The following is a 144,179-nucleotide window of genomic DNA, read 5'->3' on the forward strand; positions in this document are numbered from 1 at the left end:
CTGAAATATGGGGCGCCTTTTCCACTTGTCTCCGACCTGAACCCAAAGTTTACTCAGTCAGTTTGATGTAGACGGAGTACGATGACCTGAAAATGTCTTAAAACAGCTGAGTTTCAAGACGATACCCGAGCTAAACAAACTGTGCATTAAGATACGTACTAAGGCTGGATTCCATTTCCAACACCTGACAAAGTTATTTACAAAGACCTGAAGTTAGAAATCTCGTTCCCCTTGGGTGTTTTAAACAAATACGACAGCTTCTTTTATCAGTAACACTTGGAGGATGTTTCTGTGACACTTATTCTCTCTCTTTGTTGTAGAGCTTCAACTAACAATTGTCAGGAACATCCGAGGTGACGTCTTCAAATGTCTTTTATCCAACCTTTGCTCAAAAGTTAAAGATACTCAGTTCACGCTGATGTACAACAGAAACATTTTGATAGGTTGGAAACAGGTAATGTTTTGTATTTCTCTGATTAGTAGATGATCACAGTGAATTAAATGACAAACTGTTTCAGTAGTCACCTTTTTTAGAAATGTTTTCTTGTCCTCTAGTCTCAGGTTGCCCAATTGTAACCACATGGACTGTGGTCGTCACGTAAGTTTCCCATAAACATATTTTCTTGTGTTTCTTGCCACATGTTCTCAGGTGGTTTGACACCTTCTGTGTCTCTGCTGAGACACCTCACATATCACGACCACACACGGCTTCATGCCCACAGCAGAGTGCATCTGTGCAACACCTCTCTCATGTGCAGCCCTCCACCAGGTGGAAACTAGCTCATTTGACCAGAGACGACGCGATGCGGATAGACTCATGTGAACATCCGCGATGTCGCAGTTAACACAGTCCAGTCGATTCAGTACTACGCCTCCAAATTCTGCATAACAATACACGCAATCACGTGGCCGCATGTGTCTCGTGTGTTTCATGCTGGAGAAAGGTCCGGCCGAGCTCATTATCATTATGACATCAACAAACAAAAGCTCGTTTGTATTTCTTTACACCGACCACAACAAACTTGGACGGCAACCCAATGGCAGGCTCATACCCAAAGACTACTTCCTGTGAGTCGGACAACATTTTACCAAAGAAGGATGGAGCCAGGAGTGGATAATGTTTCAATAGTGATATCCTCAAACAACGCCCCCCTTTCCAAACTTTGGTCATCATCTCCAGAAAGTCCCATGACTCATTGGACAAGTCCTGGTGTTGAGTAATGCAGACTGACCCGTCAAACTGCCTCCCGGTTTCTCCTCGCTCCGAGCCGAGCCGAGCATTGTTTACGGTGTATAAACATCACAACAGTGTCACTAAGGGAAGTGACTCAGTGATCTACAGGGTGCCGGCTCTGTTCGACAGACACGTCTCTCCTCATGTCTTCAATTACCAGGCCTGTATATGTATATATATCTGCATCTATGTGACGATCAAACACATGTGTGTTTTCGCACCTCGATACAGCCGTTGCTATGTAATTATGAAGCCGTCTCTAAGCCAACACAGGCTAGTAATCAACCCGTGATGGTTTTTATTCCCATCTCACTAAATTAGGCCTTGCCCAGCACAGATTACTAGTTTAACAAATCAAGCTTCTCCCTGCTGAGATTACGAGAAGAAGAAGAAAAAAAACACCCCCTCAGGCTACAAGTCTTTTACAGGAAGCGAATGAGCCAGACAAGACCGATCTTGTCCTGAATCAGAGCTGCTCAACCAACCTGGGCCCGCTTTAAGTCGTCTTTAGGCCTTTACCGGATCCTCAACCACAGTTTATACAGTCCGTGATACACTTTGACCAGACTGTGGTTTGTTTCTGGATGTTCTTTACAAGTCGCAGAGATGTTTGAAACTTCTATGAAGAAAGTAGAAGCTTGTGTTTGTATACGTACAAGGCACAGATGTTTAAATGACATCTGCAAAAGAGTTTTTTTGCGTCCGGTGGGACAAATGGACCTGAGTGCTTTAACAGCATTCCTAAAGAATACCAGGTGGCTTTGAAATTTAATCTTAGGGAAGAAAGAAGAAAGAGTATGCAAGTGTTTTTTGGGGGGATAATCAGAAACTTCACAAACTCTTTTTCAGTAAAAAGTAGTTTTCTGTTTCTAAATGAGAAAGACCAAAAGTAAGCATTTGTAAAGAGACATAAACAGGGTTCCCACACCTTTTTCATGAACAAATTCAAGCACTTTTCAAGCACCTTCAAGCACCAGTTTTTCCATTTTTCCAGCCCCTTTAAATCATGGTCATGGGAAGCGCAGCGGTGCCACTGTATGGCATAATAATATGGGTCTAATTAGCATTATTTCATATGGTGGTAGATTGACTGTTTTGATTTTTAACTAATTGTGAATTGGCTTGTATTCTCAGCTTGTGAGCGGTGTATTGTGTAACTACCATAGCGCAATAACAGTGACAAATAGACATCACAAAAAAATCAAGCATTTTCACAACCTTGAAAACACTGAAATGAAATTCAAGCATTTTCAAGGAATTCAAGCACCCGTGGGAACCCTGTAACACAGTGCCAACAAGGTAAAACAGGCTTAAACTTTAACATGAAGGCCATCTTGTTGTGTTACTACCCCACTTTAACTATAAATCACATTTAAAAACCCACCCATACCAAGCCCCTAAATTAGGATATATTAAGGAGGGTTTGTAGGTTGATAAATACAAACTTTAACACGTTTTAAAAAAAGGCGAACAGCCTCCAACCGAAGCTAACCACCGTTAGTCATCCACACCCAAAGTTTTGCCCCTGAAGACACGAGCATTCCTGCCTCTTTCAGTCGGTTAATCCGCTTTTTATTCGCCCCTGTATCTGCTTAAATGTGACGAATACACGTTAAAATACTTAAAACACTCACCTCGTGTTGATGTTTCCGTTGATTTACAGCGGCATCAGCCCTCTAACTGTGTCCGTTTTTACCGCACTAACAGCGGTTACCGTTGGCGAACACTGAGCCTGTCGTTGGATGAGGGGTCCGCTTTGTTTAACTAATAACACCGCGGTGTCCCGACGTGCCAACGTACGTAACGTTTCCAATCACGACGCGGTTAACGGTTAACGTACACACACACACGGGCGGTGTTTAAAGATGAGATAAAAACACAAAAAGGAGTTACCGGCTCGCCCGAACACGTTACAGCCGCTGCCCTGGTGCTGCTGCTGGGGTTTTTTTTTTTTAATGCCCCCCTCTCTCTCCAACAAACCTCTCTTCTTATTTAGACCCCGCCTACACAGGAAGGGACGCCGCGGCGGCGGCACGTAAGGGGGCAAAGGAACGAGCACACACCGCGTGAACCTGATGTCACCGCGGATGTGGGGAGCGCGCGCATGCGTACACGCACGCGCACGCAGATATAGGTCAAAACAAACAAACAAACATTAAAATATTGAGAAATTCACACAGTAAATAAATGAAATAAACATAAAATCTGATGTTTTCACGTTAACCCTCCTGTTGTCCTCATTTTCTGTATACACCCCCACGTTAACCCTCCTGTTGTCCTCATTTTCTGTATACACCCCGGGTCAAAATGACCCGTCTTCACTAAACCCCCAATATAAGCAGCTTAATTGAATTTTAAACACCAAATTTCATATTGCTTGAAAAAAAAACAACTTGTCCTTCACCACAATATGTGTAATATAGTTCTCCCTCTTCACTTGTATTTCTAAAGCTTAAGAAAAGGAAAAAAAATGTGCGAAAGGAGTTTTGGATGCATTTTTATTCATTCCAATGACTAAAGTTTCTTTCACAGAGACTACATCGAAGTTTTAAACAGTCTGTGGGGAGGTCACAGAGACTACGTCCAGGTTTTAGACAGTCTGCGGTCACAGAGACTACGTCGAAGTTTTAGACAGTCTGTGGGGACGTCACAGAGACTACGTCCAGGTTTTAGGCAGTCTGTGGGGACGTCACGGAGACTACGTCGAAGTTTTAGACAGTCTGCGGGGAGGTCACAGAGACTACGTCCAGGTTTTAGGCAGTCTGTGGGGACGTCATGGAGACTACGTCGAAGTTTTAGACAGTCTGCGGGGACGTCACAGAGACTACGTCCAGATTTCAGACAGTCTGCAGTCACAGAGACTACGTCCAGATTTCAGACAGTCTGCAGTCACAGAGACTACGCCCAGGTTTTAGACAGTCTGTGGGGACGTCATGGAGACTACGTCCAGATTTTAGACAGTCTGTGGGGACGTCACGGAGACTACGTGCAGGTTTTAGACAGTTTGTAGAGATGTGATTGAGACTACTTCCAGGTTTTAGACAGTCTTCGCTCACAGAGACTACGTCAAAATTTTAGACAGTCTGTGGGGACCTCACAGAGACTACGTTGAAGTTTTAGAGTCTAAAACTTAAAAAAATCTAAAAAAATATATAAAAAAATATCATTTAGGGGATTTTTTTTTTTGGTTTTTAACACAGTGGTGAGTCATTTTGACCCGAGGACAACAGGAGGAGAAGTGTGGGTTACTTTATGTATTATATTTAACTATAATTTAAAGATACCTGTATCGCTGCAGGGCCCCTAAAACTCTCAATTATCTTACTCAAATTTAATATTTCGCAAGAAATAAACACTAAGTATCAGGTGAAATATTACAGGCTTTATGCCTGCCCCTTCTTTATCACCTAATATCAAGCCTACGTGAGTCAAAATTTAATTAACACAGTGCTTTATTTTAGCTGTGTGCATATTCCTATATTAATCTATGATAACTGTTGAGTGTTTACACACATTGTGCTGAAAGTGATATGAACTTTTAAAGGTGCAGTGTGTCAGATTTGGGGCCTTTATTTTTAGAATAAGGCAAACATGTAATATAACATGCATAACAATGTTTTCATGCATGTATAATCACCTTAAAATCTGAATATTTTTTTGTTTTTGTTACTTAAAATGTATCCTTTTATATCTACAGTGGGAGCGGGTCCGCTTTCATGAAGGCCGTCATGTTGAAACACTGTGTTTCTACAGTAGCCCAAAACAGACAAACTAAATACTGCCTTTCAAATGTTTGTTTCTCCCATTTTGGGTAAAATGCATGTCAGAACTTGAGTGAAAAAAGAAATAAAGTATCTATTCTATTCTATCTATCCTCCATAAATCCTGAGCAGGGTTGCAGGAGGGGGCTTAACCTTCATGACGGGGAAGAACATGCAAACTCCACACAGCAAGACGATTATTTTGCTGATAATATTATATAAAAATCTGTAAATTGCAGAGCTTTGTATTTGAATATAAGTTCTCTGTCGGTTTTGCAGCTTTTGGAAGGATCTGAACACTTCCTTCATCGAGTGTTCTTGAAACTATTGGAGGTGAACAACCACGTGCAGCTGCGGCTGATACACACCACAAGTACTTCTGGTACAAACTGAGTAAGAGAAATTCAGTTTCAGTCATTTGAAGTGTCGACTTTGTCTTTTTCTTGTACAGGTCCAGGACAGAGGAGGTGCATGTTGTACGGAATGTAAAGCCCCCCCGAGGCAAATTGTTGTGATTTTGAGCTTTAGACGTAAAATTTGACTTGAGCTGCAGCAGACGTTCGACATATATCAACCACATCTGGTACCTATCAGCTGGTACACAGACCTAACCTTTTCAACCACACTGCCTCACAGGTAGGTCTGTGAGTGCAAGACACATGCTGTGCAGCCAAACACAGGTCACAGTACCAAATATATCAGGCTGAAACGTGGAAATAATGTATAAAATGATGCACAAACCTCAGACATGTCATAGTTGGAGTTTTGGGTTTGTAAAAATCACATGGCTTCATTAAAAAGCTGGATCAAGCTGACCCAGAATGGTAAGAAAGTGTAGAAGAAGAAGATTTTAATAGCAAATAAAAAGGGGAAGCTTAATGTGAGAAGTAAGAAGAGGTTGCTTTACCCACATGAAGATATTTGAGTTTAAACCAAAAGGAGAAGCACAAAGCTTCATGGGAAATAAGCAAAAGAGCTAAGAACTGATGGCCACCTATCCTTTCCTCTCACATTCAGCCTCTATAATTACTCCAATGTGTGATGAGTGTGCAGCAGCTGATGCTGCCAGCTGGCCACACATGAAGTCACCACGTCAGTTACATGTCTTTACATCAGCGTACAACCATCCTGCCGCATACTTCTTAAACCCACACAGGGAGGGCGCTCGGCGTCGTGGGTGTCAGTATCACTTCCACACACATTCAGGGGACAAACCAAACACAACAACCGCAGGCCTCTGGTGACAAAGGAGAGGGCACATCGGAGGGAAATGCCAAGACGCACATCACACACACGTTATGGTGACTTTAGAGCAACATCTTCCAACTGAATCATCACATGAATCCACAAGGGGACAAACACGAGCTGTAGATTTCACCTGTTTGTTCAATTAAAATGTATTTAGGAATATGTACCATGTAAGTTTGAGCACAGAGCCTCCCTACAAGACAAACAGAGGGGCCTGAATCCCCCTCTGACACTGACTTCCAACCTCCAGATCATACACGTTACATTAACGTAAGGTCTACTGACTCCTAAAAACATCTTGAATATTTAAATATTCTATGTATTTTACGTACTTTTGCACATTATCTGGTGAATACTTTGCACATTCCTGCACTAAACTGTCCTGTCTTTTGATTTAAATCGTCTAGTACTTGATTATTTGCATCTTCTTTATATATTTTTGTTGTTATGCACCAAAACACCAAGACATATTGGCATTACTTGGCAATAAACCTGTTCCTGATTCTGATTTCGCCATGCAGTGACCACATTAAGGCCCATTTCAGTCGAAACAAATATGCGAGTAGTCAAATCAAATGACGCACAGTGAATAGTGATCATTCAGCCTTGATGTCAGTTTGGTTGGCAGTGAGCAGCAGAGGTGAAGAGTGGATTGCAGTCACACATATCTTATGTATTTACTTATGAAAAGAACAACTCACAATAGCTGCTAGTGTTGCTTCACAAACTGCACGTTTTAATCTGACTCCACAGATTAAGACAGACTGTTGTATAATAAGTTAAGCTTTAGTGCAGAAATGAAACAAGCAAACACAACTGCAGTGAGTGAAACCAGCAGGGCATGGGAACGCGGTGCAGTGGCATCGATCTGGGCAGGAAACCTCACCTAAACCCGAAACCACATGACTGAAGTTCACATGAGATCAGGCCCGAGCTGAGCTCATTTCTTTAGCTCGTAAAACATATTTGCTGAGCCGAGGCGGATGGTTTTTATGAGAGATGTAATGCATTTAAGTCAGTGTCTCTGACATGAGGCGCCTTATTCGGGAATGTTTGAAGAGGCAAGGCTGCCATTGTGTGGCCAAAGTATGGTATGACATGCAGACAGTACAACAACACACGTTAGAGGATTTCAACCTTTGCTCTGCAGCTGTGTCCCAGTTCCTTAATTCTCAGCAGGCTGAACGTGTCGTGAGTTCACACTGGAAAACAGTATGCAGACTGAATCCATGTGATTTCTGAGTGTGAACTACATACACCTGCAGAAAACATCCATTCATAGCTGTTCAGGAGCTTTCGACTGTGTCTCACCATCCACCATAGTCTACTATTATAGTGAACTTTGCCTCACTTTGCTTATAATTTCTGCACATTTCCCTCCGTTTACAGAATGAATTCATGCCTCATTCGATGCCTCTTTGAGGAAGAAGAGTGTAGAAATCACACTTCCAGTTGAGCATAGTGAAGTTGAATTAGAGTTAGAGAGCAGTGATGAAGATGATGAGCTGCTGCAAGAATACTTGACTGATGAGGAGGATGAGAGTGAGAATCAGGATGAGGATCAGGGCAGAGACAGGTATTTCTAGCACAGTATAAGATATGTTGTACTGTAAAAGGCAACCATAATTAATTATTCTTTATATTTTTATTGAATGCTTCAAACACTGGCCACTGGCCTGTGTGGATGGAGAAAAAGGGCAGGTGCAAATCCCCTGGATGTAAGGGTATATAGTGAAAGTGCAGTGCACAAAATGTGTCACCTTACCTGTGCTTCACTCCTGAAAAAAACAGTTCTGGAGCTTTTGACTGTGTCCCACCGTCCTCCTCCTCAGCAGGTGAAGTTCGAGCAGGATGCAGGGCTGATGATTGGCTCTTATCGAGCTTTGGATTGTACCTCGATTTAATATAAACAGCAGCAGAACAGATACTAATGAACCCCGTGGTGAGGTTGTATCGCCAACTGATGATTGTAAGGCGGTGATGGGATGTAACTAAGTACATTTACTCTAAGTACTGTCAGTATTTTCATGCCACATTTGAAAGGGGAAACATTGTCTTTATAAACACGATGACTTACGGCTTTTTACAAAATATATTTTTTAATCATTGAACAAAACAAGAGTTGGTAACCGTGATGGCATTTTCTGAACCAAACAATCAGTCAGTCAGTCGAGAGAGTAATCAGAGTACTTCACTCACACTTTGCTGCTTTCAGTCTCAGCCTCGTCCTCGTGTTCGTGCACGTAATGCATCACTTATTTTGTGTGGTATTACACTTAGTACACACTGTATGGATCTAAACTGTGGCATTTTACACAGATCTGCATGCACAAACATGTAACTTCAGTTAGTGTAATGATGAATATGAGCATGCCGTATTGAGGTTTTAGCAAATATTAGCTTTCTTGATGAGAAGTTTGATGACACTCTCATGTCTGGTTGCCTGGCAACCTCATAGCAACACAGTGACAGGGAGCACGTAAAGAGGTCGTGGATGCAGCTTCACATTTAGTGTACGGACATGAGCTTCATATGGATGAACTCTTCTCCTGTAACCTTTATTTCCTTTTGTCTGAGTCGCCTAAATTACAACATGTTTTCTTATTTTTTGGTTTTATTTGCTCCCATTTATATGTCTGCTTAAACCCCAAAACAACGGAGATAAATGCAACTCCAGCTTTGAAAAATCACATTTTACATCCAAAAAAAATAAAAAATAATCAATTTTTCTTTTGTGAAATGTAGTTTTAATGAAAACCAAGAAAACCCAAACTATCTGCATGACGTTTGTAATTTGGACGAACTGTCCCTTTAAAAACAGATGAATCTCTGTGACGCGGGAAAGAAACAGCAGAGCAGCTTTTACTTAAAACATTTATTTGATCCAATTCTTTGGAATGTAATAGTCAATGATCAGAGTCTGAGACAACAGAGACGAGATGAGTCTGGGCGCTGACCAGAAAGTCAAAGTACAAACAATACTTTTAGTCACGTAAGGCCTCACTGCTTTTCCATTTGTTTTGTTTTTTTAAACTTCCTTATTTCCTTTCTTGTTTTGTTTTTTTCTTTTTTCTTTTTTTTTCTGGATCTGAGACAGCAAAAAATTACAGAAGCAGTACTGAACATAAAAAACAAAAAAAACAATGGCACGTACATCAGTGAGAAAAACACAAGGTGATATTATACCAAGTAAATAAAACTTGTTACGTTTCAAAGAGACGCATAGAAGCTTTTTCGAGAACGAAAACGTCTGAAAATTTTCAGAATTATAACACCGACATCTGAAACCATGTTTAAAAAAAAAAAAGAAGCAACAATAACACTGTCCTCTCCTTCCTCGCCTCTCTTCCTCTCTGTCTTTTCATAAATCAACATCATAAACACAGATTTTTTTTCATTTTAAATATATCAGTGCAACATTTGTTTTCACATCTTGTGCTGCAGCATCCTTTCTTGTCTAAAAAAAAAAAAACAGGGGGGTAGGGTGGGAGCTTCATCGACGTCTGAAACTTTCGAAACATCCCGCTCTGCTTCACGTGGAGTTGATTTTTTTTTTTTTGCTGAGGAAAAACAACCAGTGTGATTCATCAAGAGCTAATAGTGAACATCTCGTTAACGTCTCCAGACTGCGACCTGATCGAGGAGTTGGATTTCATTTCGAACTGATGCTATGTCGACCACTGACTTCACATTTTGAGCTCACGTAGTGCTACATTTAAAAGAAAGACGGGCAGATTTAACTTCCACAGTGCAACAGGAGCCGCCGACCATCAGCTTCAACAAAGGTTGTTTCTGTCTGGCTTCTCATCGCTCAACCCTCCTTTATCCACCTATACAGTGCTATGAACAAGTGACCAGTATCACAACACATTTAGCTACAGAAGCTTAAAAAACACAACAAAGCAGAATCATTAGCACAATATTCAGAAGTTTGCAAGTTTTTAAACCCAAATTTTTCCACTTAAAAAACAATCAAGCAGATTTATTAAAAAAACTGGTGGAACTGATCCAGGATCTGATGTTCAGGGCGCCGATCTACGCAGATCAGCATTTAGGCTAAATCAATGCTTAGTGATGAGTAAAAATGCAAATCGAGCTGCTGCAGGACCTCACAGGACAAAACGTGAAAAAAGAAAATCAGTCTTTTCGCTGATGACACGATTCTCTCCGCTCTTGTTAGCCTGTAAACTCATCTTGTGTCACTTTAGCTGAAGGGAAATGGACAAGGACTGGACAGCGTGATCAGTTATTAGTCACCTGTTGTGGTTGTTAAACATCATTTTTCTCCGTTAAAGATCCTTCAAAGATTTCTCCTCTGATAGTCAACACAGGAAAAAGAAAAAGAACACAGACACAGAGCACAGCATTGTCATGGCAAACATTAAATCTTGTTTTTGTTTTTTTCAGTCCACGTCAGCTCGATGAAAGTCTTTCGGACAGGACTTGCTCGACACACTTTCAGCTTCTTACAGTCATCGCGTGCGGCGGTGAGAAAAGTTAGCAGTCATATAAAACGCTTCAGTCCCGATGATCCTTCCTTTGAACGTGCTGTCGCCATCTTTACTGAGGTTGTCCGTTTTTACCCTGTACAACAAAAAAACATCACTTCCCATGAGGCATCATCTCTCCGTAATCTCAAAAAATCCATTTCGCCCGTTCCCGGAACAAGAAACAAACAAAAAAATACAAACAAACTTGACAAATTGGCGAGGACCAGATCACAGAAACAAGTTTGTTGAAATGTTCTGTACATTTTTTATGAATTTCGTTGTTGGGGGTGGTTCAAACACAGAAAGGATACTGCGGCACTGGTGTCTTCTTCTATAGAAAAAAAGGGCGCTCAAATATATTAAAACCTATGTACAATATGTCGGATGTGTCATGTGCCGTGAAAAAAAACGAGGCGTTCAAGGGCTCCTACGACGTTGATCTTCTCAGGGAGGTAAGAAGATCGTCAGATCATGTAAAAACCAGAATCTGGTTTTCCAAATGTTTGCGTAGGAACCCTGATGTAACGCCAGTCGATGAGAAAACAAGGCAACAGAAACACTGGAGGAAAAAAAAAGAAAAAGGCACTGTCGGAACTAGACACAGGTCACGATGGTACCCACCTTCACACACACACACACACACTTCATGTACACAGATAAACATGAGTGTAACATTCACACCTTAAATGCAGATGTATATGAATGTAACACACACACACATTGTCTCACACACACTCACAGGGATGTGTGGCCAGCTAATCGGCCACATATCAGAGTTTTCACACACTCCGCTCTTTCTGTGACTGAAAAATAAAAATAAAAATCAGACAAGAAATAAAAACAAATAAAAATCAAATCTTATCTTTCCATAATAGTACACAAACGATACTTTCATCTGAATTGGTCTCAACACCAGCATGTGATTACATGAAATCAACAAAGCACGCCGAAAAACAAATAGAATCCTTAGTTTTCTTTCTTTTTTTTTTTTTTTTTGCTGTACAGATTCTTTATACACAGTGCCCCCTGCAGGTCAGTCCCTTCCACTGCCGCTCCTGAGAAAAAAAAATGACATTGGCTCACTTTCAGCCCACCCTGCCGTCCCATCGGTGGCTTCAGCCCCTTGTTTTCTTCCCCGCTTGATTGGCTGCATCACGTGTCCGTGCGGAGCGAACGCGGCTCCGTCTCCCACCTTTTTTTTTGGCCGCTCACGCCTCTGAGTAGTTAGTCTGTCCGTTCATCTTGTCCTTCTTTAGCTTGACGCCGTCCACCAGCTCAAAGTTATAGTTCTCCAGGGCGGATAAGTTCCTGTCCGTCATGCTGCCCTGCGAGCAGGCGCAGTAGAGGACGACGCCGCAGATGGCGCCCAGGAAGACGCCCAGCGCGGACATGGCGATGATGGTGATGAGGATGGGGTCGAGGGTCTTCAGCATGTTGCCGGGGCCGCCGAGGTCGCCGTTGCTCTGTGGGAGGGAGTCCATCGCTGCGAAGAGAGAGAAACCAATGGACCAGTTACAGTACAGGTCTAACAGAGCATGTTCCTTCACTGTTTGAGTTCCCCACGTGAATGTTTTAGATCTTGGATGTCAGATCTACTCTGAACACACCGAGGAACTTTAACAGAAGTCAATGTTGACTGTTCTCAAGCAAACTTCAAGCGTGTGCAAAACACATGGAATTAAGTGGAAACGACTGGCTGGCCTGGAAGAAGAAGGAAGATCAATACAAAATCTACGCCGTGTTACGGAAAATCGACTGATGTGGTCGTTCAAGACGTCAAAAAAACATCAATTGTGTGGGATGTTTTTTTCAGAACGATCCTTCAGCTCTTATTTTGGTAACGACTGAATGCTTTTCATCGTCACACAAAGGACTATTTGTCTGCAAAAAGACTGGTCAATAACAATTCTACCATTCAGGTGGACAGTCGACACCGTAATGACAAAAATTGCGATCAGCAGTGTACTTACGTAGGATGAAGATCTCAGTTGGCGGAGACGTCGGAACTTCTGGATCTGGAAGGAAGAGAAAAACAAAAACGGCCTCCGTTAGATTAAAAGTACACAACACACATATACACAAGTATGAATCTTGCAGTGGGTTTTAACGATATAACACACACCTTTGCAGTCCCCAGCATGGAGTCCATCTATGATCTGGATGTTGTCCACGGCTATGTGACCTGGACTGTGTCTGTCTGCGACGGCCTCAACGATCACCTGTAAAAAAAACAAACATCACAGGTCAGGTCAGTCAACACCCGACCATCAAACCACCCAAACAGGAACTTTAAACTCCGATTTAAAGGTCCAGTATAAGTTGGTTTTACATGAGGGTCGACAGAATACATAATAAGAACTTTTGCTACAAAATAATGTGCTAATAACTGAAGCTGAACCTCCATCAGACACAGACTGATATCCATTTTCTATACGAGCCAACTCTGTTTTGGACTGAGGAGGCTGGAGCCTATGCCAACATGTGTTGTGCCAGAGGGAACACTCCCCAAAAGAAGTCTATCACAGGGAAAATTCAAGTTTCCTGTTTACTTCTTTCAACTAATTTGCATGTTAATTTGACGGCGGGAGTGCCTAAAGTATCCGAGTATGTCAGTCTGTGGGTACACAATGCTGCAGGACGCGCCTATGACATGACGGTCGCAGTTTGGTTACGTTCAGGCACAAAAACGACTTGGTTAGGTTTAGAAATACGTCATGGTTTCATTTAAAGTGCAATGTGCAGGATCTCGTGGCATCATGCAGGTGCTGAATTGGTGTGTATCATGTTGTAAAGTGGGCATGAAGTCCACTACAGAACGTCTTTCTTCCCCTTTGCTTGTTTCTAAGTGCTTTATTTACAATTTTCTGTCTCTTTAATGCCAGCGGAGGCTTTACAGATGCCGGTTTTAGTTCAGATAACAGCAGATTAATATGATTTGAGACAAAGACACCTGTCCAGACGGAGAAAGAAGGATCTAAATCTGACAATCAACTCAAATAAAAAGCTACACATCACCTTTAGAGTCATTTTTATCCTATAAAAAGGACTAAAAGTGAAAATAAAGGACTCTTAAATCACAAACGAGATTCAAACCTCTCGTCTTGCAGACACATAATCGTATTATTTTAAAGGATTACCTGATATGATCCGCTCGAGTGTGGCAGTAAGACTCGTCCCTCCCTCCACTGCTTGCCCTGCTGACCGCTGACCGTCCACATCGTCTGCTCCACCTCCACCTCCGCCTCCTTCCTCTGCTTGATGTGAAGCGCCCCCGGGTGCTCGCTGTACATGTGATACCAGAAGGACATGCAAAGGTCGGCCTCCGGCGCCGTGATGGGTGGGCTGACCAACCTCGCCGCCTTCTTCTCTTCAACATCATCCTCTCCGGTTTTACTTGGCACGTCCGTGTCGGTCAGCTGCATGTAGATGAAGTTCCCGGGTCTGCCTGTAGGGGGCAGCAAAAGACAAGGTAAGAAGTCGGCATGGAAACACATTACTGCAGATATGGTGACTCTTTTAAATACACAAATCAGCCAGGATTTCAAAATAAGACCTTAAAGAAAGGTTGTTTAAATACGTGGCTGCAAAGTGAAAACAAAAGGACTCAGTGAAAGCATGCTTCAGGAAATGACTTGACATCACAACAGGCTCGTTTTTTTTAAACTTGTGATCTAGTTAAGTCAAGAAATCAAGGTGAAGGCAAAAAAAACATCCATCACGGGAAGGTTTGAATGGAGAGAAGGCCAGAGAGCCGAGGCACGCGGATAAACTGACTGCTGTGTTCTTTAAAAGTCGAGTTTCTCAAGGCCGTCCATTCATTTTCAAAATGTTCAAAGGATCAAAGCATGTTTGAGTTCAGTTGACTATCCAGCATATTCATGGAAAGTTATGAGTCTCTGCGTTGCTTTGCTGATGTTTTAAAGTTATTGTTTCTGTGGATTTAGACGGCTCTCGAGTGTTTTATGGCTCCATTTGGATCAATTCTATTCTATTTCTTGATGGTTTCTGTTTACTTCACATTTTCTTGCGTTATCTGCCACAAGCTGTTTGTCTGTAACTCTTTGTTTTTGCTGACCGGCATCCACACTAACTTGTTGTTCTTCACAAATATCATTCTCGCACCTCATTTTGGCACCCAACTACTCCCACATAGTTTCAGCTACAGACTTCATTCAAACTTTAAACTTTATTACACTATCCTACTCGTCCCCCTTATGTTTCTGTTTTCCCCTCTCTGTATTGAAAGTGTCTCGGCTTGTAAACCGCGGCCTTTCGTCATGTGCAGATCTCCTGCAGGGCTCCTGTCAATGCTGTCTGATCATGAGGCTTGAGATGTATTCAGAAACTGGGCCAAGACAATGTCAGGATATATTAAAAAATAAAAAAAATTACACAAGCAACCAAACAACAACAGTCTGATTTGAAATTTCAGGCAACCTTCCTGTCATTGATTTTAATCGTGCCTCAGTTTTTCCTGTAGAACGTGATCATGTCAGAACAATCCTGGATCTGTTTATCTTTATTTACACTGGAAACTCGCTGAATGAATGTCACATGTATGTCTCCAGGAGAAGTTCTCGTCAATATGGATCCACTTATAAAATTATCTGCCTGTGTCTTTGTCACGCTGAGCGGAAAACCACAACTTTGTGATAGTTTGTTCACCAACTCTTTGTCCTTCAGAGTAGGAATAAGGTCATGTGCCCAACGGGGATTTCTTATTACATCGTAGGCATCTTTTTATTGAAAAAAAAACAAAAAGAAAACAGAGGCGCTGTGAATTCCCTGCAGCACAGAGTGTAGCGTGTTATTTAAAGCATACAGTTGTTAAAAATATATAATGAAGAGGTTCACACGGGCTTTTCGACAGCTGCATGGTAACATGAAGAGCTACGGAGTGCTCTCCCAAAGCATCTGTCGAGTGCCGCCGGTTAAAAAAAACAACACACGAAGGTGAACACACGTCTCCTAACCTGTGTGGTCGAGGTTCAGCCCTCTGTGGACGGAAGGTGCTCCGTTGGTCTGGATGAGCCACGCGGCGCCGGTCCCGGTCTCTCTGGACCAACCGCAGAACGACGAGAAGTCAAAGTTGCAGGCGAACCACACGTACGCTGGAACAAAAAGGAAGTTTAAAGGTAAGCTGAACATTCAAAGCTGGAAGTCCAACAACAGATGCACTATCTGTTAATTGGTGATGGATTGTTTTTAGGTGTGAGACTGCGGGCCTCCCCTCAGGCAAAGCATGGACAAAGGTGCTCCCTCAACATTTGTTGAGTTCTGCTCAACTCCTTGATGCCTATGGAAACATGGTTATGTTATTTTAACCCTTAGATACTCAACAATTCAGCTAGTCTTACTAGTACTGCAAAACTTCAGACTAAAAGACATTTATTAGTTTCTGACTCTGGGAAAAACAGTAAGATTCCCCAAAAACTACTGCAGTCTGAACTATTTCTTTAACCAAATCACATACATTTAGGCTATTCTACATGATCTTCTTTGATAACTAATGTAATACTTGCATTCACCGAGCCTCCCTAGAACTGTTTGTGGGGAACCTCTGTCCAATATCATCCCAGTTGATATGAGACGAGAGAAGCAACAATTCGAAGACGATATTTGGACATAAACAAGTCGAGGTTCTTGCTTTCTACCCAAGATCTGCTGGACAAAGTCGGTGCTGCTACAAGAACATGATCCCAACACAGCTAAACCATGTGGAAACCATGCTGAAGTGCCAAAAAACTGCAGTTCCTCAAACGTCCACATGAGGCTGGCTCCAGAAGTGTCTCCATAAGTCCCCATGTTTCACAGCAGAAATAAACATGTTTACAGCCTGGTACAAAAAACAGTTTTGGTCTCTGTAGCTAATTTCCCCGTTCATGACAACTGTACTGAGGATGAATTTATATACAACTCACCTGTTCACATTATATTAAGGCTTAAAGTTATGCAGAACATGGTGACCATGGCCAACATGGTGGTGACCAGAGCTGCATATTTTTTAGCTTGAAAAAAAAAAATCTCCTCAGAAACCTCAACTCATGTCAGCACGGTCTGTTCTTTATACTGTCAGTGGTTGAACCAAATGCTAACGAACACCGGTTGTTGACGGATCTCTGGACCACAATGTGCCCAAACATGTCAACCTTTATGTAGCAAACCTGAGAGGCCTTTCCTTTAAGTGGTTATCGTATATATGCAGCATACACACTGGCTGAGGTTTGAAAAGCTAACCACAGAAGGATGAGTGTCCTTGAAATTGAATCATATCTCAAGCACTTTCCTCATTGATGCCTATAACCTTATTTCTCGCTGTCACACTAAAGGCCTCACAAAGCTTAAAAGGGAAGTGTTTAACTGCCTCCGTAACCGTCTTTAAGGTAAGCTTTCATAACTTTCCAACAATCTGAAACTTAAACCTTTAAATCAGCCTTCTTCTCTACCCAGAAAGCCGACCAAATGTTCTTCGACGAGTTGGCTGCTGGGCTTGAAAAACTACCATCATGCACGGTGTTCACCCACTAAATTGGCTCCGGTTTAGAGCGAGAAAACTGCAAGTGTCTTCTTGTAACATCAATATTAGAAAGATGTTCCTGCTGCATTGTACACACAGTATAAATTGTATAGCTTGTGGGAAACATATGGGACCAAACAAAAGGCTCGTGCAGATGGAATTCAGTGAGACAGACAGAGGCGGTCGTATTTGTATACGTGGTGCAGAGCTGCAGGGCACTTTCCCCCCGCCAGCCTCAGTGGAACGCAGGAACCAAGACGTCACCGCTGATAGAAAACAGCGCCAACATGTACATATGTTTGGGATCAGGACATCAAGAGACGGAGAGAGAGAGAGAGAGAGAAATGGAAGGGACCTTCCGCAGAGAAAAGGCGTGGTGCCACCACCACCACCATGCGGATGTGGCCCCAAGAAAAAAGAAACAAAACTACATCTCCCTCCCTTGCTTGCTTTCTGCTGGTGCCAGCAGTCGACTGGCGGCAGCGGTTCACCACAGCATCCAAGTGAATGCAGAAGTCTCCGAACACTGGACATGTTGTTTCTGGAGAGGCTAATAGGATGCAGAGATGACGGTGGAGCCGGTAACCCTCCTCCAACCCCAAGCTGTCTTCACGCGATGCTTCGACTCGACTAATTGAGACCCAAGAGGCCTTTATTCTCTCTCTCTCTCTCACTATACCTTGCTCCATTCCTCTATTTCCACCTCTTCATCCGTCTCACCCTCCTCCTTTCCGTCTCTATTCGTTCCTCTCGCTGGCTCTCTCTCTCTCTTTCCATCGTTGTCTCTCTTTCTACCTTTCTGCCCTTTCATCCCTCTGCTTCTTCAGCTGGCAGTCCGCTTACATATGAATTGGATTCTGCGTATTCACGGGGGATGATAAACTGTGACACGGCGCTGAGATATTCAGGCAGAAAATAAATCTAGGTAACAAAAACACAGTGCTGTATTTGGCTTTAAATGTGAAGTGTGTGCAGGCTCAGCAGCCTGCAGTGTCTCTCAATAAGCAAACACCTGCACTTGGTTCAAAATGCCATTTGAGGTTTTTTTTTGGGAACACAACGTCTAATATAGTGTAGTACACTTTGAACCTGACACAGCCAGAGCCAACTTGTTCCCTGACCACTATAATGTAGTGTTCTCTAAAGTTATGATGTGAAATCTAAAAGATGATTAAAGGAAGAAGGAATTTCTTGCTCTCTTCTTGTGACATATCAGCCTGCTCTACTCTTCAAACTATGATGCTGTAGGTACCTGTCATTTCAGGACACCCTGTCTGGCACAATGTTTGGATGTACCGTTGAAGTCAGGTGATCTAGTAAAAGTGAAAAAAGTCCATGTGTGGAGTAGTTTAGGGGTTTTTGTGCTTCATCCTAACTAAACTGACTATTTAAAGTTTGTGTAAAGTCATATTAAATATGTGAGTTTGTCAGACCAAAGAAGAAAGTGTTATTAACCACCCAGCCAAATTTGAATGCTTAAAAATATCGACAACTTTACGAAATCAGGTAAAAACGAATTCTCAGCTCCAGGACTGTGGCCTCAGCGTGTCATCGAGCCACCCTTTAAGGACCGCCCACAAAAATCCTGAGACTGAAAACTGGTGAAAAACTGTTTGAACCTCTAACTCCACATTTCAGTGATACATCGTTCAAAGTCTTTTCACGTGTTTTCAGCGACTATTGTCCAACATATTTATTGTGTTTTGAAAGAAATCTGGTTCTCTGCAAGCTTTATTTTGAAAGTCTAACCAAACATTGCATGTCTATTAACACTAAGTTTACCGGATGTTACATATTAGTTGTTGCTAACTTGACTGCAGAGCCCCACATGTGCAAAACTGATGCCAGCCAGGCCTCTACAGTGTAGGACAAGTGACCGAGCTGTAATCTTTGACTAGTTCAGAGTGAGAATGTGTTAAAAAATACTGGATATCTTTGTGTCTTTAGGCCTTAAAATGAAGCAGTCAAACACTCTTAAGTGTTCCTAAAGCCATAAGCTGTGGAAAAAAGGAGTTGCAGACGTTGCATGCTTCGTTTTAAGGCGTGAAAGCCAAAAAGATTGTCTAACAGGCGAGTAGAGCACTGTGGAGCATGGGGTAACTAAAATAACCATTATGTCGCACATAACCATTTGTCTTTTGACAAACTGCTTCAGTTTTATTGCTTTAATTGCAAGAATGAGAGCGTTGTGTTGTGCTGTTTTTGTTTCTTTCTCCTCAAGTCTTACTTCACATTTTCTCCTGCCCTTTTAATGCCTCTCTCTCTCTCTCAGCATATCTTTATCTCTCTTTACTGATTCCATTGTGATTCAATTGGATTTACTGCCATGACCAAAACATTTTAGAGCAAATCTATCAACACCTATCATCAATCTATCATTTCTCTCTGCAGTAGAGTCGTGTCAGGGCTGAGCAGTATTGTGCTGAAGTCTCATTTGTGAACCGGGGTGAATGAAAAAGCCATTTTATTCCCATGGAAGTCAGTTTTTATTGTACTTTTTGCGACTGTGGTCAGTACTGTTGGTGACACTGAATGATGGGGACCCCGAACAGGCACATTTATCTGTACATCTGCCTGTAAAATCGACTTAAAAGTTGCATGCATTTTAGAGGAGAGGAGAGAGGATGAAAAAAAGGAAAGATAAAGACAAAAGGTGAGCCGATCAGAGGAGGCGTAAATGAAAGATGAGAAGAGTAAACATGGAAGCAGATTGTGGCAGACGTCCTCACCTGGTATGAAGTCTATGATGGGGTCGACCGCTGTGGCGCCTCCTGCTAGAGACAGATGGGACAGTCAGAGAGGGGTGAAAGGTCGGGTGGTTTGGTCCCACCCACGCAGATGCCAACACATAGTCAACACACTTCAGGTTAAAAGAAATCAATACTGAGCACTCATGCTGTAAATTCAGGCGGTATCACAAAAGTCTGAGCTCTGGCAGAAAATAGGGACGTCAAGTTTGATTATGTACGACCGTAAAAATGATGGAAAAGGGAGAACAGGGCAGTTTAATTTTAGTTCAATGAGTTTCCCTTCAAATTCAAGAAGATGTACCATCAGAGTAGACATGAAAGTGATGAGTACGACAGGATGGAAAAAGTACAGACTCAGAGGAGGGAATGTAGTTTTGTTTTTTTTACCCGTCACTGCTTCGTAGTCATCGGGTGCCTCGGTCTCGCCGAAGCAGTCCGGGTGTCCTTCCTCGCAGTCCGAACCCGGGGTCGTGCTGGGGATGGTGATCGGCGCTGTGGTGGTCGCTCCGAACGTGGTCATGGGAAGCGTGGAGGCGATGGGCGTGGTGGGAGGTGCTGTAGTTGTAATGTCTGAATAGGAAGGAGGATGCAAGACAAGATATTCGGTATTTCGTACAGATTGACAAGTACATGAGATTTCTTTCACGGTGCGTCAGTCAGTTAAAAAAAGAAAGATCCAAGTATAGCCAATTCATTTATTATGTACACGATATACTCAGTGGTATGCAGTGTGTGTTGTTTAACTGTTCGACCGTCTTTTCCACGGCAAGAACTTTTCCAGGAACCCAATGAACCTTTTGAGAAGATCATGAACCTAACTTCCCTTTCTACCGGAGGAAGCAGGGTTTAAAAAGTTGAGTTGGTGTCCTCAAAACAGTCCCTACTGAAGGAATAGTTTTTGCTAATGGACGAAGAACTTTCAGGGCAGAGTTGGCAGTGATCAATGTCTGAAGATAAAGAAGAAAAACAAAACTGACAAAACTTTTCTAGACAGAAAAATACCAAGCGAGAATAGGCCGAGCTGCTCATCAGCTTTGAAAACAGGCGTTTTCAGCCTGATGCCTCGATGCGCGTCGAGGTCAAACTTCGGTCTAATCAACCCGATCTTCACGGTTCCTAGGTTGCAAGAACAGGAACGGGCACTGAGAAGCTTTTATTACCCGATTTATCTGATAATAACAAGAAGAAGGTCGAGTGGATCATTGCCACTTTGGTAGCACTTAAATGACATATAAATGTTGAAAAAGAAAGGTGTGACATGACATGCATCAACGTGGCACGAAAACATATTTAAAAGATAACTTTGCACTGTAATGACATCTGAAGCGTAATAAGACCTTGAGCTGAACATTCGATTAAACACCAGACAGTCATGGACGTCTCCATTCTTTTGACTGAGCTGGCACTCGCATGTTTTCCCCATCAAGGACCAAAGTAACAATGACAGAAACTCTTGTATCTTGTTAGATTCCAGCACACAGTCGGCGTCTGGCGATGTGTTTTTATGCTAATGAGGCAAATTGAACTTGAATTAGCATATGTAGGCTATGTGCAAATCACAGATGGCGCGCATGTAATTAAACTTTGTAAGGGAAAAAACGTGTTCGCAGGCCTTTGAGTGGGACGGAGGTTTTTTTTTCCGCTGCATGTAAGGAGATGATTTAAAACTCGAAGCATCAGAAGCGACAGACAAATAAACGGATCTGCGGGCGCGTCGTGAGCTTGTTAGTCTCTCTCGTGTGTTTGTGGAAAGACTTTCTGACGACAACTTGCTCAGTAAATGCAAAAAGAACAGCCAGTTAAGTGATCTTATATCTCATGCTGCATGTTAAAAGAAGACTTGATATGAACTGTAGATCTGTGGTATGAAATCAGTGCGTTTAAGAGTGCTTCAGATCAAAGCGTCATTATGCGCATTAATGACGGGGTAAAGTGCCTCAGCGGGCGTCAAGGTAACGACAAGGCTGTGATTTGGATAATTGGACGTGATTACTAAGGTATGTTTGAGTGTGTGAGGAGTTGTGTGTATCTGTGTGTGTCTATGTATTGACCCTGGAGACGATGGAAGTGGCGTACGAGGCCAAGGCCGACCTCCGATCTCTGTTTGACCTTTGAGAATAAACACGTCAAGGACATCTACGCTCAGGACCACACGTGTTAAAAACACCCTGCATAGCACAGCTGTTGTTGAGATAAACTACGGTGGCTGTGGAACACGTGAAAAACGCGGATCTGCCTGCACACTGATAAAAACATAGCTATGAATATTATATTTCATTTCTGACACACTGGAGCTTTAAAGTTGCACAACAGTTCACTTTACACTTTACAAAATAGATAAACAGAAAAAAACAAATCGGCTGCTGGGAAGCCGCCGGAGAAATGTACAATTACTACTTTACTTCCCTTATTCCATCCTCTTCTCTACATCTCTCTCCTCACACACACACACACACACACACACACACACACACACACACACACACACACACACACACACACACACACAGTCTACTCTGCAGTCTCTCCTGCTCTGGCTGATCTGAATCGTTCTCCCCATGGGGCAACCAGATACTCCAGAAAGCCTCCTTCCTCCCTTCATCTGTTCCTGCCTCACCTACCATGGGAGATGGGTCCTCTCTCTCTCCCTCTCTTACACACACACACACAAATATGCACACACACACACACACACACACACCAACCATCCAGCTCCGACCGCTGCAGCAGCAGAGATAGTAGCCTGCCATGGCATGTGTCAGCCTTTCGTGTGCTCGCTCTCATTAAAGTGCAGATAAGCAGCCTGAAGTGGAAGCAGTCTCACTGTTTGATGACCGAAGGACACGTTCATGCTAATGCATCTGAAACTTGCATGTTACAACATTTTTTTTCTACCAAAAAGTACAAAAATATTTAAACCTCTTCTATCGGCCGCGTAGAGGCAACAACACACAGTCCATGTGGCGCTGCAGACAGAAACTGTGGAGTGAATATGTTTGTTTGAGATTTATTCATCACTGTATGTCATTTTGTTGGTCAAGCAACATCTGTTGTATCACTGTCAGTCCTGTGAGAGAGTCTAAGGACAGGGAGTGGACTACAAAGTCCATCCATCCATTTTCTGGAACCGCTTACCTCATCAGGGTTGCGGTGGGCTGGAGCATATCTCAGCTGACTTAGGGCGAGAGGCGGGGTACAACCAGGACAAGGAGACTATAAAGCCCCCTGCAGCAGATGATGGTGCACGGTGGTGCTCACAGCAAGAAGGTTCCTGGTTCCAACCTCTGTGTGGAGTCTGCATGCTCTCCCCGGGTACTCCGGCTTCCTCCCACAGTCCAAAGACGTCAACTAGGTTAATTTAGTGACTCTAAATAAGTGTGAATGGTCTTTGTCTCTACGTGCCCTGTGATGAACTGCAGACTGGTCCAGGTTGTACCCCGCCTCTCACCCTGAGTCAGCTGGGATGGGCTCCAGCCCCACGCGGCTACAGTTAATTAAGATTTGACTTGACTTTGACGATGACATTTGGCGCTGTTGGTGTGCTCACGTAGAAAACACAAGGCTCAGCATAGGCGCTGTGATGGCTTTTTACACCCTTCATAAGGTGTAATCATGAGACGGGAAGGAATCAGGCGACAATGACATGCGTTATATCACCTCAGTGTTTTTGAGGAATGAAGTCAAGTGAAGTCAAACGTGGCGTCTGAAGGATCTAAAGCACTTGATAATATTATTATTACTATAATACCAAGACTGCAGCACGGACAACATGTGAAAAAAGATGCAATCTGAAGTTCAGAGACCGACCGATTCACCGGCGGTGTGAAAAACTCTGCAGCTGCACTAACAGCTGATCCTGACCCCCCGAGCAACTTCGACTTATCTCTGGTGAAGCATCGTTTACTGTAACCGGGCCGGCCGCCTCTCGCTCTATGTTATTTGTAACCGTTTGCGAAAGCTGAGCTGAGCACTATTCTCGACCAAGAACAACTCTGCCAAAGCCAGAAACCACAGGAGTGTTCCTGCTTTAATACCAACCGCTGTGTAATATTAAAATGTAATACGATGAGACAAATTGCCTCACGCTCGCTCCTCTCTGTTATTGTTTGCGTTTCAAGTCGGCAATAGACACACGCGTATCCGATACGATAAAGCAGGCCTGTGTCTTCTCTTTAAGATGCTCATTATGGATATTACGTTAAAGGCACTCACCGTCCAGCTCGCAGCCCAGCAGCTCCAGGCGGAGGCCCAGGCCCTCGTTGGTGGCTCTCTCTGGGTAGATCCTGATGAAGCGGGTCAGCAGGGGACCCGTCGATCTCAACTCTGGGGTGTCGTGGTTCTGATTCCCGATGAATATCTGAAGCAGAAAGGTAAAGATGCTAGAGCTAAACATGCTCAACAATGTCATCTCTAGTTGAAGCAGAAAATCTGTTTTTCCTTCTCAGAATAAATCACATTGTGTCATCTGGTTAACAGTAAATTGGTAAATCACAGACAAATCTGACTGTTCCTTCTTTGCCATTGTTACAAAAACCTCTGTGGCGAGCCCGTCCACGGTGCCGGACACGAATAACAATAACGTTTACTGTTCTTAATGTCTGCTTCTGATCAAACGTCGGTCAGCTTGATAAGGACGAAATGAAAAAGAGGAAACAAAAAAAAAAAAAAAAGCAACAGCCAGGAAATCAGAACCAGAGGGCGTCCTTTCATAAGTCCGACATGGAAGCAGCACAGATGAAAATGGTTTCCGTCACGCTGGGAGCCAAGAGGGACACCGAGGAGACCAAACGTCCTCCTGCCTGTCTGAGCGGCGGAGGTCTGATTCATCACAGGCTGCAGCGTGGCGTGATGGATGTTATGTTATTGTGGTTGTAGTGGAAAATGCTCACATCTATGTGAAAGCAGAATGTTAACTCATTGATACATTGATATACATTTAACTTGATACGACATCTTTGTCATCTTTGCTTCGATCTCTGTCGTCACAGAGTTTACAGTCAGTGATTGGATGTTTCTAGCTGAAATGAACCCTGGGAGTCGGGGTTTATGTCCGCCGTGACGTTTTTATGCATACAAGCTTGCATCTTTGCGTTTCTTTTTGAAATTTTCTAGATATTATCGGACACAGTTGCTAAAGAGTCAACTGTGAGGGCGGCACGGTGGTGCAGTGTCGCCTTTGCATGTCCTTTTGTCTCTCCAGGAATCCACAGTCCAAAGACACACACTTCACAGGTTAATTGGTGGCTCTAAATTGCCCGTAGGTGTGAATGTGTAGTTTGTCTCTGTGCCCTGGGATGAAGTGGCTTCTCGCCCAATGCCAGCTGGAATTGGCTCCAGCCTCCTCTCACACCTCTGATAAGAATAAGCGGTGGATGGATGGATGGATGGATGGATTCGACCGGGAGAGTTTCATGTTGCTCAAAGACGTCGAAGAGTCTACATAGACTTTTAGCACCTGAAATAACTTTATAATAAATGAATAATGCATTTAGCTTCACTTGAGTTTAAATTCAGATTTTTTTCCCTAAAGTCGGTGCCAAGTTACAAAATTCATTCCAGGAAAACTTCCTCCAAACTTTTGAGGGGAAACTCTCTGTTACTTCTTCTCACACATTGTTAATGCAGTCAGCCATGCAGTTCTGACTGTGTGCCAACATCACACTCACAAACTCATTTTAAAAGTTGAAACACAAAGTGTTTCCTTATTTTTGATGCACGTCAGACTCCAAAAATGTTTCTAAGTAACAACTTTTGATGGAGAAATAATAATTTCAATGACATAAATAATGAAATTAAATAAAGTTCAGCTCCAAACTGAAGCTGGATACATCAGCTTGAGTTCAGAATTTCACATTAGTCGCCTGCAGGACAGTTACGCTCTTATTCTGAAGGCGATTCTCGACATACTGTGTTCAGCTGTCTTTTAGGATTCCTGTTTAAGCTCAGGTAAGATAACCACCAGGCCAGTCTTCCCCTCTATATGTGCCCTCATGTTTATGCATGAGCACATACAGTACCTACAGTATCCGTGTGTGAGCCACAGCATGTATAAATGCATGTAACCAGGCCGGGCCTCGCAGAGCCCTTCCTGTCTTTCGTCTTTTGAGGAGATTTTTATAAAAAGACACAGGAAACAGAGCGGAGAGGTGGAGCGGACGGACAGACGAGCATCTACGTCTCCGTCTGCAGTAAATCAGCAGGAGTCTGATGGCTAACCTCGTCCTCCGCCCCGCCATCTGGAACACATAGGAGAAGGATGTCGCACCAACGGGGCCGGCCCCCGAGGAGAGGAAGCGGGGGAAGTCTTGAAAGCAATGACACGAATTTCCTCTCGAGGAATTAGAATCAAAGTGGATGGACAGAACGGGCTAGAGATGAAGATTTATTCATCTATCTGGGTGGTAAAATGCAACATTCTTATATTTAATCTAATGTCTCCTGGTGAAGGTGTAGGTGGCGCTCTTTCCCCCGGTTATTGACTCAATTCCTCTTCTGGGTTCATTTTCAGATATTAAAAGGTAGACAAACCTCTTCTGGGTTCATTTTCAGATATTAAAAGGTAGACAAAACGGTTTGTGAGACACTAAAAAGAGTTTAAAAAGTGACATTAATGGCTAAAATGACTGTAATGTATTCACAGTTATTTACTGCAGGCTTCTGTTTCAGGCGTGTGGGAGCACAACGAAGTCAAAACTGTGCTTAAAATCATGAAACAAAAATATGTAAATTGTGAATTTATTAATGCTTTAAAATCATCTTTAGTTCCCTCGTCCTCACACTTCTTCGTCACACATCTGACAGACGCTCAGAGGAGGTGGTTGGACTTCTGTAGCCCCGAGTAGTGACTGCAGTCTTCATCTCAGGCTGCGTAACACCCCGACAAATATAAGATTCGATGCCTGAGAGGTTGAAAAAATGTTGGAAAATCATCTCATTGTTGTAACTGAAGGAGGCTGTGAACATACTCAGAGTAAATCCAGTTCATTCTGTTAATTCTGACTTGGCGTCTTGTTAAGGCAGGATTTATTGGATACAGGTCTCATCCTTCTGACACCCACACAAAGTTTAACTTCCAGTGCAGGAGTTAATAACACCATGTGGGACCTCTGATGTATCGTGCACAAAGCCTGAGTGAATAAGCAAAAGAAGAAATCAATCAGCAAGCCAGGTGATAAATGTCTGTGATTCTTCCGCCCTCCACACTTCTTTGTTGGAGCCCGACCTGTAATATTACTCGCTCCTACAACAACCCAATCTCCTCTTTTGACAGCTCCGTCTCTCCCTCGTGCCGAGTGCGTCGGACAAAAGCGTCCGACAAAACAGCGCAGTCAGAGCTCGCATCAATAGCAGGTCTATAATTTTTAAACATTTCATTCCTGGAGCGTCTGTATGATGGCCTCCAGGAGGTCTGCTTCATGTCAACAACCTTTTATTTGTCTGACGTCTGTTAATCTGTGTCGGCCTCCGTGACCGTACGAGACCGACAGCAACGGATGGAGAAAGAAAGAGGACGAATGGAGAGAAGAGGGCTGAAAACATGGAACCATTTCAGTTCCTTTGAGACCTTTTACATCCTGTAAGATGTTTAGTTGTCTTACAAACATACATGCTAAAGACACCTTTCCTATAATTTAATAAAAAATTGGACATTTCCTTTCATTCTGCAGCCGTCAAACGCAGGTTGAATGCACGCATGTCAAACCAACCTTGGGCTTGGTGGCGTTGTCCTTGATAATGGTCCAGACCTCTCCGTCCAGGCTGTGTCCCACCTTAAACCTCTTCATGAAGACGTTCCTGTCGCGGTGTTTCCCTCCCTGGATCACCACGCCGCTCACCATCTTGTCCTGGCCCAGATCCACCTGGGAGAAAAAAAACGGATGGTTTGACTCGGAGTGTCCTCTGAAACCTCATCCCCGTCACTGAACTTCAGCCTCAAACTCACCTGTAGCCACTCGTTCCTGAAGGGCTGTTTGGTTTGCTGCCCGGTCCAGCCCGACCTCCCCGTCAACAAGCGTGAGTTTTCAGCCACCCAGCCGCGGTCGGCGTACGACGAGGCGCTGATCTGAGCGTCTGAGATCTGACCCGACACCATCCCCAACATCCCTGAACATGGGTAATCTGTGCAGAGAGAGAGAGGAGGGATAAAGAAAGTTTTAGAGGCGTACAGTAACGATTAGAAAGGCTACAGTCATCCTTATCTTGTCTCTGTTTTAGTCAGCGGTTTTAGCTGATGGCCTCCGGGCGTTGCTGCAGTGTTTAAACTCTAGAGTAGAAACACCAAAGACTCATTTATCATCTCTGGGATGAGTTTGGTTGGACTGAGCATTGAATCATGGAGCTTTCTGAGGGCTGGTTTCATTTCGCCTCGACTGTTACTATCATAAATATAACTACCAGCACCGGTTTGGCCATGAACAGCAGTTTATACTGCATAAGAAGTCTGCATACACCGATTCTATATCATTCTCCTACTGCTACTACTGTTACAGAGCCTGCCTTCAGACAAACAATAGCACTGCGTCAAATAAATTGCCTTCTTTAGTGGGTGTTCAGAACAAAAGCAGCCGGTTAAACAAATTCAAAAAAGCTCCAATCGCTCGAGGTAACGGGCGAGACGATGAAATACGACGCAGCCGAGTCCAGTTTGAGTAACAGATCCATCAGTTTGAACGCTCAAAACACTTCACGGCGGTTTATAATAATTCAAGGAGGGACTTTACATTAACCATGAGGGGAAACTGGAGAAAAACTCCACCGGGAATGTGAGCTTGCATGAGTTTGATTGGGCACAGCGGCGCCTCGCTGGATGACGACGTGTTGCGGTAAAAGTTTAACCACTTTCTCTGTGATGGGGCAAAAAAAAGTTGACCCTGGATGCATTACTCAGACCGGACTTCCGGGATCAAGTCAAGTCAATTTGATTAAATTCTGAGGTTATACCCAAAATAAAAGACTTTCCAGGAAAGGCTTTACCGTCTGCACAGCATACGATACACTCTTTCCTTAGACGAGTTACTCAAACTTTTTATTGTAGAAAACTTATACTGCTGATCCGCACTTCTCTTCCTCAAGATGTGACGTGATTGCAGTCTTTTTGAAATATGGTAGTAATTTTTTTGTAATTTAGGGGACACTTTTATCCAAAGTGACTTACAGAGAAGGGAATCTTACGCATTCACACAGATGGAGCAGCCTTCGGGAGTAATTTGGGGTTCAGTTTCTTGCCCAAGGACACTTCGACACACAGACTGGAGGAGCCGGGGACCGAACCACCGATCACCTGATTAGTGGACGACCACGCTCAACCTCCTGAGCCACAACCTCCACTTATTATCTCTACGTCATCATGGATGTATGCGTGCACCACGTGAAGAACTTATTTTAAATTTAAAGCTTAGTTTAACTTTATTCAAACTGCAGATTGTTTTTAAATCATTTGATTCCTTTCAAGTACCAATACTGGAAGGTCGTGTAGCACAGTTTAAAATGCGGGAAAACTTCCGTGAAAACTTTCACGGGGGGAAAAAACAAGAAGTAAAAGCTCAGATTTAAAGTTGAGCCTCTACACAAGTGCATTTGTATTACAAACGAATACACATCTACAATGTGGAATTTATATTTGAACTCTGTACAAACATAAATTGTCAGAAGAAGCAGCTGGTCGCAGATCTGACAAATGTTGGAGGTCCAAAGTCTCGACACTGACAGACAGGGCATGCTACATGCGGCCTCGAGGCCACGAGACAATCTGCTGAACAGCCAGTCAAGTCTGCGTCCTCCAGCATCATTCCAGTATTAGGAAACATACTGGGATAATTACCGGATAACGGAGAGACTTAAGCAGCGCTTTTAGCTTTCTCGGAACAAGAAAACTTAATGAAAATATGTGGACACAATGGTCCGGTCACTGCGAGCCAAGTTAAATCTATTATCTACAACGAGCTAGATCTAATATCCGGGCTCAAACTGTCAAAGGTCTCAGTGTGATATTTGTGTTTGACAAATGCTTCCAGAGTTATATCTGCGGCTTAACAATAGCTCCCGAGGATGTAAATTCCTTCATAATGTGAATTTATAGTTACTCAGTGTTCTTTATGGAAACCCCCCACAGCACCGCCTGGGTGTGTGTTCTTGTGTTTCTGCGCTCGTAAGTCCAGGGCTGGAAAAAGTCGGTTAGATTAGTAAAAGCGAGCCTGCTGTTGATGCATTTTGTCTTTAACTTGCATGTTTTGGTTCAGACGTTTAGCATTAAATATAGAAACTGGATCCAATTCAGGTCAAAATGAGGTTCAAGTTGAAGGTTACGGAATTTTGGAGTTCGGTACTTGCACACACACTTTCCCGGGTTTCCCAGTTGTGTCATTATAACTCCTGAATCACCCGTCTAGCACTCTACAGCCTGTTCTCCTATGAGTAAGAGCCTAATATCTACTTTATGGAGCTCTCCTACTGAGAGTTGCTTGTAGCACATCAAGGACTAAGGTTTATATAATGTTAGAGGATGAGTAATGAGCCAGCGTGATTTTGCTCTGCTCCTCCGTAATGAATAACAGTGTCCTTCTTGTGGGAGTTTGCGCTCTCGCCTTGGAAGCGGTGATTATTTTAAATCAACAGAGAGCAGCAGGAGATTCTCATCCTCAGCCAAAAAGATGTTAGTTTGATTCACAACGTGCAAAAAGCGAGGTAATGTTATTAAAGGGAAAGTGTCCGAAAAGGACGGGCGTCCACGTCCAAGAGGAGGTAGAACTTGTCAAGAAGTTCTCGACTGACGCCCGAGTAAAGATACATTTAGTGTAAACGCATCCCGGGTTTAAGGACGTGAAAGTGAGTCCGTAAGCGTCGGGGTGTAGGTTCATATCACATACACGTACGTACGTATGTGTCCTGCACGTGTCTCCGGGCGTTACCTGATGTTCTGCAGCCGTAGATCTCAAAGCGCATGCAGATGCCTTGCTCCCAGGAAAGAGGACGGATGCGGACGTAACGAGCCAGAGTCTGTTTGGGCAGGAAGGCGTGAACCTCGTCCGTCGGGTTGTGGTTCCCCTGAAAGATCTGAAGATGAAGAAGAAGAAGGGATAGAAATTAGTACTTCTGTTACTTCTAATAGTGATACCGAAATCAGTGATACTACTGGTACTGCCACTGAAACTGGTACAACTGCTGTACCAACATTACCACTACTGCTGCTACTACTGCTAATACACTCACTACTACTGCTAGAGTAGTATTGACAATACTACTCAGTACAACTGTACTACTTCTGCTACTGCTTTGATTGTCAGTGTCACTACTACCTGCTACTAATGGGTTTACTACTACTACTACTACTACTACTACTACTACTACTACTACTATACTACTACTACTACTACTACTACTACTACTACTACTACTACTAATGGGTTAACTACTACTACTACTACTACTACTAATGGGTTAACTACTACTTACTACTACTAATGGGTTAACTACTACTTACAACTACTAATGGGTTAACTACTACTTACTACTACTACTACTACTACTACTAATGGGTTAACTACTACTTACTACTACTACTACTACTAGGTTAACTACTACTACTACTACTACTACTGTACCAACATTATCACTACTACTACTCCTTTTACTACAACTGATACTACTACTACTAGACTGACATTGCCAGTATTACTCAGTACTCTGTACTACTACTGCACTACTGCTCCTTTTACTTTTATTACTACTGCTGCTAGACCAACATTTCCACAACTACTACTATTACTGCTTTTACTATCACTACAACTATTGCTGTACCAATATTCCCACTACTACTGTTACTACTACAAATACTATTACTATTAGTACTGCTTTTACTACCTCTGTTATTACTATTACTACTGTTGCTTCTAGACCGACATTGCCAATACAGCCCAATACACATGTACTACTACTTCTCCAGCTGCTGCTACAGCAAATACCACTTCAAGTCACTAGTACTACTAAAATGAGGGCTAGTATTGCTAGTAAAAGAGGTATTATCACCACTACTACTACACTGTAAGCAGTACTGCTACTGTCTCCACTATCACTGCTGCAAATGTAAAAAACTACACGTACTCCTGTTACTGCTCCCTCGACTGTAAGTATCACAAATATCTGCTGCTGCGTTTGAAATGCGTATTTGTATCGAGGTCACACATGACTTCAGTGAGTCTAAATGCTGCATTGAGGCACATAAAGCTTCAGCTGCAGCGTTGTTTGCAGCAGCATGTGGCCATAAAGACTGTTCAGTGTGTGACAGTAGCCTACATTATGTTCCTCTGGCCTTTAATCAGTGCTATTATTCAAATGAATAGTTACAGAACATGTATAATAATCAGCTGACTGTAACTTTCTGACAATAAACTCTCGGGTATCTTGTGGTTTAAGTAGAAGTATTGACATATATACTGAAGCCGGAGACAAATTTAGCACCCTGGGATGATGTTTGTTTGTCAGCTGACGTCTATCAATACGTCGCTTAATGAGAGAATCAGTACGCCATCAATTTATCTCAGTCTATCACAGTTTCACCGAGATCCCTCCCAGACCTCGTGAGAAATGGATTCTGATTTTGATGAGATGTAAAGGAGACTTCAGTCGAGGCTCAGATTAGGAACGCTGCCAAATGCGTTCAGCCTTGAAAAACATCGATTCAGCCATCCGCACTTCTGTCACCCATTGATCAGAGCGCCGAGTCCTTCATCACTCATCAATACGAGGTATCTGTGCGTTGTTAGCAGCGTCTTACCTTCGGCTTTGATCCCTCCTTCACGGTGACCCAGTCCTCTCCGGTGGAGCTCACGTCGATTTTGTACGAGCGGACAAAGTAACGCTTCTTGGTCTCTTTCGAGATGGCACCCTGCGTCCCGATGGCGGTGACGAATCGTAGAAAACCCAGATCCACCTGGAAACACAGCAGAGAGGACACAAGGACGGGTCATTGGAAAGATTCAGGCAGGATTGCATGTGAGATACTTATGCGATTGCCACAGGGTTGGTACTTGAGTACATCTGACACGACTGTGGGGTTACATCAGACGGAAAAAAATGTTAGGCCTCGAGTGCATTTGTGATGGAAAATCCAGACGGAGACAGAAAATGAGAACGACGCTCTCCTCTTACAACCGGAGCTGTCAAGGAAAGCACTTAAAGGAAATGAAAGCCTGGAGATGCAAAAAGTTTTGGGGACTTTTTTTTAAAGCCCCGAGTCTGCTCGAGCATGAGATTGTGTTTGTTCTAGGAAGATCTTAAAGTGTCAAAGTGTGTAACTGGATTAAAAGAAGAGACGCACATTTTAACTTTTACATGAAGAGCCAACAAACACGACGCTGTCTTGTGCCGTGTTTCGCTTGAAGCGTATGGGAAACAAGAGGCTCAGACCTCATTAATTATACTGTGATCCGTCCATAAGTAGACAGTGAAAAATCAGAGCAGGACACTGGAGAGATCGTCAGCCCCATTTGTTAAGACAATCACCTCTCTGCCACATAACCGAGACCTTCACGGGAACATTATGTAGTCAGTACTAAACTGCTGACAAGCGTTGTAAAGTCGCGTACACTCTTTAATCATTTTCTCTTCAAACAGCCACTTAAAGGTGGCGGTTGAAGCGCCGACAGCTTCGGATCCTCTCAAACTGTTTTAGTTTCTGATTTTAAACTCACAGCCACATCTCGTGCCGCTACTATAAATCTTGATTTGTTCTCACGTTACGAACAAAACAATCTTTTCCTTGTAAAGGATGACGCATTTAAGTGTCTAATTCAAGCCAACGAGGCTCATACCAGACAGTGTGTGTGTGTGTGTGTGTGTGTGTGTGTGTGTGTGTGTGTGGGAACCAACTCTGGATCAATTTTACGGTTGTGCACCCGCATCACTAATGAGTAGTGTATGGCCTGTGGTGAGTGTCTCTCTTTGTAAACCCTCTAGGTTGAGAAGTTGTGTTAGACAAACAGCAGATTGTATAAATACGGACTACATATAAAACAACCGGACTAAAAACGCATGATACGCTAGCTCAATCAAGAAACCGTTATAACATCCTCATCCAGCTTTGGGTAGGACAACAAACGAAGCCAAATGTCAGAGGTTAGGGTCAAAATGTCAAGAGTTAAACCCAAACAAACTCTCAGCCAGCCGGCGATTAATGCTGACAAGGAGCTCGCAGCCACTTGTGCTCGTGATGTCGCCAAAACATGAAGTTAGATATTAAAAAATGATAAATTCTCAGCTTAAAAACACACAAATGGACCAGAACTAACTATGTTGAGTCATGTCACACATCTGGAAATGCATTCGCTATCAGCTCTATTAGCAAATTATTTATTCTGACTGTCTAAATTCAGTTTTTGTTCCTTAAACATGTAAATATTATCACTCATACACAAGTACATAAAGCATCCTGCTACATAAATCATACTTTAGCGTCCATTATCTTACACCAAATCGGTCTACATGTTATTGTCGTTGCTCCTTGTTTTAGCCGTATGGGATTAAATTCTTTGTCCATGTTCACATACCTGTCCAATAAAAGTGATTCTGGTTCAGTATTTCAAGTATTTTAAGTTCAGGTTTTAAGATAATTACTTGCAGACCACGGCACCCGTCTGCTAAAACAAAGCAATTAGCCGTCACAGCTTAAAATAGCCGACATTTCTCCGGTGGCTGGGGGGGAAATTCCCAGTTTGACTGTATGACTAGACTAAACGTATTGTCTCCTGTGTTTGAACAGCCAGTGTTTTAGTTTCAAACAGAACCCGATGGTGGGAAAACACAGTGTAACTTGATTTAAACACAAATCGGTAATAAAGTGCGATCGTCCGTATTTCTCGAGGCAGTTTCACTTGTTCAAAGCAATTCTTCAAATAAGTAACTCCGAGTGAAATTACAGCGACATTATCACATCTTGCGGCTACGCTTCTTCCAGTTTTCGCATGAAATTATGATCCAGGAGGGGCTAAAATAGCAGATAAAGACTTGTTCAGATGGCCGAGGCATTTTTATCTCGCTGCAGCGAGGAAGCAAAGAAAAAGATGAAATAAAAGATTAATAAATAAAAGATAGTTATCATCAAATAGAGGAGTAGAGATAACAAAAAAAGCCTTTAAATCAGCGATTCACACGAGTATACCGTCCACAAACACTGAAATCTTAAATTAAGAAGCTCCGGTCGTGGTTATCACATCACAAGCTGCATTGGAGCATGAATGGAGCTGTATTAAACGAGGTGGCACTCCATTTGACTTCCATCTCACTCCACTTCCACTCAGCAAAATGGGCTTGTTTGTTGAGTTTGGAAATTATCAGTTGCATACCAAAATACACTTGAGCGCTTCAGCATGCGGGATGCCTGTAATATATGGTGTGTAATTATATTACCATAGAGACGGCTGCCGCTGTGATACCGTACATGGGAAAGCACCAGAGGCCATTATTTAACTTCACCCACTGTTGCTTTTTCAGGAAGAAAAGGGGAGGAAAATAGTTTCTTGTGGGGTCTGTGTGGGCTCCGAGACTGACGGGGAGACCCTTGGGAAACGATGTTTTTTCCGTGGGATTATTCGCTGCAGTTTCCCAGCTGCATTCTCATCTGAATTCCCATGAGATGCATCCCCCCAAAACACAGCACATATTGTATGCAACAAAGAAATGTATGGTAAGCTTGGATGTGAGATGTAAGTAGATAATTTTGTTGTTCGTTACAGCGTCAAGATATTAAATAAAGTGGTTTCTAGTCATTTTAATGGCAGAGTGGCTCTTTGTATCTTGTGTTTCACAACAAAAAAGTTATATATTCATTATAAAACTGCATCTTTCTGTATTTTTTTAATCCTTTCATCCTTTTCTTTAAACTTTAAATTGACCTTAATCCAGACCTCATGTTGGGCAAAGCAATTGTAAACTCAATAGGCAAAAGCTTCTTCCTAGAGCTGCCATTTAACGATCATAACAAACAGTTGCCTCAATATTTTAGGATATAATGTAGGTTGTTTTTCCTGTAAAGGTGATGGAAGTGACTCCTTGAATCGACAGATGAAGGGAACTTAAAGTTGAAATCATAAATTAGTTGAACGGCAGTAAAAAATAATCCATAACTGTATCGATAACCCATTAATTATTGTCACGTATACATACAAATACAAATTGTGCTTTGCGTTATCTTTGTTCAATAAACTGAATATCTTTAGGTTCTCAAGCGACTCGTCCAGGGTGTATCCCTGCCTATCACCCAGTGCCAGTTGGGATTGGCTCCAGCGTCCCGCAACACGGATAAGGACAAGCGGTTACGGAAAATGGAATTACTGGTACAGAACCAGCCATCTGTGTATGTTTATTTATAGATTTATTTAATAAAAACGGATGGATTGATGGATCACCTCGGGTTTTGGAAAACTGTAATGGATTTTTTTTTTTAAATATAAACACAATACTGACCTGATATCATTTAAGGCTGGACTCCTTGACAGGTTGGTGATTTAAATTCTGGTTTAGTTTAGAAAATTATTATAATAACATAAAAGGTTCTCTCCTATAAAAATAGCTTGAAAAACAGCTTTTTCCCCTTTACCGTTATGCAGATTTAACCGAATGCTTCGTATAATTTGACCGACATACGTATCAGTGATATTAATTTTGAATGTAACTTTTGCCAGACGTACAGTACAAATATTCAGATTTAGTTTTAAAATCGTGACAGTTTCCCAGAGTTTGAATAAACAGGAAACGCCCCGGCTCTTCTGGACAGCCGCTGCAGTCGTTACATGCTTTCCGTAGCGGGCCGGTCATTCTCCAGACTTCCTCCATCAAATGACGGAGGCTAATTGCTCTTCCATCGTCTAATTACTCAACACTTGGCAGCGCACACACATTTATGCCACAGAAAATAGTCACACTTTGAGCTTTTTAATGAAGGGAACTGAATGCAGGAAGGGGACATAATTCAGTTAAACTGTGGCTAAATGAGATTGAACACCAAACCCCCCCCCCCCCGCAAAAAAACACTGGGACTTCCTGCCATAACAGGAAACTGCTTCAGCAGTGATAGTAAAAGAAAGAGCCTCAATTAGTCGCGTCTCATCGGAGGTTTCAGTGTTTACTTAAGAAAGAGCCGTACTCCGGGGTGCAGTGGATGAACAGAGGGGAAGAAGTTTCTGCTACATGCAACATTTTTCTAACTCCTAAAACATTCTGGTGTTTGTTAAAGAAACGACTCTGAAGATGACGGAAAACTGCACGACTGACAGCGTTTTTGCATGTGAACCAGATGACGTTAGACTGATAATCAGACTTTATTCATCATGTCATTGTGTTCATGTTGCTGATTTCTTGTTATTTCGTGAGTAAGGAGCGACGTATCCGTCCTGCTTGTCAGTTGACACCAAATCTACGGTGACTTGGAGCAATTATCGTTGTTCAAACTGATAAACTGGACTTGAAGTTTGCTTTGGTCTTTTGCTTGTCACTATTTTTCTGTTGGATTTTATGACATCCACTTTCTTAATCCCACGTAGACTGTTTGCAGACATTTCAAGGATTTTTCAGGGATCACTGCTGACTTTGTACATTAAAACTCTTTAAAGCTCATTGCTGAATTTTCTTTTTGCAGTATTAGGAATTTAGCCTCTTTCTAATTATTAAAGATCCTGTTAAATAACATGAATGCATGGCTAATTAAAGAGCTATAACTTTAATATGGTCCTTTAAATTTCTGTGGGAAACGGTTATGTTTAGGGTTAGGGTCACATTTTTACAGTTTTTTACTTTTATTATTATCTGTTTACACATTTTAACATGTTTTATTATTATTATTATGATTTCCTTTTATTCCATTATTTTTCTCTCAGTTTGTGGTTTTGTCTATAAACTCATTTGCAGCACTCTCTTTTACATCAAATTTGTACTAAAAGTGCGATACAAGTAAAGTGTGATGATCTTCTGAGTGACTTCTCTAACCGCTGGGCCCTTAAAATCTCATTACAGAGTTTCAAAATGACTCATTGGCATTGATGAAAAAGATGTTTTAATTTCTGAAATACTTTCTTTGAGCAGCCTCGAGGTTCATTTCCAAAACGAACATCAGACTAATTACTTAATTTGGGGGTTTTTATTTTCTTCGGTTAATGACACAACTCTCACCTCATCACTTCTTTGTCTCTCCTGTGTCACCGCATGAGAAATTAGATTTATGTGCTTAAAGAACACTCAGACGTGGCCTCACACGTACATCTCTGTGTTAATAAGTCTTCAGATTTGTATCTCTCGGTTATTGACATTTCCGGGGGTTGGAAGTTCACTGTGTCATTTCTCCGGAGAGGTTAGGCTTCGGATAGCGGGACTCCCTTCAAACACTCTCTGGAGGATCTTTTGTCTTTCAGCCCCCCCTCCTGCTCTGTCCACGGCTTTAACAACACTCACACAAGGCCGAAATGTGTTCTCCAGATGCGGATCGCTGAGGTCTTCCTGGTGGCGTCAAAAGAGATCCTGAAGACAAACGGCAGGGCGTCTATAAATACCTGAAGTCAAGAAGGGGAAGGAAGCCTTTCCTGGGCTTACATCATGGTATTCAATAACAAGTCAATTTACTACGACTTGCGAAGATGCACCGGCTGCCTATTTTTGAGCCACGATGCTTGAATGCAGCTCATTTTCATATCCGATTAGAGTTTTTGAGCATTTTTAAGGACTAATTGATCAAGTCAGCTTGCTTGAAATGTGGATTTGTACTCCACTTTGTTTGCGTTGTTCAATTTGTTGGAATACTTCCCTAAAAATACTCTTTTTGTTTATATTTTTCACATTTAAAGCTCTTTACTTTGCTAATTTCACTGCTGCGTGAGTCAAATATTTTGCATTTTTTTCCCTAAAGCATGACAGTTAATACTCCTGTCAATCATTCCTCGGCATAAAAATGTGGTTTATAGATATGGAAGCTGTCCAATTCATTTTGAATATCGAGCATGCTGATGAAATGAGTCACCAGAGTGCAAAATATGATTACAGATTCATCATCAAGCTAGATAATGAGCTCACCGTCTGCCGCCATCCAAATTGCCACCGGGTAACCTCACCCTGATGACATTATGAATGGTAACCTGGAATAAGTATCAATAAAATATAAATGCCTTTCAATGAATAATAGAAGTGTTTGCAGTGGAGGAGGCAGGCACGCAAGAATTAACTAAGTCATAATTTTCTTCTCAAGTAAGATGAATGGAAAGCCGTAAGGCGAACCACGCTGTGCCGAGTTGGCCTCGCAGCACACTTAATCAAATAAAATGGAAAATTATTTTCAGGAAAACAACCGGTCATAACTCAGATGCCTCGCGGAGTCGAGGGGGCGGGCAACAGAACTGGTTCTGAGGCTATAAATCACTGCGGCAGGAGGACGGTCTGCTGTTCCTTCAGGAGGGACCTGCCAACAAAGCCTTTACTTCAACAACATATAGAAATCTGTCCACACACACGGGACAAACTGGACCTTCCAGCCTCCGGCGTGAGGGGTTTGAACATGTGGTGCAAATCTCATGATCGGTGTCGCTGAATGACGGAGTGTCGTCACCTCCGTCAGTGTTTACAGTCAGTGTGAGAACAATGCAGCAGCACATCCATGTTCAGCTCCAGGTGTTTCAGCTCTCTGTTTTTTTTATAGATCATGAGGAATGGGCTTTTAATTATCGTGGTTACTTTAATCAAATGTGTATAAAAATCTTAAAAGTTGGAGGTGGGTTTTTATTTCAGGCTTCAAAACAATAAAATCCAGAGATTGAAACACTTAGAGGAGAGTTTGTTTTAATGGTGGCATCCTTAAAAATAAAGTTGGAAATGGTTCTTCGTGGTTCTGCGAGGAACCTTTTGGTTCTTCAAAGAAACATTTATTATCAAAATCTTCTCAGAATTTTGTGTAAATAGTATTTGTTGTAGTAGCAGTATTTGAGTTCATTGAAGGTGCAATATATAATTTAATAATTTGAATTAAAAGAATAGATTTTAAATGCTGAACTTTCAAAAAGTAATTCAGTAAAGTTATGTATCCCTTTATATAAATTATTATCACATTAGTGGTCAGTTGTCGTCCTTATGAATTAGAAATGACACCATAACAAAGAGTATAAAAGCTGTTAAAGTTATACGTACTTCATGTTCACAAAAAAGGCTGTTCAAAAACTCTCTCTGTTGGTTTTTTATCAAAACCAGGTCAAATTGTTACAAAGAGTCATCTTAAAGAACCAATAATCAATATTCTGAAGAACATTTTAAAGAGATTATTGAACATAAAACTTCCCCAAAGCACCAAAAGTGCTCCAAAACAACAGAAGAACCTTAAACAGCAGAAAAGGTTCTTTCGGATAGGTTAAAGGTTCTCCAGAGATCTCAAAGTGCTCCAAAGCACTTATCAAGAAGCAGGTTTTTCTCAGAGACACAAGGGTGTAACTGCCAGTAAGGATATTAAAAAGCATCGTCAGTTGGTTTCTGATCATTTGCTCATCGTTTGATTGCAAATTGTTTCTGGGAATATGAACAACAAGCACTTAAAATGACACCCATAAAAAAGGTCCTGCATTATCTGGGGCGGTTTTCTTGTAGCGTCGCCACACCATAGATGTGTAAAAAGCGAGGTGAGATTATATTTAAAAGGTGTTTAAAAGGTGTAGCCATATCAGAAGGCTGAACATGCTTCTATTCATCACGACAATGCAAATAAACATCAACAAAACACTTCAGTCCGATGACTTCGTGTACGCGGGGCAAGAACGTCCCACGGGAGGTGTAAAATTGAGCTGCGGGTCTCCATCGACGCCCCCTCGGTCCCACCCCATTGTCTGTGCATTATGTTTCCATCCTGTCGTGTCTCGGTACTGTTACTCGGTAATGTTTTACCCAGAGGCGCCAAAAAACAAAAACCAGAACTCGTCCTCTGCTGGAATACTGTCTGCTTTCCTGTTCATCAAATTACCACAAAGTAACCCAGAGGTAGTCTCCTTACTCTGCCTGGTTGGTGATCCAGACTTACATATCATACATGAAGCGAAGGGGCTCCAAATTGGTCCTCCAACAGATGAGCAAAGAGGTGAGCGAAGAGCTCCGACTCTGCTCGTTCTATAGCATGAAACCATAATGAGAGATGACAAATGCTGGAAGGGATATGAAACATGAGACATCAGCGGTACGTCTTCTAAAATCTTGTCCTCAAATTCGACTCTTTATTTCAAGAAACTCTGCAGTAAGTAATTGCTCGTAGCTTTTGTGAGCATATTCGAAGCATCCCCTTCGTCTCTCACCACTTACGAACCCATTAACTTCCATTCAAACGCTGCCCATCGTATCATTGCATCCCGGAGGTCTCAGCTGTGGTGCAGTAGCTAAAAGAAGTCCCAAGACAGACAATAGAGTGCCGCTACTACTAATCCAGCACCGTGGTCTTCTTCCTGTCTACTTCCTGTTGTAACCCCCACAGGAAAGGAAGCGAAGGGTCTGCTCTTACTGCGAGGGGCATTGTGAGACTTCCTCTATGAGTTCCTGTCCTGGACAATGGGACAGTCCTGGATTCCAACCGCACCTTCGATGTGACAGGTCGGTCTCACCTAGGATTAGTTTGCTTTGGTTGGGACAATATTAGGAGACGCACATGCTTGTTGTTGTTGAGTCAGGACTCTTAAGTACCTTGTTTTTGTGACGTGTTCGCAAGAGGCGCCAAGAAGACTCCAAACAAATTAGGTTTGAGTTCCTGTGATTTTAGCTAAACGTGACGGACTGCAGTCCTCTTTAGGGGCGTTTAAGAGCACAGGACCTGTGGTTTGACTTTGTTCACATGTGCCAAAGACTCGATACCGGTCTGGTTTCGGCTATCACTGGTCTACAAGATAGCCGAAACCAGACCGGTATCGATCCGTAGATTTGCTACTGAAGTCCCAGAGATGTTTTATTTTGAAAAATGACCAGACACATCCATCTGTGCATCTTTGCCTCTTGACACGTCAAATTGCTCCGGCAGCAAGCCAGCAAAAGACTGGACTTTAGGAACAAACTTTGGGTGTCATTGTCTCCCATTAACCCTCAATCAGGTCCGGCTCTTTGCATAGAAACAAGCTCAGGGCTCCCGCTAGTTCAGCATAATGGTGAATTGTATTTTTATGATATTTATCCCTGACATCTTGAGGGCTGGTCCATGAAAATATCGTCTTACATGAAACCATGTTCCATGTTGCATTATAGGTTGTGGACCGCTGTTGTTTCCGTCAGTTTGTTGGTCATTCAAAGCCCAAACGCAGCATGCTGCTCTGTTTCCAGCCCCACTTTCAGATGATTGTAAGCTGCTACATCAGATTTTACAAAGAAGATGAGAAGTGTCAGCTGTGCTGGAGAGGCACATTTCAATAAATAATGCATGTTGGCTTATTTTGTTTCCCCTCCTGTGTTCCTGTAACGTGCAGAGAAGTGGTACAAACCAGTGAGCAATATTCAGACCAGATGTGGGCAAGAGCTCGGCAGTAGAGTCACGTTCAGACGAGCGTTGAGCGAATACGCAATACTCTAAAGTGAGAACCACTGTGACATAATTTCCTCCATAATTCTCCACAAGACACGATCCTTTGACCTCTAACCAGCACTGACCTGTATCCACTCCCTGATGGTGTCGTCCGAGGGCGTCCAGCCGTTCTCCTGGTAGTTGAGACGTGAGCGTTCGGGGGACCAGTTGGAGTTATACTGAGAGGAGGCGGTGATCTGCTCCGAGGAGATTTCCCCAGACTCCATGCCCAGCGGCTCCATACAGGTGAAAGCTGCCAAAGACAGAAAGAAACTCCATTAACAAGAGTTTAAAAGTGACTTAAAATGATTTTTTGTACAATAATATGGTGGTTAAATGCTGCTTTTAAAAGGTAATTTCTTTCTTTTATGATATTTATCTTTTTATATTGATAGTTTTCACAAATTCTCTAACACAAGATTTATATTATCAATCTCACAAAGAAACCAAGTCATCATCTTTATACTTTGACTATGATGATACTGTGCTAAAACCAGTGTGGAAGTGCCAAAAACTGCAGTTCCTCAAACATTAAATGTCAAGTTTTTGTTCCTCGGGTGGCAATTAAGTATTGAAAACCAAAAATTATCATCAAATTAGGAGGTAATTATCAAGTTACTGTTGTGAATCGAGAGCCGGGCATGAATTATAGTCAGGACAGGTTAATATGCATTTTTAAAATTTAATCCACACGTCATTAGCTGCATGAACTCAATCTTAGTATTTCACCCATTTTGCTAATGAACTGAATTTATCATTAACTCCACACATCTGAGGCTGTAAGAGAAACTCGAGTTAAAGTCATAAATCTGTGCCGGAAATAAACTCCAGAGTCTGTCTCGGAGTCAGGCAGGAAAAAACAAAGTGAGCATTGTGATTAGAGTGTCACCCAGACATTGTAAAGTGCCTGTCCCTGCTCCCTGCTGGGCGGTCAGTCACAGCAGTAAAGGAGTCATTTCAAACAGCTCCTGTGTGGAGGCACTTTGGAGGCTATGCACTAACCCCACCTGCACATGACATGCATGTGGGGTTGCAATGACATGCAATGACATTTACCTCTAAAAACACACTAAAAACTGCAGATTTATCAGTGACCATGCTTTTTATTGTATCAGGGAAGGCCACGATTGACTTAAAATACTAATAAATGGGTGTAAATACCATCAAACGGCACCAATTAATATGTTATTTTGTCGTCTAGGCCATAAACTATTGTCAAAAAGTGGTGAAATATGCCAATCACAGCTCCTCAGAGCACAGGCTGACATCTTAATAAGAGAAAAAGAGAAGCTTGAAGCAGGTCTGAAGGTTTACCAGGCTGTAAACATGTTTATTTCTACTGTGAAGTTGTGACATTTTAACATGGGGACTTATGCAGACTGACTCACTTCTGCAGCGGTCGTTTGAGGAACTGAGCACGGAGGTTGTCGCTTGGTTTTAACACGATACCGCCAAGGTCTAAAGATGATGACGGAGGTCGCTGCTTGTCATGCACATACACACACACAGTCACGCATCACTGCTGATATCGTGTGTGGCTTCAGCTCTAATGTAGCTGATTTTCGTGATTTCACTCCTCTAAGCATCGAGAACATTTCTGCAATCCTCGAGACTCACGAAACAATCTCAAAGCAGCGTTTGGACACACTCAAACTTTATGTCCGTATCTCTGAGGTGGCAGTGTCCACTCGGTAACAGCAGGAGACTCCGGGGAAGGAAGAGGGAGGTGGAACAAAAGGAAACGTGTGTGTGTGTGTGTGTGTGTGTGTGTGTGTGTGTGTGTGTGTGTGTGTGTGGGAGGGCTGTCTGGAGACACCAGGTCTGCCAGACTGACACAAACACACTTGCATCATTCCCTGCTCCACAAATAAATTAGGGAGAAAGTTTTGCTTGCGACATCACCAAAAAGACTGCAGAAAGCTTGTTTTTTTTTTGTGCTCATCATCAATATTTGTTAACTTGACAATTTTCAGGCCCAAATCTTCCAATTCAGATCTGGACATGTGCCAGGAAACGCTCTGAAACTGCAGCAAGACAATGAGAGGGTTCAGCCAGCTGATGCATCAGTTTCTACCTAATTCTCTCACTTTTCCATCTGGGTTCATCCTCCCATCTATTCATGAGACGACCTCCATGTCTCCTTCACAGCAGGCATGAGGGACAAACCTCATTCCCATCCCTCTACCTCGCCATCCGCAAAAAGGAAGCAAGGACCTAACACTGACCGATCAAAGGCCCGGCTGGAGGCCATGTGATGAAAACTGTAATTTCACTGCTGCATAGTTTGATTCCTCAGAGGCCGTTTGCAAAGATCCTTGGATAGAAGTTCTTCATGAGGAGGTTGTTTGTAGCAGCCGTTCCCAATCCTCAACCCCTCAACCCCTGTCAGATGAACTCATGTGGTCAATCCATTTTACCTTTAAGTACTTTATTATAATACTTAACTAACTATTTAGCATAAATTTAGCCATCTCTTTCAACCATTTAGCCTTTTATCTACCTGCTGCATTATTCACATAATACTTGTAGCTGATTTGAGCTGCTTAGCAGTAATTTAGCTCAATGTTTCAACCATTTAACCTCATAGCTAATTATACATTACCTAACTATTCTAACCATTCATCCATTACCTTTAGCGAGTTCGACTGTAAAGCATTAAGCATTTATCCATTACCTTTAGCAAACTATTTGAACTGTGTACATTAATTTTCTACTTCAACCACTTCTTTTACTTCTAACCATTCCTCCATTACCTTTACAGCTAGTTCAACTACTGGGCATTTATCCATTACCTTTAGTGAACTATTTGAACTGAAAAGCATTATTTTAGCTTTCTTCTTATCCATGAGGCTACATTTCGTTAACTATTCAACCATTTATCCATTACCTTTAGCTAACTATTTGACCTTTGTAGCTTTATTTTAGCTATTATTAGCATTTATAAGCTATCCGACCATTTATCCATTATCTTTAGCTTACTATTCGAACTGTGTAGCATTAATTTAGCTATTATTAGCATTTATACGCTATCCGACCATTCATCCATTACCTTTAGCTAACTAGTTTAACCATTATTTTAAGTATCTGAACAGTATATTCCTATTTTTTAGTTAACTATTCTAACCATTCCTCCATTACCTTTACAACTGGTTCAACCATTGAGCATTAAGCATTTATCCATTACCTTTAGTGAACTATTTGAACTGAAAAACGTTAATTTAGCCATCTTCTTAACAATGAGGCTACATTTCGTTAACTATCCAACCATTCATCCATTACCTTTAGCTAACTATTTGAACTGTAGCATTACTTTAGCTATTATTAGCATTTATACGCTATCCGACCATTTATCCATTAGCATTACCAATTTGCATTAATTTAGCTTTCTACTTCAACCACTTCTTTTACCTAACCTTTTCAACCATTCATCCATTACCTTTAGCTAACTAGTTTAACCATTACTTTAAGTATCTGAACAGTATATTCCTATTTTTAACCTAACTGAACTGCATGTGCTATTCATTAGGCTACATTATCCAACTATTCTAACCATTCCTCCATTACCTTTACAGCTAGTTCAACTATTGAGCATTTATCCATTACCTTTAGTGAACTATTTGAACTGTGTAGCATTAATTTAGCTTTCTACTTCAACCACTTCTTTAAGCCAACTTTCTCCATCCATGAGGCTACATTTAGCTCACTATTCAAGCATGTATGCATTATTTAAACTATCCGAACAGCGTAACAGTCTAACTGTTTTGACTTCTCTGCTCGTTTACTAGATATTAAGTGGTGTTCAGGTGTTACGGCTGACTCAATATGTGAATATTGTATGACACAATTTTTTTTGCTTTTCAAATCTGTTGAGCTAAATCTTTCAGCGTCCCTCCTGGAAACTGCCGATGCGGGTACAAGTATCCTTTTGCTGGTTTATAGCCTTGGTTGTAAAATTTGGAGAAAAGACGTGATTTGGTTTGGTGAGACGCTTTAATTCAATCTGCAGAGCTTAGCTGGGGGGGTCGACAGGAAAAGTAATTGTGTGAGTGTGAGTGTGTTATTTAAGCCAATATAATTAGGCTGGAGCTTTGTCTGTGCTGCTCTCAGCCATCCCAGTTAAGACTAGTGGGACAGATTTATCTTTCACACACACACACAGACATTGGTTACAGACCTAATGTAACATGTAGACTACATCCATATATTATCATCCTGTCATGAACACTCAACATCAACATCAGATAGGATATGCATACAACCCAGCAACACCCACATGTTCTGCCCATGGCGAAGACAAACAAGAAAACTAAAAAACAGAGTAATTACTTTGACCCCTCTGGTGAAACGTCGACATACATGTACGATTCAGAGACATCTGACAGTACGGTGCATTGTGTGGTGACTGAATAATGTGGTATTGAATGTAATAACCACAAATGTTTCAAATTAAAGATAGATAAATATGTCCACATGTCTTTAAAGTGCTCAGAAAAATAAAGATGTGAACATATAAAATGATATGCTAACTGCATCTGCTGATGAAGATCATTTAATATGATCAAAAGCTCTGGAACATCTACCGAATGACATACTGTTTATGATTGAAAGCGGGTTCATTCATACATTTTTATTTATAACGAGTTAATTCAACTTGTTTTCTCGAGCTCTCGAGTCATATATGTCATCTCAAAATAACAAACTGTTGTTATATTCTAGACTATCTTTTTGTTTTTCCTCGAAATTTCTAATTAATTATGGCATTATTCTCTCTTACCGTAAGATTAGGAAATTATCACATTATATCGGGACAACAACATTTGTTATTTCGACATAATGACATGACTCAAGATCTAGAGAAAACAAATGAAATAAACATGTTATCACAAGAAAACGGGAAATAAAATATATGAATGTATGACAACTTGAGGCTTCCGTAGTTTTGCCATATTAACAAATAGATAAATTAACAGCTGTACGGACACAGCTGGGCATTTAAAGCCTTCAAATAAAAAGATAAACATGACCTAAACACAAGACTTGAAGTCTTTAAATATCTACTTAGAGGTCGTGTTTTACGTTTATTCTCCCAAGGTGCTTCTTTTTAGCCACTGTGGGACCTTACCTAAACTCACATTCCTGAACTGGGGTTGAGGTCACGGGAGTGCACAAAAACCATACGGGGCCAACATAACTTAAACCTCCACAGACATTCCAACAAGGTCATACAGTCAACCAATCAACAGGAAGAACATGTGGACACGAACAAACCAAACGCATAAAAAAGCTTGAAAAATAACTCGGCCTACAAGCGAGCATAAGAAACTCATCTTGTGATAACATCCCGATGCGTGAAAATCGGCCTAACGCATTGTTTAACGGGAGAAGATACGAGTTGAAAGTGGGTCAAACGGATGTTTTTTATTAGATTCGGGTCCTGATATTTCAAGTTCAAGCAGATCTGAATCAAACAGTAGCTACAAACATGTACTACTGTTGGTTTTATCCTTTTTCTATATTCAGGTTGTATTTTCTCAAGACGTAGCAAACACAAAGTCTGTGTCACGTAGCCAACAAGTTAAAATATATAATCTAGAGTTTCAAGATACATCTGAGTGGTTGTGAGATGATTAACAAATTGTCGGCTTGTTTCAGTCCGACAGGTTTCGTCTTGTTTTCTCTGTTTTATAGGATTGTAAAATTAACATCTGGTGACAATTGCAGATGTCACCTCGGGGGGGGCTGGGGAATTACGAAGCCCGTTTTTCATTATTTATTGGGATTTTACAGATAATTGATGGATAAATTGCAGCCCTAGGGGAACAATCCAACGTCTAGATGGGCGGTGGTGTGGATTTTTCTTGCATGAAGCAATCACACGGTGTGAAAATGAAGTGAATAAGACAGATTTTTATCTTTGCTGCGTGCTGTTAATCTTCTTGTTCATTAAAGAAATGATTTAAGTTTTAAGGTTTAAGTTGCAGCTGAGCCGATGGAGGCGTTATCAGCGGTCGATGGGACATTTTATAAAAGTTATTAGTGTGTTTTCATGCTGTGCGAGGCGAATTAGACAGTGAGACATCCAGGAAATGAACCCTGCTCCTTCCTAATGCCAGATGACACCTCCACCCTTCCCCCCTCCACATCTAGTACTCCAGCTGCTGCTCACCCTCATCTTCGTGGCCCGGGGGAAGGCTCCTCTCACGGATGGTGTAGTTGGCGGAGAATCCCTCTCTGGCGATGGCGTTATCAGTGGTGATGGTCATGGACAGGATGCCGGTGTAGGAGATCACACGGCCCGGGGACGTCTGGCCACAGTACCGGCCAATGTGGGGACCAACTGAGGGTAGAAAGGAAAGGAGGGGTAGAAAGGAAAGGAGGGGGTAGGGAATGTGAAAGCGGGAGATAGGAGGCAAAGGGAGTGAAAGATGGAGCAGGGGGAGGTGATAAAAAAACATCAGCTTCATCACTCATCAACTGCAGAGTGCTTTTATTATTCACTTTGTCCTTTTCTGCTCTCACCGTCCCGGGAAACGTTTCATGACTTCAGGCAAAAAACACACAAGCTTTTTCTTCATATCTACACAGAGCTAAAAGTCTAAAAACGTCCAGTTTAGATTTCAAAACTTCAGTTTGTGTAATCTGCTTTGTCTTCAGACAAACACAATGATCTCCTATCAGCGCCAATATCTCACCTCTCATGAGTGATGCGGCACCTTTGAGACAGGAATAAAGGTGAGACTGAAGGTGACAGGAACACTCATTTGCACAATATATTGCTTTTTTCCACGTGTTATCCAAACACTGTATATAAATATAAAGCCCCATCAGGTACATCAGAGAATAACCCTTTATCACAGGTCTGCAGTGTCTGCATTGTGTTAAATATGCATGTTTGTTCACAACTTTAAGTCTGAGATGTTAATTTAAGATTCATCAAGAACTAATGACGTCTTGTTTAAGACATTCGTATCATCGTTACTACTGTACTGTTACTGATTCTGTAGTTTACAAAATCTTACTGCAGTTTTTCCAGGTATTTTCAGAATCCTGGAAAAATGTTTTCAGCCCAGCTGGATGAATTTAACAACACTTTACCGTGTCCGTAATGCCTTCAGCCTTTTCCTAATACAATTTTGATTTGTTGATACGGTACAACTTTTTCTAATATTGCGACAAAAGGATTGTAATTGCACGTTTAAGGTTTTTGTTCTATATTTTACCGTATAAATAAAAAAAAGAAACTACGTAATTGTCATGAAAATACCACATGAATGTCAAAATGAATGAAAACAAAGGTTTTGCCATGACAGATTATGTTTTACGGTACAAAACTGGCAGTTGTGGTTGCCAGAATTCACCATAACAAATACAGTACAACTAATATTGTTTTAAAAAGATATTAGTACTGTTGATTTTATGGTTAAGGTTGGCGTTTTATTCCATATTTTACTTTAAAATAAAGCATTTGCCATGAAATATTACAGTGTTTTACTGTACAATTAACAGTCTCTAACATAAAATATTACTTACTTATTAATATACTATTCTGTATAAAATGGCGTATAAATAAAGGTTTTGCCATGAGATACAACTGTGTTAGGAATTTATTATTTAATGTTTGTTGAATCGTAGACAAAGGGCCTGCTTGCACCGCTTACGCTTGTAATTGGAACTGATTTATTGGAAGATGCACCAATTAAATTAGCTGTCTTTATTGTTCCCAATAATGTGGCCGACACTGAGACTTGTTGTTGCTGCAGTGGACAAATAATTCTCAGACCAAGATGGACAGGGAAGTCTTCAGCTGTTTGGGTTTTTAGAAGACTCACAGGAAAAGATGATAAAACATGAGAGGTATAAATTGGGGCTAACATCGACGACAACAACATGATTTTCTCACATGTAGCACATGGTGACAGCATGTCTCATGTCTTCACAGCGGGAGTGCTGACGTTACTGTCTGCCCACAGTTTGCTGGCCATTTCATCTTGTTCTTATCTGAGAGAAACAACGGCAGGCTTGTGGTGCCTCCTGTTTCGTGGAGATACCGTATCTGCAGCCTCTCGGGGAGACTCGCGGGAAGGCAACATTCAATCCACAGTGAAGTCATACATGATACAAAAATCAGACTTTTCCTTCAGCGAGCGTGCTGGAATGCTGAGCTCTGGAAATCTGGAAGCTTATGTTTATCAGTTACAGTTTAAAGCAGACGGTCGATAATCTGTGACAGATTACGGTTTGAATTATTGCAGTCTTATCGGAGGTGGTGTGAAATAGCTTCGCTGTTAAGTCTGTTTGCTGTCGAAGTAATCAGCTATAAAAAGGAAAAATCCTTCAGGCAACATGGCTGCGTTCATTGAGGAAATGCTCACATCTGAAATAAACACGAAGCAGATGAAGATTCAATTCTAATATTTTAAAAATCAGTATGTAGAAAGATTTAAAGGGACAGTTTGGGTATTTTGTAGTGGGGTTGTATGATTATACGTTACCTACCGTAGACAATGATCAGACAAAGCTAAAATCTGCTGTGGTCAGCAGAAAAACGTATTTTAGCCTCGTAAAAAAAGGTCCACTTAAAAAAATACCAATATCCAATTAGGTGTACGCCTTGTTAAGAATATTTTCACCGGTCTACTTTGCCGTTAACCAAATCCAAACAGCTGATTTGCAATGTAATACAGTGCATGGCGCAGTTGGAAGGTAGAGAGGTGAAAATATTCTTAATATAACGTACGATTAAACAAGTATTGATATTTTTGAGGTGTGCCTTTTTTTTTTAATGTGGCTACAATATGTTTCCCTGTCTGTTTCTATAAACTGGTGGCACACTGACCACCATCTACCTCATACAACCGCACTTCAAAATACCCAAACTAGACCTTTAAGTCATAAAATGTGGCTGAAAGCTTCAGAAAAAACAAATAAAAGAACCTCATGTTAAGATATAATGGTCTGATGGAGTCAAGACTTTCACACATGGGGTGCATGCTCTACCATTTTTATGATTTTGTTGAATAAACAAAACAAGTTTAATAATGAAAATAACTGTCAGATATGTTTGTCGTCTTCTCCTCTACACAGTACGTGCATTATGCATACTGTATATACATGATGGGAATGTTTGGTGTGTTGCAGTGTGTTTGATGGGATAGAAAAAAAACTACATCCTGGTCTTCACCCTGCAGCGGTGATGCTTTGTTATCTGCACTGACACACATGTTCACTAAGCAAACACAGCAATACACACACACACACACACACCTGAATGCACACAGACACAAATACACACAGATCATTTGACAGGAAAAGCTCTGGCATGTTATGTATGCTGGCACGGCTTTAAAGTGTATGTCACCGTCTGTATACCTGTGCCAGTCTTTGTGTCCCTCGTGTTCCCGCGCCAGTCTCATCCCTGGCAATCACCACCAGGCAAAGCTTTGGGCACGGCGAGCGAGTATTGTGGGCATCCTGGCAGCCTGCTCAGGCCTAGTCCAAGGTATGTAGCTCGCACCATTATCTGCACGCTGTACGGCTAATTAGACAACAATGGAAGATGAGAAACGCCGTCCAAGCGAAGGGGACAGAGTGTGAACAGAGGGTAGAGCAGGATGCGTCTCCGTCATTCGTGTGTGGAGGACTGATTTTCCAAAAATGTTGGTCGGTGAGGGAACAATGAGCAAGCTGTGAAGGAGGCCTCTTTCAGTACATCCATCCTCCGTGTGTGCACAGGATGACGGATATCAAGTAAAGACATTAAGACAGCTGAGAAATCAATGATTATTATACGTTTATTCTCTTCGTGGGGAGCTTTAAAGCTGCTATAGGCAGATTTCTTTTAACCTGACAGGACGGAGGCAGGTTCGCCGGCTCCTTTTGTGCAGATTTATATTTACAGAACACAGAGTGGCATTGATCTCCTCTCATCTAACTCTCTGAGCAAGAGAGAGTGCATAATTCCCAAAATGTGTAATCAGCGAGTCTTTGCAAACGTGGATATGTTTTTTTCTTCTTTTCTGGGGAGCACGAGGTGAAAGCAGTTGAAAAATAATGAATCTTTTGGGAGACGCCGTGGCAAGCAAGCAAGAGGACCTCTGTAGTATCTGTTGGATTTTTAGTTTTAGGCTCAAGTTTGAGAAGTTTTAAAGGGGACAAAATCATTTTTTCTCTTCTACATTAATATCTTTTAATCCCCCGGTTGTATGCACCCTGAATTAAAAGATATTAATGTAGTGTTAAAAACAACAACCAGCTTGTCTAGAGCGATTTTTTTAAGGTTTTGTTTGGTGGAATTGGAGAAAATCTGCATGAGTTTTGATTTTATTTTGAAAGTCAAAGCTCTTTTAAGGTCGTTCTTGTATTGTCAGAAACCTTTAGAGGGATATTGTGTTTTTAAAAAGGTCCGGGAGAACATGTTTTTTCGTACTTAGACGCACAGAAGCGACTGAAAAATCATCTTTAAACTGACTTCCAAAGAGTCAGGGCTAAGGTGGACAGAGTGAATCCAGGACAGAGAGATACTGTAAATCCTTTTGTCGAGGAGGAAATGCGATTATAAGACGAATGATTCTGCAGACGCCAGGCTCTGAAATGATAACGTGGCGAATGCACCAGGATGTATCCTGTTGTTGCTGATATATATATACACACAAAAAGTTGCCTCCTAAAAGCAAAACAACACTCCTCTCCTCCTCCAGCCCACATCTCCTTCGTGTCTTTATCAATCTATTTTTCACCTCTGCCTTCGCCTCCATCGCTCAATCGGAGCCGGTCCCACCCGCTGGGGGGGCATCCATCCTTTGTTCTCTTCCCTCCTCTTCCCCTTCACCTCCACCTGTCTCTGTCTGCATCTCTGTCTGTTTTCTGTCAACATCTGCAGGGGGAAGCTGTCCCCACCACTTCCCATCCCTCTCTTCTCCACACCCTGCATTTTCCAGGTCTTACACCCTCCACCTGTAGAGAAGCAGCGCTGCTGTTTCTCCTTCAGGACTGTCACCTTCATCTTTCTGTCTGTCATCCACCATCCCTTTTTTTCCTGTCCTGGTTGTGCATCCGTTTTTTCTTCAGCGATAAGAATTTGTTTTTTGAGTCAGAAGCTGAAAAATGTTTTAAAAAAACCCTTTTGTATCTTTTTATAGCGTGTTTTGACCTGGTTTTGTATTGTTTTACCTCCACTGGTAGAATTTGTTTCTTAGCTGAAAAAAAAACATGTTTTATTTGTGTTGCTAGTTGGGAACATGTGTTCTATAATCATGATCTTGCATGCAGATGTTTAAGTACGTTAAGCCATGAGCAATTTCAGGTTATAACATCATATGTTTGCACTTCTTTTGTTGCAAGTTGATGCCAGTTTCGCTCTCATTTCAACATTTCCTCCACTCAGCCCGAGCCAAACTCCTTCCTCCTTCTCCTCACCTGCAGGGAAGCCGTCCCAGATCTCCAGCCAGTCGTATCGGCAGAGCGCGCCCGGCGGCGGCGTGGTGTCAGGCTCCATGTCGAAGCTGTCAAACTCCACCACAATCTCGGACATCTTGGGGGCGAAGATCATAAAGGTGCAGTCCAGGTTGTTGGGGTACTTCTCCGGGAAACCCGGCGTCTTGACGACGCCTCTGGGAGCCGTAAAGTTCCTGGAACATTCTGGACCTGCAGGAGAAAGAAGATACCGATGAGTTTTTAAAGCGTCAAGACGTGTTTGGACAGAGTGACTGATTCTGACTCGGGCAGAGGTGTGAACTCTGAGGGGAAAAGGGGTCAAACACGTTACTTTCACTTTGCAAATCACTCTTTCTTGGTGCAGAATGAGACATTTGTGGTGCTTAAAGGTATTTTCTGCAAACATTTCAACACTGCATGGAAGTGTCCTGTAAAGTAGTAGTGGATAGTGTCGATGTTATATATTTTTGACCTTTTTGTGTTTCTTTGCTGCAAAAATATAGATATAGACACTTTTAGAAAAGCACACACAGACTGAAATATCTCCAGTTTTTGACCTTTGTGGGTGTCTAAAACTCTGGCAGCCTGAAACCCTTTTGCAGCTGCGACTTCACTGGGATAAAGATTCACTTTAACCGAGCCTTAAAACTCGATTTTCCTCCTGAACAATGGGAGGAATTCAGCACAGAAATCTCTCTGCGGGACATGAATTTCACGTTTTTGTGAACGACAATCACATGACGGCATCGTAAAAACTGTAAGATGACCCAAATCCAAACTATTGACTAAACTCGTGTCATCTTCATCCAATCGGACAGAACCGCGTTCCCCTCCACCCGGCAGAGCAGTCTGTGTCTGTGTTGTGTCTGGAGTTATTGACTGTCCCAGACACTGAGAGGCTGATTACAGCGACTGATCGCGGTCGACAAACAAACACAACCCCCCACACACACACACACACACACACGCTACCCTCCATAATCATCCAACCATGAGCTCATATTATATTCAGTGTAAACTCAAAGATCTGCTGCTTTTTCTTTGAATCTTTTGTACATTTTACAAAAGAAAACGGCCGTAAAACATCGTCTGACACCTTCCGACGAGCATGTCTCATTTCTCACACTTTCATTCATGCGTTTGCGTGTAACACCTTGGAGTGATAAAAACCGTCAGCTGTGGTTTGTTTACATGTCTCCCTTTTTTTTTTTATATTCATCTCGACATGTCTGGCAGTAACGTGATGTTGATGTGCTAGATTATTCTTTGTAAAGAGTCGACAATGTGAGGATGATTTCTTCATTCATAAAAACACTCAGTTTTCATCGACTCTGAGCTTGAGGTGGACGCTCTTCTGTTCCTGATAGCACCACCAGCTCCTTAGAAGCCTCGGACTGACCCAGATCCTTCAGCTCAAAGATCTTCGAGTATTTCTGAAGGTTCTTCTTCATCATCTCCACCTTAGGATAATGCATCTGTTGGTTTTACTTCTTCTCTTGGCTGCGGTGTTTTACCTCCAATGCATTTACGATACACCGTACGTGACATTAAGATATTGATCTCCATGTCTTAGAGCAACATTTCTATTTATTTACATGCATAAATCTGCAACATTGCTGCAGCATGTATTTGCTGCGGTTGCCGTGTAGCTGCTGAGAGCGTTTTGGCACCGAGGGATGCTCATGATCTCGATGAAGAGAGACCATTCCTCGTAGGCATGGCACGCTCCTCTGGATTGTAGGACAATATAAGAAATCATTTTCAAACACGTGACAACCTGTTAAAAGTACAAACAGAGCGCCGGAGAACGCGGCAGCTGTCTTTTTTGTTGTTGTTGTTGGTTTTTTTGTACACAAGCTGTTTTCTCCACAGTCACATCCACGCCGTCGACACCGCTCGTGAAATATCTCTGTGTCGGCTCGCATCAGTCAAACCGGCGTCCGCCGGTTCACGGCTCTCTTGTCATGAAGTGACACGAGGTTACATGACGGTGACTGATCTCCGCGGGAGGAAGATGACACGAGGAGTGGACGGGGGTTCACGCATCCCTCGGAGGCATGAGTGGTGTGTGTGTGTGTGTGTGTGTGTGTGTCGGAGGGTTCTTATGTTGCCAGACCAGATGTGACCTGCATGTTATCTGAGCACGCCTGTAAACATGAATACACACACACACACACACACACACACTTCAGTGGACCCCTTGCTGTTGACACAGGTGGTGTCATTAAAAGGGCGACATGATGAATGATGTGGAAGGGATGAGGCAGGCTTCGATCCTGCTCAGCTGGCACACTTTCCCGTGTCTGTGTGTCAAATGTGCAGATGGGTCGAGTAGATCTATGCTTCATTGGAAATCTCTGCTGCTGTTTATCAAGGTCAAAAATTAATGTGCAAAAATGTCCTTGAATGCTCGTATAATTCCTAATAATGCATGCATTTCTGCATTAATGCGAGAGCCGGACCTCATGGGGCAACTTGTAGGCTTGGAGCCCATCACCAGCTGATTCTTTTCAGACCGCCATTTGATCTGAAGACAAGCAAACAAACACAGAAGAAGTGGAATAAATCGCAGACTTCCTACAAACCGCTGCGTCAACAAAAGATAAACCAAACACTGCTGGAAACTAGAAAAAAATCAAAACCGGCGTACCTTAAACCAGGCTTAGCTCCAGTGAAATAAGTGCATGAAGTCGAGGGGAGGAGGGAGACAAAAAAGGGTCAGAAATGTTACGAAATCCTGAATCCACAATACAAATAAATCATTTGTTCTTTGGCCTGCGGCTGAACCGTTCACCAGATTTCGTTTTATCTGTGCAAAAGTTACGAATGAAGCCAAAAACATCACGTCGACGGTCAGAGGAAAAAACATTCTCTCTGTTTAAAGGTCTCAAAAAGACAAAAACGCCCAGAAACATCAAGCAAACCCCCCAAAAAAGTGCCATCTGTGACAGAGTGTTTGCATATTCTTGAGGGTTTGTTGCATACATTGTGCATTCGAGCATATCTGTTATTGTATTATGTCACTGACAACCAGCCCGTACTTCCCTCAAACAACATGGTACATTGCCCTCGTCTCTCATTGGCTCACTCTCCGTCCATCCGTCTTTCTTTCTTTCATCTTTTTTATCTACGGTCCTTCAATCAGCCGGTGAAGCCACGGGCTAAACCGCTGAGACATGTGTTTCTGGTTTGAAAACCTGCAATAAAACAGAAAAAAATGGTGGCAAATATAGTCCCCAGGATGCCGAGGAGGGCTCACTCGGCTATCATTTATAAATGATATGTATTCCGTGGTCAGCAGAGGGTGGAGTTATGGTTATGGTTATGAGAGGCGGATGTGCCAGAGCTTTACAGCCCAACGCTCATTAGACGGGAGATTTACCCACTTCAGCCAAGCACTGTGTTTAAGGCCAAACAGAGCTTGTCATCTGAGCGAGGGTTAGGATGTTTTTGTGGTGGTGTTTTGGGGTTTTCTCCTCGTAATGACAGACATGGAAGAGAGAGAGAGACAGACAAAAGGGAGGAGAGGTAAAGAAAGAGAGATTAAACGGACACAGAAGAAGGTATAAAGACACATTTATGGTTCCTACTCAAAAGGCTGTTTCAAAGAACTCTGAATACCTAATCCTTTTATTTTATTTTAAAATCCACCGTGTGTCTAGAACATAAACTCTTGGGGTAATTTAAATCCCCCGATTCCCAGAAATACACAGGATCAATAGTTGCCATGGCTCTGGTTGCCGTGGTTACGAGAAACCAAAACCCGATGGTTGTAGGAGAAGGAACAACTGTCCACCCGGACCTTCTCCAAACTCCATGCTACGAAGACAGGACGGTCATTGGCTGCGTTTCCACCACAGGAACTTCTGGAAAGTCTAAAAGTCCCGGCACAGGTGGGTAATACTTTCCAAAAGTTCAGGAAATTTGGAGAGTACCTGCAGCAACATGGAGTGACAGAAGAAAGCGTACAACAGATGGATGGACCGTCATCGTTGCGGACTAATTTGCTTGATCTTCATCGGCCTTTAGACCACGGTCAAAACACAGACAACTTTCGGCTGAGGGAACGTTTTAGTTACTTGAAAACTAAAAGTTCTGGATACTTTGGGTGCAAGCTTTGCATGACCACAATGCTTTGCTCGTCAGTACAACATAAACACAGCTCATTTTTAGTGTTCGAACAACCGTTCCACCGGAAACACAACAAGCTCCAACAGGACACTAAGTGAATTTGCTATAAAGCAAACTGAGTATGAGGAAAACCATCTTTTTATTGCCAGGTGGAGGCAAAGCGCTTAATAATAATAATCCATTATTGTTCCAGTGAATGGTGAAATAATCACGATCTCACAGATGGACAGTAACACCTCATTTACCCGAACGGGATGGCACATTATCTTAATTAAGATGAACTCTATTTTTATCGTCATTGATTTAAATTAAAAGCAGTTGCCAGAATCACAATTATACTTTTCTTTCATAATCCTATGTGTGTTTTATTATCTAACCATCATAATCACTTCATTTGTATTATATATTCAATGTTTTCTTGTCTTGTGTGTACAATCACACATAAAAACCTCTAAAATTGAGTCGTTTTTCTCAAATTGTGTTGCAAAAAAGCATCCTGACATCAAAGACCAAAAACAGACAGAAAGATTTAGTACCACCGAGACAGAGAGGGAGGTCTCAATAGAGTGTAAAGCCTGTTTGTAACCAGAGCAGCGGCTCCATTTAGCAGCCAGTTGCAATATGACTGTAATGGATTTTAAATGTGTTGAGGAGGAAGACAGCAACATGGCAGGGGGATTACCTGAGTGAGTACAAGTGCTGTTTTTAACTTGTTAGAGGGTAGAGGACCCATATTGAGGCCAACACACACACACACACACGCCCCCACACACATGCTGTCCTAGTTTCTGAGCCCCTCTTCTATGCCAAAGCATCCATCTCATCTGCAGGTCACCCCTGTTGCCTCCAAGGACAAACAGCCCATTAGCTAAATGAGCCTGGGGTCCCGCGCACCTGTCTGCAGCGCACACACACACACGCATACATACATGAAAAAAAGAAACCAGATATACACACTGAATCGCAAAAACAGACAGATACAGACAAAACAACATGAGAAAGACACGGCACAAAAAAATCTCGTCTTACAGCTGAGCGGCAGCCAGACGAGCTCAACAACAACAACAACAACAACAACAACAGGAAGACAGACGCTCTGTTTTTGTGATAAACACGAGCAGCGTGCAGAGACACACAGACCTGACATGTCCACCTCGGTCATACCCTGCAGGTTCACACCAGCGGACGCGACGACGCAACAGAATCCTACCGGCTTGTTTCACTCATCAACTGACGGCATTAAAGGTCCAGTGTGTCAGATTTAAGAGGCTCTGTTTACAGATAATGGCAGGCAATGAAATATAAATATGCATAAGCGACTGAAACGTGTCAGCTGAGTTCAGAAAATGACTTTGAAACACTCTGAGCTGAGATGAATTCATCTCTGTCTTCTCTGCTCGGGGTGGCCTCAGCGTGTCATCGAGCCACCCTTTAAGGACCGCCCACAAAATTCTGGAAACTGGTGAAAAACTGTTTGAACCTCTGACTCCACATCTCAGTGATATATTGTTCAAAGTCAATTTTAGCAACTATTTTATTGCTGAGGAAATTTGATTTGATAATCCCACAAAAACTGGCGAACGCCTGAGGATAACAGTGTGATCGAAAGCTCCAGAACAGCTACTAAATGGACCATGCAGTGAGGCGTGTTTTCTCAGTCTAAAGTCAAAAATGGACTTTGAGCCTCAAACATTACAGTGATTTAAGATGAAGTCACGTTTTCTCACTTGGCTGTAGCTTTGTAGATAACTTTGGTTTTATTCCTGCATGTTTTTCGATATAATTTTGGCGAATTACCGCAAGAGGAACTAGAAGAACTGACCCTTGATATTCCATTTACCTATTTAAAGTGATTTAAAGTTTAGCGCCGTTTTATTAGATCTCAAAAAACTTTCACCACCATCGTAGCTGTCCATTTCCTAAAATAAATGCTGACCTAGACTGTATTACGATTAAATCCCAGTTTGATCGTTATATTAGCGATCGGAGCTCAAATATAAATCATCACATGTCCGTGTGGAAACTCTTCACTAAATTCCCACCAGGAAAATGTTCAGGAGTCTGAGCTGATACTCAGCTGACCCACTTTTAAAAGATTTATTACACAGACTTTCTAATAACATCCTGTCATTCATCAGTCACGGCTCCTCGTTGCTGCCCTGAAATTAAAGTCGATATAAGCACATTTGAAAGGTGTATCAGAAGGAGGGCCGTACTTTGTAGTTTAGAGAGAACAGACGCAGTGCAGAGCCCCCAACCCTTCTCATATTACTGCCTCGCTCCTCATTTAAGTACAAAAAAGCACTTGCCTGTCCATATTTCAGAGAACAACACACCACTTTTCAACGCAAGTTCACCTGGGGATTGTTATTCCTGGATCCTGTAATTCTGTGAATTGCTCCCATGGGTGCAAACAAAATAAAAATAAAAAAAACGGGGGGAAAGAGGAATCTCACGTAAACGCATGTTCCCTTTTTATCTGATTTATCTCCAGTCCCCATTGGTGGAAACTGAAGTGGTCACGGGAGACTCGGCGTTTGGCAGCTACTCAAGTGGACCCAAGAGGGAAGAGCAAATACAAATGTAGGACACGGGAGCAAGGTTCCTTCCTTGACGGGCAGTGTTTATGTAGGTCTATCCTGCTAGCGAGCATCCTGCCACACCGGGGACTTTACTCTTTCTCCACTGGAATTCTGGGTCTTTGAGTTTATTTAATTTGCAGCTTTGAGGTCAGTGTAACAGAGGCTGTTTGGACAACCTTGGACAAGAGCGTTTCAATTGTCTCCTCTGAAAATGTTATTTTAGGACGTTGCTCACCGGTTTGATCAAACGACCTGTGAGGAAAATGTACGTGTAATGAAGAATTATTGAAATAGTTTACAGTTTTGGTCTTATTGTCTGAATTTCCCTCATTTGTATTGGTCACGAAAACATTGAGGGTCTGGAAATAAGCAGTCAGGCGATCAGACAGGTGATAATATGCCAGATTATTTAAAACACACACCTAAAAGATCAGTACTAATCCCTCATTGCTGAATATTGTCCAGGATCACAGGTTATATTTGTTATTTTTGATTGTCAATCTCAAGAGGGGCGAGTTTTATCTAATACGAGCTGGCCCATGGATGCTTGAGGGTGTTGAGCCACAGATGACTGCACCAAAAAAACGTATAAATGAAGCCGTAATGGACCAACGTCGAGCTCTGTTCACGGCTTTTCAAGCTGTCGAGGCTAGCATCAGTTTCTTGAGTGGCCTCTTAATAGCTGGTATGGTTTTGTCAATACTACATGTGCTGTAAGAGGGTGGAAGGCTACTAAAATTGAACTGGGAAGGCAGTCCATGAACTCTAATGGTGGAGGTAAGGGTGCCTTTGGGTGTAGCATCCCACCCCGATGTATCGATGTGCTTCGCTGGTGGTCGTCTTCACCTCGTACTGACAATATTTATTTTGTTTACAGTCTGTATGATTCTTTCCTTGTCACTGTGTTTCCAGATCAGCAGCACAGAGTTAACTTGAAATGAAGCCAAGTGCTGAAAACTGCAGTTCCTCAAACGTCCACTTGAGGCTGGCTCCAGAAGTGAGTCAGTCTCCATAAGCCCCCATGTTCAAATGTCCAACTTCACAGCAGAAATAAACATGTTTACAGCCTGGTACTTTTGGCAGATCAACCGCTAAGTGGCAGAAACAGGACTGTGGCCAGAGCCACCACACTGAGCTTCACAACAGCTCTTCAGAAAACCTGTGGGTGACATCACGGATACTGCGTCCATGTTTTATACAGTCTGAGCACAATGCCAGAACTCTGCAAATAGAAAGTCGTACGGCAGCAGGTTTCCCTTCCAGTCACAGAGGACAGTCCGTTTGATTTGTTTTCATCCCCTGCTGCCACCGAACAGCCTGGCAGCCTCCTGAAATATGTAAGTATTTATTACTGCTGGTTTTCATCATGTGTAGCAAAGGTGATGCATGACATTGATCCAAAGCCTACAGTACAGACCTGTAGAAACCTGGCTGAGCTACAATTGAATTTAAATTGGCTGTTTTCCATGAGGCGATTCATCACATTCAGCGGAGTGTGCAGAAAGCAGGAAAGCGACTGCAGCTTCTCTCCTGCAGTAGTTTGGGCTTTTAGCTGATGCTGCTGTCCAACACGAGCAGCTACAACATTTCAACAGCTACGTTAACTCACCTGTCTTGAAGACCTCGTAGCGAACGGAGAATCCCGCCCCGTGCGTCTCGTAGTCAGAGACAAACTTGATGAGGAGCTGGCTGCCGCTTGAGATGATCGGAGACGGCGCGATCTTCCCGCAGAACTTTCCCAACATGGGCGACTGCTCGTCCCCACCATTGTACACCTCCACGTAGTCGTACCTGAAGAAGGTGAGAGGAGAGACAGGTTTAGGTTTACGTTCTAAATACAGACGTGAGCTCATAATTGATTCTTACATGAACCGGTCCCTGTGGATTATTCAGTTCTGGAGTTTGTTCCTTCAGTGTTTTTAATGGGTCTTTGTTTGAATGCACACAGCTGCAGAACATATGCATGAGTAACTGTTGTGTCTTGGCTTAATTTATCTGTCTGAGCTATTAAAAAAAGTGAATCAGTTATTCTATGATTAAAAGAGGCAATCCACTGATTTCACATGAGAAAGTCAATTCACTGCAGATGTTACCAAAAAAAAACTGGAGGCGTGGAGGGCAGACACCAAGCGAACATAACCCAGAGAGAGACTCTGTCACAGACTGACGGCGAAGCTGAAAGGAGACACACCCACTCCGAGAAAAGCACAAACAATGCGTGATGAAGGCGAGGCGTTTCCCACCAGATCCAAATCAGCTGATCTGCTTTGTTTGCCATGTTTTGTCTTCATGATGCTGCTGCGGGACACTAAACCACATCAGCTGACACATTTCAAAGTGAATGACGAGTTGGGATTAAGCCTTCTTATGCTCGATGAAAAGATCAATATCTTTAGTTACATCAACTCAGCTACAGCATGGATAGAAGTTTGTTCATTGCCTCATGCTGTAAATAGGAAGATATGAACATAAAATTGTCTTTTTGGCACAACTCATGATGGAAAAATACATTTCCAAATGTATTTCATTATTTTATGAAGATATTATTCATTACCTATGACGGAGAATGATCAATATATGATAAATCTATTGATTATTGTCGCCAAATGCAAGGCAAAGGCCTCTTTTCATAGTTTTTCTGAACATTAAGTGAATAATATTAAATCTTGTGCCAATAAAAAAGGCCATAAAAACTTGAAGGGAATATTTTGCCTGTGAAGTTTGTATGAATAATGTGTTTTGTGCCGTGTTTTTGTCTTAATGTCAAACTGTGTACGGTACATTTAATCTCAAAGAACAAGATATCTGAACACATGAACACAACTTCTGCGTTCCCACAAGTATCTTATCTGACCACGTATTTATATGTATCCACTGGTCCACATCTGAAGTGAAAAATGACCTTGTGTTCATGTGTTTGCATCAGATTTAGGAAAGTACAGCGCAGTCTATGAGATTACTTACTCTCTGTAGGAACAAGACAGAGAGAGAGAAATATGAACAGAGGGCAGCGCGAAGCACCGGGAGGCTCCGAGGATCCCACCGAGCGCACCGAGAGACTTCATCAGTCTCCGCTGTCTGCGCGGACCTCCCACCACCGCCGCTGCAGCACCTCATCCTTTACCAGCCGACGCCCCTCTGTCCACCCACTGTCCGCTTCACAACATCTCAAGTGTGTATCTGCAATGTGTTTATGCCGTCTATGCACTGTGTGCAAAGTATTCACATTCATCTTGAGTGCAAGTAGCTCAAAAGTGCGTGTCCGTGTCTATATAAGACACATCCTGTCTTCCCCTCTGATTAAATCTCAGACTCTGTGCTGGGATTCACACGCGATGTGTGCGTGAGGAAGCGTGCTGAGACACAAGATGAGTTCACAACTAATGAACTGATTATACAGCCCAAACTGCAGCTACGAGAAAACGTGACCGGAGTTTTGCAAGGGCTAGAGTTGACTTCAGATCAGCGGCTCACAAACTTTTTTCACCTCGTGACCCTTTAGAGCTGAGCTGTGTCTCTCCGCTGTGAGAGCGATGTTCCCTTTTTCAGTTAATTTGAAACTTTCCAGTATTTCACAAAATAAAGCTCCAGAGCTAAATGAACCTCGAGTTTTTTTAATACTCTTTTCTATCTCGTTAAATCATAAATTTATCTTGTGACCACCTTGAGGTCTTGACTCCCATTTTGCAAACCCCTGCACCAGCAGGAAAAGATGACGAAGCGCTGAATAAACGTACACGACTGTCGCTGATGGTGGATTTTTAAGCTTTTGTTCCTGACGGCAGAGCAAACTGCAAATGCAGCCCCTGAAAGTCATTCTGGGAAATGTAGGAAATCACTATCAAGCACCGGTTAAACGTGGTGGACTTTCCTACGTGAATAATACTCCACAGAAAAAAAAAAAAAGATAAGTGGGTGCAACAAGCAGCAAATTTCAACCTTTTTATCCCATATTAAGTGAGAATCACAGACTGACGACGCTCACAGACTTTCCCTGTAATGATATTTGCAGTAGCGTGCCGCCGTCTGGACCTCTCCAAAGGAAAACTGATCACATCTCTGTAAACTCTTCTTATTGGTCGTCTTGTTTTTCCTACAAGCTACAGACAAAAATGTTTGACACGGCTGAGATCGGACTGCAAATATTCCTAACAGACAATCTGTGCCTGAATCAGGCCTGATCAAGATGGGAAAACTCAGCAGAAACGTGGAACATCTTACGTGGAACATGAAAATGACACGTCCCTTCTAGAACAGCCCTCGTGTGGCTGGTTTTCAGTGTTTGTCACGTCTGACGTCCTTCTTGTTTAGACATTTGTCTTTTATCATCGCCGTGCTGTCTTGAAAGCACTTTTGTGACTGTTTTGATAAGCGCTGTACAAATAAAGCACATTATACAGGACTTGTTATACGATATAACAAGCTTCTTCCTCTTGCAGCCAGCTGTGGAAACAACATGTGAAGGGTGAAGCAGTACAGCAGAAAACCATGAACTGCTGCGCCCACATCAGCTGTGGCATCCTTGAGCGGAGACAGATAATCCATACCAGCTCTGGGGTCTCTGTGTTGAAGCCGAGGCTGACCTCTCACCCTCCCTGACAAAAGAACACAGAGTTTTCCTAAGGAAGCCGGGTAGAATATCAAAATATTCTTTCAGCGTGGCGCTTCGCTGGTCAGCAGTAAAAGCTCTCAGGTAAGAATGTGTGTCTAATGAGAGCCTGCCCTGCAGAAATACCGACTCTAACCTGGCTGGATGAATAAACTGTGCTGCGCTGAACATTTTGTTTCCCACGCGGTGAGGAACTTCATCAGCAGGTTGGACCGTCAGCTTGACTGCAGATTTTCCTCGCGGCTAACAGCATTAGTGTGCAGACAGAAAGCCTGTGAGGCGGCGGCCTCTCAAAGAGTCTCTTCATGAGTTTGACACGGGAAATTTGTTTTTCTCCCTCAGACGTCTTCAGGAGAAGAGGACTGACAGTAGATCACTTAGCACAAATATATGTCGAAATGTTTGAAATTAGATTTTTGTTATGATTATTTAAGCTGCACTTTAAGATTTGTAATGTCTCGAGTAACAAAGAAAAGGTTTAATCCAAACAAGCCTCGTTTCTAACTGTCAAAATCAGTTTTTAAGGGATTATTTATATATTTCTCATTTGTTACAATGAAAAGAAATGTGACATATAGATTGAACCAGGGAAACTGATGTCATATGATCATCTTGGGCCACTAAAGGTCACCAAGACGTCGCAAAATAAATAAATAAATTTGCAGTGTTTTAAGATGTTTTTCTTTTTAACTTTCAGCACTTTTACAGCAAGTTTCCCTTTGAGAGAGACCTGATCAATAAAGTAAAATCTAACACAATCACATCGGAGAAAATGCAGGCAGCAATTAAAATTGCATAAAAAAATCAATATAAATTCATCAGCATCAGCAGAGCCCACACCTACAAAGACACAGTTTAATATTTAAACATATCCCGAAAACACGAATATCAGATTAGATTCATAAAAATCGAATTAGATTAATAAACAACATGAACAATTACAGAAGCATTCGTTATGTCTCCATGCCGTCGAACAGTAACTCTCAGTGTTTACACGCGTTATTTATCAGCTGAGGGCATAAACAGCGTTTTAAATCGAGGTATTGGAGCCGGAGGTGCACCGAATCTGTTCTGACTTTAACTTTCTCTCAGTCTTACTCGTCCATGTGTTCACAGAAAGCTTTACATGCCCGCTGAGAAATGGACTTAAGTGCTCACTTGTAAAGTCTTAGTGCCGTCGGTGATGTTTAGGTGGTGGCGGTTTTTTTATTCATAGCAACAAACTTCCACCTCGCTCCCCCTCCTCTCCGCTCGCCGCTGTGTCTTACAGAGGCTCATAAAATAAAAGCCATAGGGAGAGAGTGCTGGAGCGTATGTGTGTCTGTCTGCATGCAGATGGCTACACTCACTCACTCAAAGTCACTCCAGCCGGTCCTGGAGGCAGTCGGTGTTTACCGAGACAGGCCGTTTAATGAAGTGAGGTCTGTCTCTTCACACTCTAGTTAAAGGAGAGTCTCTCAGTCTGCAGGCCCTGCAGCCCCCCCACATCATATCACTCATTAACTACATCGGCTATAGTCGTGCCCTCGAAATGCAGCAGTCTGTGGCAAATGCCTTGCTCAAGGGCAAAACAAATCGCCGCTCCATCTGCGAGCCCAACAGCAGATGTTTAAATTAACATTTCATGCCGTTAACTGTACGGACTAAATGTCAAGTTTAATAAGCAAAGCAGTAGCAGGAGGAGCGAGGGAAGAATCTATAGGCTGTGTAACTGTATATCTGTAACTGATCAACTCATTTATTACATTCAAGAGTTAGACAATGTCCACTTTTGTATTTTGACTATTTCTATGACCAGTTTCTATATAACGTGTTATTTGTTCGTTTACATAAATGCAGAAAATAAAAACTCAACTTTGACACCAAACATGCAGGAGAAGACCTAAAAATACTCAACGATAAACACGACATTAAACACACACACTGCAGCTCGCAGACTGATGATAACAAGGAGCACGGCTAAACACCTGACTGATTTAACACCTGACTGGAGGAGTTTTTTATTTAACCACTGGGTCATCAGACTTCTGTAAGTTTTATCTAACAGGACTGCAGTCTGCAAAAATGCACAAAAAATGTATTTTCATACATTTCTATAGTTTAGCATATCATAATTAAATAGTATGTTCATATTTATTCATACAGAGATACTTCTTCAATAATCTGTAGTGTGTAGTGCACTTACAAGCTTCTATAGAACATTTGTGCATATTTTATCTTGTGATATTTTACTCATATTCATCCATTCTTTATCTTACTGTATCTTTTATGTCTTCGTGCTCAGCTGATTTTCTTTGCACTGTTGACTCTGTGCGTGTGTCGAGCTACACGCGACAAATATAACCGGAGCTGACACAACTTCTGAAACCTAAATTACACCCTCGACGGAATCGACTGAAACGACGCTTTGTTTAAAATGATGAGAGGTGGGTGTTCAGCAACGGCTGATCAGAAGAAAAGAAAAACGTAACACCTACAGAAACTCACAGATAAAAATAAATCCAATTAATTAGAGAGAGAATCCAATAAAAACTCAAGTTATTAAGTCGTCTTATTACTGCCCACGCCGTTTGATAAGTGACCCGCTAAGATAAGTACAAACTGACCACGTGCGGCGACCGCACGGTGTTGCCAAATCTAAAACAAATGAGGAAGTGGCAGATAACCTTTTTAAATAAATAAGATGCAGATGGAGAAGGGGGGAATGTTCACACGGCCCTGCATTCCTTCCCCGCCTTCTTCCCAAGCTACTGAGCTATAAGCAGAAACCCTGCGCTCACACACACACACACACACACACTGCGGCTCATTAACATGCTTGCGGTGTTGTGTTGTGTTGTGTTGCTTTTTCCCCCCGCGGCTAACTTCTTAACACACATCTGGAAGGTATCACGGGAGCATTTATGGGCCCAAATTTGAGCTGTTGTTATATTCGCCTCCCGCAAAGCTGAAGCTGAAGCTGAAGCTGAAGCTGGGAGTGACTCAGTGTTTCTGCAGGGCGGCGTCACACCTCTCTCGCCGTCTGTCGTTCATTTATTCCATCCACCTCTCTGTTTTCCCTTCATCTGGCTCTGTCTGTGCAAACACTGTCTGCTCTCCACCTTCCTCTCCAGACATTAAAAGATTATTCCAAAAAAAACCTTCTCTATAAACCAGTTGGCTTTTAAAAAGGGAAACGTTCCACCAAACTTTGAGGAGTTAAAAGTTTGATCAAGTGTTTTTTGGCATGCCCCCCTTTTCCAAACATCTACTTCTGCTTCATGTAGTAAATTCCTTCATTACCCAGAATGGCTTTCAGGAAAACGGCGTGGACTTGTTGCACTTCAGCTGCTGACTGAGAGAGCAATTGTGCCAAAAACATCCAGAGGGTGCGTCGGCCCGTTTGAGAAGAGTTTGAGGAGTCATGCCCCTTTCTCAGAAATGCACGTACTTCAGGCTAATGTGGCTTCTCCTATCTTTGTGTTTTGTTCTGAGAATCTGACGCTTACATCGACTCTTTAAACTGTTAAAACGTTGGCTGCCGTTGAACTGCGATGGCCTCAGAGCCGTCTCAGAATTCTGCAGGTGTGAAGTCATTTTGGCTTCACATGAAAAAAAGTTTAATAACGCAGGAAACATTTTTAGCTCTTCTGTTATTTCCTGTTTGACATGTTTCGCACTTGGTTCACTCAATAACGCTGAAGTGCATTTCCTCAGGAAGTTACTATAGCGAGTGAGGAATCATCGAACTTGATGTTTTCAGTTCTTTAGAAAGCAGCTTAATTATTCGTGCGCATGCACAGGTGCTAGAAGCTTCATTAAAATCAGAATATTATCTGATTGTTTTGTGCAAACTTTTTTTGCTTATTGCAATCATGCTGTGACGTTTTAAACACTTTAGCATGTTCACATGATGACTTTAAAGTTCTTTAATGCACCGTACCTCTGAATAGAAACAAGAAAAAAGCCTGTGATCTTCTTTGCAGTTGTAATTTTGAACCTACAAACTTGGACATCTAAAAAGCACATTTGAGTGATCTGATCTTTCGGTGGAAGACCACGTCGGAGTGTGACAACCCATCTCCGCTCTTAACCCGAGTGCCATGGAGGACTCAGGTAGTTAACGTTTCCTGCTGCATCTTCTCTTTTCGAGCTTTCTTCCCATCTGATATTTGTGATTCTGAACCGGTTTACTGACGTTTGAACTCCCAGAGAGCTTCTACCAATGGAGGGAAAACCACCCTCACCAACAGACTGATTAAGATACATCATGAGGACTTCTTCAAGCCCAAAGATCAGATTGAAGCTGGCGCTGCTGGAGAACCCCGTGAAGTTTGAGAAGTCTCATGGCGTTAATAATTCATCCCAAAGTCTAACCATAAGGAAGGAGGAGGAGATTCACATCCTAATGGTGGAGGGCTTTCTGCTTTACACCTACAGACCTTTGATCGACCAGCTGAACCAACTTTATTTCCATCCAATATGAAGAATGCAAAAAGAGGAGGTTCCAGATGCCCCGGCCTCTTTGATGGCCACGTCTAGAACATCTGAAAAGACTTGAGTCGATCTTTGGACACAACACGGCCCAGAATATTCAGAGCGTTTGTCCCTTCAAAACAATGGCCTTCCTCTCTATGCTGTGCTTAGATTTACCCTGAAACAAGCAGAGCCCACACACACTCACCGTTTTTTTAATATGAGGATGTAACCTTCCCTGGAGACGACTTCGACCACAGCCATTACATGTCTAAGCCCAAACCTAACCGAAAACCAAAAGTCCTAACCCTTAAATTTAATGGTTTACAAGTTTTTTGTCTACAGTTGGGAGGTAAGTCCTGCAAATGTGACCCTGTAAGCAGATTTATGTCCCCACAATGTGAGTAACACAAGTAAACACACACAAAAACAAACACAGAGAGGAGATGCTGCAGGCTACAGTGTTCAGATTTTGTAGCACGGCGTGTGTTTTTAGTGCCGATAAACTCAGTCTGACCAGTCGTTCTCGCTCTGCTGGGAGGCTACAGATGGCACATGTACGTGTGTTACATCCGAGTGTGTGAGCACAAAACACACTACGATGCCACCTGCCATCACACACACACACACACACACCAGTCCAACCCTCCTTGTTTCTCACCTCCCCCGTGTTCACCAAAAAAATAGACATCATCTTCCTCTCACTGTCTCACTCACTCGCCGACTCGAGCACTCAGTACAGCTCATCATCGCCTCACGAAAAATACTCTGTCAGTTTCCTGCTCACACACACACACACACACAGAAATATTTGCAGATATACTCACTTGCATTCATAACACATCCACATGTGCACCAGTTTGTACTTCTATACATGTGAGGAGCTTCATTCTTCAGACCCACTGAATGCGGCGCAGCTCCTATTCATTCTCCACAGGAAGCGAGTGAACTGCTCTGCAAGGCGTTACGGGAGAGAAGGCAGTGTGGGGAGCTCTGTGGAGATTTGCTAAAAACCTCTTTTTTGTGGCGCCGTGATTTCAGGTGCAAACGAACACGAAAGTCATGGAAATGAATAGAGGACCTGGCAGGACTTTGACACAGGGGTTCGCATCCCATGTATTCGAGATCGGTCTCAGTCTGGACACCGGTCAGCAGTTTTTACTCAGTCTTGTCTTGATCTCAGACAAAGACGACTCAAGATTTCACTGAGTGGTTTTATCTGTTAACATCATTACTGTGATTGGATTGAGTTCATCTGCAAAACAGCATCCAAAGGAAAACACACAGTGTCTGGTCTCGGTCTTGGCGTGTCTTTATCTTGGTCTTGACTTGGTATGAACCCTGAAAGTCTCGGTCTTGTCTCGGTCTCACTACACTACACTCTGGTCTCTGTTATGACTTGGTCTTGGTTTAGATGAACACGGGTGTGGTTGCGTTTAGGCAAAACACATTGTGAAGCTTTAATTCAGTTTAAAGTCGTGTTTTTCCCCTAACCTTAACCCTTAACTGCTGCGAATGTCTGAAAATAACCATAAAGGAGCTAGAGTTTGGGGACTGGATGAGCTTTTGTCATTTTATTTTGCTAATTTAACGGTTTGCCTCCAGTGACAGACTTGTTCAGCTCCACACCAACTTAGCCACAGAATTAATCAGAGGAAATACTGAATATTTTCACATCTGACTCAGTGGATTATGGCCTTATGTTGGTCAAAGAGAGAAACTACGGAAAGTGAAGGAAGTACGTGTATGTGAGACTTTATTTTATTTGTTTTTGTTTGCTGTGACATATTGGAGCGGAGTTTCAAGGAGACGTTGTTGGGTTGTGAGTGGAGTCGAGAAGAAGCTAGAATTGGTGCTCTGTGAATTTTCAGTGGTTCCTCACCATAACCCAGTTCTTACTCTAACACTTTAACCTAAATCCAAGTCAACCCGTAACCCTAAAAACCAAAATAGCCCTTTGAACAAGTGACAACTCTCAGTATCAAAATAATGGACCTCATACAGAAGACACGCTCATTAATGTCTGCAGAACTACTAATTAGAGCTACGAGCACTCACAAGATGCTATTTTCCATGCACACACACACACTCGTACATAGAAATACTTACCATCCACCCACGAACATTTAATGTTATGACCACGACAGTAATAAAAGCAATAAACACACGTTTCATAACAAAGAAAACATTGACTAGATCCAAAAAAAATGAGAAAATGCATCAGGAAAATCCTGTTAAAAAGGATGTGTGATCACACACACACTCACACACACACACAAACTACCCCAAAAGAAAAATAAATTGGGCCAAGCAGCCAAAGTATGAATATCCTCATCCTTCACCTCGGCCGTGCAGATACAAAGCCACGGCAGCACAATTCTGCTGGGAAATTAAAACGGAGACGTGGAGGAGGTGGAATTTGTTCTCATTTAGGAAGCCTTAATCTGACAGAGAAGGAATGAGAGAACGCCCCCCTCTTCCCCTTCTCTCTCTCTTAGACAGACTGTTTAGGGACCCTGAAGGATGAAATGAGATTTGGTGCAAACTCAACGGGGTTTTAAATATGAAAAAGTTCAAAAGGAAGAAAGTCAAAGTCGACGTTTTTTTGGGGGGAGCCGAGGAGTTTCTCTCAGGGTCAAAGAGCTGCAACTTTCAGTCTCAGCAAAGTGAGCTAGTCACGTCCGGAGTCAGGCCTGGTAACTTTAGACTTAGACAAACAGCAGAAGGGCGTTTCTGAGTCGACGTCTCCGTCTGTACCTGAGAGATTTGGGAGGAAAAAGGCCTTTTGTCAACCGACACTCAATCCACACCTCTCTAAAGTGAGTTCAGGCCAAAGCAATAAACACCGTGTCACTTCCACTGCTCTCTGACATGTGTTAGCCTATCGACAAGTTCATCAGCATTCACAGCGTATATATATTCACCTCTCCGGGTCCCAAAACATGTGACATTAATTAGCCAGCACTATTCAGACGCACACATATAGAAACCCCAGCAGGGATTACACTCGGTTTGGTGACGAGAGAGTGTGATTGGACAGACGGACGTGCAGGTAGAAAGATAACGAGCAAACAGTGAAACTTCATTTCAGAGAACAGACAAACTAAACACTGACTCTACACACAGTGTTTGCAATGCAGCTATTACACCACGAGATGCAACTAGATTCTACACACTGGACCTTTAACTGTAACTGTACATGCAATATCATGAAAAAACTAAATATTATGTTATAAATACGTTTTATTTAATGCGTTCTATCTGGTGCAACATATTTTTACTACACTAGAGTTCACAGTGAAATATACTGTCTTTATCTACCAGCTGTAGTTACTAATAACTTTAATAAAGATAAAGACAGAAAACATGATAAACTCAAAGTTTTGATGCATTTCTGTTGATTTAACCACCAAAAATCATGTAACGTAGCTGGAAACAGCCTCACAAGGATAAACTCATACAATAAAACATATGGTACATCATCCAACTCCATGAAGAGACCGTTTATTCTCACAATAAATACCTTTACTTTCAGATTATTATACTTTTAATGTAATACTCTTAATACTCTCACTTGTACTGTCCATGTTTAGGATCGAAGCACCACCACAGATACTTTAAAAATCACTCATGTACACTCTCCTTCAGTGTTGGCCCTTAAAACACCAGAGCGATCATGTTCCAGTGACACACTGATGATTTTCCTCTCAGCGCTTGACTAACACACCCATTTCCTTAAAACCCGTCGTTTCCTTCAGTCAGCAGTCTGATTCAAAATAACTCATGAGGTCACGACGCAGATAAACAATGAGTCACTCCAACGTTCACTGCACTCCTCAGCGCACCTAAAAGTTAAAATAACAAGACACAAACGCTCTGTATTTTCAAAATAAAAGCCTGCAGGTCAGGTCTTTTTTGGGGTCTGTTGCATCCACGTAAATATTTCTTCATTTGTAGTATCATATATGCATATCTGTGTTAGTTAGTGTGTGTGTGTGTGTGCCTCCCACACACTTCAATCTGTTTATCTGCCCACTACATGAATGTGTGTATCTTCTACCTACATGTCTCAATGGGAGGTCGCCCCGGGGCGTTCCGACACTGACAGATATTCGTCTACAAGCTGCGAAAGAAAAAAGACTTTATTGTCCGCGCTGCTGGTGAACAGCTATTCAGGGGCGGGTTTCCCCATGTCGCGCATATTTACAAGGACAAAGCCTCCCAGGGCGCTCATCCTCTCAGGAGAAGGTCAAAGCACAGTTTGACCCACCGCCTCTGACCTCTGACCTCTGTGTCCCAACGCTGACCTGTCCAAAGCGTGACATTGAGTTTTCACGGGCCTTTTAAGTTCACAAGGAGGCGGATTTAAGAGGCAGATGAATGAAGTCAGACTCATTTATATTTAGGGGGGATAGATATTTGAGTAGTGTCTTGTGACTTCTTCATTCCGAAACATGTAGGTCATTTGAATTTTTAGAAAGAAGTGGGTCAAGGCTTGTCTCTTGTATCTATTTATCGTAAAAAACCTTGAAAGAAGGCAAAGACATGAGGTGTTTTAATCACTTTAAAGTTCGCGTGAGGTTATTTGAACATTTCAGAGCCAATTGGACGGGTTTTTCTGGACCCTGGAGGCGTGAAAGCTCTGTCATCTGTCATCGACTGCATAAAAAAATACAGAGAGAGCGTTCAAAAAAACGTACAATCCACTCCGAAAACACACATCTGGTGGAGGGCCTGTATTTTTATGAATCTATCCTTTGAAGGTGCTGCTGCTGCATTATGACATGCCATGCACCGAGGCATGACTCATTTTTCCTTTTGCTTTTATGTGGTATCACGACCGAAGAAAATTCTGCATTTTTCGGGGATGCGATGATGGCGCGCAGCGTTGTGATCCGTGTCTCTGAAGGGGGAAAAAATGACTTGAGTCTGAAAACTTTGTGAGATTTGAAGATTTAAAAGTGGTCATGACCAAGCATCCTCACATTAAAGCATCCTCCAAATGCCTCCTTGGATAAATCCTTCAAACTTATCCATAACTTAAGTGTTCAAAGTGGATATAAATACCACAAAAAGCTCAAAGAAGAAGCGTTTCCTGGACAAAGAAATCACAAGAAAATCTCTGAGGCGCTCTTAAACAATAAAAATGCCTTTATAGTCACGGCATGCTCAAGTTAGACCAAAAAAACAAATTCTGACGTGTTTCGGCATCAAACATTTTGCCACGGAGTCGGCGAAGCTGACAAATTGCGGGCGGCAACTTGACCGTGGCGTAACAATAAAGGCATTTTAACAGCGCCTTGGTGTTTTCTTGTGATTTTTTGGATTTAAATATGTTGTGCTTAAGATAACAGCCAATGGGAGCCGCACGTAGAAATAGTTCAAAACAAAAACAAAGCTTCATCGTCACTGTAAAACCAAACTGTTTACTCTGACAGATCTCCCTCTACCGTGCCTGCAAGAGTGTGTATTTCGCTTTGGGAACATCTGGAGTGTATCAGCGAGTGCATCCTGTAAATCCTGGTATTGCAGCTGTGGGTGTGTGTGACGACGCTAACTGGGTCCTCCCTCCCTCCCTCCTTTCTCCCCATGCCAAACTCTCCTCCTCGTTAATCTGCTCGTTAAGGATCTAATCTGACACGATTTCACTCGTGTGAAAAGACGAGGGTGCGTGTGTTTTTGTGCGACTCGTTGATGAGCAGCGAATCCTCAATAAGTCTGATTATGTGTGAGTGTGTGTGAGTGTGCGTGTATATACAGTATGTTTATGTGATGTTATGTGTGAGCTGGTTCATATGGAGCGCAGTGTTTATGTCTCTAATTGTTTGGAACAGCTAAACCAAACAATGTACAGTTGCATAAGAGAAACAATGGCAGGATTCAGATCACCCTTCCTTCCATTAGACAAATATTTGCTGCTGAGAGACGAGAGTCTGCTGGAGAGTCGGCCAACGTTCGCGTGTTATTCTTACTCTCATCTATAAATGGGGGAAACAATTTATTGACAGATGAACTCTGAACTTTGTAACACCGATTTCTGGCAACAAGCAGATATTACGGATATATTTTTACAGAATAATCAAACGTACATGATCTTATAAAGCAGGCGAAAAGCCAGCGACACGCAAAAACAACAGTACTAGTGATTTGCGACCCCCCACTGTCCTCAGATGTCAGATGATTTGTCCTTGTTACATGTCGTAATGTTTAACAGAACACTAGTAGACTTTAATATTAATATCGTTGTTGCTAATGTCGTTAATCTGCAGTAATAACATCAGGGGTCAGAAGAGGCAAAGAAAATCGAAAGGCTTTTATTTTGAAATGTTCTTAAATGTTCATCTTGCTGCCTCGCGACCCCCCACGGGGTCCCAACCCCCACTTTGGGAACCAGTGTTATAAAGGAAATTTATTGGACTAAATCAAGGTTTAAATGCTAAAACATGTTTTTTATAGTAAACAAACAAAGCAAAGCGTCTTCCATCCAGCTACACAGCTTTAGTTGTTGACTGAGAGTTTAACCTTGCCAGCATCTCATGGCTAATAGCCAATATGTCGACTATCTGGTGACCAAAGTGGAGCATTTAGGAGGTAAACATGTAGTCGTTTCTCTCAGGAGTTGATGGAGAACAATAAATAAGAGGAGATTAGACCCCGTTTGTGAATTTCACCGCGGTTACTAACTAAGTGAATAAATGAGAGCGGTTAGTGACGACAGTTTAACGTCAAACGCGGAGACGTATCCGCCTTTTCAGCCTCTTTGTATTTACACTCACTCCTGTAGACTATTGTAACTTAAACTTTCCAACTTGGAGATTTTAATATACAAACTGGACGTTTAGTGTGGGCGACATTGGTGACAAATGGTCCCATTTAAATCACAAATGTGGTTTATCCTGCTGAACTAAAACATCTTAGTATAATACATATTCTTATATTCTGCAATAATCCAATGGAAGAGTCCCGTTAGCTTTGCGTAACTTACGTGCTGCTCTACAAAAATACGTCATCCCTGCAGTATTTATAACTTTTTGCTGATAATGTGGTTCGGCGCTGAAACGGTAACCAGCGGTACAATTTGCTCAGTCAGCTCATTCAGTGTGTATTATATTTATTAAAACACAGTCAGGACTTCAGGTCGCACGCAGTAAAAAAAAAAAAAAAAAAAAAAAAAGTTCACCATCGTTCCTCCAAATCGTGGAGAAGGAGACAAAGAGCATATGGCCGACAGAGGGAGAGGAGAAAAACATGACGAGTGCACATGGAGTTCAGCGTGAGGAGAGAAAGTGATGGTGCACAGTGACAGAACAGCCTGAGGGTGGAGGAGGAGGTGGAGAAGACACAGTGAGAGGTCTGTCACTGAGGTCAGCGTCGGACTGACCATGCCAACCAGCCCCGGAGCTCTCTGTCTGCTCTACCCTCTCTTTCCTGTTCATCGTCTCATCTTTCCACTTTGCTGCACTGCTCATCATCTCCTTCTTATACAGCAAATTTCCTCCTCCTCCTCCTGTTCTACACCTCCTTTAACTTCCCGTCTTCTTAGCTCCATTACTTTTTTTTTGGTCTCTCATTCCTTAAATATTTTAACTTCTGTGAGGATCAGCACACAAAAAGACCAGGAGGGACTTAATAATTAAACTTATGTCCTCTGTTTGAGCCCATTGCAACATGGGTTGTGTAGTGATTTTGGAGTATTGAAATGCTCAAACTGGTTATAGTTTGAATTTGTGCAATCATTGTGGACCTAAAATGAGACAAAAAAGGGAATAATCTGACCATTCAGTCCCAATTAAGACCTAAAGTTGTCAAGGCTTGAACACACAAGCACATTTGCCCGTGCTATACATAAGACGGGACAATTGCTCAGACTACAAACAGGAAAACAAAACAAATATCCATCTTTCACTGACCCAATTCTCACAGCTCTTTTGTACATCAAAGTAACAAACACAAGAACAAACAACCAAATTATTTTATTTTATTTTCTTCTTGGTGGGAAAGGCTCACACGCCTCAAATTTCCTTGGAAACGAGCCACGGGCTAACCATCCTGTGACAGCAGCACATTTAGCTTTCCTGTTTCGTGTGGCTGCTGTGGATCTGAAAAATACAACCATCTGGAGGGTGACGCTCTTATTTTCTTTAAAAAGCCTGACGGAGTCAGACTGAATGCTGAGCACGGTGAAGATTCAACAGAATATTTGTGATGTGGCGGATTATTTTAGTGCTGCGGCACAAACGTGAGACCGTTGTTCTGCATTTTCACAAGGAGAGGTCGTCAAGAATGTGCTGAGGGTTAAAGTTTATCCATCTGTGCAGCAATCCTTCCAGATTCGCACGTCTGAATCCAACGATACATCCAATTCTTGCATCCATTGATCTCTTTGAGTCGTCCACAAATTGATTAAATCATCCATTTATTCAATTTATCCATCCTGCCACTCTTTCATTCAATCAATCCATCATCCATCCAACAATCTCCCATCCAGACATCTGTTGATTAATTTATCTGTCCTACCGTAGCTCCGTCTAGCCCCCCAACAATCCATCAATCATCCATCTTGGGAGCCATCCATCCATTAATCTTTCCATTTATCGTCCAGAAATTCATTCATCCAATGTCCAGCAGAAACTCAATCCACCATTCGATATATCCATTCATCCTTCCATCCACGGCCCAATGATCAAATTCAATCATCCACCAAACTATCCGTTCATCAGCCGACCCATCCATCCATCTTTTCATACCTTAACTGACACACTGTGTATTTCAAAACACCGGCTAATAAAGATCGACTTTGAAGCCAAATCTACCACCACGTTATAAATAACACAGCCCCCACACATAGACACACAAATGCCCTCTAAACATGAGTTTCCATTCATGTGACAGCCAAGGCTGTGGGATGTCAGTCCTGTGACTGTGCCTCCACTTGAAGAACAACTGGAATAATCATGGAGCGCTTTGCCTCGGGACATGCAGGTCCTTTCCATCACACTGGAGAGGAATTTATAGCATTTCTCCCTCCGTCTCTCTCTCTCTGTCTCTTGTTCTGTCTCTCACCCTATGAGCTGTTATTTATCATGGGACGGTCAAGACGCTGTGATGAAGTGCCGTAATTAACTTATTTGCTGTACAGGCTTTTCCACCAACTTGCCCCTGTTTCACTTCGGAGTGGTCTGAACTTTTAAACTTATCAGGTCCAAACTCTAAACCCTACATCCACGATGATAAACTACTGAATCAGTGTTGGGTTTCTCTATAGACATCAAATTTTAGCTATAAAACTTGTTCTTGGTGACAAAAGAGAGTATAAACCATCAACTGTCTTTGTAAGGTGTTGGTCCACCAGTGTCAGTGCTCCAAATTCTACAAATCCGTGGAGCTTTGAAGGGACGAACATGTTCTTCCAAAAGATATTCACTCATTTGACTCTAAAATCTCCCTGGTGTTCAGCTGGGTTGAGATCTGGTGGCCATGCCGGCCGTAACATATGATTCAACTCATTTTCATAGCCTTAAAAACATTCAGTGACCCCCTTGTAAACAGTGTGTACCCATAAATTCATGATGCGACATCCAAAGCGTGTTCGTACAGTGGAGTTTCCAATTAAAGTTACCCAGTCTGTGTCAGTGTTAGTCTCTCCGTGGCCCCGTGAACTACACAAGAATGAGCGTGGAGAGAATCTGCAGAGCATGCACACTGTAGCTGTGTTTGCACCACATTGCCGCACATGAAGCATACTGTAAGTGACAGAAAAGTTTGTGCGCGAGTGTGTGTTATGTCTGCGAGTGTTTGCGTATGTGTGAAGTGCAGGCTGAGCCAGCACAGCCTCATGTAGGAGGAAACAGTTCAGCCAACTCCTAAAAAGATGTCCCAAATTATCCTCCCCGCCGACGCATGTTCCTTACCCATGCCTCTCTCTGCTCTATTTTACCGACGCTCCGCTGGGATTTGCTTTGTCGGCCGCGCTATTTCAGACGTGGACGTGAGACAAGACTTGTTCTGGTGCCGCTCCAGATTGGCTCACGGAGGCTGAGTCGATTGGATCTTAGCACGTCTGAACAAAAAAAAAGTGTTACTGGTTTCTCGTCTACGCCAACGTCTGTTCGCTGAGCGCAGAATGTGTCATTCGGGAGTTTGTCGAAGTAAAAGGTTGTCGTTGGAATTATCACCCAGACTTGAACCAATTTTTTGTCCCAGGAAGCAAAAATTTGTGATTACGTCTCAGTTTAAATATAATTGTTTCTTTTGTGATTGTTTCCAAAAACGGTGCATCGTCTATTTTTGGAAGAAAACTCCCACAAAGTTTCAGTTTCCTCCTCCATGAATCACACTGGCAGAAAACATTTCCCCGCCTGGCAAATATGTATTTTTAAAAAAGCGCTGTAATTAAGGCTCATAATTACAAACCCCGGGTCATGAGGGTGCACGGGGAAGATATGTAGTGACACAGATGTCGGAAATGTAGCTGGAGGACTCCAGTGCATGAGGCTTCTTTGTTTGGCCGGTTAACTGCAGACATGTTTCACAGCACTGGAACATGTTTTGTTCCATTTTTGGTCCAGTAATTTAATTATGGGGGACCGGCAGGAATGGGCAAGCGGCGACAGGCAGATCTGATGAAAGGGAGGAGCAGGGTGTCATTCCAACAATAAATCTAAATCAGGAGAGTGTATTTGAATTAAGACTGCGGGATGGCAGAGTGCTATTGAAACCTGCCCCGTGACCTAAATGTCACTCGGTTGATTTCCCTGCAGAATATTCAAAGTCCATCTGGGAAATCCACTAAACCTCGACAAGTTCATTTACTATGAGGGTTACTGGATAAGAGCAAAGCTTAATAAATCTTTAGAATTGTGTTTTATCTCAAGCTGAAACGATTCATTGTTCAGTTTATGAACAGACAAGTTAAATTTCCGATCATCAATGACGCGTTCACGTCACTTATCGGGCAAGAGAAGAAGTAATGTATCAAACATTCGCTGGTTTCAGCTTTTGATGAGGATTTGCTGCTTTTCCTCTGATTGTAATTTGAATTCAATTTGAAGACATTTGTTATGAATTAATCAAAGATTAAACTATGAAAAACAATTGTTTATCGCAGCTGGAGATGTATTACTAATCACCTCTTGATTCCTTGTTTGGCCTCTGTCAAACAAAACGTCAGAAAACAGGAAAAAAAAAAGTGACGTCTTTAAATATCTTCTTCAGTCCAAAACCCAAAGATGTATGTTTATGATATAAATGCAGAAAAACCTCACGTTTATGACGCTGAAACCAGAGAATGCTGGATATTAATTCCTGAGGAACAAGTTCCCATTTCTGTCATTCCTCTCAGCAGAGGCTTTTGAGGTCAAGGGTCAGATCTGGAACTGATTGAGATTCAGTATCTCACTCCTGGACACTCGCTGATGGACAGATCCTTGCTGCTCCACGTGTAAAGCCGGTCTACCAGCAGAGGTTAATGCACAAACTTTATATCCTGTTTCTGCTTCCAATCACAGCCTCGTCGACTTGACCGACGTTGAGCTCCGCTGCATCAAACAGTGAAACGAAACTCTTAAACATCATCTCAGGAAATTTTTTAAGTGGGACTGCGGTCTCGCCAGAAAGGCTTAAAGCCCGGCTCAATGGGCATATTTGGAACATTTGACTCGATCCCAAAAACAACACCGCTCCTGCCAAGTCAGAGAGCTACGAAGCTACACCCCATCATCATCCAACATAAACTCACGGAAACAAATAATGAAACCAATCGAGGAGCCCCTAACAAAACAGACAAATGACATGTTGAGGTGGCTGCAGGGTGGCCCGGGCCACACGTTTGAATCCTGCAGCAGTAAATGCGTCTTAATCTTAATGTGGAAATGTTCAGCCAAAGTCAGCAGTCCTGTCTCATAGAATAAAAGACCAGAAACTTTTCTTTAGGGGGCCTACTTGCTCTCTCATTGGATAAGAACATATACCTAACATGTTCAACATGTTAAACCCGTGATGAAATTGCAATATTTTACTTTACAACTGCACATTAACCCAAGGAAAAGTAATTTAAGCACACAATAATACTCTGTTGGTGGTGGTGGTGCACTACACTGTCTCAACTTTTATCACCAAGATTTACAACATTTCATTAAGTGCTTAAACAGTATTATTACAAACGCGTACTGCTCCCTGGGTTATCGCATTTTCCTGGAGATAACCTCTCCTGAACGTTGGCTAACACAACTAAAAGTGCGTAATCCAGCGCAGAAGACACACAACACCTGCTATCTGTCCCGAGTGTTAACGGTTTATTAGTCCCTCAGTGGTGAAACACGATCCAATAGTAGTGAAGGACCCCCATCTGTGAGACAGCGCCAGCACAGCCCAGTCATGATTTACACAGGAGCCGTCGTTTATGGGGGGGCTTTAAAAAAAAAAAAGACAGAGGAGCCGACATAAAAAAACAGGCGTATTTATGGAAGAGAGCAACACATGGGCTGTTGCGTGGATGCACACAATCGAGTGTGTGTCTGTAGGTCAAAGAGAGGGTGTGTGTGTGTGTGTGTGTGAGGTTTGTAGGGTAATGCTCAGGAAAGCACCTTCACACACATGCAGGAATGACTCGTGGTGCATGTGTGGAACATTAATGCTCTTTAAGGGTTTTATTTAAACCAAGACTTCCCCTCTGTCTGGTCAGCACAGAGACATGTAAGCCAGTGATGATGGTGACAGATAATTAAGCTGCGTTAGTGTTTACTTTGATAATCCAGTGAAGGTTCTCAGTCCATCTTTCTCTGAGAAGAGTTAAATCTGGGGCAACTGGTTGTAGATCTAGGTTGCAGAACGTCCTCGTGGGTCTACAACAAGGTCCAGCTGCCCCAGATTTAACTCTTCTCAAAATAATCTGACAATAATAAATCAATAATTTGTGTAGAAAATGTCACAAACACAGAAAAAAAGCCTGTCATGGAAGACAAAGAAAAGCAGCAAATCTTCACATTTGAGCAGCTGGATTTGAAGAGTGAGTGTCAATGTTATGAATGAGATTATGGATATAAACAATATTGTAATTAAGTAATCGATTAACCGACTTATCATTGAGACTGCAAGTGCAAATAAAAAGTTGGATGAACAAGCTCAAGGTGAGAAAACAGCTTCAGACGAAACCATCAGCTTGTGTTTGTGGTGTGTCTTTCTCAACGTCCTCAAACTTGACAAAAAGCTGACAGCAGCAGCACTTCCAGCAATATCGTAAAATTAGATCAAATCCTCGGGGTTCTGATTCCGCAAACAGAAAACAAACAAAGATCCGGACGAACTCGATTCGTCCTCCAAACACAAGCAACCAAACTCTGCCTCCAAATGAAAAGCAAACAGCGTTTCTCGATTCCTGCGATGAGCAAACTGAAGTCCATCAACAAGAAGCTGCTGCTCTCTTTGCCCCCCCCCCCCTTATCAAGTATGAATTACAAAACCAATCAAACCCAATTTCCTTTCAAGTAATTGCCAGTAGCCTCAATGCCATATCTCATCCTTGTACCCCCCCTCACCCATAAATCTCCCTGGAAGCAGATGCACTAACTCCTTGGCCAATAGGTGGCAGAGTTTCACGCTGTATCCAGGCAGGATTGAGGAGGGTGGGAGGAGGGGTGAGAGAGAGAGAGAGAGAGAGAGGAGTGAACTCTTACTTGCAGTCTCTGTCCTCCAGATCAAAATGCGGATTGAAGTTGATGAGGATCTTCTGACCGGGCTCAGGTGCTGTTATGACCCACACGCACTGCTGGGAGGGCGGGTAGGCTCCAGGATAGCCCGGGGAGGTCAGGTAGTCCGCGGTGTGTATCTCTATATTCCCCCCGCATTTATCTAAGAGAAGGAGAGAGAGAGAAAGGGGATAAAGTTGGTCAGTTAGTGCAGAGAGATCTTGACTTTTCTGGGCATAGTTTTAAAGATTAAAGTGCATCAGCTGCTGTGAGAGTGAGGACACTAAAAACTGGAGATGATCATAAATCCAAATATCCACCAGTGGAGTTCTGATTTCTGCGCCAAGCCTCCGTCCACACATTCCAACTATAAATTCCCATGCTGGGAAATTCAAACCAGCCACAGAGAAAAACGTGATAAATCTCCACGATTACACTATTTGTTTTTGTTTTTGAGAGAAGAAGCGGTCCTATAACGCCCATGGATGGATGGATGGATGGATGGATGGATGTGAGGTGAGCTGGCTGCTGCCTCTCCTGCAAACAGGCGTGAAGATTAAATTGAATTTTCTCAATTAAATTAAAAAAAATGGGAATAAATCGCTCGTGGCGTGGATCAAGCTTCACGCGTAAAAGCTCCAAAAATATGAGGCGCCACAAAGCTCAGTGAAGTATGTGTCATATTTATATTCTAACGAGGAAATCTTCACATGGGGACCTCTTGTGCAATTTATAATCTCATAAGAGACTTTTTGCATATTTTCTGATTGCTAATATTTCCACAATAATCCAATGTTTGCGTGATATTCTTAATCCTTCTCATCTAAAACATGATTCGCATGCTCTAAGTTGAACCCCCCTCCCCTGCAGACCGTGCTCTCGCAGGAGAGAGCCGAGGCGATAACAGGTGAGAGGCAACAATGGTGCAAAATGATGCAAAATGGATCAATGTTGAGCCAGGCTGCCTGTTGTCAAGCCACATGTATTCATACAAGCAGTCCAAACACCTACCGGTCTGAGTCAACGAGGAAACCAAGATGACTTGGGCGAAAAGGAACAATAGCAATCCACTACGCATCCTTAGACTGAGAGACATTCTGGAAAAGAAAAACGGGAAGAAGGAGGAAAAAAAAACGTCCTCGGGTGTGTTAGGTTCCAAAAAAGAAATGATGCGTAAATTCTCTCAAAGTAAGAGATCTGCTTGTTGTCGGGTCCCCAGCATCCCTGCGAGCTTCAGCAGCAGCAGCAGCAGCAGATCCCCGCGTCTGTCAGGGAGCAACTTGCCATCTCCTTGGAAGAAGAAAATAATCCAAACGCAGGAAAATGAGAGAAAATATCCGTTCGAAAAGAAAAAGCTGTGCGCTCCCCTCGATTCTTGATCAAACCTCTCACTTCTGGCACCAAACGGGAGAGGAGAGGTGGACGTACTTCCCAAGTGGAGGATTTAAAAACGGAGAGAAATCGGTTGTTAACCGGCGTTCTGTGCGCTGCTCTCCAGATCTTTACTCCTTATTTCAGTCCGTCTCTCTCTCCCTCTCTGTCTCTGTCTGTCTCTCTCCGATCGCAGCGGCTGTCTGACCGCCACAGCAGAAATGTCAGAAATACGAGGCGAGCCGTGAAAGTAACAGCGGAATTTCCACTCCACCCCCCTCCTGTCCAAAAAAGAAAAAAATTCCTGCTGCTTCTCAAGACGCCGCTTGCGCGCAAAAACCCAGCAGCGACCCGACCGTTACGAGGGGCTGGAGCACAACTGACTGACACCGGTGCGCCCTCTGTGCGCTCCCCGACGCATACGAGCAGAAGCAGCAGCAGTAAGAGAGAGAGAGAGAGGGAGAGAGGGAGAACTGCGCACGCAAACTCCGGCTGGCATGTGAGTCTGGTACAAGGTGTGGGCAGTGTTCACCAACCAAGCAAGCAAGGCGCGAGTCCACACATCTGATCTTTGTTAAACCGAGGAGCGAAGGATACAAGGGAAGATGTATGGTGCCTTTCTTTGGTGACCTACATCTGATGGCTTGTCCCACTGACCGAATATGGTGCAACAGTCGGTGTGCGCGGTGGTTTTGTTGGTGCAAATGAAGAGAATTAGGAAAAATATTGAGATTTGGATGCACATTTTGTAGATTAAAATGCGTAATTTCATGTTTTTGTGCCGTTTTTTTCCCAACGAATCAGAAAATAACTTACAAATAAAACAAATAAATCACTAACTGACTGTGCTTTATATATCTCAGAGACAAGTGTTCTGAAATAATAATCACTGATGAAGTATGAGAGGAGAACATTGGGTTATCTTTAGACCAAAAATGGGCAGAAAAGAAAGAAAGATCACAGATGGTGCGACAAAGAACTATTTCTCAGTCACCCAGAACTCTTTTATTCCATTTGCTGGGCTCTGTTTTGTCTTCACAAGCATTTCATGCACTTAATCCCTAAACTGCACGCTGTCAGGCAGTGATATACAGCCACACTTTAATGTTTAGTGCATTACAGGAGTTCCTAAACCTGCCCCATCAGGCGCTAGTACCAATTATTCCCTACATTTCCCAGAATACCTTTCAGCAAAGCCCCCCCAACAGAGAACAAGCCTGGACTTGTGACATACTGGTGTGTTGTTTTATATGTGAGGAAAGCAATATTGATAGGGCAAAAAGTTACAGAGGAAAACATGTTTGTTCACAGCGGTGCACTGGGGTCAGTCGGGACTCACGTAGGTGGAGAAAGAAAGGATTATTATTGGAGCCTCCGTGATGGATTGTTGACTTTGGTGTAAGATGTTCTGCTCTGATGACCGGACGCCATTTGAGGCAGTTTGTGTTGCAGATCGCCGAGTCACTTCCTGCTGACAAACTCGACTAAAACCGCTCGATCATCATCAAAAACGATGAATCGTGATGAGTAAAAACCTTCAAGTGACCTCACGACCTCAGAAGAACGTTGGAATTTGTGTCAAGTCACATTTAGGCGAAGATCAAATGAACAAATGATCAAATTAATGAATAAAACGAGGAAACTTTAATAATCTGAGCGTCTCACAGACGTTTTGGTGGCTTGTCAAAGAAAGCTGAGTCTGGAATTTGGACTCCTGACCTCGGTATTTCCTGTCTGCAGCCGCTCTCTGTGGTAAGAACAGCAGAAGACTGCGTCTGCTGGAACTGTACGCAATTAATTAGAGCACGCTTGTTCGGCACACCTTTCCAGGCCACATAAAGATAAAAATGGGATTATCAGACACTTACAAGAGCTGCTAATGGCTCACCACACACTGCAATAATGCAGTGTAATTCATTACGGTGTAGCTGCAAGCTTTAAGAAAACTGTTGTCGTGTTGGCTGTCTGTGTTTCCCACGTTTGTCAGTGTTTGCGTCCTCGCCGAGGATCCGCTGTCTGCCGTTTAATCACTCCAGCAGTTGTTCGGATTAAGGCCGACGTCTCAGGAGAAGTTTTAAGCAAGAAAATAAGAATAGTGGTAAGTTGTTTTCAAGTTAGGGCGAATAAAGGTTGAGTATATGAAAATATCTTGGCAACCAATCAGAACCCTGCATCTCGTGATTTGGTGATTTGCTGTTTGAATTTTTGGGATTAACTGAAGGTTTAAAGTCCCATTGTGCCACTTTTCTACTATAAAATAAGACGTTTCAAATCATGTTGATGTTGATGGTGTCTCTGTCAGTTGCCCAGACTGTGAGCTCAGGGCACCGGAGGAGTGTCAGTGTTTGTAACACAGGCGTTTTTTGACCACTGGAAAAGTGGAGCCGTGTCGTGCCACAGCTGGAACTGGGCAACTGGGCAATGTAACCGGGCTCAGCAGCTTCTATGGACATAATGACAGAGGCTGAAAGGCCAGAGAGGATGCTGAAGGAGAGAGTGAGCGGGACTGAGTTTTAGTGGTTGGCGAGAGCTCGGTGAAATAAAAAGAAAGACTGTACACTGTGTTTTATACACAGAGCATAAATGAACCAAAACTACTTTATGGAACATTTATACTTACAAAACCAATTAGAAAAACAAGCCTAAGCAGAATAATTATAATGATCAGAGTGAATTCATTTGTGTGTGTTTCAGTTTAATCTTAGCAGTGTAGTGAGGGTGTAGTAGCTCCACCAGGTGAGTCCGTCTCAGATGCATCAACATTTGTCCGGAGCTTTACGGTGACAAATCTTAACAGCTTTACCAAAGTCTGTTTGTTTGTGTTACTATGACAACCAGCACGGTTGTCATGCACATGTAACAGGGTTTGTAATCTGGTGATTCTGTTTACTGCGTGTTTCTGTCAGAAGATGAAATATAAAATATAGCTAAGTGTTGCCTCATCTTTGTTGAGACAACATAAATCCTGTGGCACCGTACAGACGTTTCACCAAGATGAAAACATTTACAAAAGCAGTGTGTCATGAACCTGTAGGAGGTAATACGAGCATCTTTGGTGACGGACCTGACTTTTCTTTCTCTCCAATCTATTGTGCAGCTCATTTATTGGTACAAAACAAATATGTATTAAAGATACTATTAGCAGCCACTAAGAAAGCTTTAACACGGCTACTGACCGAGCCTCTAAGACTGGACAGATATTGTGAAAGTATGGAATTATTTTTGTATTATGTATTCTCGGAATACCGGAAAAAAAAACTATTGTTTTTGTGAAATTCCTGAGCCGTTAGTGCATGAAGTGACCATCAGGATAACTCTGTATGACTACTGTTCTGTTTACACTACTGCTGTGTCTCAATTCGCATATTTCCATACTTACTCACACTGTTAATTATGGGAAAATTAAGTGTACTGTGAGTACCCGAATGTTCCACTCATCACGGTCTAAACGTTGCAGAAGGTAAGGGACCACCGGCATTGTGAAAATAGCAGCTGCCGGAGCTGAAGCAGTCGTGGTGAAGACCACAATATACAAAGTTGTAAATGTGTTTTTATATTTAGATGCAATTCAGCTTAGTGGAAGGAAAAACTGTGATAGGAAGCACACACATAGGACGATAGGCGTCATGTTTCTCTCGTCGTCTGATTTAAACTCGTTAATTCGTCTCTGTGCTCGATGGAACAGTCACCAGCATCGCTTCATCTAAGACAGAATCACGTCCAGCGACGTTACGCCGAGTGTTGACTTCTCCTTTAAAACAAACGTTACGTTGAACAAACGTTCGGCGAGAAGCTCAGCCACCTGCTATCCGAATTGAGACTTAACGTTTTGTTTTGTTATATTTTTTTATGTTTCTATAAAAATAAAGACAAAAAAAAGCAAAGAAAAAGAAGAAGAAGAAGAAATGCAAAACAAAAGAAGAATCGATGAAAAGAGCAGCAACAGGAGCAGTTGCTAACCGACAGGCCAGCAGCTGCTCTATAAAAGTTAATACCACTGGAATTTTTTTTAGACAAAGAACCTCCTGAAAGTCCGACAATACACGAAGCCACGATGGAAGAATCTGCTGCTGGTACAAGTTTCCCTTTTGATTCCTGCTGTTATTACATTTACATCGACCTGCTCAAACATAATCACACAAATAAAAAAAGGATCCCATAAAATCAGAACGCGTAACGCTCGGAGGAAAGACAAACACGACGTGCACGAGAACACGAACACAAACGAGGAGAGGATTCCAGAATGAGAGCGAGTGATTGAGCGACATAAAAACAGAGATCAGCAAATGAGAAACTGAGCAGGTCTGGCAGACGCTCGACTCATTTCTCGGAAACTGTCGGTATTAAAATCCAAAGATCACAACTAATGCTTCCAGTCGGCCTTCAAACATGATTCTCATTGAGATTTTTCCAGAAATGTTTACTGCGCTCTCATGTGCAGGAGTGGAGACAGTAAAAAACAAACTCTCTGGCAGCAGAACTAATAACGCTGCCAAGCATGACGGAAATAGCATCAGTGGCAAAGTACATGTTAGTGACGCAACATCTGAAGCCAGAACAGAACTCGCTGTGTGTTTGTGTGATGACAATAGAGCTTCTGAGAGTCTGGTGACAACAGTTTTCTTTTGTATTGGCTGATATTTCTGTGCAAATATTCATACACTTGATATTTTTATGCAAAGTGCTTCCAAGTATTCAGAGCCATTAATCAGGATTTAATAAAAACAGCCCAATAAATCACTTTAATGTCGGTTCATGTTCATTAATTATGGGGAGTCTGTTTGCGTTGAGGCGAAACTCTTAGCGTGAGTGAGTGTGAGAGGACGAGGAGTGAGATGCAGAGCGTGGTGTGTGTTTAAAACTGCAGCCATGTGTTCGTGCAGCGACGGGAATGTTTTCCAAACCTGTCGAACGGCAATTTTCTTTGGCTGCATGTGTTTTTCTTTATTTCGATCTTTGTCATATGTCGAAGGAGTTATTTCACACGTCACGTCCCTCGTAGACAGTATGAGGCGGCCGTCAGCTGGAGTTCTTCCAAAGCTCGGCTGAATCATCGGCACAAAAAGGTGAGACACTGTGTTAGAAAACATCTCAAAAACAAACAGTCCGAGGTGAAAGCTCGTGTGTGAGATGATGAACGAGCGTTTCAATAAGAAATATCAAATCAATTAACTTAAAATCTCAAAATCCAATTAGCGTTTGGCTGCTAATGTGGAGTAAATGCTAAAAGATTACAATTTGTAGAAACCTAATAAATCATTCAGCTGTTTAAATTAGTTCACTTTGCAATTCTGGGTCGACTTTAGATGAATTAACAACCATGGTGCAATGTTTTATTCTTAAATTAGCAACAAGGTGTTCAGATCTGATATGCACCTGTATTCAGACACACCTGCCATGCCGTCATGACGGAGAGATATTTATGTTGAGCAACATTGGGGATATAACAAAACAAAACAGGGTGAGAAATACTTCAAACCAGCAGCTACAGATTTTTTTTTTACCTTTTAGTCAGCTGAAGTTTTACATTCATGGTTTTCTGATTAAATTCTACACTTGTCATTACACGGTTTGACCACTATGTCAGATCGGCTTCAGAGCCTGGCACTCTTCCTTGTGCCCTGGGGTGCAGAGTTGCGTTAAGTCCAACTTTTCAGAAGGTCTGATAAAAACAAACCTGCCGAGTTACAGAAGCTTAAGTAGTGGAACAGATGCTGGCTAGGACACAGGTGGATCTTCAGTTATCCACATCCAACAAACCAAAAACCTTGAATATATCACCAGTGATAGCTTTACATTGTATTGGCTGGCACAAATGTGCAAACACTTACAGTTTACAGCACACACACATGCATATAATGGCTATGGAATGGCGGAGGAGGGGCGGCATTTCTATAATGACACAGTCATACCTCAGTAATTACAAGAGACACTGACAGTGATCCATTAGCCTGCTGTGTCGGGGGCCAGAGACCAACAGGAGCTACATGCTGGATAACAGTCGGGCTTCTGGTGCGCACAAGGCTAAAGAGTACTGCGTATGCATGCATCCCATTATCATAAGTACACATAAATAAAACAGTGTTAGCGGTCATCCGTCTATATTAATCCTCTCCTGGAGATCAGACTGGACCATGTATTAGGTCACGTTTTCTCATGTTTGAGCACTGCTAGTAGATGATTGATCGTACCCACAACAGTGCATGCGTGTGCAGTATGTGATGCATAACGTCGTCAACGGTGTCACAATTAGTCCATGATATGTGAACGTTATCGATATGTTCCTGTGGAATGTGTGTAGTTTTAGTTTAATCGCATTTATGGACAATTTATCGACCGACTTTATTTATTTCGGTTCATGTGGACCTTTAATAATAAATAAGAACCAGCACCAGCACACTGTCATTTTTAATTAACATCTCCTTTCCTCCTACATGCAAATATAATTTACTGTGATCTATGTATTTATTTCCTGATGCATACAGACTATCTTTGGCACAATATTTCCTTCGTGATAAGCACATTTCTATCTATTTTTTAATATCTTGCATCACACATATAACCCGCAGAGATACACACATGTACACATGAATGTCTGAATACATATAGGATCATATAAAATGGTGATACACTCATATTAAATGTGCAGTAATGAGCATAGATGCATATCACGGTTGCAAAACTCCACTCAGCTGCTTCAAGAGCTCTCCTCCATCAAATAATCCACCAAAACTCAAACACTCACAGCTCAAAACCACATTTTGCAAATCCCCCCTTATTCCACGCACACACACACACACACACACACACACACACACACACACACGTAGACACATGCACAGATACACACAGACTAAATACACACGTTCTGAAAAGACATTTCAACACAACACGAGGTCATGGCACCGCCGATAAGATCTCACCGCCTGGCACTGTTCCAGGCTGCCTTCTCTGGTTCACACTCTGGGACCCAGACCAAGGTTTTGTGCTCTCACTCACACTCTCTCACACACACACACACACACTTACAACACACACTCATACAGCCTGGCTCTGCAGTGGCCTTGCCAGTTACACCTCCCAAAGGACCTAATGATGAGGCTCTGGATTGGGGAATGAAATGGACGACGCTGGCCAAAAACGCCTTGTTTGAGGACCCAGATTGTGATAATTACTGTCATTACCAAGGAGGCAATTTGAAAAAAAATAAATAAAAAAATAGACGATGTAACCATCGTCCAGCTGTAGCACTAAATAAAAAGAGTGCTAGCTCATTTCGGCTACTGCATCATGGGCTTTTTATTGCTGGAAATAACAATAAGCTAGATCATGAATATTCCTGAGAAACCGCAAGCTGAATACACAGGAGAGCTGCTCTATGTAAGTCTATACACTTGCAAGCGAAGTCCCCCAGAAAATAAAAGATTTACTGGACAGATAAGCTAGATAACCACAAAAATGTTCAGAGCGCACCTTCCCTGTGAGGTTACACCTCCCCTGTCAGACGTAGTGGAGGTTTTCAGCTATATTTGATTAAATAGACATTGTAATACAGTATGTACAGTTATTGCCTGGGAACAACACTGTATTTTGTGAATATAAATGTCATTTTTTTAGAAAACTAACGGCAAAGGTAAGTAATTTTGAAGAGAGGTTCCTTCATAGAGAAAATACAAATGAAATTACAGTTGAACTTACTTGTCTAAACAATATTAGAGCACAAAATGTGAGTATACGTCATAGTAAATTATCGAGAAAGAAGAAAACATTTACTTAAAAATAAAAAAGTAGGGGACCTAGGATTGAACCCTGTGGAACTCCACGGAAAAACTATACTTATAGGTAAATAACAATTTACCCATAAAACTTTATAATCTCTTAAACATTTATGTTGGAAAGTATAAAATAATAATGATACATATAAAATACGCCAATCCCAAGCTCTCATTTGGGAGTATTTTCCGATTATATTATGGCGAAGTTTTTGCTTGGCAACTAAAGTTAGAAATTTCTTCCTGGAATAAGAATAATAAGATATTATTATTATTCGTGAACTTTATAAACTTCTTAAAGTAACAGGAAACAAGAGTTTGAGGCTTCCCACTCACTGTTATTCGGTGTTATTTCCATGTATTACACATCATAAGGATAAAAAAACAAGAGGAAGTGAAGAACATTGTCAGCTAGTTTACAGGGTAGCACAGCAGTTTGTATCTAAAGGGCTCTGACTTGTTGGCTTGGCTGAAAATATGTGAACACGGCACAAATCCTGAAACTTAAACTCTTCTCAATGTTACAAAACTCGGACAAGTTCAGAGCAAGTTCAGGACTTATCGCCAACGGTTTCCCCATCTCAGAACAAATCAGAGATTCTCAAGGCTGTGGCAGAAATCTGATTTCCATCAACTTGTTCCTTATCTAAAGAGCCGTGACATTGGATGCTGAGTCATATCGGAGTCGCAGACAGCTGAAAGTCATACCTTTCCTGGCTGTCACTAGAATTTGAGCCCCATTACTCAGTAAGCCCACGGTGACACACACATATACAAGATTTCCATCCAACAACAGCAACATCACAGTGAGTCAGTATTTATCAGATCAAGCAACAGTTTCAGGTCTTTACCACGCAGCTTTATTTATTAAAAGGAGCTCACACATGTAGTTTGACCTGATGTATGAGCCCACACTGCTTTTCCTGGCATAGGGGAAACTTGAGCTTCTTCTCCCGCAGATGGAGTCCAAGACAGAATTGATTAATTAATCAATCAGAGTAGGAAAACACCATCTGGGAGAGATTGGGGCAAAACAACAAACAAACAACCTATAATATTAATCAATAACTCAAAAGAAAACAGGCATCTTACCTGTCATTAACGGAAAGAGTTTCTTACCTCTACAGCTACCAGGGCTGATGTTTTGTATCAGTGATGCACAGGCCATTTTAAAGAAGGTGCCATCAGCCTCTTGTCCAATCACCTGCCTCTACCTGCAGCTCGACACACCACCACCAGGTAGGGAGGAGAAACAGCACGGACACTCACACACAAATACACAGGATTCAGATTAATCACCATAAAACATGGATGTAGTGTCAGGGTTGACACTATTATCATTAATAAATGGAAACGGACTCAAGGATCTCAAATCACTTTGCAAAGGGAAACCAACTCGCTGTCAGACTTCGAGAGTCTCCCAGCAGTCTTCCAACGTTCTGGTTCCTACCATGCATCCAAAAAAAGGGGTGTGATCGTATAGGATGTGTTCATTTTCCATTGGTTAGTTACATATTCATGATATATACGTCATAGCAAAGTTCGTTATGGAGGGAGTCAGTTACATGTGGCAGTTGAGGACAGTTAAGCATCTTAACTGTGAAGCCACAACTCCCTCCCGTGAAGCTTTGCATAGAGGGTACATGGTGTCATGTAAAGTTCAAAAAGCATTTTAAAAGGCACTAAGCTAAGAGTCAACATAGAAATGGAAGCATGATTACAAAATGATAATACGGTTATATAAAATAATTCCATCATGTAGTATCCGTAACAATCTAAAAATGGGCAGTGATATGGATCTTGAATGAAGCCTGGGTGCTCCAACAAGACACCTGTAACCTGGCACCCACCTGTCAAAGCAGTCACACTGTTAATTACACATAACTTTAAGCCTTAATATAATGTGAACAGGTGAGTTGTATATAAATTCACCCTCAGTACAGTTGTCATGAACGGGGAAATTAGCTACAGAGACCAAAACTGTTTTTTGTACCAGGCTGTAAACATGTTTATTTCTGCTGTGAAACATGGGGACTTATGGAGACTGACTCACTTCTGGAGCCAGCCTCAAGTGGACGTTTGAGGAACTGCAGTTTTTGGCGCTTCCTGTGTTGGCTTCACTTCACAGCCTCGGATTCCACAGAGAAATTTATCCTGTTTGTGGACCTTTTTTAAATGCTTATGTTGTGGTTGAAATTGTGTGGAAAAACTCATAAAATCTACTTAAAATACACTGAAATGTCAGCATCCACTACAACAAAGCAGTAAAACAGAGAAAATGTAGTAAGTACCCTCCAAATATACAGAGTACACTTACAGCAGTAAGTGCCCCTCATGTAGTTTAATGTTCCAGGAGTTGTAACGTACCTCCTCCTGTATAAAAATGTATTTTGAAAAGGGTGTTTTTCTTTATTTGACACACACATCTTATTTTGAAACCAAACTTTTTTCATCACTGGGATGTAAAGTTGTCTCTGAAGTAGCACTTGGCTCGAGATGTTGATCCTCTTACAGTATCCAGATCAAGTTTTGCGAGTGAGAATATAAAATAACACCATTTGTGTCCCCTCCTCTGCACAGAATGAAGTTTGCCTCCCTTTTATTTTTTAGGGACAGCTGTTTGAAATTTCCCCCTTTCATTCTCTCTCTTGGCACAGTCATCATCGATTTAGCCTAAAGCCCTTGCTTGCCACTGAGCTGGGCTACGAGGGAAGGGCTTTAAGTGTAAGTGCCAAAATCTGACACTTCTAGAAACGCTGATACTTTGTCAAGTGATACGAAAGAGCCTCTTGTCAAGAAAGAAACGCTGTCCCACGACTCGTGGGAGGATGGCACCAGAGCAGAGCAGATTATACAGTACATTCTACGATAATACACAGTTTCTGTCACAGTCTGAAACCGTGTAATAAAGTTATGACCATCAGATAACTCTGAGAACTGTGAATCAACAGGAAAGCTCCATAGAAACAGGAAAAATCAGACAACAGGCCCGACAAGTTTCTATGTGGAGGACCTGCATGAGTTTCTCTTTCACACAAAAAACATATTCTCTGAACATCGTCACTAAAGGGAAGTGAAAGTGTGTATGTGCTACCATGCACCAATCAGAATTCAGCAATGTTTGACTCAAAACATGGGAATTTTGCAGCACTGTGTCACATCTGATCTAAAGTGCACTCCACAAGATGAGTTTCGACTGTTAAACAGTTTTTTTTAATCTCTAAAACTTTAACTTTGATTGTTTAGTCATCAATGTTCCACGTTATGAAGTTTCCAGGACTCTAAGGTTAGTTCAGTTCAGAGGAATCTAGATAACAAACACAGAATAAACAGCATCGCACACAAGAGGAGAAGATGAACGAAAATAACCAGAAACTAACAAACAGACTTAATTGTATTATTCTGGGGGAAGTCCACCAACTTTTTTTTTCTGGCGTTTCTCAGCGTCAGATTTGTTTCTTTGGTTTGAAGTGGTTTGTGGTTTATTATGTTCAAACTCAGCTGCGGTTCTGCCCCCTGCTAACTTGATAAGCGGTATAGAAAATTGTCGAGGTTTATTTTTGTTTTTCGGGCGCTTGTGCGCCCTCACGGAGACTGCGCCCTGTTCAAACTTTGCTGAATTGGACTGAAATCATCAACCGGAGTTTGAAAACACAGAAATTCCCACTGAACCTAAGTTAACCAATGAGAGCAAAGTGAAAGTATCATGGCCTAAAGAGAGTGTGATCAGTGACCTGGAGCTGCGGTCAGAGTGTGTGTTTGTGTGTGTGGGTGTTAGCCAGATAACACATTATCACTATCCTCTTCAAACGTGCTCTAACCAGCCTGAAAACAGCAAAATGACTATTACAGCATAGCGGCTATCAGGGGTCAAAGGTCAGCTCAGAGCGGCGAGGTCGCCGCGGTTGACTTCTAACAACCCAAGAAGTTAATAAGTGAGGGAGGGGAGCGAGTCGCGGCCAGCGGCTGTTGTTGTCTTAGACATTCCTGCAGAACGTTTACTCCTGCTATGCAGAGGTTATTTACTCTCCTTTAATGTTTGACATTCATACACGAGGAAAACACACACACACACACACACACACACACACACGCACACAACAAGGTAACTATCGTCTGTTATTGTAGTTAAGACCCCACACACACTGCAAAAAAATTACATCCACATCCTAATTATCCTACAATGTTTTGTAGCAGTACATTTTAATTATCTGGCAAGCTGCACCATCTCGGGATGACGATGATTTGTTTGACACACATAAAAATAAAAAATAAAAAGTTTAATTGAACTGAATGTTTTATCAGGATTTATCAGTCGAGAGATATTTTGTATGAAACAAATGAAACTGTAACAAGTTAACAAACAAACCAACAACGTGATGACACACGGCGAGATAATTTGACAAAATATGATTATATAATGTATAAATAGATTTATCCAGTTGCAGCACACTTTATAAAATGAGTCATTTAGTCTCATCGATTAAATTAACTGAATTAAATTCAATAAACTATCTTTATGAAAGAGATGGAAAGATTTAGACAAGGTTAAATGATCCCAGACAACAACAAGAATATGAACTTTAAAGGAAGAACCTGTTGAAGTGAAACGTCGATTCACTTAAAAAATTATTTAGACTATCTGCAGGTATTGACACATGGTAGAGATTTAAATGTACTGTTTTATTTTGAAAAATTATTATTTATTTTTAAAATGAAACATCTGTATTTGGTAAAACATATTGTGAAAACTTTTTATCTATTTAGAGTAAATGTTATATTTTCTAAAAACTTGATGGTAAAGTACAAGATGACTGTATGACAGGAGACTATAGGATGGTGTGACGTGCTTTTTTGTCGATCACTCTTGATAACTTCAAGAAAAACCTGATTGAACAATCAAAAAAAGTCTGAGCAGTAAAATCTCTGTGCGAGCTCGTCATGTGGCATCACAGAAGGGCTGGCACTAAATAATATTGTGGTAAAAAACGTAATTTTGAAGCTTCACAGAGATCTGGCAGCACTGTGGGAAAAGAAAATCACAACTCTTCCACATCTGTAAAGCGAACATCCAGCCTTCTCCTGTGTCTGTGTGTGTGATGTCTTGTGTGTGTGAACGGGCTTTTTGAGCGCTCTTTTGTTTTCTCGGCGATGACGCGAAACGGAGATAAAGGAGCGCGTGCAAGCTGCTCGTGTTTTCCAGCCGTCGTGATAATCTGCTGATGTTTGTTTTCATTTGGGGCAAAGCAAGATTGAAAGAAGAACAGATGAGAAGAATCAGTGCGCATAGATCTAGATGAATATGCTTTGATTAGGGTGAAAACCTGTACATTATACTTCATATACTACTTCTAAAACATTTCAGGTGTAATCTCTGAGGAGATACATGAAGTGGAAGCAAAACTAAGGTGTAATTGCTTGTATAATTTACTTTAACACTGCTAGGTTTCATTCCCAGATACTCTGTGTGCACACCAGGGACTACAGCACAACTTGGCTGAAGTCATAAAACAGAAGTGGCAGACGTGACCTGCATTTTCTCCTCGTATATGTACGGTTATATTTCAAAATGCTACACTATAATAATCCTGCCGATCTATATATACGGAAAACCCATTGACCACCATTTAAAAAAAAAAAAAAATACCACACTGTAACACTCCCATTACCAATAACCTCAGCAAACATTCCCCTTCTTCACATGACCAACCCCGCTATCACTGTATTTACATTACCCAAAATGAATGACCCTAATCGAGCGCGGCCTGCAGTCTTTAAATCACTGAAAACAGCCATTGCGGCCTGACAACATGTTCAATTTTCCAGCCGCCTCACCTCATTTTTATTCTACGTGTGATGCCCGGTGTCACGGAGCAGCGGGTTTCAAGCCCGAGCACGAGGAATGGAGAGGAAGGAGGGGTGGGGGGGTGCGGGAGCAGAGGCCTGCAATGGTTTAAAGCACCATGCATCTTTTCTATCTGAAGGACTCTGCTGGTTACCGAGTCGACGGTTCACTGGGCCATGAAGGAGCCGATTTGTTCTCCTCCCCGAGACAGGCTTTGGATTCAGATAGCCACCACACTGCAGAGAAAAAAAAAAAATCCATCTCTACAAGTCGTTTAATCTGGTATCGTTTATATTTGTCTTCAGAAAAAATCCCTCCAGTGTGAGGAAATGCAGATTTTCTCCAGGAGAATTACTCTGAACACAACAGATCACTCCACACGGCCATTCAACGATTTCCACTTGATTAAAGTACATCCGACAAACATGTTTAATTATAAACAAATAAACCGTCACACAATATGGAGCCGTCCACCGCTACAGCCTGAAGTATTGTCTGGAAGACCCCCACCCCCTCCTCCATATCTAAATGTTTTAATTAAAAGAGCATTCAAGGACTCAACAGTTAATGGCCTGTTGACGTGTTCTGCAGTGCCACATGTGGATATATGGGAAGCAGGGGTGAAAGTGGAAGGGGGTGGAAACGGAGTGCTATCAATCATCGGACACCTCGGCCTGAAAAGAATCTGAGGGCAGCAGCAGGGTTTCTTAGAAACTGCAAATAAGTCTAGGAAGCTATCTCAGACATCAGATCCAGACGTCCTGGAGCAGAGAATAGATTTAAAAAAGAGTAGTGTCTATGTCTTTCTCAAAAGATGAGCAACGAGGAGGTAATTTAACGGTCTGATTACTAAAGGACATCTGTATTGATTTATGTGCACCAAACAAACGGAGGTGACGATGTCTTGAAACGAGCCGCTTCCACCACTTCCAAGAACTGTTTAGACAAATTAAATCACAAAACACACAGTTTGTAACTGCCCCACAGCAATACATAGAAACTTTTTTTACTTTCTTGATGCCTTGCGACAAAAATAAAACTATTTTCTGACACGGCGCCGCTTTGGTTAAGGTTCAGTTAGGTTTACGGACAACAGAGACTTGGTTGGGTTTCAAAAAACATCTTTGTTTGCGTCCAGATCATTACTTTGTTATGATTAGGGGACCTTTGTGTGTCTGCTGGTTTCTTATACAGAACCATCTGGGATGTTGTCATTGGAAACTGCCCTTGTGAGTGAACTGAAACCAACCAGATCAACAAACCGTATAACATATAACTCTTACCGAAACTGAGAAAGCCTTGGGTGCCGTTCTTCGTTCTTAATATAACTCACGCCAGCAGCATCTACGCCAACATCTTTAGCAGTGGCCAGTGTTGTTTTCAAACTTCACACACACTCTTAACATTAAACCACACCTGGAACCACTGGTAGCTACCTCACTACCTCATTGGCTTGAACCATTGTGCTCAAATACAAATGGATAGCTTGAAGCTTGAGGTTCCACAAGTAGTCCACAGCTGCCTTTGCAAGGTTTCTTTTGACAGTGTAGTGACTTGATTGAGGTTATAGAACGATCATGGTCAGGATTAAATGAATCCAATGCTGTCTGTCCGTATGGAAGGGGTGATAAAGAGTCGAACATTTTGTTGACCTCCTTCTTTTGTGGCTTTATAAGAACGTCACGCAGATGGAGAGTTGTGATTCCTATGGGTTCTGTTTTTGGGCATGTACACAGACAGCTGGAACTTGGAGGACAGTCAACACAATGAAAATCAAGAAATCTGCTATGAAGGGAAGACAATTTGCTTCCAGTCTTCTTGTGCCTGTTGAGAAACCGTACAAACAGCAGCAGACTTACAGGTTTAGTTGCTCTCACCATGCCTAAATTGACTTATACTACAATCATATCCACCCACCAGGACAAAGCCCGATGAAGAGCGTAAACAAGGAGACAAACAATGTGTTATCTTTGAGTCCTGAGGCCTGAACAGGCAGAGAATGGCTCATTGAGAAAGTAGCTCCTCTGTCAGCAGAGACACTGTCACTCCATCACATTGATTATTTGGTCAGACCAGACGATTGTTTACAGGCCCAATCAATAGTCAGTGCAAATTGTAATCACAACCAACGCTCGCACAAATGAGGAGAAAGCATCCATTCATCGTGTTCATTCAGGGAGTTTCGGAAGTGTCGCCTCATGCAAACGCATAAATCTATACGTCAATGCATCATACATCCTAAAACAGGTCAGCTTGTGTGTGGGTGTACAACACTTACTAACTCACATTACTGCTAAAAAAAAAAGTGCAAAACACTGTCTGAGCATGTGTTACTACAGTTTGTAGGATCACCAGCTTTCATCAGACAAATCTACAGTTTCACAATTTGCTTTCAACGCCAGTTATTCGCTGCCAGTGCTGGAAGTAGTGAGCCCCAAAAGGCGAGAGTCCTGAAATATGTGTGTTGTGTCTGTAAGCTAAAACACCTTGCCAAGGATCGCTTTCCATAGTTACAAGAAGAGATATGAATGCAGAGTTTTTTATTTTTCTGGTGCCAAAGCTTACAAACTACCTCACATCTCTACTACCTCCCTTGCAATTATTGTACACAATCCAGTAATTACTGAAAGGACACTTCTTTATTTATGTACTAATCTTGGCAGGGCTGTATTCATGCATCTTTTAAATGGAATGAAATGTAAGCAGCTCTCATGCTACATTCCTTTTATTCCCTTCGGAGATATTAAAGCTTTATTACCAGATGTCTTTTATGACTCTTGCAATTGTTGTTATTAATTCTCGTCGCTTCTTCTGTCGGTTGGCGGACTTTATATTTGTTTAGCTGTTGTCCGCCTTCATTGTGCGCCGGTTGCCTGGCGGTTTTGATTAAATGCAGAATCTATTGTAGGTAAGGTGCAAGTGTGTGTGTGTGTGTGTGTGTGTGTGTGTGTGTGTGTGTGTGTGTGAAAGAGTTGTATGAGAACACATGTGACAACCACTCACGAAAGGAGGATGTTGATAGTGGCCGATTCTGCAAGCTACTGGAGTACGAACATGATACTCATGAACATTTACAGCATTTCAGACCTACATTACTTTGAGGCACAGTCAGAGAGACTATACATTTACCGTGAGCCCTGCCCACCTTAGTTACTGATGCCATGCCTGTACAATTAATGTGGCAACAAAGGGACTTTGATTTCACGTTATCAGTAGCAGGTTTTTCCTTTCTAGCCGTCGACTATGGTAAAGCTCCCAACAGTTGAAAAATGTTTCCACTGGTTGGTTATCCATCGAGGACATGAGCAGCATTGTTGGAGGGTTGGAAGTTATCCAAAAGTATTACAGTTTTCATTCAAATTTCTAACATGGTGGTTAGGTTTCTGCCTTAAAGTTTGTATTTTCAATGTGCTTGAATACGAGGATGAGGAATAACCACCAAGTTTGGCAAATGATAATGGCTATAAGATAACTGGCTGAAGTAGCTGCAGTGTGGACTTCTCCAAACCAAATAAAGAGCTCTGAACTCTTTACATACTGAGTACAACTCTTCTTAGAGTCATTTTCAGGTGGAGAAATTGAAAGTTTGATGGACCTGCTGAGACTAGATAAGCTATGTCTGCATCATTGGATAGGAGTTTCCACCCAAATCTCTCTGGCAAATTCGAACTGAATTGCAAGTAAATCGGCAAGAATTAAGGCGTTTTTCATTCACAGTTATCGATTATGAGGAGTTTGACAAGATAAGCAGAAAGGTGGAGCAATTCTCGAGTCGGAAAGCCGGAAGAAACGGTCGCAGCAAGATGACTTACTTATGAAAGCAACAGTTAAACCTCAACTGGTGGAAAATTCAGCAGAAAAACACAATGAAAATATGAAATTTGTGTTTATTAGTGTGAGGAGGGTTACGTAAGATCTGCGTGGAGCGATAATGGATGTATTATCGAGGCAGGTAAGCTCACGTTACGTTAGCTTTGAGTGACGTCATGGATATATTATCCATCTTTATACTATCTGTGGTTCTGTCTAGCTAAGCTAACTGCCTTGTTGCTCCAGCATCATGTTTTTTTGTGCAGAGAACATGTAGAAATTCTCTTCATGTCACTTTGTGTACCCTAATCGCGTGCTAACACATACAACAACTCAGTGGACATAAATAAGAAACCCAGAGTAACTTCCAACCGGCATTAACCCACAGTGTTACAACAACTTCAGATTCAGCTTGGTCAGCTCTTCGTGTCTTGACGTTGTGAAGAAGCTTCGAGAAGGAGCTGCTGACCTTCTGCTATTCACAACTTACTTTCCTTTTATTATTTTTATCTTTAAAAATACAAAAAACACTTCAAGCGAGTGTAAAAACTTCAAATTCTGTTTCCATTTGTTTGCATCAACCTTTTCTAATGCTACTCTTTAAAATGCATTGTAAATGTTTGCATCAAAAACCTTGAAGTTTTTTTTCCCATTTTATGCACATTTTGTGCAACAGACAAAATTATTGTGGAAAGTTACCACAGATAAAGCTACTAGAACAACACAGAGTCTCTATAACTGCAGACATCGACACAGAAATGAACCAACAACAACAACAACAACAACAACATAGGCGGGGCTGTCTGGATACAAAATCTATGGAGAGAACATGCATGAACACAAACACACGCGTGTTTTTCTTGCTGCAGAGCGTCACCCTCGGCCACTGCCTCTCTCTCTCTCTGAAGAACATTTGCAAGTGAATTTCATAAGTGTGGCTGAATTGGAAACAGAAGCCTGCAGATCAATATTTGAATACAAGTACTTTGGTTTACTCCCATGTGAGTGTGTTCTCATGCGTACATACGTGTGTGTGTGTGTGTGTGTGTGTGTGTGTGTGTGTGTGTGTGTGTGAGGCTGCCTTGGGCGGTGCTAGTGGGACCGATGCCAGACAGTGTACTGTCTGGAATTTGATGGGGTCTGGTAATGTTTGAAACAGACTCGCCTCCATGATACATTATGAATGAAGCACACCTTCCACCAAAAATAACAGAGCGAGATATTAGACGGACGCGTGTGCACGTGTGCTCGTATGAAAGTATGATTCCTTCATTTAATCACACACACACACACACACACACACACACACACACACACACACACAGCGCTGTAAAATCTCTAACTCATCTCTCAGTTTGACAGTTTTGGATCACATCGTAACACACACAGAGTGACAAACACATGCACACACACACAGCTGTAAAATTTTTATCTCATCTCTTATTGAGGCTGTTTATGGCTCACCACAACACACACACACACACACACACACACACACACACACACACAGTATCCTAATGGGAAAAAAGGGAGAGGGACAGACTTCATTTGACGATCCAACAGTCCGGCCTCTCTCCTCTCTCTCGACCCCGAGGTCTCCTATTTCCTCACTTTCCCACAGATGTCTCCTTCAATGATACACTATTGATTTATTGTCCACCGCATGACAGAGAGAAAGATGCTCAAACAGGGACAGAGAGATATTGAGCCGGTGAGAATGAGGCGAAGACAGAAAGAAAGAAGGAAAGCGAAAGATATTATTAATGTCGGCGAGCTGCCTGTTTGCTGTTGTTGTTGTTGTCACATATAGAGTCGACCGACAAACCAGGATGAAGTATCTGTTCTTCTTCTTCTTGTGCTCAGAGTTCGGAAAGTCAAACCACGAGCCGGGACACGGCGTCACTCCGAGTTTCCAAGGTCGTTTGTTAATGAGTATAAAGCAAATGAATTATTGAGTGTGTGAGATGAGACACTGGGCAGTGCATTGTTGTCTCCTAGGCAACATATTGACTCTTCTAGGAAAATTAAATTAGGCTGGCATCTTTCCGCTGGTCTTTTTTACTTCTTTGGGCAAAAAAAATGTGATGAAGGTTGAAGAAGAGCAGGCGAGGCGACATAACGAAGAGGGCGCACACACGCAAAGCAACAAGAATATTTAGTAAAAGGTTCAAAATCTCACAAATGTGTTAAAAAACCACGTTCGTGAGCACTTCTCCATCCACCTGTCAGGTGTGTGGCATCAAGAAGCTGATTAAACAGCGTGACTATGACACAGGTGTGCCTCGGACTGATCACAATGACAAGTCGCTCTAAATTTGTCAGTTTAATCTGGAGAGAAAATTCACAAAGGGCTGCAGATACCAATTTTTTTTTTTCCCCTCCGTCGCAGGAGGGCAAAGTCATGACCCGCCCGTCTCTGCCTCTGATTGGCTGGTATTTGTTGCCATTGTTGGCGTTAAACCACACTTGGCACGCCCTGTGTTACAGTCATGCTGTTTAATCAGCATCTTGATTAACCCATCCACCTGTCAGGTGGATTATCTTGGCAGAGCGCTCGCTAACAAAGGTTTGAGCAGAATCTGAGGCAGAAATCTTTCATTGCAGCTCATGAAAATTAGATTTTGGTTGAGTTTGTTGGGTTGTAGCGTTTTGTGTCATTTCTGTGCCTGGCAGAAGGTGAGGATGAATCTGATTTCTGGCTGGATGGACTCTGCCACGTTTATCTCTCTCTGCTGGATTTGGCTTCTCTCTCTGATCACCAGTGATGAAAGACAGGAGCTGATTTATCCATGCAAAGACCCGTGTGCATGTAAATCCACCGGGGCGGTCCAAATTTAGGCCTTTGTTAACGACTAATAGCGCTAACCAGGCCACAGAGGGAGTATGGAGAGCGTCGTGGTTGGGTGGACTCACTGTGGATTCGCTGGTGACAGAGGATAGGAGAGCGAAGGCTGATGTGTCGGTGGCCTGTGGGCATGGAGGAGGTGGCAGAGAGGAGCATGGCATCCATCATGTGCAGCTCCTCCCGCCTCCTGCATGACACTGCGGTGGGCTTGGGCAGCTCCTTCAGCAACAGACTGCTACTCCCACCATGTAGGAAGGAGATCTACCACAGGTCCTTCGTTCCAGCAGCTGTCGGACTTCTGTTTATTTCTAATTGTGAATTTCCCCGGTGTGGGATCGTTAAAGTATCTTATCTTATAAGTCTTGCACCAGTGCACGTAGTGACCTGAAGCTCACGTGTTGCACATTGACCTTTTCCGTCTGTATGACACATGGGTGACATGATGCTCGATGACGTGGCAGGGCTTCTGTGTATCTGCAGCTTTAATCCACACTTCTGACATTCAGCTGATCGTAGAAGTTTAGTGATTAGAATACATGCATGCTTTGTTTGGAACCGTGCCACTGTTTTTGTTTTTGCGGCTTCATTTAATTCCTAATTCATTCACATATAAACAAGATTTTGGTATCAAAGCTACAAATTGATTAAACTGAGAATGAAGATTCAGTCGATAACAAAGCAGGAGCAGCACACTGCACAGCTATCAGTGTGACTGGCAAACTTCCATCATCACGCCAAAGCCGGCCTACTGACCTCTGACCTCTCCGGTGCTCAGAAAGAGTTAATTTGAGATAAATATACATTTTTAATACGAATCAGTCTGGACTCGCTGTGTTTTTATTCCTTCCCCTACCACAAACACACACGAACAGCCCCTCAACACGCTCATCTGTCTCAGGGAGTCCAACACGAAAAATTAGGGCCACTCTCCGCTCCTAGTTGCCTAGGCAACCGCTCAGAAATATAGAGGCTTTCTCTGCACAGAGGCTACAGCAGCATGGCCGTATTATTTACCACTGGCTGAGGCTGTAATCCCTGTCACCTACCCGTTGTGTCGCCTGCTATACCTCTGGAAAAGAACAGCCAACCCCCACAAGCAACAGCAGCCCCCCCCCCCCCCCACACACACACACACTCCTCACACACACCACACACACACATACACACTCTGGATTGTGGGTCGCCGCGAACAGCAGGGCGACAGTTACCATGGCAATATCGATAGTTATCTTTTTCGCCCCCCCCACTTCCTGCTGCACGTCAACAGGTGAGCTCTGTAATGTAAATTTGTCACGCTGTCACACACAGATGAGGAAGTCCACAGGGGAGCACACACACACACACACACACAAACACACACTCCTATCTGCACATTTATAACAAACTAAATGTGTGTATACACACACTATGTATGCATGCATGTCCTTTTGCATATATAAATACCCCAAAATGAAGCCAGAAAACACAACAAAAATACATAAATGAATATAAACGTGCACAGAAATAAACACGCGTGTGCATGTATACACAGATACACAAACACTAAAGCCAAGTATTGAATACAGTGTGCTGTTTTTTAACAAACAAATGCACCAAACTCCCCCCCTCTGCTCGCCCCATCAGTCAAACCCATAATTGGCCGTCCATTATGCCAGAGTTCATTTGCATGGTTCCAGTTGAAGTGTTTACCAGATGTCTGTGGGTATCGCTAACATGATTAGGCTGCCGTTCTGCTAATTTATTGGGTCGATCCTCCGGGTACTCGTCCATCATCGGGGGCTGGATTCAGGAAATATTGAGAAAGTGATGGTTCTCCCTGGAAAATCACGTGCACGGTGTGTAAACGCTGTTTGGGACACACTGCTGTCTTTCCAGAGCGTTAAAGCATGTTTCTGTAACGAAGTGACTTTGACATATTCCTGTGTATTTATCATGGTTAGAGATCCAAGTCGAGTCTGATTCAGATCTCTGCAGCATCTGATTTACTTCGACGTGCACGTAAAGGATGAGAAGAGAGTGGCTGACTCACACACTATGTCTATGTTGTGAACAAAACTATGAAGGTGTCTCCTCACTGTCCAATATCTGTCCTGAATTTTACTACCAGCGGTCCCAAATAAAGTTCTTTTTTCATTCTGCATAATTAATGTAGTTCCTCTATTGAAGTTCAGCTGTTCCCTGCACTTATATCTCACTAAAACAACGCCACCGTCAGCTTTCAGAATTTATTTAGTCGGTGGCATCGACTGTTTGAAGTGAAACAATCTGAAACAATCTGCAAAGAGTGGAAGAGAAGCTCAAATGTCATTTACCATCTCCAACAAACTGTTTACTTTCAGGCTGAGCAACAGGAACGCCCGAATCCACAGTGAAGGTCAAATGTGCCGCACACCTACCGACCGCCTGCGAGCACGGTGCAATAAAAGAGCGGCCGACCTCGGCGGTGTTGGCAGCAGAGCCGTGGACTGCGTGCATGGAAATTAATTACAGCATACTATATTTGAATATGTTTCTCACCTGTCCCGTGATGGTCTGCATGAGCAGCTAGTTTTGGTGTAAAACTTTTATCCCAGTTTGAGCATTAAAGTGGCACTCCGCCTAAAAACTCGTGTTGTAGCCTTGAAACCTTAAAACCTTTAACATGTTGGTAGTTTAGTTCTTTCCTGTTTTCAGAGGGTAGAATCAAATCTTCAGACTTCCACAGAAACCTCCCTGATGTCTCCTGCAATAATTCAATTCTATGTAATCTGTTGTCTGTCACCACTTCAACGGACAGGCACTTTCAGGCCAGGTTATTGGTTGAACCAGCTGATTATCATGGGTGAACGTCAACCAATCATTTCAACGAATCATAGAATCGAAGAACGAAGTCAAACTCTTACTGAAGCCAGTCGGAAGAAGAGCTTGAGCATCTTTCATCTTTTTCATCCAGGAAATCCTTCAGTGATGCCAGGCTAACCTCGAACAGTCACTTCTCACACAGACTAAGCATGAACCCGCAGACAGAGCTCGCAGTGTAGCTGCCAGTAGTTCCTCATAAGACACACTTATCTCAGCATAGAAAGCATAGAAGTGTGATTTCATGAACTCGCGAGTTCAATTCCAAACCTTTCTCCAAGAAATTACATTAATATGTTGATGGTATAAAATGCAAATATTTGTTTGTAAGCAACAAAATGTTCAAACTAAATCTGTAAAATGTTCAAATGTAAAGCACAGTGATGTTTATCACACTTAAACGTTAGGAAAGTTTGTGGACCTCGACAATGTACAGTAGTGTGTTTTTTAATACTTCACTCAAACCGCCTGATCTTTTCTAACTTTACCTAAAGAGTTAACATAGAGATGTCAGTGAGGATGCTTCAAAGTCCAGAGCTCTGTATATGTCAAGCATTCACCCTCTCTAAATATAGCAATATATAAAAAGTAATATCTCAGAGACAGGACTGGCCGTTCAAGTAATAAATGACTGCACGAGATTATTATTTAGTAAACAGGAGAGGCGGTTTGCTGTCTGTCATTCAGAGAAAAGATGCTTCCATTTGTGAGACAGTGATGGACGCGTGAACACAGAATCAGCTCCAGCATGTTTCCAATGATTTGTTATGACACACGCACATATATATAAACACTGATAAAGACATGTAAGAACACACACACACACACTTAGACTAATCTAATCTGAATCACACAAAGTACACACACACACGCACACATGATCTACTCTCACACATGCTGGTTCTCATTTGCAAGCGACTCCCCACTGTCACAACATTACATGTAATGGACGTGTCAGTCTGCCAGGCGTTTTCTCAACTTCATCTAGAGAAAGCGAGACGACGAGGAGGAGGGGAAAGAAAATTTCCACAGTAATCTTTTAGGAAGTTGAAACGCAATCCGCTATCCAAATGACATCTAAATAACACGCTAGGTGTCACGCTTATCTGAAATAGCAATCACCAGACGCAAATGTCAACGGGAATTCAACTCGAGGGTGTTTGAAGAGCGAAATCCTGATCCCGAGATTTAAATTCAATATAAACAGCTAATCTGAGACCTGCACGCCCAGCATGACAATGACGTGGAGGTGGATTCAAATGCCAAGCAAATGTCACAGGTATTATAAAAATACACATATTTCTATGAAGATATGACCGTCAAGTGTAATAACTTGATGTATTTCTGCTTCAAAACTGTGAATATCTTGGTAAGAATACATGTACGTACAGGATATGCACACGTGGAATCAGTTTTGAAAGAATTCAGCACATCTGGGGATTGAGCAGTGATACATTTGGTCCTGTGACACAAAGAAAACATGTCCTGTCCAGGTACTGGCAGGAGTTCCTCATGCACCGTCAGCTGGAAACTCTTTGCTAAATGCCGCTTCACACCGTTGCGATGTGGAAACGTGGTGTTAAAAATCTGCTTGCAAACTTTTAACATGAGCGGCAAAACAATTTCCAGATTTTTGTGTCGCTTCAGCGTTTGGTAGTGCGCTTCAGGTGGGCTGTAACATCTCATCTTTTAATTACCAGGAGACTGTACGACAGCTTCATTGGAATAAACTGTGCCGTGGACCTACTTTGTGTCTGCCACAGTGTTGGCTTGTAAACCATTTTATCGTGCCTCACAAAGACAATAAAAAAAAACAATGCTGTCTGACAGCAGACTGACAGCTGAGCCCCGATGTGAAAACGGATAAAAGAGACGGAGCTGCATCTGGACAATAACTTCCAGCCGTCATATATTAGTTTTTTTTTTTTGCATGTTAGCTTAGACGGTCAAGTTTATGAATATGGCCTTAATCTCTATAAACATGTAGTGAACCCAAAGAATGTGTCACCACACGTAAAATTGAAGGAAATTAACCTTGTTAGTGTTTGCGGATTGAAGGTAATTCTCCGGTGTTGTCTGTTGTACAGACAGTTTATTTTGTATGTACGTTGTGGGGGAAAAAAGGGAACATTGGAAGGGGGAACTTTTGGTCTCAGGTGTAGACATCCGCCCACTCGCCAGACGCGATTTGGACGGCGCATGTACGGCTCCGTGTTTTCATCGTTCCTTGTTCCGTCTGTTTCCACAGGTCGGTGTATGACAAAAAGTGATAATTCTGATATTTTGCACATGTTTCGTTGTTTGCACATGGTTTATGTATGTTAATTTAGTAAGAGTTTAAGGATGTTTCTATATTTTGAATATGTACGGATTAAAGAGACGCGATTTGGACAGCACATGTACGGCTCCGTGTTTTCATTGTTCCTTATTCCGTCTGTTTCCACAAACAAATATATTTGTCTCGAGGTCCCACATTCGGGACCCGTAACAAACACATATCTGCATGTGAATGCAGAATCTGTAGGACGATTTTGGCACTGGAGGTGTTCCAGTTTCCACGTGTAGTCCGAGTAGTATTGACCAGTCATGTCTGAGCGGGCTTTGGTTGCAACCGTCCACGTTGGGAGCAAAAGAGGTGGAAGCTTTTTATTGGCGAGTTTAATGATATTTGCATTCTTCTTTTCTTCTGTTATTATTAATAACACCGGTCGTTGCCCCCAGAAGCTAAACCGCCATCAGATGATGGTCTAAATGACAGTGGTGGAAAGTAACAACTCACATTTATGCAACTACTCTACTAGTATTTATATTTTCTATATTTCAGATGGAAAATGACACTTTTTAGGTGTCCTCTATATTCATTTGACAGTTCATATTAAGTAAACTTCCAAGCAGTCAGGTCAACAGTGACGATAGCTTCGAGTATCGCTACGTTTACAGGCTCAAAATAAACTACCTCAGCGCGTCGTCATATCACAGGCAGGGTGAAAATCCTGCTGTTAAGGCCGAGATGCAACAGTCCTTCCGATGGGGACACGAGCGCACACATTTCAGACGTGTCTTTCCCTAAAGTATCCAGTGTGTGTTGAACTCGGCTGTTAGTTGTTGTAGAATCATTTTAAACACCTGGCCAGCTGCTGCATTAACTCGACGTGCTTGAAGGACGATCGGTTTCAGAAGCTGAGGATTTGTTGGATGCAGCCTTTCAGTTCCAGAGTTCCAGATGTGGTTCGATTCTCCATCAAGCAGGCACGCAATTTATTCTCGTTTCCAGTTCAGTATACCTGACATGTACCTGAAGGAACTCATTGTTTGAGCACAACAGAAAATCTGCAACAGCTAAAGTCGCTTTGTATTTGCATTTCCAAGCTGACATCACTGACCCGGAAATCAGTTTATTGGGTAATGACAGTGGTTTGAGGGTTTAAGATGAGCTCTAGTTTAAGTTCAGTCAGAGATTTTCTGCATCTTTATCGCTCCTCCACCATCTCCTCTCAGCCCTATATTATATCCAATCCAATAAAAGCAGCACGGCCCGAAAAATCGATGAAAAACGTCCCTGGAATATCATTTACTTGTCTTGCTTCAGTTAAATGGCGTACTTAGAGGGACCAATTATCTGTAAACAAGTAATACTAAAAGCAACTGCAGCATTAAAAGTAGGAGAACTTACACCGGCAAACCTCCGAACACACAGGTCAGTTGTCATTGCTATTCTCGGCGAGCAGACTTGGAGAGTTTGCAACGTCAAGGTCGGAACCTCTGAGTCTAGTTTCAGACTTTGGCCTTGATCCTGGTCTTTAGTCACTGCTCACCGTAGGCAGGCAGGGGATATTCACAGTCTCCATCCTGCACTCTGAGTGGTTTATTAGTAAGCCGAGCAACACCACGGCTCGGATTAGAATTCACTTCCACCTGCGACGAGCGAAGGGAGTCCATTCAACATTTCATTCAGCTCGCCCCAGTCATTGGCCATGCCCCGCATCAAGTCTCAGAATTAATATAGCGTGACTTGGCTTCGCCGACCCATAAATTACACTTGTTGTCGAGGATCATCGTCCCGCTTTGAAATACACTCCTTCGAAGGGTGATTTTGTGGTTCGAGGGACCTGAGAGTGCAACCTCTGCATGCACGGATGTGTCCATCAACAGCCCTCCTCACATATTCACAGCACGGGTCCTGCATACGAGCTCTGAACTGAAGGTCTGGAATACGAATGACAAACAGTGAAGCTGGATGGCGATATCTGATGTATAAACACAAAGACACGTGCTCCAAATTAAGCCGGTTAATGTATTAAAATGCCTCGCATCAGTGCTATTGATATGCTGATCTATGACTGAAATATGAATGGAAGTTTTCATTAGTTTTCATTAGCCGGTGGAATTAAAATCCCATCTCATAAATTAAACAAAAAAGCCTTTGAGATTTAATTGATTTCCCTGGTGGGGTGAAGATCCATTCAACACATAATTATAGGTTTCAGGAGGATTATCAACATAATAATAAAAAAAAAAGCGAGAATGTTAAAAGCTTCTGCACAAACGATAACAATGACATAACATTTCGTTTTGAGTTTTTATTCCAGAGCGTGATGATTGATAACACCGGGAAACTGCGCACTTTGTAAATCAACGTGAATAAATGTGACTGTTTGTATCGCACAGTCATTTCTAGAACAAACCACTTGTGCGTGGAGTATTCCAGCTGCCACATGCGCTGCTTGTTGTTAATATTTCACCTGAGTGTTATGTGCATCTTTCACTTCCTCCCCAAGAATATCAAAAATACATGCACGACATGTTCTCACTTCCCCTCCAGGGAAAACAACAGCTATCATTCTTCACTGGTTTATTACAAACTCTCTGATCTGAGATAATGTGTGATCATTTAATTAATATCATTTTTGAAAGAATACAAAGTATGAACCGTTGAAGAGTGTGACCATTCCCCACTCTGCCTAAAATATTTGGTTGGCATGTTGGGGTCAATTAATTCAACGTGTAAAAAAAGGATCAAAATCAGATTAATGAGTCATATTCCCTCTTTTGTTTGTAATCAAATTACTGTAGTGCCACTTCATTTTGGAGAGACGGAGCCAAAATAATGAAAGAGGAGGAAAACTGCTTTGTTAACGAGCCGCCCAGACCTCAAGTGACCAAAGTCAGTACGAGCTGCATGATGCAAAATCACAGCTTCACCAGACACTGCACAGTGTTTGTGTTCAGGAGCTGTGCTCTCTGTTATGACAGTACTTCTCTCCACATCTACTGACAAGTTTTCTTCTGGTTTCCAGGTCGTTCTAAACTAACCTGTCCATGTTCTCCACATATTCCAGGATGGGATCATCATACTCATCATAATGCTGATGGATTTTACTTTACATATAACATGTTATATATATTTTTTTCTTTTAATGCGTCACTAAGAAAATTACGAGTTTCAAGGAACGAATTTTATGAATGACGGAAATATTCGGGTTCTTTCAGGTTCTAGTCAAGACAAGCTCATGCAATGAGTACTGTGGCAGGGCGGCTTTGGCTCAGGTGGTAGAGTGGGTCGTCCACTAATCAGATGATCGGTGGTTTGATCCCCAGCTCCTCCAGTGTGCATGTCACTTTGGATAAAAGCCTCAGCCAAATGTAAATGTTCTAGAGGAGGGTCGGTCTTCATCCAGCGTTGGAGAGGAGCTGCGTCTTCAGGAGGTTTTTGAAGGTAGAGAGGGACGTCTAGGAACTAATATCGCTTTCCACAAACAGGGAACAACAGACAATAAGAAACTCTTCTCTTTATTAGCAAATAAAGGTCAGGACACATCCAGAGCACGGCTACCAAACTGCTGAACAGAGTTTCCATGTTCCTGGAAAATCAGGATAACAAAGGACACGGTTCCCAAAAAGACATTTTACTGAGGTAGAGACAAATGTCTTAACCTCGTTCCTCAAAAGCTGTCAGTGTAGATTTCAACGCTCCTGCTAATCCGAGTAGACTACTGTGCTTCTTACAGCAGCATTTCACGTGTAATCCTGTTACACGCCGCATAATCCCACCCACCCTCTCTCCGCGACGGTGTGTCACTCACCGGCTCCGACTTGGACATCTGTTAGCTATCTGCAGAGACAGACAGAGAGCGATAGTGACAGACACTTGATAGAGGAGTCCTTGAGTTGACAGGAGGAGAGTTCGAGACAGACAGCCCAGTGTACGGGGTGAAGAGCGTGGAGAGGCCTGCCAGAAAACCTGCCCTCCCACCCACAATCCTCCACTTCCCCCCCGGAGGGCACGAGCTGTGTGAGATGTGTTCGTGCCAGCAGATGATAGCAGCCATGAAGCAGACGTGTGTGTGTGTGTGCATGGATGTGTGTAGGAGTGTGTGGTCAGGATGAGGCCAGCAGGCACCACACAGGCCAAGCATGGAGATGATCGGACATGACGCCAACGAGCACAATGCAAGATTCATCATCAGGCGTATGAGCACCTTCGTTAACTCGTTTTACACGTATGTTTGCACTGATGCACGCACCAGTCAGGAACATCCATGTAAGCTCTGAAAACAAGTAGAATATTAGAATTATTATTATTTCAAATGTGGCGTAAACCGAGTGTTGTGTTTCACGCAGAATGAAACTGACGTCTCATCGTTTCCCCGGATTTTAGGGGAAGTTACATAAGTTGGAGCTGTTTCATAACTCACCACCGTATGCTAAATATACCATCAATTCTGCTGTTTAAGACCATGTGCCCAACCACATCCGTGTAAAAAAAACCAAAACATCCAACCAGGCTAGTGAGTGAATGAGTCAGATTTTTTAGAGGTTTTATTTTGGCAGAATGCACCTTTAAAATCTGAATCTGTTATCATTTGATTTCAATATAATCTTTTCTGATCTGATATTTTTAAAACATAACGTAGGCCCAGCTTTTATTCAGCCTCGTTCAAGCACACCTCATCCATCAGTGACTAAATTGCTTTTTTTATGTCGACTATTGTACGCCTCAATCAAAATGAAATTACAATATATTCATATGCACACACGTCTTTGTTTGACACTGAAGCAGACACACGTCTAACCTTTTCTCTCCTGTAAACCTCAAAATAAATGGATTCATTTCATCCTCCTGTTCTGGTCCTCGTCCATCGCTCACTCACACACATCCTTAATCGCGTTGACGACGAGGGTAAACACATCCTCGACACCCGACATGCCTCACCCTCAGGTGTGTTGATAAAAACGTAAGCATAAACCACACACACACAAAATCAAAGATTGACAGGCGCCACACGGGCTGGAAGACGAAGGAAATATCGAGTATCATAATTGCATGTGGGTGAAGCATTTGATATCATCACGAACCGCTGATTACAGCTGACAAGTGGAAACATTTCTTCTTCTGTGGGTTTCTTTTTCACAGTGATATATGAAGCAGTGCATATAAAACAGTTTTTAATCATTCTGAAGTACTTTTAGTTTCAAATGTGTGATCTGTCTGTTGCAGAATGTTTTATTGATTGATATTTCTCTGGGTATGATCAAAAAAAAAAAAAGTTTCCCCAACTTAATATTTTAAATTCAGTTGATTAAAATCAGTTTACGGGTCAGAACCTCACATCCGAGCACACCCAAACCAAAAATTATAAAATATTTATAAGACAAAAATACACTGAAATATGCAACATATCTAAAGATATGCTGTTTGCTGAATGTTTAATCCAGACGAGTCCCCAATCCAACATGTTATATTTAAGATTTACCCACAGAACTACAAGAAACTACGACTAGGAAGCATGTAGGGAATGTGTACTTATGAGATACGCCGTGTTGTGTAATTATCAAGCAAACAATTTTTAATATTAACAGCTACAACAATGGGATCACTGTGGATTCTGTCGATTCTCAGGAAAAACAACAACAAAAAAAGAAAGTCAAAATAGCCTTCTGGGAAATTTGCTCTTCTCTTGCTGCTGACCTCCTCAGCCACACAGGGCGCCGTCATCGTAATCCACTATACAGACACACTTTGTACCAACAGCTCACAAACGGCATCAAATAAAGACGTTCCATCACCAAAAAATAAAGTGAAGGCTACTAGAAACTTGTTTTCCTCCACCCCTGTGAGAGCTGTCGATGCTCAGGCCACTTGACACCAAAATGGAGCGACATCTGTGTTAGTCGTTGATATTTTCGAGCATTTATTGTCTTTAATAAAGAGTTCAGTTTGTGAAAATGAAGCAAAAAAACACAAGAGCCCGTTCCCTCCATGTTTAGCGGACAGACTGCTGTTCATTATCATCATTTAAATTCATACAAAATTCAGGTTAATTAAATTCTCTTTTCCTCCATCGTGACCTTTCCAACATGCACCTGCTTTTGGCAGCTTTTTATTTTTTTTAAAAATCTCCTCACAACTTTAGCAAGCCCACCCAACACTTTTCACACCTCCCCTCTCATCATTTGCTTAATCTTGCCCTAAATGAATATGCATGAAGCACTTCACTGATTACAGGCTAGGTGTGCTTGTAGATGACAGGCAAACTGTGCTTCCAGTCTGTTGTACCTGTTTGATGAATAGCGTGCATGCCTCTGGCAGCAGAACGCGTCTGAAACAAGCCGCAAACAGCTTGTGGGTGGACACTTTCCAGTCGAGGGATGTACACCGTGAGACTCTCGAATCACTCCATTGTGTATTCGTAGTAGGTTTTTAATTTCTTTATAGTTTGCACAAAATATAAATCTGTGAAAAGGAAAACAAACTGTGCGAGTGTGATAAAAAGAATCAAATGAAGCAGCAGAAACGTTTCTTCAAGGCAGAGAAGCAAATGATGGAGAACATCACAGCATGCAGGCCCGCCTCCTCTCGTTTCTTCAGGCTATAAATAGCTGAACCGAAGGTTTCCCTATATCTCTGGTTGATGCCAAATGTCCTCACTCTGCAGGTGTCCTTGTCTGTGGCTAATATTAGCCCGGCACAGTACTGGATCCACCAATAGCCTCTTTGGGGAGAGGAGGGAGGCTGATGGCTGAGGCTTCGCTGGTCCCCCAGGACCATCTGTCTGAGCTAGGCACACAGCATGGGATAATGGCATCATACGTGCTGTGCTGTTGCTCACATCAGGGGGATGCTTAGATGCAGCCACAGATTTCATCTATCAGCTCCGGTGACCTGGCCAAGGAAACTTCTTGGTATTTAATAGCTGCTTTTGTGTATCTTGCATACAGATGAGGAAACCGTTGACCCTCATTTGAATGAGAAGGTTATTAGCGTGAACAGGATGTCAGTAATTAGTGTCTTTTCTTCTCTTGGCTGGCACTTGTTGAGTGGAGGGTGAAACCGGTCGGATACAGCCACCCCACTGTCAAGAGAAACAAAACCGTGACCTTTACAAAACCCGAAGGACCTTTCACTGAGATCAGATCCTGTAGCCAATGAGAGCCTGCAGACTAAACTAAACTATGCCTCCCCTCCCTTTGTCACCATTCACAGTCACGCTAATCCACAGAGCAGATCTCCATATGCCTGGACAAACCTAATTAACACCCATCACATATTAACACGCCCAGCGCTGAGCTTTTCTTCTCTAATTAGATGGCTTTTATACGAGCGATGGCTCGACAATGTTCCGCGGCCTTGAACACGTCACAGAACATCGCGGGGTCTTTGTTTCCAACCCGCTCTTCCCTTTCCTCATCTTTGGATCGGTCACATTTATGCGCGTCGGATGCCAGCCCATTAATCACCAAGTCATTAGCTATGCATCAATTACTCAAGATGCCCGCCACGCTTTTTGATTAGAGGCTGGGCAAACTCTGGAAGAATGATTTGGTGAATATTTAACAATTATCTGTTCAACGCTTGCCAGTCCTGCTCACCCTCGCCACGACACACGGCTTTTCGAAGCTCAGCGGTTCACTCAGAATATTAGACACCTGGGTACCAATCAGATCTTCTTGCAGTATCTAGGATGCTGAATCGAGCTCTCCAATAGTGATTTTAATCCAAAGTTGCCTCCTATAAACACTAGCTATCTTGTATGGTGCGAGCCTGACCATCAGGAGCAATGTGGGGTTCAGCTTCCTGCCCATGAGGACACGAGGAGCCATCTGTAACATACATGTCAATCAAAGCAGCCACGCTGATAATTATGCGCATCTTTAAGCCTTAATATCAGCCCCCTCAGTACAGGATTGATTACAAAAGTATTTTCCCTCAATCAATAGGATTTCTAAAAACTGACAGGTGACGGCATTGTCTATTTTGATTCATATTAAAAAGAGAATTTACAATATCTGGTTATTGAGATCATTTTTAATTTGATTAATCAGTGCAACTAACAAGAAAAATGATTTAATAAAGTCAATTTTATGTAGGTTACAAACTCCCTGTTAAAAACACAGTGCCAGATATTATGAAGAACAGCAGGCTGTATTATTTGTTTTGTTGTTTGCAGTCTTTTGACTGTGTAGTTCATAAACCCTGTGGCTACACCGAGTGGACTTGTTTTTAGCCTTGAGGTAACAAAAGAAAAAAAGGATTTGCAACCACGGGGCTGCAACAGAAATCTGGGACTGCAAAAGCGAAGCAGTAACACTCTCTCTTCAATTGACAGGTGCCTTCAAGCAGCTTTTGTGCAAGACCTTAATTAACACTCTCTAACCCCTAATTGCTGCATGGGGAGCAACAGTATGGTTATCCTGGGTAATGTCCCAGAAGTGAGTGGATGTGTCTAATCGATTCCAATGAAAGGCTCAAATCAGGTCCAGATAAAGAAGACTGACACGACTCTTACAGTATATGACATGCAACAGAGAGTTTATCACCTTATATAAACCAATAAAACAATATTCCTGCACATTAACCTGTCATTTAGCGCACTCTGTTTCCATGCTGTGTTTTCAGCACCTTCCCTCCCTCCGGAGACCCTGAATTAGAGCACTGTGTGCTGCAGCGCTCATGGGGAGAGGACACATAATCTTAAACTCCCCTGGGTGTTGAGGGACTAATTCAGCCAGATGCTGTGATGTCAGCGCTTATCACCAGAGCAATAAAAAATAAAATCACACAATTCATGAACTTGACAGCACTGGAGGCTCCTCTACAGCTGACGATCATTCTGAGGTTAATGATTGGACCTTGTGAGCGCACAGTGTCACAACACAAGAGTCTCTGGAAAAACAAGAACACTGGCTGTTTGATCAAAGAACGCCACTTGTTTACGTGCAGAACCCAAAGCAGGAAGTCATGGGACATTCTTGTAGCCCAGCAAAACAGGCAGGAAGTGGAGGTGAATGTATGAGGGTACAAAGTGATGTGACTTCCCTTCACCCCCAAAAATAGGTTTCCTGTAACCAGGAAAGCAGCCGAACCTTAACCAAGGAGGTGTGGATGTCCAAACGTAACCACACCTTAACTACAATGACTAAAGAGCAGATCATCCTGATAGATTAGTTCGGAATGCGGTGACACACATCCTGTTTTTCTGCTCGACAAACTAATCTGAGGTGAAATGTCACTTTTGTATCTCACTTCTTCAAAAGTAAAAGTTCAGAATAAGCCTTTTTATTCTGATTGTTTGTCTTCTTTTGTATTCTCAAGACTTGCTTTGTGGTTCAGCTGCCCAAATAAAACATATTCTCACCACCGCACTAGGCATTGAGGGGCTATACCAATAACACTTTGCAACTAGCACAAGAAAGAGTAGAGCCTGAAAACTACAAGAATATATGACAAACACTCAACTCGGCTTTTGGCTAAGGTGCCATTTAAAACCTTTGGGGTCACAGTTTGGTTTAGAAAATAAAACTACTTCATGAAAAGATCAAAGATCATGATTTTGGTTAAAATAGTATGCTGGGTAATATAGTCCCATAAAAATTTATTCAATATTGACTTTTGGCTTCACACTGAACATGAAACATGTTCTCCTGGGTGAGAGTCCTGTGTTTGTTTGATCCATCCCTCCACCCACCAACCTCCTAATGTGGACTCTTTACACTACATCACCTGATGCCGATGGATTACATTGGAGTAGACAAAAAACCCAATGAACCCTACACATACATTAAAGTTTCCTTTAGTAGCTGTTTGGGATAAAATCAGAGGCTCCATGGGAATGATATTCCTGAAACACCTGATCCAGGTTTCTGAACATCCCGAAGTAAGATGGTGGGATGGTGAGTAATCAGGACACGACTGTGCACAAATGATCAGGAACCACGTACACAGGTTTCTCAACTGATGTGCATGCAAAGTTTTTCTTTCCATTACATGTTTGTCCAAGGAAGTAATATCAGTCGAGGTCTAATTTGATAGAAATGCACCGCTTGTTTTCGTCTACCGAATCCTTGCCTGAAGCATTCGAGTCAGACTTGGGTCTAAAGCCACAGTGATGGAGGTCTAGCACCCTCAGGCTAATCACAACAGGACACTGGTTATTGTAATGCCTTGGAAGGCTGTTCATTTCAAAAGCACGGGCTCGGGATAAGTGCTTTTTAATAAAAAACCTGGGCTAGTGGACATGAAAAGAAAGCGCAATGAAAAGCTTCTCAACATTAATTGACACTCGTGGGGTCCATTAAATACTCGCAATAGCCTGGTGTAATTTCTCTCGATCAGAGCACTCATTGCAGCGAGGTTCAAAAGCGATCATGGGAGTTAATTACGTTCAAAAGAGTGCGGCAGTTTCATCACACAAGACTGTGGTGAGGATTAATGGCAGGCGTCACAGAAAAATCCAATAGACGAGTGATTAGCATTCCTTGGAGATAGTCGAAGATTCGGTGCATTGCTTGATAATCAGAGCGTATTACTCTGCCTCAGCTTGACACACAACATGTAATTTCATCCCAAAGGGAGGATAGATTCATCACAGTACAAGGGGGTGAATCATTTTTAGGAGCATTATTAGGAATGGGCCTGTTGTCCTTGAACCACATGTCAGCGCTGTGGAACGAGGGGATACTGCTATATCTCCGTCCCGGATGTCAGTCAGACTATTCTTGTGAATTTATCGTGCTTGTTTAATGTGACCTTAAACATAGCGAGCCGAGAATCATGGCCAAATATAATGATGTTAATATCTTGACCCCCTCGATTCAGTTGCCTTGTTAAAATGATTGATGGCGTGCAGCAGTTTCAGGTCAGTGACACTCAAGGCGACTTTGGAGTCACTCTCGTGTTAACAATGCACAAGGAATTCCCCAAGAGTGCAGATTTAAAATCACATGGACAGTGTTGATCTGTGATCACAGGTCTTTGGACACATTTAGAGTAACAAATATTTGGATTTATACTCTTTAAAATCTGTGTATCTTATTTCATTAAGAGACAGTAATGACATTCAAAGTTATTGGTGTCAGCAAAGTGGAATTTTAAGAAGATCATACTCTGAATTAAAGCAGCATTTATTGATTTTCTGTCCATTTAAGGGGCAACGTAAATAGTTTTTTGCTCAACATTAACATTCATTTTGAATTTTGTTTAAACTAATGCATGTATAAATCGAACTTTTACTCTGAAATATCAAGCTCTTAAGCTGCTAAATGTTCCACCGTGTTCACCAGCTGAAAAGCCCTTGGCTGCCAAGTCTGGAAGTCGAGGTTGATGGGAGCTGTGATAATTGTAAAAACAAAACAATGAGCTGAAAGGCTTTAAAACGCTTCATAGGGTCTGAGGGGAACTGCAGAGAGGTTATTATCTGTAGAATAACAATGATTGCAACTCTTCATACACAGAGAACCAGCCCAAAACACACATAGTTAAAGATTCTTGGAGGCAGATATCGACAATCCAAAACAAGTTTAGCTGAAGATTAGAGAGTAGAGTTGGAGTCCACTTCACTGCCGAGTCCTTAAACCTAGTTTAAGTCTAGCTTGTTAACAAAAATCTGTCTACTGTGGAGGTTAAACAACAACCAAAGGAAACTCGTAGTGGGCGTGCTCACACCTTTGCATTGTTTCCTGTGATTTATACAGTTGCAAAAACATCCTGGTGTTGTTTGGCTTGTTTTAGTCACTCCCTTACTTCATAACCAGCGTTAGAATCTGTTTGCCCTCAGTGCAACTCCAAAAAAATAGCTTGCATTAGTGCATCTGCATACAAAGTAGAAATTTATCATCTGCTCCAAACTCCAATTTACACTCAGACGAGGCAACAACAACAACAACACTTGAGGAAGATTTTGCCCGTCTGTTTTGCAGCAGACCTTTGGCTTGGAGCAAAGTCATGACACCCCACTTGTCTCCTTCAGGCATCATCTCACACACATATGCAAGCACACACACACACACACACACTCGCACACAGAGACATGCACTGCATTGCACATTACTGATTGTACAAGCAGGAAGATGCTATACATCCGGTCCTCTAAGTTTTATTTCAAGATGATATCAGTTAAATTATCTCGCTGCACTGGTGGACCATTGTTCCCAAGATGAAACTGAGGGGTGGGATTATGGATCAGCCTCCGACTGTCTGTTTATCAGCCGAATGCTGTTGATTGGATTTTAATTAAAATTTGTGGAATGATGCATAAATGCTCAGCCTCGGCATCTTTTAAAATTATGATGACTGGTCCAAAGAGGGGGGGAGACACAACAGTTTGTTTAACTCTCAGCATGTCACGTAGAATATCTCAGATACAACTCCCTGCATCGCAGTGAACTGCAGAGTGATAATAAGTCTCTTAAACGTGATTCATCTTGATCACAGAAGACAGATGATGTTTTTCAGAACAGGCACTTGTTTGGAGAAACTGTGATATTTCTCTGTTCATTAAAATTAGCAACAAAAAAAACAAAAAAACTATTTCAGCTGCAAGATCAATTGAGAAAACATGTCAACACTATAGGCTGGCAAGTCTGGATGCAAATCACCCATCCTCACTACCGTCACGGAAAACATGCCCAGAGCACAAATAAACACTTACCAAGCACAGACATGATCACACACATACGCCCATTGATACTTTACCACTATATTTTACAAATGACTTCACAGCATAGGAGGAAAATTAAAACTTCATTAACTTAATATCGACTGATCTGACATCTACCAACACCCCTGACCCCAAAACAAGCAAACAAACACAGTGACAGTGCGTTATAGGTTAGGGTAACCCTAACCCTTATGTTATATATTATTTTTTTAGAGTTTCTTAGCCATTTAAAGTACCAGTGTGTAGGAATTAGTTGCTGATTGCAACCTCCTCGCCTCACCCTCCTCGTGTTTTGGTGGCCACAAAATGCAATAAAGCCCAAACTGTAGAAACATGGTGGTTCAACATCGCAGACTCTGGAGGAAATTCTTATGTTTAGGTGATCAGAGCCTCCTGAATCTTGCACACTTGGACCTTTAACTTACTTGTTAGCAGGATCTTGTCAGTCCAGCCAAACTGTGAGAAAACCCTCTTCCTTGCTGTTATATATGATGATTAAACACAAAACATATTCTCCATCTTAGAGGGAAAAAATATTCACATATTCATTCATACTAAAAAAAAGCACTAATGCGATGCTGTTACATATTGTGTCTACCGATATATGTGGCCCATGTTTCCTGTGAAATGACAGGCACATAGGTGGGCTCAGGATTTATCCTGCATACAGATACAGGCGGCTGCATATGGGCACAACTCACCCTGAAACCACCTGGTTGCACATTGACCATATCTGGTCCGTATGAACGTCGTCACCGCTGTAGCTGAGCTGTGACTGCGAGAAATGGCCCAGATCTGGCCCAAATGTGCACGATATCTGGGACATAACAGAACATGGAAGCACAACAAACATCCTGCAACACAGACACATATTCTACCCGCTCCATCCACCACTAGCTGGTTCAGGTCTCCAGAGTGATGCTGTTTTTTTTTTTGTTTTTTTGGGATGCAGCGGGTGTCGCTGACAGCGCTCGAGCATCCAGCCTGCCCCTCCCATTGGGTGTTGAACCATTCAATTGCCCCGCCCCATCTAAAGCTCCAGGCTCATTTTATTTCAATTAATTAGCATAAATGTATGTGTGTGAGTCCTCAGCAACCCTCCTCCCCTCCTCCCAGGCACCCCTTGACGATCTAGCATGCAAATGTTAATTAGAAATTGATGTATTGCAGGAGGGTTTAAAGTAATGACATCCCAAGGGGGGAACTTTCACCATAAAATACGGTAATCCTCATTGACAGTGGAGCTTCTGTAGCACAGTGTGTCTAGAAATGCACCTCCAAGCCAAAAACTGTCTTCCATACAAAACACATCAACGGTTGAGGACGTTAAGGGAACATTTACAGGGGAACATTATGAATGACTGTTATTTCTCTGATTTTAAAAAGGCCTTCATTAAACACTCGTTTGAACCAGAGAGGCGAGTGAATGAATGTTTTCTATATAGGCTACATCGAGGAAGTGTGGATGCAAACGTTGTTTTGCTGACTACGACTGATTCGATTGGACCCTTTAGGGAAAAGGAGTAGCATAAAAGTGGGGGACGTATGTATGCAGAGCAACTGTAATGAATTTTCAGTTTAATTTATCATTATGTACCCACAGGTGGCATCTTAAATTACTTTATATCATTAAGTGAGATTTTATGCATGCATGACGGAGTTCGGCAATGAATGAGTGAAGAGAAATGAGAGTTAACTTCCCGCATGTAAACAAGAAAACCTAGCTGCATCCTCTGCTGCGTGTACGAAGCAGATTCATAGATATTGATGTAATATGATGATTATTGCATTATGATCTCAGTTTTTTTTAATGTAATAACCTCATCAGTTGTGATAATAAGGCTAAACAACTTGACAAACTGAATATCAAGTGTTTCGTGGATGCATAACCATTTCACCTGTGTGTAACGGCAAGACAAGCGCAAACATAAACCTGGTTCAGCTCCTCGCTGCAGGGCCCCAACCATAGCAAACCACTGTAAGGCTCTGTCCATAACAAATCAGGCATTGCAGAGATTAGTGCAGGGTCTACGGGGGTGTGGGCATGTAAAACGCTGTGAAACAATCATTAAATAACATGTTATTTCTCTGATTCACTGCCTTTCTACTACTTTGTAAAGGCGAGTTAGTGTGAACTTTAGGGTGGTTTAAGTTGTAATAATGTTAAACGTGTGTCATTGTTTCTGCATTTACCTCAGTGCTGATATTATGAGTCTATAATTAGAGATGCTTTACTGACGTCTTTAAAGAAAACGGTCATATCTTCTGAGGCAAAGGCAGTTAAACACATTAACAACATTATAATCTTGTTATGATAATGGCGTCCGAAGAGGCTGAAGGTCACGCCTGATAACGCAGGAAAAGGAGTTCATTTGTGGTACTGGGACATAAAAACAATAAAAGGAGAAACGTACACATGATCACAATAATGCACGGGTGGATAATTGTTTTCGGTCTTAACGTAAGGGAGCGTCTGACTCTGGAAAACACGACAAACTGTAACGAAGGAACATTTAACTCGTCACGAACGCAGCACACAAAGACTCTTTGTCTGAAGATCAGCACTGAACAAATAAAGCACAAAGTTATACAATTGCAATTATTTTCTTTCTATTTACGGAGGACCATGCGTCGTGCATGAAATGTCTCCAACACAAAATGTATATTTCATGGCGGGGAATGCATTATGTGCACAAAACGCACCTCGGGGGCGCAAAGTATCTCTTTACGTTCCATGTAATGAATTTCTTGCAACAAAATGAAGAGACTGGTAATGATTATTATATAATTACCATATCATTATCATATTAATTTGCCACACTTGGGACACGGTGCACTTTGACGCCATTTCATGGTGTTCTTGTGGAACAAAATGTACGTTCTTTCTGAGAAGTGCTATACACAGAAAGAAAGCAGCTTCTTCACACAGCAGAGACGACTGTCCATTTCAAATCCAGGTCACAGTGACATTCCCAACTTGCCTGGGACACGGTGTGAAGTTACCTGGGCACTGAATCGAAAATGTTAGATGGAAGTAGAGGAGCTTGATCAGACTGTTTCACTTCATTCAGCCTGACACGACGTATAGCCAATGACATATCTGTTCAACGGACGGAGCTTTGAATTTTATTTTAGATTGATCTAAAAAAATATGCTGGTTTCTGTTAAGTCAGCAGCTACACATTAGTCTGATCCATGCTTTAACTGTCACTATTTTTAATAAATCTAACCAGGCAGCCAACGATGTAGAAAGATGAACCCAACAGCAGCGTGTCTCTCCAGAGAGAAAGTCTCCAAATGACTGAGGACTATCTTCCAGCTTTGGTGGGTGGAAACAATTAGAGAACATGCACTGCAGAACCAATCTCAGTCCTAACTAATCCTTTAGGGCGCCCCTTTAAAAATATGTAAGGGGCGTAAGTTTATTTTTGGCTGCTTAAGCAACTACACTGCATTTAGAAATCCCAAGACGACTGGTAGGTGGGGAGATTTACCCACCCACCTCAATGTGAATACTTTACTGTCCAGTTATGTTAAGTTACGTCTGATGTATGCACACACACACACAGTCCACTTTTTGGACTGTGCATGTGAAGGCATGTGTCTGCTGTATATGGCTTTGTCTTGGGGTCGGCAGTAAACAAGATCAGCGCCTCTCCACCTCGGTGCGTCTGACATGACAGCTTCTGTTAAGACCGAAGGACCTTGAAATGATTTTACTGACAACAGAGAGCAAAAGAGAGACAGACAGACAGCGGAGTGAGTGGCAGTGAAAGAAAGGGTGAGACAGTGAAGGAGAGACAAAGGGTGAATAAAAAAGACAGCACTGAATAACACGCCAAAGAGATGAAGAGAGGGATGGAGTGAAAGAGAAAAGCCGTGTGCACATGAAAGCAGTGCACACGTCAGTTTTCATGTTTGCATGTGTGTGTCAGAGTGACAAGAAGACACGGAGAGAAAAACACGTAATCAAGGAAGACGGCTTTTCTCATTTCTCATCCCAGATTGCACCAGAGCGTTCAGAGCCAGCCCCGGTCTTTATATACTGAAGATGGTATTTTATTAATGTAGTTAAAAACTACAGCAGAGTTCACAGTCATTCGAAAGCTTGATGACTTATGAGACAATAAGATGCTACCACCGCAGAGCTGGAGACAGCAGCGTGCGTCTCATCCATCAAAACAGCGCGGAGAGACATAAACCATTAAGTGTCATTGTTCAAAGTAAATGTCATGTTGTCAAGTTACTGCAGAAGCAATAACATGAGCCGATTGTCAGATTATCGGCAGGAAGACGCGAGACAATGCGTCGATTTTTACAACGCTAGAGATGGCAGAACCGTTGGCACGAGCAGCGCTTTTAGAGGTTCACCTCAGCTGTGGGCAGAAAATAATTATACACACCACACAAAGTGATCTCTTTAATTAACTGTGGAATATTTTATGTTAAAAATCCACCTGTTTTTCCTCACACTGAATAACAAAGAGGCTTCATATTTTTGCCTCTAATTGAGACCCTGAAGATTCACTCAAAAACACACACACACACACACACACACACACACACACACACACAGAGGAGATAACAAAACAGCAACTTTCAGCACTTAAAGGAACCAAAGCTGGACGTTTTAAAGTATTTTGCCTCTGTTGTCCTAACAGGTGGGGGAAATAAACACACTCCATGACGTAATACACACGATGCATTCTGGAGCTATCGGATATCAAAAAAGGTTTAACGTGCAGCAGAGACGCAGTAATGAGAGCTGAAAGGGTGTTAATGCATCCATGACGACATGGATGCATTAACACACGTGTAATCTTTACAGCTCCCAAGTGTGTGTTCATGTATGTGTGTGTGTGTGTGTGTGTGTGTGTGTGTGTGTGTGTGTGTGTGTGTACTGTGGAAGGAGACTCTACAGGTTCTAAACAGGTAACTACAAATTCTTCTCCTGGGTTTTCTTTGCAGTTACCAAATATTTTCAGATGCATTACCTTGGAGGAGAAACACAAACAGATTTGTGATCATGGGAACAGAGACGCATGATAATGCATATTAGCATATACGTGTCAATAAAATGAATTGAATTGTTGTTCTACGCAGCCATAATATTTTTTATGTGTTTTCTTATGTACGATATTTATATTTTATATGAAGACATAGTTTATATGATCATAATTTTCTTGATATTCATCATCTGGAGTAGATCTTATGAGTGCCCACAGGAGTTATATATATTTGTTAATTAGTACATTAAGGGACACGCCACAATGAAAAACAGCATTTTATTTTCATGCGCTGGTCACGACTGAGATTTGCGGCTTTCATAACATCATAACATGTGTTATGGCCGCCACTGGCTGCCGTTTAGTATTTATTGTGTTCCCCAGGCAAAACCGACTGTGTAATCCCCTGTCGAGGATTGGTCCGGTGTTGGACCTAAAACCGCTGTCCCCTGTCGGCTGGTTGATGTGGCTGTGGTTCGCCCAATCGGAGTCTACCATCTATCCCAGATCCAGTTTAAATAGACTGGGCGTTCTTAGTTCATGTGTAGTTCTTTGTGTTTTGTGTTATTTACAAGCTCGCCTCGTATTTCGTGATTTGTGAAGGTTGGTGTAGAAATTTCTGGGATTGGGCAGGGTTTAGTTTTGATTTAGTTACTGATTACTCATGAAGAGATTTTTTGTTAGATTCATTAGATTTAGCGGTGCTGTTTTCAATGTTTATTGGTCATTGATAAAAGTAGTTAGATAAGTGAGGTTTTTGTTTCTGGTTTCGTTCAAATTGACTTAGTATAGAATAGGCTCTGTTAGAGTTTTCCTTTTGTTATATTTATTTGTTCTTTTAAACAGCACTCATGCGCCCTTTTTGTTCCATTTTTCCTCACCACCTTTTGTTAAAGTAAGAAAATAAACTGACGAACCTGAGACAAGTGTCATTTTTCTTTTTATTTCTTATCCCTTTCTATGTTACGGCTCACCAAACGAGCCGGGTCATAACAGATGTCTTCTGTCAGACTAGTGGAAAGAAAAACACCCAGGAATACACATTTCAGTGTTTATTTGACTACACTTCGTCTGTAGATTTCTCAGGAATTCACCAAAACTTTGCATAAAGTAATGCATGTTATTTACATATTTAAATAAAGTCTACATTCTCTACATTTACAAAGATTTACATATTTAAATAAAGTCTACATTCTCTACATTTACAAAGATTTACTTCTAGTATGTCAACGAAATGAGACAAGACAAGAACCTGGCTTTATCTAATGTTCACATTTCTGTCCTGAATATGAACGATGAGTAAAATATGTAATTTTAATCAATCATGGTCTCATTTGCATATTTAAACTTACATTTTCAGAATACTTGAAATATAATAAATAATTATTCTAATGTAAGTAATCAACTGGTAAAGTTTTATGGTGATATTATTTAAAGGTTCTACTCACCTGTAGCGTCTCCCCTAAACACTCATATTGGTTTATATAGTTTATAGTGTTATAAACTGTTCATTAAATGTTTGTACTGCCCGAGTTATGTTGGAGGACTTAAAGTTAAGCGTTGCTGAAACATTCTAGTTACCATGAATTTCAGAAATGTGCCTCACCGTTGAAAATCCAATTTGTGTGCTCGAGATAAAGTGATTACAAGCCTCCACCCTGTAAGAAACTCTACTCCACTTTCTACCAGCCAATGCCTGAGTTCATCCAACAAAAGCAAATAAAGACTTAAGGAAATATCTGTGGCACATCCCACTGTCGGGCCAGTGCCATTACATGCTTATTACTTCATTTATCGCCAAAGAAAATACACGGCTAGTCCATTGGCAGACACATCAAAAGGTTCAAACCCGGCTGTCCTCGGTTCTCTAGAGATGGATCACAGTCTCAAAAAGCTGTCCTGATTAAGTCCCCCCTGTGGCAGGGAAATGTTCCCTTCCTTGATCTGAGTCTCTCAAATGACCCGATTCCCTCCCGGTGGACTAGTCCTCTGTGAGAAAACGGCTCACGCTCCTCCGCGAAGATTTCATGGAATTTAGTCACATTTGATGATGAGCAAAATGTCCCGCCACGTCCGACTGCAGGCTGTTGGACTTTAAATGCCTCTGTTTCACAAAGTTTTTACAGCACGGCATAATCTTGGCGTGACCTTAAAAGTTAGATCAGTACGAACATATTCGGTTTTGATGTAGAAGAAATGTCAAACTCCTGACAGGAAACGTGCTGGATAAAGGTTTCAGGGTAAAGGACGCTCACAAGGGAGATGATAAAAGTGTATGACCTTTATACGTGAAAGGTTCGGTTGTATGTGTGTTTCAATACCTTTCACTTATAAGGTCATAGCTTTAATGATTCCATGGCAGCCTCTTCATGTAGATCTACAGATACAGTATATTAATATCTGCTATGGTAATAAGAAAGAGAATATCAGAAGCTGGAGAAGAATCGTTACAGATGAGCTTAGCTTTGTTAACGAGGACATATGAGCTTCATTCTTGAGCTGTTTCTGACTTTTCTGCAGTACAGACTGAATTTCTGTCCAAACCTGAAATGTCAATCTCATCCATTTATTTGCATCAGCTCTCCAAAGTGAACATCTGGAGTCTTTATTCGCCGTCTATCTAGAAAACCACAAATACTTTAGTTATAATAATACGAGACTTCAGCAAAAAGAAAGAGTATCGGTGAGTTTTCCAACATCCACCTTTGATTTTGACAAGACTGCAGAAATAATGTAGCATCAGTGATTCTCATGCCATGGAATCTCTCCAGGTATCTACACCCTTACTCTTTATTTATTCTCCATTTTTTGATCTTTCTGGTACAAATGCATAAATGTAACAGTGCGTGATATAAAGGAGTAAAAACAAATCTGTCATCGCATCCTTTCTTTTTTGATGAACCACCTTTTCAAACACTAAAAGTTTGGGCTATTCTGCTCCATCTGCTCTGTTTTTTTAATGTGGAAATGTAAATTGCACATAAAAACATTTGGAGGATTCAAGAACGTAAATGTAAATAGCATAACATTAACTCAAACTTGCATCAATCACTGGCTGCTTGGCTACATCCAATGATATTCATGTGGTGTACAATGTGGTGCAGTTACCAATCACCCCTACACTGCTTTAGGCACCATTTATGGTGATAAACCTTTGGTATTGATCTCAAGGCGAGGGCATTACGTTTGAAGATTCTTTGAAATTGACCTCATAAAGTGGAAGCTTTCCACCAAATTTAACCATCTAACCACTGACTATAATGAACTAAGCTTGGCAGGCGTCACATGTCCAGATGACCATTAATCTTGCAGCTGCTTTCACAAGATCACGACATCACGTCGCACTTGTATCCACGCACAATCAGCGCTCCTATGAGGAACTAGTGCCAGGTATTGCAGGTATCCAATCACCTGCAAGTCAAAATCATCCTCCATATTTGTCTCCTTTTGTGGCTGAAGTAGATTTAACTGAGAAAATAATTGAATAATTGTAGCCTCACCTGTATTCATTTGGTCTGCTAGACCTTATGCTTGGCTACCATGACACAAAGCCACTTCCTTTGCATACCACATGATGTGAAAATAGTGACATTAAAATCAGATATTCATTCATTCAACTCTTTGTTCGGAAGATAACCATCGATGTACGCTTACTTTTAGAGAATGTGCAACGAATGGCAGGGCATTGTGACATTCGCATGTATCATGAAAACCAACCGCCGTCTGCGCAGCATGATCCAGACAAATGATTCTACCTGGAGACAAAAATGAAAGTGAGCCTGAGTCAAAGCAGCTTCACAGTCCACTGTGCTGCTCCACAATATAATATACAGAGGCCCCTTTCTAAAAGACTGTCTTTGGGGCTTCTTCTCTGTAAATGTCATCCTACTTCAGACGTCACTCTGAAAATGTCACCTCGCTACCCTTTTCATTAGCTCACCAGCTCTCGTCTCGATTAGACACCATTTTCCATTAGAGGGATCACACACCCAGGGCGAGGCTCTTTTTGAGCTGCACGTACTCAAGTGTGATTGTAAGACATGAAGGGATGGCTGTTCCCGATGTTCTGGTGTACTTAGGTGTGTTTTGGTTTGATGTTTGCTCAGCCGTGATTCACCTGTCATTGAAGATTCGCCGCCGCTTCCCACGCTGTGTCGGGCTGTCAATCACGTCTGTAGAAGAAGAAAGCTGCAGTTTTAAAAGTTAAAGTTTTAAAGGTTCCACTTTCTGTTTGTGGACGACGACGGCCTCCGGGCGTTTGAAAATCTGCTTAAAGGCATTAAAATAAAAATACCAATGTTCTTATCTTCCTTCTGTAAAATGTATTTGGGTCATAAACAGTGAAAGGCTGTTGTCAATCTCTGCCAACACAAAATACAAAAGCCCAGATTACACAGAATACATTTTTATAATAAAATTTGTAATACAATGAGTCGGGTATGTCTGAAGTTTTGTGTTTTAATGCCCGATTAAAATATTACTAAAAACTAAATAAAATGATGAGGCTGGACATATTTATGATATTCAGTGTTTTGTTATTGTCGACAAATCCCATCAAAGTACTGTCTGTGTCGCCAAACGCTGATATAGTTCCATATTCATACCTGTACAGTTTATTTTGAGTAAATCTCTCACACGCCATCCTACTACTGGAAACACTCACGAGCGCGACAAATGTGTATTAATCTACAGCTGAAAACAGTCCCAAACGAATTCACAGTTTATTTTTGTTTGTGTTGGCTAAAAAAAACTTTAAAAAACAGCTGCACGTCTATTTAAAGACATCTCCAAGCCTTTTTTTAAAAACATGGTTTTCTATGTATGTTTGACCCATTTTTTTAAAGATAGGAACCAGCGAGCTCGGGGGATCAGTGTCACAGAAAGGGCAGGAAGTCGATGAGAGACACGAGCTAATGGGGTCGGTGTGCTTCAAACGCGGTACCTGTCAGATGGTCAAACTGCATCTGACACCCCCTCCCACACATCTTTGCAGTTTCTGAACTGCTCAGGCTGCTAACTTTGTGAAATGATCTGACTTCTACACAGCTACTCCCATCGCTTTTTATATGTTCAAGTACAATAACATGAAGGTCTTTAGGGAGGGACTGCTTGAAAGTCTGTGCTGGTATCCACGTTTCTACGATCACCGGGTCTGTCCTCTCTCTGATGGCAGATGTCTCACCTTCACGCGTGGCCATCGGGAGCAGGTATAAACACCTGTGGTTGGACGATGAAGGTTATTTCAGTTTCTTATTTTGTCAGTTCCTCTCTGTGGTTGTATGTGATCTCCTCACCACCTGCTCCTTGTCATCCAATCAACCTATGCGGTACAGAAAGACCCGCTCAACCTTGCAGACTCCAGCCTGATCATTAGTGTATTTTTGAACCTTGTTTTTGTGATCTCTGCTAACCTTGATCTCCCCGTGTCTTTGGAAATCCATCAGCAATTCTCCAGCTCTGTTGTTCCTGTTTTTGGACACCAGCCTTGCACCTGATTCTGGATTCCCTCAACCAGCAACCGCACCATCACCTCCGATTATCAATAAAGTGTTCTTAGTCTTTTTTTCCACTTTGGGGCCACAAAACTTTGAACAAAACAGCCGTATATATGCTCCTTGGTCCATTTCAAGCATACTCCAGCCTTAAAACATTGGTGCTTTTGGTATTTTTATGATTAGTTGATAGGATCAGGAGTTTACAGAATAAAGCAAGCCCAACGAAAATCTTTGAATTGAGCAATAATATAATAAATTCTTAGATTTTATAATAATTTTCAGGCATTTCTCTTCTAAAATGAAAATCGCTGTACTTTCAAGTGAAATTCTAGCAGCACAAGAGGCCTTATAAATGTAAAGTGGATGGATGTCATCGAGCAGACGCTGCTCCAAAATGAATTCACATCACTTCATATGCAGATGTCCAATAGCATCTTTCATTCCTGCACAGTTTTTCATGCATCACCCCTCCCCTCCACCTCTCTGTCAATAGTAAACCTATTATTTGAAGTGTGCTGTCCGTCAAAGTCAGCGCCCTGCTCGCTCTCCATGGGCCGACAGTATTATTTGCTAATGAGTTGCTTTGCTGCTGCCATGGCAACAGGCCCATCGCAACAGAGTGTGAAGCAGGAGTGGCACCCCTGACACCAACCCATAAAACAAGACACCCGGGCTGATGCATAATGCAGTGCCATAACCCTCATCCAAGCCCCCCCCCTCCCCATCCAGCCTTCTTTCTCTCTGTCTGTCTGTTTATCCCTTCTTCCGTCTCTCACTCTCTTCAACCCCCCCCCAAATTTTCCCCAGTCATCCATCCCATCTGGTTTAATCACAATCTACTGGGGGAATCCTCTGCGCCCCCCTTAACCCTGAGACAGAAGGAAACATAAACGTGAGAGTTCATGTTTGGTCACGGTGTAATTGAAGATGAAAAATGTAGGCTGTCAAGTCTGAAATTAATATGGATGAAATCCAAGGCCAAGCAACAGCTACTGATTTTTATTTTTTATTTGTCTCTGGTGGATAATTAAACTCAGAAGGTTTATAGGCAAGGACGTTGGAAAACCTTGGTTATTCATTATATAATAATTAATAAATTGGGCGATTAAAATTTTGTACACGTTATGCTCGAATGCAGAGATCCACTCTAGGTTTCTAAGCAAGATTTTAATTTAAAATGAGAGTTAGTCTTTAATGAATAAGCCCAAAAATATCGGATTCTTCAACAGGACTTAAACTTTCCCGTGTCTTTGCAGCAGCAGGTGCAGTGGATTAAAGCCAACAACACAATCCGAACTATACCCAACTGACTCTCAACAGCATCTACAGCACAGGTAAGCATAAGATCAGTGAAATCTGACAAATCACATCTGCCTCAAACGCAAACGTAACATCAGTATGCAGAAGACGAGTGAAAACAAGATGCACAGCCGAGTTACATTGCAAACTCTGTATCCCGAGGAGATATACAGATATACTGCAAAGCTATCATGAGGGCATATTTCTTGTGATTTTTGGGGGGTTCTGTTACAGATGTCAGCAAACGTGGAGGAGAGTTAAAGTTCATATCTGTTTGTACTGCAAGTGAATATGAAACCACCCAAGGAACAACTACTGGTAACATTTTTCTTCGGCAGATAATAAAACTGCACAAAAGATGTGAAAATACTTGAGACAAATCATCATAAAACCTTGGTTGTCTAACACTTTTTGACTCTGCAATGACAAATGTTAACAGACTTGGCTGACATGTATGTTGGGAAATTCATCCAATGATTGTATGTTGATTTATTGATCATCACGTTATTGTTTGTCTGATTTTATGGATGTTTTTTGGTGTTTGTGGTTGTCTCAGGTGCTCCAACTTCTTTATTGGATTGGTTGTCTTATTATAATCGCTAAAATTAATTAAGTTAAGTGTTCTGCATTTAAACCGGCAAACGAATACATTCAAAATAAGCAGTTGTGTTCATTTGTACGTCTGTTTCATGAATACTTTCCCGGAGCAGGTGAAACATTACGGCGATTTTTATCTCTGCCAAACTCCCAGTCTGGTGCTTTAATGCAGAGCTTACTATCATTGGCCCACAGCTACAGGTTTCAGTGTCAGCTCACCAGCTAACCAACAGAGACCATCTATCTAATTACACAAAGGTTGCCCTGACGCCCTTCTTGCCACGGTGTGACCAGCTGACACCACTCTCTCTCCCATCTGTCCAAACCGACCGTCGCCTCGCGAAGCAGAAGCGGCACAGATTGTGACTCTTGTGTGACTTCGCAGGCACAGCGGGCTGTGATGCTTTCTCAAGCCTCGGCGGTCCTACGTCCCATATGACCCTTTCTGGATGTGAGAATGCAGTGATTGCGCGAATGCTCAGTTGGGTATCTCACAATCTGTGATAAATGTGTCACCATTTCACCCACTTTGCAGTCGAGAAATGACTTCACACATCGATAGGAAGTCGTGACATGTCTTACCACGGGTGTCATCAATCCATAATTTTCTTTTCAAATTTGCAAACCAACGTATATATCTCCTGTTTACATATGCATGAACCTGAGAAAGCGATGACTTCTTCTTATTTGTGCAACCCTCAGTTTCATCTCTAGTGCTATGGACTCACTGATTTGATTACCTGTCTATCAAATAGTGTTTACAACATGACATCTATTTTCTAAAAGCTACAATGATCAATTTTGGGCCACTACGGGCACAAATTCTGTCACCTGACAAATCAGTTCCTTTTAGCTCTGGCTGAATCTTCACCAACGCCTCTTTATCTGCTTGATAATCCAACTGTCTTAGCGAGTCGTTGACAATGTCTGTGTGGCGTTAGGTGGGGTGCAGGTAGGCTGGCACACAGAAAAAAAAACAATGAGTTAAAAGAGGCTAAAAGGTGCTCTGTGCAGGACCAAGTGGGCGGAGCTTGAGCTAACCCAAGTTCCACTTCTTTGGACGTATGACGAGGCATGACCCGTCCTACTCTGCCTCTGTTGGGAACCTGTTGCCCTCGTTATAGTTGGGTTGGTAGCTAGTGTTGCGAGTGTGATCAGTTAGGGTTGCATAATCCTGCAGCTGCTCACCTTAAACTCAGAGATTTTCCTGATGGATGGATATCGTATCCTCTGTTAACTGCTGCTAACTGTAGCTGTCGTTAGTGGGCCCATGGAACTGGGTCGCGGCTGGACCGGGAGGTGATTTACGGAGTTTAACTGCACACTGCAGTGCCGTTAGCCAAGTCTGGATCTGAGCTGGAGTAGGCCAAACTACATCCAACGGCTCTGCAGTGAGCAGTTTCTCCACACACTCATTAGATTCAATGTTAAAAGGGAAGGAATTCATATTTTAATTTGGTTTTCTTTTGTGGTACTTCTTTGCTATAATGCTGCATGCATTAGTATGCTTCTCATTTCAGGGTGTACTTTAAGTGTGTTTAATCACTACAGTATTATACTTATCAGCAATGAAACACCAACAGAAGAGGCATAAATATTTATGAAAATATCCTGATTATTATTTAACAGCACTGGGAAAATAACTTCATTGATTAGAAATTATGCTTTGTGTGGCAAAAATGTGACCCAGTTTGCCATTTTGTTTTCATGACCATCATTTTTCATCGCAGGACATAGTAATTACACTTCATGTTGTGCTCTGTGGACCCCTTTACATTAGATTCTGTTCATTAAGAGCCTTTGGTAACATTATAATGTGCAGTCATTATTGCAGGCATCATAAAACACAAATGGGTAATGAATTAGTGAGTACTTTTCCATTAGCATGGCATATTGTTTTAGTGATCGAGTTTAAAGATGTGGAAACACTCAGATTGACTTCATCTCTTTATAAAAATAAGATGTCAGAAAGAACAAATGATATGCTGCTACACTTGTTGATTGATGGCATAAAATTAAAGCAAGACTTTGTAAAGATTTGTAGTCAGCAATACAAAACTTTGGTTCAGTATAAATGATATACCAACGTTTAGTTCCTGCAAAAGCTAAAATTAGTCATTTTATTCCATCCAATGCACATTACGCACCTTATACCACTTCCTCTAAAACATTTTAAAAAGGGTCAAGTGTGTAGGTTTTAGTAGCGGTTCCACATGACGGACTCCGTGGAAGAGGACCTGCAGCATCAGTAGATACAAAAGTCTCATCCTAAGGTAACAAAAACAGATCCTGATCCCAGCTAACAGTGGGCGAGAGGTGGAGTACACCCTGGACAAGTCTGCAGTTCTTTCATACAGGGGCTGACACATAGAAATTAACCAATTAACCCTGCATGTCTTTGAACTGTGGGGGGGAAACTGGAGTACCCAAGAGAAGCCATAAAGGCACAGGGAGAACATGCAAACTCCACACAGAAAGGCCCTGGCTGGGGTTCAAACCTTCAGGAACCTTCAGTGCTAACCACTGCACCACCCACAAGACATAGTTTGTGTTGCATTTCTGCCATAATCAGACATTAATTCAACATTTACCTGGATTCCAGCGAATATAAACCAGTTTCCATGATGTAACTGTTGTGAGTTTGTAGCAAATAACTTGTATACACGCAGGCGGTCTTATGGCTAAAAGGTTAAAGCACCGCTATCACGGGGTAACGGTTTCCTAATTGTGACAAATGTTTAATTGCTCATAAAAACACACAGATCTTCATTCAGTGACAAATACAAGACCTGCAGTACGTTCCTTAATTCTAGTCCATCCAGTATATTTACAGAGCAATGCGACCTGCACGGTACCAACAGATTGCCACCATCAATCACGATTCTACAGCTCTCGACTCCGAGTCGCTGGCTCAGTCTCTGTCCTTTTGCATTAGTCTGCTATCTCCTAACTTACATAACCTCTCTGGGAACCTCGGGACGCTGCCGAGGCTGACTCAGATTGTATCAACGCACAGGTCAAGGGAAGGTGATAACTAATTCATGAGGCTGTTTGCAAGGAGCTCTCGTCGAGAGTCATTAGTCGCCTGTCAGCCTCCACTCACGCAGCAATGGGGAGTTGGGCAGCGTTGTGTCACGGTGTGGCTTTCACAAACAAGACCTCTTTTTGCTCTTTTATACGTTCGAGTCACAAGGAAAGCAGAAGAGTTGGTGACGGGTGGTTGGTAATTCTGTAAGGACTTTTGAATGCAGCCTAGTGTCTTAAAAAGGCTTTGATCATAATCTCAGATTTAAGACGCTTCATGTACAAAACTAAAGTCCTCACATTCCCTCTTTGCGAGGTTACTTCAATGCAAAGTCCTGTGAGAAACGACAGAAGTCGAATCATACGTGACCCCGTGGATGGGAGACCTTTAATGAGAAGATTCACGGTGGTTCTTCTCACACTGTTTCTTCTGAATCGTACGGCACAGAAAGCATGCAACCCTGCATGTTCAGCGGCTTTAATCCGACATGCGATATGGATCTCTCACCACTAAACAAAATACAGTCTATACACTGTGAGGCGGGAATCATTTCATGTACGTGACCCACGCACGACCCGGAGATCAAGGGCATTCTTGTATGCACTTTCCCGCACAATGCCGTTTTTCATAATCCGTTTACAGTGAGCAGCATGATATTTGAAAATGTAAAAAGGTTATGTTGACAGTGGAGGTCGTTACTCCGGTCTTATGTAGATCAATGGATGCAGCCTGACACCCACACTGGCAGGGTTAAAGGTTTGACTGCATCACGGGTCACGGTAAAAGACAACATTTTAACAGTTCCTCTGAACACGAGGCAATAATACAATTATTATATGTTTGAGTTCTTTGCATTGTTATTCATCTTTACGCACAAATCAATATACAAATACCTAAGAAGGTCTGGCACACACACACACACACACACACATTATGTACTGCATATACTGATCTAAAATCAACCACACAAGGCCAAGAAGAGCAAATCTCTGGCTACGATATACAACACAATTCAGCAGATGCCCGTAGGAAAACATAATGAAACAGATGTTCAGTGTCAATATATTTGATCAAAGTATAGGATGTTTACTAGCTTGCCTTTCAAAGAACGGAATAATAATCTCATATAAGGCGAGTGATCGACAGAGTTTTGTCTCCTGTGTGAACATTTGGTGGAGGGGGTTTGCCAGGATAATTTTTCAGACTTAGCCGTATTTTTATTTACAAAAACATTCAAATTATTTATTAATCTCACCAGTGAATGAATGAAAAAAACAGGAATCTAATATTTTAGCCGCATTAGAGTTAGTAAAAAAAAAAAAAGGAAGGGAAACGGTAAGGGAGTCGTGTTCAGTACACTAGCTGTCAGTTTGAATTCAAAACCATCGTCAGGGGAAGGAAGCAGATGTTAAATCAATATAGTGTACACATTACATACAGCAGGTCTGCTCCCAGATTACAGTGACATCAGTTGAGCTGTTAATGAGCGGGTATGGAGCGGCAGCTGCTATATTAAAACAGGTATTTGAAAATTACTCAAAGTATTCAATGCTAATTGATCCCATCATACGCTGTAATAATAACAACGGTTAGAAATCATCGCCTTCTGCTGCACATGGAGTTATTAAACATGGTGAAGTTTGGTGGATGCATGCCGAAACAACAGATGTTGCAAATCTTGGAAAGTATCCCGATGTGTTCAAACATGGGAAATATGCACTGGTTCAATTTCAGATGGACTTTATTGGTATTATCAACCAAGAAAAGTGTTCAATGGATTTATTTATCTTTAAACCAATGTTCAATGTCGTTCAGATCACAGGTGCTTCCAGTAATAAAACGTTTTTCATAGTGCCTATACACCAGTTTCCTTTTAACACAAGTTTCCCATGGGCCTTTCAGGAGCTGCTGTCACTAAACACTGATTTACTCTACCCGTATTGTTGCCCACCGTGTAAAAAGTCCCCCAAAATCCAACACTTCCTGTGTTTGCCTTCTCAGGACAGGAAGCAGTCTGGACTTAAAGATCAAAGACCTGCAGTCATCCCTTATCAAGGTCCGCAGAGACGCAAAGCTGCTGGACAAAGCAGCTGAGCGCTCGGCGTTGAAGGAAAAACGTTTATGTCATGTAGAAAGTAAGAAAAGGGCAGATCATTTCATGTGGCTACATAGAGCTGAGGTCCACCTGTTGACAAGAGGCTGGCTCCAACAAACCAGACAAGAATGTTTAAATCGACAGTTGTTATGGCGTTACACTACTATTAATTTGGGGAAACTGTCAATTCCTGGTCTGTCGGCCTCAGTGAGGCTGCGATGAAGTAGAGGAACACATTTTACGTAATTGAAGAGTACATGGTATTTTTTTTTCCCCTCTCTCATTCCTCAAGCCTCAGACTGGTCAGTGTGTGTTCACCGCCTCTGCTGATTCAAACTTTTGAGATTTATATGGTTTTAGCTGGAACTGATTATAAAACAATATTCAATATAGAGCTGCAAAGATTAACTGACTACATGTCCACTATTAAATTAATCAGCAACTACTTTACTAAGGAATAATGGTTTTAAGTTTTGGAAAAGTTTCAGATTGTAGCTTGTGAATATCTTTTAAATCCTCTATGACAGTAAACTGAATATCTTTTGGTTACAGACCAAACAAGATATTTGAAGACGTCATCTTGGGCCAACAACTAAACAATTAATCAAGAAAACAATTGGCAGGTTATTCAATAATGAAAATAATTATAATTTGTTGTTGCTCTGGTTTTTAATTTTACTAAATGAATTACATATTACATTAAGAACGATGTCTTGGTTTGTCCTTCATTTTTCATTGAAGTCTTGCGCCCGTTTCTTTGCCATAGACTAATTACCAAGAAGGTCTACAGAAGGGCCACATCAACTAATTAATCTACAAAAATAGATGAATATAATAGGTTATATAATGTTATTATTACTCCAATTAATCTACAGTATAATCACTTTTTGCTTGATAACTAACTTAGACAATGATTCAATTTTTTACATTTTTGCTAATTAATTTCTAGTCAGGCAGCAGTGTGTATATATTCAGGGTTAGAGGTGATGGATTATGGCTGTCAAGTAGTTTGCTGCTAATGGTACTGTAGCTAACAACAGTTAATGTGGAGGCTCAGGTTATAAAAATAAGAGTGTTCATATTAACTCGACAATAATACATGCTTCTGCTGACCTGGGCCGCCCCGGTATGAAAGAGCTCCAGAAACCTGTTCTTTTGGAGTCTTGAGGTAGTAATTAAAGTTGTCAGTAGGTGGTTCAGCACAAGCAAAAGGATTAGGATTCCTGTTGCTGGATCTCAAACTGAGCTGACAATATGGTCCAACCACAAAGCCAAGGGGCTTCTGGGACCTCAGCCAGTGGCTGATAGATCCATCAATATGACGGGTTTAGTCGGCACTGATTGCTCTCCAGAGCAACTCCTGTTGGTTTGATGGGGCAACGATGCGTGGAGTTTTCCCATATTCTGAAACGGCGTTCTGCTTTATTTACATGCAGCCCCCATGGCAAGTCAATGAGGACCTCATGCAGGCTGAGGCGATCCTCATTGACTTTGCTAAAAGCCTATAAATGGAGGTTCAATAAACAGAGCGTATAGCGCGACAATTGTGATTTAAATCTTTGCAACATGGTCTCTGGTTGCTCAATATTGATTATATTAGAGGAAAAGGGACATTATTAGCTGAGAACATTTCACATTTATACAGAATTGTGGTTTTACTTAAATTTAGACATTAACAGTTTATCTCAAATCTTCTGAAATCGAATTTTTTCTGCCTGAAAGTGAGGACTGGGATTTTTCCTGGTAAAAAAAAAAAAATCAAAGTTAAACCACTCCTGTTTGACACCTCTCGCTGATTAAAGCAACTCCTGAGACTTATCTGCAACAATTCAACAGTATATGGCCACAGCCTGGTGTAAACACGGTGGTATGGGAACAGAGAGATAGCACAGTCGCAGAACTGTTTACCGCCCCAAACTTGGAGGGCCACATTTCCTGGATTGCCATGTGATAACATTGTCACCAAGCAGCGTGAAGGCTTCCTCTGCAAAAAGACTGCCTTGAAACTCGGCGGTAATTTTAGTAAAGAAAACACAAAGTGATGTATGTCGGGTGAATAGCTTTTCAAGGCTGCAAGTCACAATAGTCTATATAAAAATGAAGGTAAAAGCTCAGAAAACAACCGCATAGTCTCATTGGACCAATGAATACTATGTTTCCTTCCTTTGACTGCTTTCAAAGAGGCACGTGAGTTTCTGAAAGGAAGCAGGTGACAACAACACATTTTTCACTGTTGACTCAGTCTAGAGTAACTCCTCAGCAGTTATACCTTTATTCAGAATATCACTAAAATAGACATATACAAACATTAGCACTACTACAGTAAATGGAATTGAAATTGTAAATCTGTACAGATGTGAATAATTCAAATATCTTAAGCTACAAGGTTTCCCACCAGACAAAAAGCCCTTCATCTATTCAGTTTTGAATTTCCCTGCATTCAGACCAGCTGAAGGACGGCACTTAACGTCACTCATAGATGTTTTTTTTTCATGTGAGAGACTCATCTTTAAGTATCTAAGTCTGCAAAGTATGTAGCGTAGTAAACAGGATTTTTCAGAAATTCAATGATTATGAATAGGAGAAATGGAAAAAGTCAGATCCACATGGACAAATGCATCAAATATATCTGTTTACAACATTTACACCAATTCATTTGGTAAACATGGACATGGAGTCCACATGAGTAAAAGGAGTTACTCAGAATGCTGAAACGTTTGCCTCTCCGGACAGTTCGTGCCAGCCTGTTCATTATATACCAACGCTTTGTCATGCCCCTCTGCATGTAATAAGTATCCACATGCTTTAGCAGCTGTATGAGACACGCCGGGCTTCTATGTAAACCCGCCCCACATCAGGTGACGTAGTCCAGACTGATGCCTATAAAGTCGTAGATGAACCTATGATTGAAAGTCCTGTGTTTGTTTGACTATTCATGTTCCATGTTAAACCAAAATAAATGTTAAGTCACCTCAGTTGAGCTACACGTGACATGCAACATCAATTATGTCACATTATTTAGGTTTTTCCACAAACCATGATATTTTTCTAATCCTAACCAAGTAGTTCTGTTGCCTAAATGTAACCAAACAGTGACCATCTTCCAACATTAATCATGTGTTACAAGGTATTCTGTTTTGTGATAAGCCTGGTGTGTCTCATACAGACGCTAAAGGGTGGCATGTGTGACGTGAGACACCAATGTGGCCAGCAGTGGATGCTACCAACAATAGATCCACCTAAACCCAACAGAGGTGCTGGCAGAATATCTGGTCTACTTCATCTTAATGATTTCCCCACTCTGCATTCACAGCAGAGTCAATCAACATAACAAAATATAAATCAATCAAAACATTATATTGAAATCTTGAAAGTTTCAAAGATCAAGTCATACCAGCCTCTCTCCTTCTATTTTATCTTTTGTCTCTGTCCTCCAGTCTGTCTCTCACCACAGAAAAAAAAAAAAAACCTCCAGCGAATATATTTTCACCAGCGAGGCGCCGCTCCATCTGCAGAGCCACAGCAGCCTCATTTTCCCGGGTACATCACACAGCCGGCTGATTGTGAAAGATGATGCACTCGCACCCCGCTAACAGGTTCACACAAGCCCACATGCTTAAGCCACCCTGGGCTAATTCAATTCCACTGCCATTCCAGAGGTAATAGCGTGTGCCTATACCTCCTTTCAGTTAGAGAACGGAAGAAAAAGGGGGTCGACAGGGTGGGGCGGCTGGTTGTGGTTGGTCCACCACCCCAAGAGCTGGAGGCCAAACTGGGACATTTTGTCACTCTTTATTTTTA

At 42.0% G+C, this 144,179-nt stretch overlaps 2 protein-coding genes across 5 annotated transcripts in view; both read right to left on the bottom strand.

Moving 5' to 3' along the window:
* Positions 1-3,215, bottom strand: part of LOC104934052 (integrin beta-1) — a 22,134-nt gene extending 18,919 nt beyond the window's left edge. Inside the window, exon 1 of one of the 2 annotated variants that reach the window (XM_019267435.2) lies at positions 2,869-3,215. The gene's annotated coding sequence lies outside the window, so the exon portion shown is untranslated. The remainder of the gene's footprint in view (positions 1-2,868) is intronic. The other variant, XM_019267436.2, reaches the window with a different exon arrangement.
* Positions 3,216-9,103: 5,888 nt separating this feature from the next.
* LOC104934053 (neuropilin-1a) lies at positions 9,104-85,236 on the bottom strand. Of its 3 annotated transcripts, none has more exons than XM_019267431.2 (18): positions 84,456-85,236; positions 83,433-83,607; positions 62,305-62,486; positions 53,965-54,192; positions 48,716-48,886; positions 42,636-42,802; positions 32,773-32,928; positions 30,908-31,052; positions 27,943-28,118; positions 27,707-27,859; positions 24,213-24,357; positions 20,388-20,570; positions 19,980-20,021; positions 15,707-15,844; positions 13,871-14,178; positions 12,856-12,952; positions 12,704-12,748; positions 9,104-12,216 (listed from the first exon to the last, which is right to left on the bottom strand). In XM_019267431.2, the coding sequence occupies exons 1-18, from the start codon at positions 84,538-84,540 to the stop codon at positions 11,942-11,944; spliced, it is 2,871 nt and encodes a 956-aa protein (XP_019122976.2). In that variant the 5' UTR covers positions 84,541-85,236; the 3' UTR covers positions 9,104-11,941. The 3 variants fall into 3 exon arrangements, with proteins under 3 accessions (XP_019122976.2, XP_019122975.2, XP_019122977.2); XM_019267430.2 differs by having other exon boundaries at positions 19,980-20,024; XM_019267432.2 differs by lacking the exons at positions 62,305-62,486; positions 83,433-83,607; positions 84,456-85,236 and adding an exon at positions 60,471-60,549 and having other exon boundaries at positions 19,980-20,024.
* Between the last annotated feature and the right edge of the window lie 58,943 nt (positions 85,237-144,179).

This window comes from Larimichthys crocea, chromosome II (genome assembly GCF_000972845.2).
Source record: "Larimichthys crocea isolate SSNF chromosome II, L_crocea_2.0, whole genome shotgun sequence".
Taxonomy (NCBI): domain Eukaryota; kingdom Metazoa; phylum Chordata; class Actinopteri; family Sciaenidae; genus Larimichthys; species Larimichthys crocea.

What these genes read in the sequence shown, in the direction of transcription:
- LOC104934053 (XM_019267430.2), bottom strand. Translation starts at nt 84,540, where the DNA reads ATGTCTCTCAGTCTAAGGATGCGTAGTGGATTGCTATTGTTCCTTTTC. An exon ending in TTCCTCGTTGACTCAGACCG is followed by an intron (nt 83,608 to 84,455) that starts GTAGGTGTTTGG and finishes TCCTTCTCTTAG; the next exon opens with ATAAATGCGGGGGGAATATA. An exon ending in CATCATAGACTTCATACCAG is followed by an intron (nt 15,845 to 19,979) that starts GTGAGGACGTCT and finishes TTTTTGTTCCAG; the next exon opens with CGTACGTGTGGTTCGCCTGC.